Source organism: Candoia aspera, chromosome 1 (assembly GCF_035149785.1).
Source record: "Candoia aspera isolate rCanAsp1 chromosome 1, rCanAsp1.hap2, whole genome shotgun sequence".
In the NCBI taxonomy this organism is placed as follows: domain Eukaryota; kingdom Metazoa; phylum Chordata; class Lepidosauria; order Squamata; family Boidae; genus Candoia; species Candoia aspera.
In genome coordinates, this window is record NC_086153.1 from 18868761 (window position 1) to 19006541 (window position 137781).

Below are 137781 nucleotides of genomic sequence, written 5' to 3' on the forward strand. Positions count from 1 at the left end.
AATGAGGGAAGCTGGATTTGCTTAACGATCCAGTGAGTCACTTAATGGCTATGGTGATTTGCTTAACAACCATGGCAAAAAAAGATCATAAAATTGGGTGTGACTCACTTAATGACTGCTTCGCTTAGCAATGGAAGTTCTGGTCCCAATTGTGGTCATAAGACAAGGACTACCTGTATGGAGCAAGTAATGTACTAAAAGGTGATTCCGTACAAGTTATCTGTTGACAAGTCAGTGTCCCCTAAAATGGAAAGATGGAGAAATAGAAAGAACGCACAATTATTTCAACACACACATAGGCATCCAGTTCATACAAGTGAGGTCAGATTAAACAGTGAGCCTTATGGTCTCAGATTTCTAATGGACCCATCTGTCATGTCCATCACACTTTACATATCACAGATATTGATGCTATGTCTATTATTAATAATTAATTCCGCTGAACTTACAATGGAAGAATGGGTTATAATGATGTCAGAAGACCTTGGCGTTTTCCCCCTTGTGGTAAACAATATTTAAGAACTCGTAGGGATGGTAAAGTAGGAGGAGCCTAAACAGCACCCGAGCAGGAAATGGTTCGCCATGCCCCCGTCACCTGGGAAAGTAAATTCTTTGATTTCTCTGAAGGCAGTCCAGCTGACATGCTCCAGTTTAGAGCAAACAAAGGAAAGGGGGAGCCGCTGACAGATCAGTCCTTGGATCTTATTTTTCCACAGCGACGATGCACGTGTGGGCTACCAATTGCAACTTCGGGGAGACTGTTTTTAGATCTCCTTGAATCACAGAAGAGATTAGGACGCCAATTTGACTTCCAGCCGTGAAATTTAAGCGTGCAGCACACCGGGCGGTAAGAAAGCAATTGGATCAGGTCTTTCTTTCTCTGCAGTTTTATCCGGGGGGTGGGGTTGAATTTCTAGCAACAGCATTATAAAACTAGCACCGTGTATGTGGAGCGGGAGCTAATGCTAGATTTAATAAGAGGTTTCTGCTTTTTAAAATGTGTTTTAATTTCTAGTCTCAGATCCAGGAATGGAAAACAGTGACGGAGAAAGATGCGCGAGAAAGACACACATATTCTGTGTCTGCAAAACCATGCTGCAAATTTCTCTGTCTCTCGCTCTCTTGACATGGACCACGCTTCGTATTGGCGCCTTTACTGTTCGCGCGGGGACTTCAGTGGTCTTTTGCTCTAGCGCTCCTGCGAGATCCACCTCGCGTTTCTCCAGGGAAGCTTTGTGGTAATCTGTCGTTTCGTGTGATCTCTCAGGCAGAGTAACTCTTTTTCGGAGCCAGGATCCTTTCTTCTTCCTCGCTCCGTGCAAAAGAATACGGGGTCGCTGCGATTTTTCTTTCTTCAGCGTGGGCTGGTTGTCCAAGTGATTCACAGAGTCCAAGAATCACACCCTCTCCCCGGACATTGTCCGGAATAACGAAGGTGGGAACCATGAGACCCAAAGACCTCGACTCACATCCAGTCTTAGCTATGAATTCATTCAGTGGAGTTACCTAATTAGCCTCGTCTGCAAAATGGGAACATACTTCTGAACTACTGTAAGACTGAGACTTGTAATAGGATTCGCTCCTAAGTCAGACTTCTGGGTCTCATAATCTGCTCCTGGTTTGCTCTTTGAGACCTCCTTTACAACTGAAAGAGGGTCAAACCTATTTTTATGCAGTGTGAGCTACAGGTAGCAAGTGGGGGTGGAGGTGGCAGTACCCCTCACCCCATTGTTGACTGCCGAAAATGCCGTTTTAGTGCTAATGTTGGTATGACATTCAACCTCCTGTCCAGCTGGATTTTGTACGGGCTGGGGGCTGGGTGTTTCTGTTATCTATCTCAGGCAGCAAAATTGTTTGAGCCAGTCATCCCTGATTTGAGAGACTGGTGACCAACAAGATTCTGAAATATTTGCCCCAGCCTCCTCTGCAGGTGCTGATATTATTCTGTATCATATGCCAGCAGTTTCTTTAAAGCTTTTCTGCAGCCTTTTGGAGCTGAATTCTGCTACTTACATCGTAGTTTTGTGTATTTAGATAGATCTTTATGTTCGTTTTATTCAGGTTTAACTCTTGGTTGTGGGCTGTTTCTGAGGCCAATGTTCAGTCGAAAGACAGAATGCAGAAGAGTTATTCACCACCCTTGAAAGATGATATTTAAATTAGGGTTGCCATGAATTGATTAAGTGAATGGATTTAGAAACATTTGAATTAACCTGAAAAGGTTTCCTGGGTTACACTTAGTCTCTGAAAGTACAGGAATCCAACAGAAGCTAGGACTGTCATGTGAGGAAATTGTGCTGTAGTGGCATTACTTCTCAGGGATTGCATTACAGCAACTTGTGAGTTTGTGTCTACGGCTCCTGAATTCTCTGTGCTTGCTGTTATGCCCCTTAAAATCATGGTGTCCCCCTTCCCCAAGATCTGGGTAGGCTTGTGGATTCACCCTGTATCAGTTGCCTGAATCAGAAAAGATGGGACATACATTCACCAAAATTTGCATGATGCCTCAAAGCTCCTGGAAGGCTAGACACAGAAATACAGGCAGGAGGTAAGAATCATAGGATTTAATGTAAGCTGTTCAATCAAGTTGTGTTTAGCTGTCTTCCTAGGGCACTTTACGTTTCATCTTTCTGCTTTTCACAAACTATCTGGATTCCCGCGTGAATCCAGTTTAGTTTTAGCCCTGCAAGCTTTCAATAAATTTATTGACACTATCCAATTAACATGGCCCTTGGGTTGGATCCTTTCTGTGACATATTTTTATCTACTTCCAGAGAGATCTTCCGAATGTCATTTGGGATATTTTTGCCTGCAGCCTTCACTTGAAAGGAAAATAAACTTGTTCTTTGGCTAAAAGGTGGAGTTTATTCCTGATGACTGTCTCAGCTTGTTTCTCCCTTGTTATCTTGGCCTAGGGCACATGCTGTTTTGGTGCCCGAGGTGCCAATAGTTGAAGTTTTGCTGCCTTTTACTATTCCCAATAGGGTGTCCGCTGGGGTCCAAAAAGTCAAGATGGCGGCCACAACAGTGCGATCAAAGCTCTGCCTAGCATTTTATAACAAGTTGTGGTAACTTCTGCTATAACCTATTGTGATAACCACTAGTTTAGATGACTTTCAAGGGAATGGGTCAGATTAATAGAATGTTAGTCATGATGGTAATGTGGAAATATGCTGCTAAATATCATTTACTGAGCAGAAGCATTTGGGGGCTTTCTGAAAACATCTGGCTGGCCTCCAAAGGAAAGAGGAGGAGGATCTTTGACAGGACTCTTAGAGATAAACCAGAGGCTCTCTGATAGGACTCTTTTAGATTAGAGAGATTAGACAAAATCATGGTGAAGCATGAATCTATCAGAAGCTAAATAAAACTTCCAGATTCAGCAGCATTGTATCTGCATACGTTATTGGAAGTCAAACAAAAGGAGGTTGTTTTTAAGTAAATTTCTTTGGAATATGCTGCTAATCATATATCATTTTTTTTCAGGCCATTTCTTCCCTTGTGCAGCTCTAGGCAGACTTAAAAAATATGTCTATCACAGGACTAAAGAAGAAGCAGCCCAAAATGTTTAAAGTGAAAGTTTCAACAATGGAAGCTGAAATGGAGTTCAGCTGCGAGGTATTTTGTTGTTATTTTTATTTATAAAGGCCAGAATTTTTACTCAGATGATGTAGATTTATATACTGTACCTATATGCTGTCTCAAAAAACATGTCTCCCTGAATGTAGAAAGCTGACATATCAGGGAAAAGGTTACACCGAATGTCTTTTCCTGACATGCTAGTTGTCCATGTGCAGGGATTTACATAATAAGATGAATTTTAAAAGTACTCCTTCTTACCACTGGATTCACCTACTGTAATCGCAATTAGTTTCAGGCTGTTTGCCTTTTGCCTAGTTCATGTGCCATTCACTGATCTGTGAATTCATTTGAGAGTGTCTATTCTATCTCTGCTTGAGTGTCTGTTAGAACTTTGACTCTTTTCTATCAGCCTCTGTTTCTGGCAGATAATTTCTGCTGTGCTATCATTCTCAGAGGAAATACAGCTGTCTTTTCTTTCCAACTGGATGACCTGCCTAGATCAGTGACATGCTGAATCACAGTGATTAGTCACTCTAAAAGTACATTGTTTCCAGGCCCGCAACTAGGGTCTGTGTCACCCGGGGCAAACATGGATTCCGCACCCATTTTGGCGCCCCCCCAGTGCTCATTTTGGCGCCTCCCCAGTGCGGCGCCTGGGGCACATGCCCCGCTTGCCCCCCCCCCCCCCCCCGGTTGCAGCCCTGATTGTTTCTAGCTGTAAAAATGAAGGGCTTCCGGTTTTAATTCAGTAAAGAAACTTAGAGAACATTGGCTGACTGAAGTTGTCCATAATTTAGACCTTTAAAGGAAAGGGGGAAATCTGGTGTTCTTTGCTTTTGAAGCTACCCTGGCACTATCACATCTCAAGTGCGATCAAAAATTAGACTGTGCAGGTTCTTTCTTCTCTAACCCACTGAGTTACATATGGGGTGTTTGTGGGAAAACAATTCATAAACGTATTTCTATAGACCTTGGGTATGCTGAAAGGAAAACAGAAGTTTAGAATGTAAGTCTGCAGTTCTGAGAGAACAGAGCAGGGAAGCATGCAAAGATTTTTAAGCCTTGGTTCTGGGGAATCAGGAAGCATAATAACATGGTTAACCTTGGAATATAAGAGAAGGGGTGAGTTCTAAACCTACCACAGCCTTTTCTTTCCAGAGTAGCCAGATAAATTCTAGTGGAAACTGGGAAGCACATTACAGATCCTTGGAATTTTGGATTTCTTTTCTAACTACTCAAAGCCTTGCTCAGTTACCACTCTGTTTGATGTTGCCATATAGCAGTGTTTCTCAACCTCAGGAACTTTAAGATGTGTGGACTTCAACTCCCAAAATTCCCTAGCCAGCATGCTGGTTGCGGAATTCTGGGAGTTGAAGTCCACACATCTTAAAGTCCCTGAGGTTGAGAAACACCACCATATAGATTTTGAACCTAAGGACTGGAAACTCTGAATCATTCTCTGGATTCACATATCATGCTATGTCATGGTTTGTTTAGTTATAGTTTATTAAGTCAGCCACAAGTGCTGAATTCATATAACACACTAAACCCTAAACCATGGCCCACCAGTCAAAATGGCAGGATAAATTCACACATCATGCTAGGCCAAAAGCAAATAAGCTGCATTAAGATAGCAAAATGAGTGAGTTCAACAATTCTGTTGGAGATGGACTTGAGGATCATAAAACAACTAACTCCTATTTTTCTTAAAAGCTGAAATTATGAAATTTTAATTCTGTACTTACCCTCAGAGGCTCTAACATTTCTATTCTTACACATAGTTGAGATCATGTATGTAGAATACCTAAGGAATAGAGCATCTTTTTTACACTCAAATGCCACTATTCCCCATTCTAAATTCATTTTGTACCATTGCAATCCACAGATGAAGTGGAAAGGAAAAGACCTGTTTGACCAGGTGTGTCGTGCGTTGGGGCTGCGGGAATCATGGTTCTTTGGCCTCTGGTACTCTGTCAAAGGAATGGGCACTTGGTTGAAGATGGATAAAAAGGTCTGGAAGCTAAATGTTTAGTACAAAATAATACCTATGTCGTTGGAAAGTCTAAAGATACCCTAAATGTTTTCTTTATAGAAATGTTTTCTTTAGAGAAACATGGTTCAGAGATCCCAGTTCATTTTGAGGGAGGGACAAAGGCCTTAAGGAGCCAGGCCAGGCAAGGTAGGGTACTCCCTGTTTTGAGAGTATTTGGGTGAATAAAGCAGCACCACAATTGGAACAGTGAATATGAGCATGTGTTTAGAGGGGGCAGAAGGCCTGAAAGAAAGAAATAGCAAGGAGACGCCGCCCATGCCCATCCTTGATTTACCGCGATGGAGAATATATTTCTATGGTGTAAGAAAATGTAAATGGTGGGGGAGGCCAGAAACACATGTGCGTGTTCATTTACTTTCCCTGTACCCCCTTTAGCTAATTAGAATCCTCTTTGCATCTAGACTGGAATATAAATGAAATCAGAATGCTTCTAGCTAGCTAGAGAAAGTATGGAGGAAAGCTTTCCTCAAATTGGTTATTTCTTTTTTTCTGGGTAAAAAAGGAGGAGGACCAGGGCATAAAAATGTACCCACCTGAATGCATCTAAACATGGGAAAGTTGAAATGCAATTGTAAATTAGTTTCCTCACATTGATGCTAGGAAGTTGCTATAAGCACGTGTGAACCAGCAATGGGTGAGGTGTAAAACGATGCCAAGTGGCACTGTGAAGTCGGGTCAGTCAGCATTTCATATCACTGGATGGCCTGTAAGTGGGAGTGGGGAGCAGCTACCTAAGGTTTGGGGAAAGAGAGGTTTGGGGAAATTTGCCTAAAGATTCCAGGTGAGTTCATGGCAAGAAATAGTGGCTTTTGGTGTCTGCTCTAATTTGCCAGACAAGCAACTCCCAGGGCTTAGTTGTTCTGGTTTCTTTTTCAAACAGGTTTTAGATCAGGATATTCCCAAAGAAGCTCCAGTGAACTTCTGTTTTTTAGTGAAGTTTTACCCCGAGAAAGTTGAAGAGGAGCTTCTGCAGGAGATCACCCAACACCTCTTCTTTCTGCAGGTCAGAAGGTATTTCTCTTATTCAGAATTAGCTTTGAGGTGTCATGGCTGTGTCTTGGGCATCTGCTTTTGCCATGAAATCATTGTGGCGAACCGTCCGTGATCACTGTCTTCCTTGGGGTACCCTTTAGGTTAGTGCCAACTTTAGGGTCTGAGGATTGGGTGGGGGAAAAGTGGTCTTCATTGGGTTCCTCTCTCTGTTTTGGGCTTGTTAATCCTTTGCCAGTTTTCTTGTTGATCATTGCTGTATTTCTGTATTGGGAATGATTGCATGATCCAGTCACACCAATGCAGAAATTGGAGGGCGACCCAAAAGAAGCAAGTCCAGAATTCATGCAGGAGTTCTGGGGGAGCCCCTTTTGTTAGTGGATTTGGATTTGTAATGTAATGTAATGTAAATGTAATCCACTTTGGATTCTTATTCCTATGCTGTTTTATCTTATAAAGTGTAAATTACTTTTAGGTTAAGAAGGGGTGGTATTCCTTGGTTTGTAGGAAATCAGGAAACATTATTATACCTCAGGATCACTGCTGCCAAATAGGAATGTAATGCATGACATTTCTCCCTCACTTCCTTTTAGCTTAGAAGAGCTTATTGTACTTTTCTCAGACATTCTCCTCCTTTTGAAGGGTCTCACAATTTATATTTCTAAAAGGGGATTATGCAAAAGGCCAAATGAGAGACAGTAGTCTATTTTAAAACACTAAAACAGCCATATGGCCATCATCAGCCCTAACAGCCAAGAATCATCAGTACTTTTTCACCAGTATATATACACACCAGTTTCTACCATGCCTTTTATGCTTAATCCTCCAAGCAATTATAGAGAAGTAGATGGAGGTATCAAAATATATCTTACAGTCCTAAGGGAATCAGTGTGTGGTGATTTCTGGCTCAGAATTATAGAATGAAGTTGTTCTACTGCTAAAGCTTTTTCTGTCAGGTGAAAAAGCACAGTAAATCCCATATTCTCTTTGGAAGATGCAAAACTCTGCCTAGTGTTATCTCTAATTTACTGGATTTAATTGAATGTAATCCACCAGGCTCCTCCGGGAATTTCTCTGACTTCCTACCCCCTGCTCTGCCTTCTCCAGAACCCAGGCTCCATCTGTGGCCTTTTCTGTGAAATTGGCCTGATTCAGTCACCAAAGGGCTTCTTCCCAGGGATTCACTAGGTCTATTTGGTCCCCTCCCCAGTTCTGTAGTTGTTCGAAACCTTAGCAACGTGGTCACAGTGACAAATTTTGGAAGGCAGCAAGAAATCTAAAGTTGTACTTTTTGCATTCAGTTCCATTTTAACAGCCTCCCCCAAACTGGTACCTGTTCTTCAACCCAGCAGGCTGTAATTTATGTGGGCTGCCGTCTAACTGAAAAAGGGCATATCATCAGTGCAGGGAAACCTGCATCAATGTACATACTTTTCTAAGTGGCCTTCTTGTCCACCTACCCTGCTTATTCTCTCTATAGATACAAACAGGTACAAATGAGCCTGTTTAGATAAACAGTCTCATTTGCATCTGCCTTAAGATTTTCTCCCACTTGCTTCCCTTTTGTATCAGTATAAAAACACAGTAACAGCAAGAACCTGCGGCATTTTAAGCACAGATTTAAACCCTAGGGAACTGATTATAATTGCTTATTTCAAAGGTGAGAAACACACTTTGATACACGTGTAAAGACTTGTGTGTGATGAAGGTGTATGCTTCTGATGAAAGAGATTCTGGTATTCAACTTTAAATTGTTTTAGCCCCTTTTTAAGCCATCACCTGACTTCACTGCAACAAAAGTAGAAAATTCTAAATTATGATGTGAATATGGCTGTCAAAATCTATCAAAACCTTGAGTGAGATCACATTACATAGGTAATAATTGTTCTTAAACAATTCTTAAACATATGTTTGATCAATTTCAAGCAGCTCCACATTATTCCCCATTATAAGTACTTTGGTGTAATTTGAAGCTATAGGGATACTGTCTGTGTGCAGAAAGCTGGGCAGAGGGACTCCTTACCCTTTGTAAAAGATGCATCTCTTGCCTTTATTTGCCAGCTTGTGGAAGTGTGAAAATGTCATGCAGGTGTAAGGAGGAGAGGGCTGTGTGCAATGTGGGTGGGCAAGATGACCTGGATGCTCCAAGAAGCTGGTAAGGGGAGGGAGTGGATCCAGAAAAAAAATATTCATTAATTAAGATGTTTATAGCTCACCCATTGTCACAAGGTTCTCAGGAAAAGCTATAATCCATAAAACAAAGGTCAAACAAAGTGAAATAAAAATGAACAGCACCTTGAAAATTTAAAACAGAAATAGCCAAAATACAATAATGGAGAGAAAGAGGTTTTTAAAGGGACAATATGACATAGCCAGGCTGCCCTTATGAAATCCCAAATGCCAGTGTAAAAACCAGGATTTCACCTGGCATTGAAAAGCAAACATTCTTTGGGCCATCCTGTTCTGCAGGGAAAGGTCATTCTAAAGCTGGAATACCATGATAGAAGGCTCTTTCTTATATCCCCATAGAACATCTTAATGTTTGGGCAGATACTGTACCTACTGAGAAGTGCTCCCATAACTTTGTCCATTGAAGATCTTTACTAAAACTTTGAAGTCCAACAAAAGTGAACTACAGCTGCTGAATCTCCATTAGTAGTTATATGGTTTTTGAAAGAGCTTCAATACAAGATCCTCACTGCTGCATTCTGTATCAGTTGCAGCTTTTGAATCAGCTTCAGGTCCACATAAAGCAATTCAGAGTCATCTAATCAGGAGGTGGCCAGACCATGGACAACTGTGACCAAGACTATTCTGTTCACCAAAGAGTGTAGCTGGCCAGTTGTATTAGGGATTACCAGGGTCAAGTAACAGAGGTGAAACAGGAAAACATCAAGACTATGCATCTACTCCAGGGGTGGGGAAGTACAATTTCATCCAGAGTTGAAGTCTTACCCAGTTTCCTGACATTGAGACACCAATCTACAGTATCTCTCTCATTGGGATTCCTTGTGAATCTACCACAGATCTGAGAAGCCTAACCCTAACTGAAAGCCCAAGATAAAATGGGAATAAAGAACTGGGAGAAATTGCATGCCCTAGGCCCATGGGAACAGGGAAGAATGAAGTTGGAAGGAACACCAGAGCAATAGTAGAAAGACAGTAGGTTAATAAGAAGTGTGAGCTGAGAGGAAGCCTGATGGATGGTAGAGAGCTGCTTGAGATTTGAGGGCAAGAAATGAAGCCAGAAGAAAGTTTCATAAGGTATAAGAAGAGATGGTGTGCATTTCTGCAGAAGAACAAAGGTTTTATTCTGGACCAAGAAGCATGAAACTAGAGAAGGTAACAATGTAATCATGTTTTCTGGATAGATGCTATATACTAGAGTGGTGTTTTAGAATCCAAGGCAAACTGGCAGGGGGCACATAGCACCTGTTATGTTTGCAGCTCCTCAAACTGAACTGATTTTTTCACAAGAGGGCAGCTGTGTGGTCCCAGGAAAACATATGGCAGCTTTAAGGAGTTTGGGGCAGGGATGGGGAGCAAGGGTGGGACAAACAGGGTGGTGATGCCAAATGAGCATGGCCATATTGTGAATTTAAGCAGTGCCAGGATTTGGGGCAGGGAGTTGTTTTGTTTCCCAGTATATCTGAGCTATGTTATCATATATATATATGATAAAAAAAAGCAGTGTCCCCCCAAAGGGTCAGACATGACTTGGTGCTTGCACAGGGGACCTTTCACCATACATACATACATATATATGTATATATATATGTATATATGTATATATGTGTGTGTGTGTGTGTGTGTGTGTATGTATGTGTGTGTGTGTGTGTGTATATATATATATATATATATATATATGGTGAAAGGTCCCCTGTGCAAGCACCAAGTCATGTCTGACCCTTTGGGGGGACACCGCTTTTGCAATGTTTTCTTGGCAGACTGCAGCGAGGTGGCTTGCCATTGCCTTCCCCAGTCGTCACCTTCCCCAGCAAGCCGGGTACTCATTTCACCAACCTTGGAAGGATGGAAGGCTGAGTCAACCTGAGCCGGCTACCCAAGAATCCAGCTTGCGCTGGGATCGAACTTGGGTCATGGGGAGAGTTTCGGTTGCGATACTGCCGCCTACCATTCTGCGCCACACGAGGCTCTCTCTCATGTACACACACACACACACATACATATGCACACACATACATGCGTACACACACATACATGCGTACACACACACACATGCGTACACACACATACATGCCTACACACACACACATACATACACACACACACCTCTTATTAAACCTATTATGGAGTTGCAGTACAGTGTTCATGTGTTTCCCACCTCATTAATAAAAATTTCTCTGCTCAATTTTTAGAAGTGTTCTAAGGGTCTCAAAAAAGGGGGGGCTACAGTTATTGCTGCATTTGGTCATTATCAGCAGGAGTGGGATGATGGATATCACTTGCTGAGATGGGCGGCTATAGAAATCAAATAAATAAATAAAATATCACAGGCTGGTTTGACTTAACCAGCTAAATCTTTGATTGCATGCTGCTAATATTTCCTTGGAACTAATTTTTCCTTGGAAGAGTTAATCTTCTAGTTGGGATCAGTTTCCTGATGGGGTTTCTGTTTTTCACCATTGCCTTGACAATTACTTGGGCTGAGCTATTTTGGAAAGAAGGCTGTGCCTCCCTTCCCTTCCCTTCCTTTTCATCTCCCTGAAAGCTACACATTTTCTTCTAGTTTCTTCAAACCTGCCTTGGCTTGTTTGACTTGGAGGAATGTAATTTGGGGAATTTTTTGTTTCAGTTCCAAAAGAAACATAAAAAGGGAGGCAAAGCAACACGTTTGAACTTGCTGAGTTTCCTAACGTTAAAAATCAGACTTGCAGCACAATTGGGGTAAAAGTGGGGGAATAACACGTACAAGCCTTTGTATACTTTAGAAATTCAACCTACTAGACTGTATTAAACCATTTGTTTGGTTTAATAGTACAAAGTTATTATGTAGAAGACAGTTCCCTTGACTGCAGGAGGAATGAGAAAGTAACAGTGTTTTGGTAGTAAGACATCAGGTACTCCAGTAACTGCCACCCAGTGAGCTACATACTTGGAAGAATTTGTTTTTTGAGTTGGCTTCCTTGGGTTGTCCCCTTTTCAGACTTCAAGGAGAGATCTAAGCTTGAATTATTTGAATTACTACTAATAATTATTATTTCTATACTGGGGTCCAGGAGAAACCCAGAATAGTTACAAAGAAATAAATAGAAACAATTTTAAATAAAACCAACAATCTTTAAAACACTAACATTCAGAAATCCAAACAGGGCTCATTTAAAAAAAGAAAAGGAAAGCAGTAGAACACCCAGTCAAAACTTGGTCTGATCCTGGCACAGTTATTCCAGAAGAGCCTGGGTGAACAGCTTTTCGGGAGAGGTGGGCAGTGATAGAAATTTGAAATATAAAACAAACAAATCAATAAATAAATTTGATTGCCTTCTAAAATAAAGACAGCTTAGAAGTCAACTTATCTCTCTTGGCAGAGGGTTCTGCAATCTTCTGGAAGTATAATCTTCTATGCCTGGGAGAAAATGAGGCCACTTTTCTCCATATGTTACATTAAACATCCCAATTAAAACCAAACCAAACCAAACCAAACCAAACAGCTACCAAAATGAAGAAGGAACATAGATAAATAAACTCAAAACTTTATTAAAAGACAAAAGTGAGAAAAGGGAGGTGACTAGGGTGAGGGAATATACTAAACAGAATTGGGAACTCTAGCCATCCAGTTGTTATTTGATTACAGTTCCCATAACCTACAACTATTGGCATTGTGGTTGGAACTAATGAGAGTTGGTAATACTGAAGGGCCACAATTTCTACATGCTTGAAATAAAATTGTGAATAGCATAGAAGGTATAGTGGGAACTTCCCTCTGTCTCTCTTTTTCTCATCATGCCAGAATTCAGAACTACAAAATGAATTTTTGCTTGATGGTACATTCAGGACACCCACCAGAAAAACACAATACAGTGCAACATTATTTTCTGGAGTTAACAAAGCCATATTTATGGGACGGAAAGGGTTGTTTATGTTTAAGCTTCTCCAGACTAACCTGAAGAGTATCTGAATGAGCATGTGCAGTGTATCTCAGGATGACAAAAAACAGAAGCAAATTCAGTAATTGCTTTCCAGTCTTCTTGTTGGCTTTTGAAGAAGCTTCTAGCTGATTGCTCTGGAAAGCAGAATGCTGGGTTAGATGGCTCTTTGGTCTGATTTGCCAGATCTTTTCTTATTAATCCTGATATTTAGGAATAGAAATTCCATAGAGATTTATATATTTCTTTCTTTTTTTATAAGGGGAAGGAGCAGTTGCATTAGTGATTTGCATATGTGCTAATGGAATGATTTATAGAAATAGTGTGATCTTGGTTTGACATAGAGTAAGGGATTGATTATGGAAATTGCTGTATATTCTTGCTGTTGAGAGTTGGAAGTCACTGCTTTATGTAATCTTTAAAGTTCTTTTTTCTTGTGTTTCACACTTTTTTAGTTTTTTTTTCTTTTTGTAGTTTTTGTTTCAAACTTAATAAAATTCTTTAAAAAAAAAGGAATAGAAATTCCACGCACAGACCTCTACATCTCTATGGTGGAAAACAAATAACAGTGGAGAATTATAACCTTCCTATCCTGCTTGTGGGTTTTCCCAGTATTTGGCTGACCACTAACAAAACGGAAGGCTGGGCTAAATAATCCTTTACTGACCTGATGCTCCAAATTGGAATTATGTACTAGTTTTGGAATGTGGTTATTATGCAGCGTGCTTTAAAAGCATATGTAATTACCTTGAATATTCTTGGTATTTTTCTGCATGTCTCTACAGCCGCCAACATTTCTTTTATTTTTTCACTCATAAACTCAGCTAACGGTTACATTTCAGGTGCCAAAACAAAGTCTGGGTGTCTATTATTTTGTTTTCAAGCTTTGGCCGAGTCTTAGATTTTTCTTCTTTTTTTTCCACCTTGCGTCTTAGGTTAAGAAACAAATACTGGATGAAGAAATCTACTGTTCTCCCGAGGCTACAGTTTTATTGGCTTCTTATGCAGTTCAGGCCAAGGTGAGGCTTTATAATTGTTAGGTTGTCGCCTTTTATAACAGATACACAGAGTGTTAATTAACACAGAAGAGGATCTGCTAAAGTGTTGCTGTGTAGCTGGAAATAGGAAGTGGTATATTTTTCACCTGATCTGTCTCCGCTTTTGGGTGTTTTGCAGGTTTTGTTTAATGAGTACACCCTGTTTAAATTTCTCGGGAGGTCAGTGGATTAAAATGCAGAGAGGAGATTGAGATATCTCACTTTGTTTTAAACAAAAAACAACTGTGGAACAAGATGCAGTTTAGACTGCAGTGGGCATTCTGAGTAAGATGGTAGTTTTTCTTCCCCACTCCCCCTTTTTTCTTAATTAAAAATAATTCTCCCTATATTCTAGCATGCATTTGAGGAGTCCCTGCATAAAGTGTCTTCCTGATCTCTCCTCTTCTCTGAATCCCCCTTCAGAGAATTAAGGGGTGGCAGCTGTAACTCTTTCATCCAACCCTCCTTAGCACTGAACTGAGAGCTGCTACTGTATACCCACCCTTGCTAGTCACTGGCAGGAATCAGCCACCCTTAGTCCAGAACTGAGACAGATCAGATGAAATGAGTGGAGCTCTGGCCTCTCATTATCCCTGAATGTGTCTGGGCATATTATTTTTACATACAGACAGACACTGTATATCTCACAGGAGGAGGGCACCAGCCCCAGCAAGGTGTCATATTTGTCCCATCTTACTGCTAGTGGTGGGCTAGCTCTCTGGAACTCTGGGACTCAGTTGACACCACGTGTTTATTTATTGATTTATGAAATTTATAGGCTGCCCTGGTCTGTTACAACTCTGGAAGGCTTATGAAATACAACAGTGAAATGAATCTAGAAATACAAAAATCACCAACAGTCTGGAAAAACAACAGCAATCATAAAAAAAAAAAGAACGCATCACAAGGGGTCTGTTACCCACTCTGTCCCAGGACCTGGGGATACAGCCAAGCCATGTCTTAAGGGTGTGTTTCAATAGAGTTGGGTGTTGGAGCCAAAGCATATAAAGTTTAGAGCAACTTGTGAATTATGATCTGTAAACTATGATATAATGATCAAGGTATTGCATGCATCCAGAAAATTGTTCATTATTCAGCAGCCATGGCTATACAAACCAAGGTATGGGTAATGTGTGAACCCATCTTGGATGGTTTGCTTACAAAGCCGTACCACCGTTCTCTCTTAAGGAGACATTAAGATCCCCTCTTGCTGGTGTTGGTGCTTAAGCCACAGCTGGAGCCTCTGCAGCTCTACTGTGTTGGTGGAGTGGACAGAAAAATTAAACAACAGAGTTTTAAACGTTGCATTGATAAGGTTAACTGAAACATGGAATCATTAATCTTCTGCCTTGTCATTTAAATTTATGTTGTGGAAAAATCAAGGATGCTTTCTTTTTCTATTTCTTTTTAATCTGGCTGGAGAACCTCTTATTTATGTAACTAGAAAATCTCAAAATTTTAAAGGTAGTCCATAAAATCACTATATATGTGAGTGGTACATTATAAATTATGGATTAGACATTTCCCTGTTCTCTTTGGGTTCATATTGAAAGCTATACAACTACTGCAATCTTGACAGGTATTAGAATCCTCCTTTGTTCAGGGAACATTTTCATTAACAGCATATAATGCCACAAGATACTTATGAAAAATATTGAGTCACACTCATAACTTGGATTATTTTACCTATGAAAAGCTTGTATTATCAGATGATCTTAGATAAAAATACCCAATGAATCTATATGTTGTTCTTTGTTAAAATGAATTGGGTCTTTCACACCATTATTTTGGACCAACTTAGTTTTTACTTCTTTTTTTTTTAATCCACTCAATCATGTCCAGTTCTTGGAGACTGCCTGGACAAGTCCCTGCAGTTTTCTTGGCAAGTTTTTTCAAAAGTGTTTTGCCATTGCCTCCTTCCTAGGGCTGAGAGAAGTGACTGGCCCAAGGTCACCCAGCTGGCTTTGTATCTAAGACTGGACTAGAATTCACAGTGTCCTTGTTTCTAGCCTGAGGCCTTAACCACTAGACCAAACTGGCTCTAAGTCCTGATGTGGCTGGTTTTAATTCTTTTATAGTACTTAAACAGAGTTTGATGTATATAGGAGTGTATCTTGGCAGTTTATTAAATTTAAGAGCATGTTGCTCGGCCAGTTTGGTCTTGATGTCACTACTGCACCTGAAATTTCACAGTTACTAGAGGTTTGGAGGAATAAATTGAGGTTCCTTAACCAGTTATTTACTTTCAAAGAAAGTTGAAGGATATTTATGAAATTGAAAGTAATTATTGACATGAATTTTGGAATAACAAGCTTGAATTCTTGTATTTCTGTAAACAAGTGGAAGATCATCCCGAAGAATATAAAATTAACTTTTTAATCTTAAAATGAGGTTAGTATAACGGAAATTCTGTTTAGCAAGATTTGGATACCATTGCCTTGTTACTGAAAATGCCGTTCAGAAGTTGGAACATTTACCTTCATGTTTTGAAGTTTTCTTATGATTTCCACATTTTGGGCCAAAATCCATAGGATTGTTAACATGACTTTAGGTCAATTATTACTGGTTAAAGATGCATATGTTCTGCATCATTATATCCATAACATTTGGAATCTATCAGGATATCATGGACTGTAGATTTTTCATGGATGGAGGATGATAAAAAGAATTATTATATAAAATCAAAAGGCTAAAGCTACACTTGACTTGCAGGATGGGCTGCAGATTTGGGTGGTCTGTCAATATTTGAATTACATTTCTTTCTACAAAGGAGGAAGAAAGAAGATCTTTGAGCAGTTTAGCCAATTTTTAGTTGTTCTATTTATGATATAATGATCCAGGTTTGTTTTATTTTTCTTCTTTTAAGTATTAATTTAGATGTGATGATGATGATGCTTTCCATTCAATCATGTCCGATTCTTGGTGATTCTATGGATCAGCTCTCTCCACAATTTCCAATCTTGTACTGCTTCTTTTAGTTGTTTTATGCTCTGGCTGGTGTTGGCTTTGATGGTGTCCAGCCACTGTGTTTTTTGGTGGCCTCGTTTCCTTCTACTGCTGGCCATTCTGAGCATAACTGCCTTTTCCAGCGAGTTTGATCGCATGACATGGCTGAAATAAGTAAGGCGGAATTTGTGATTTTGCCCACCAGTGGCACGTCTGGTTTTATACACTCCACTACTTGCTTGTTTGTCACCTTTGCAGACCAAGGAATGTGCAGGAGCCTTCTCCAACACCACAGCTTGAATGAGTTGATTTTCCTCCTGTCTACTTTTTTCATGGTCCAACTTTCGCAACCATAGGTAGTTATGGGAAACATGATAGTGTGGATTAATCTGCATTTAGTTGCCAGGCTGATGTCCTTGCTTTTATATTATGTTGTTAATTCTTTGTATATATCTTTTTCCTGTTAACTTTTCTGATACTTCTTTCCCTCCCAGTATGGTGACTACGATCCAAATCTGCACAAACCAGGTTTCCTAGTCCCAGAAGAGCTCTTGCCAAAAAGAGTAAGTGTTTTCATACTTTTCTCCTGGTCATGGATAGGAATCCTCAGATACGCAAAATAGCAGAATTAGGCAGATAGGGAGCCGAAGATCTGCATGACTCAAAAAACCACAACTTATTCCCAAGAGTGATATCTATTTGTCCTTTTAGGACAGACTGTTCCTCTCTTCACTTTCTAAAGAGTGGGAAACTTTATAACTATGATATTCCTCAGTTTTCAAGCAACTACTAAGAATGTGAGTCCCCAGATATGAAGGGAGGTTTCTCCTTCAATTTATCACCGGCCAGAGTCCGTCCTTGAAGGGGAGATGGGAGGTGATAAATTTGATAAATAAATAAATAAATAATAAAAAATAAATCTTCTTCAGAGGACGCCTGGGTAACAAACCCAAGATTGCTGTTATAGCCTGGCACTGTGTCACAGGTTCTTTTTAAACTATACCCAATTTGATTTCCTCAGACTCAGAAGATCCACCCAAAAGCACTGGATCCTAGACAATTGGATTTTTTATATCTCCCTATGAGGGTTGGGAGATGTTTTATTTTGAAAAACTATCTACAATACAAAAGTGAAACTTACAAATATGTATGTGTTTTCTATAGCTATTATCTTATCCTATTCTCTCTCTATTGCTAATGATACTATACAATGTTATACTACTATTATTATACTATACTCTATACCAGCCCTTCTCAACTTGTTGACCCTGGAGGAACACTTGAAATATTTTTCAGGCCTCAGGGAACCCCTGCACATTCAGGCTCAAATATAGGCCAGAAGTGACAAAATTATTATATTCGTTTTATTGGCCAAAAAGGCCCATGACTTGGCATGAGTTGTCACCCAAGAAACCACACCGAGGCAGGAAGGTCCCTTGTTCTTTTTTATTTCTGTGCACAGCAACAAGAGGGGGCTCCTGCCCAAGTGCAAGAGCCCCGAGCAACACACTTCTCTTTTATTCATTTTCTAGCAAGGAAATAAAGGCAACAAAATCTCTTATTGGCTGATTCTTTTAGCACTTACGCAGTAACCTTATATACTACATACTATCCCATAATATTCCTTAGCATGTTCTATGTTTTCTAAACCCCCCACCTTAGGGGTGTACATTCTACTATGCTAATTAGCCTTTAGGTTACAGCTAGGTCAGCGGTGATCCCATTACAAGGTCACTCGGTGGGTTTTGAATACCTTGAAACCAATCTTCCTCCCTTTCTCCAAGTACAGCAGATTTCGAAAACAGTCTTCTTCCCCTTTTCCCCAAGTACAGCAGACTTTCCTCCAACTCTCAGATACCTGCTGTTTGACCCACATCCTCTTGAAACTTAACCACAAGTGTCTAATATTATCTGCTAGCAGGCAAGCATTAAACAATAATTTTTCTTATGACTACCCGGGCCCTTGGTTTCATGTGTAGGCCTGTATATATGCATTAACAGGGTTCTTAAACTAAAAATAATGAAATTTACCTTTTTAATGTGAAGTTGCTGGAATTTGAAATAATTTTTTAAATAGATCATGATCTCCCAGGGAACCCTTAGTGACCTCTCGTGGAACCCTAGGGTGCCACGGAACCCTGGTCGAGAACACCTGCTCTATAATTCCTTCTATACTATACTATTACTTTTCTACTACTACAATTTCAGGTATACTATTACTACTATTACTATTACTAGTATAGGGCAGTGTTTTACCCTTACAGACCCTGGTCTGTCTTTAAATCCTTTCTCTCTCTGGGATTTCTTCTCTTGGTTTTCTTCTTTATTAAGCGGCAGCTTGCAGAGCACTTGCACCTTCTCAACATTGTCCTTGACTTGCTTTGCTGTGCCTCTTCGTTCTTCTTCTGAATCCTCCAGTCTTTGTGAGGAAAAAACTTATTTTATGTGGCTGCTTTCTTTCTGTTGCTGCTGCAGAGCTTCAAAACACAAACATCTCCTCTGTTCTCCTCCCCCACCTGTTTCAAGGTTGCAGCTTTTATAAGCAACTCTGCTGTGCTGATACTGGGGAGAAGATTCAAATAGGAGGGGAAAAAGGCAGCATAGGTGCTTGCCATTTTTAAAAAGCAGCCTGCTCTTCCACACTCTGGTCTTTCTATTCTGGATCGACATTCCTCTTCTGGATGTGAATCCAGGCTGCTGTTCATGGAAGGGGAACTTCTGACAAAACCTACCTGAAGGTAGCAGAGCTGTATTAAGTCACCAACAAGCTGAAAGGCTTCCTGAGAGGGGATCCAGCTTGCTTCTAATACTGTGGCATTTTTAGGCCCGCTTTAGTCATATGGAATTGTGCAAGCCCTTCCAAAGTGGAGCACTTGCTCATATCTGCATGTTCCCCTAAGAACAGCATTCTTGAGGTTTGAAGAATAAATCTTGTTGCTGTTGTTTTCCTTTTTGTTCTTTACTTTTCCTTCACCTAGGTCCTCCATCAATATCAGATGACACCAGACATGTGGGAAGAAAGGATTACTGCCTGTTACGCTGGACACCAGGGAATGGCCAGGTACTGCAGCTCCCTTGTCTGCAGTTGTAGCTTGGAAAAAGGACTTATGTCCATTAGCACTGGGGGGGGGGGGTCACTGACACACATTCTGCCCCTTCCATACTTGTGTGCAACATTGTGATGCAAGTTCCATTCCTTCCATATTTGTGTGCAACATCATGACAGAAGTACAAAGGGTAGGGTTTCATCATGATGCCACAATACACATTTCATGACTTTGACATTCTGCCCATATTCACCTAATTCCTCTATGGAACATAGTAGGAGCCAGTAAGAATTTGGGTTGATCATACCTTAATTTCATTTCTTGATGCAAAGTTTGACCCAAACTGATGGGAACTCAGAAACTGATGTACTCTCATCACTCTGTTACTGGTTGTTGATTAGTTTTGGGATCGCAATTCAAAGCGCTGGTTCCAGGCCTTTAAAGACTGAAACCAGCATATCTGTTTGAGAACAGCCTCCTCTTATGAGAATCTGTCCAGGTTTTGAGGTCACTATTTGTGGCCTGCTCTGTCCAAAGCCTTTAGATGTTTGACAGATTGGGCCAAGAAGCAGAACCTTTTATATAGTATTACCAGGACTTCAGAATATCCTTCCAGGGAAGGCATTTTTCAGTTAGGGATCATTCAGCTGAAGGTAAAATTTGTTCTAGAATATTTCCAATTTGTTTGGATGTGCCAAGTGAGGCTATTTCTGTGTCATGGTTGATTTGTCCATCTAGTCGTATGATTTTATAGAGGTTTTACTGTGACTTGTAAAGACTTTGATTAGCACTGGTAATAAAACTGGATAAAAGTCCTCCACAGTCAATAAATTTAGCTTTGGGGTGAGAACAATATGGATCAAAATATTTGCTTGATGAAACTAATTTTCATTTTTCATTACCTGTTCTAGAGCAATCCTTTCCAAGTCCTTTTAAAAAAAATATTCCATTCTTTTAGATATGAAGCTGAGATGAACTATCTTAAAATAGCACAAGACTTGGAGATGTATGGGGTTAATTATTTTCCAATTGCTGTAAGTATGTATGATTTTTAATGCATCTGATTCAGCTTTCTCTGACCTGAAGTTCCCAGATGTTTGACTATAACTCCCATCTGCCCCAGCCAACACTGCCAGTAAAAGGGGGCTGTAGGAGTTATTCAAAACATCTGGGAGTCTCAGCATTGCCTATTGTGACCTGGAGTGATTTGCCTGACTTAAAAAATGCTCTCCACTGGAAAATGCTATGACTCTTAAAGCAAATATCTTGGTCTTACATTCTTCAATGTGTATTCACATTAGCTAACATAAGGGTAAATTCTAGCTCATAGATGCCTATGATTTGACTCTTTTATATGAAACAGCGGGGAAGAAGCTGCCAAGCAGGCAAAAGTACTGGTTATGTACTTCATTACAGAGAGACTAGTTGAGAAGCAGTAAGGACAACTGAGTAGGACAATATATTTCCCAATTAATGCAGGTGTTTACCATGAACCTGGAACTGTGAAATGTGCATTTTAGGCCAATCTATAGTAAGTTGCAGTTGGTTGATGTCAGAGGATGAATGTATTGATTTTCATCTTGGATTTCTCCATAGCAAAAGAAGAATCATACAGACTTCCTGCTTGGGGTAGATGCCAAAGGGATTCATGTCTATAGCATCAATAACCGCTTCTCTCCAAATAAGTCTTTTGAGTGGAGCAGCATCCGAAACATTACTTATTCTGAGAAAGAGGTAGGTGGATGTGCTGCGGGAACCCTGCTCTGAGATGAGTGGTAGATCTACCATTAGGAATGGTAGAATTGGAGAGAGACTAACTCAGCAAAGTAGCTCAATTGTTTTTGAGCTGTAGTTGCTACTAAAATTGTGTAATATTTTTTAAAATAAATTTATCTACCTACCTACCCATCTACCATATACTTAATATAACCTCATACTTCCAAACTGACAAGGGCACAACAACTAATGTTAGTCCCACCTACCTAATGACAATGGCCCCATCTAGGAGGACCTGAGATGGCTTTATATATCATGGTCTGATCATCTATTAATATCTATTAATCTGTTAACATATATTAATATTATGATTTTTAAAAGGCACAGATTTTAGTCCTTAAAAAAAAAAAGAATATTTACTCTGTTCAGGGCATGTAAGCTATGTAAAGTATGAAGTCCCATAGCGTTAAAAGCATCCAGTCTAAAAATAGACATAATGGAAAAAATAGTTTGATATTTTTCATAAATACATGGCAAAAATGCAGTGAAAAACTAGTACTCTAATAGAATCTACCTTTTACCGAAAACACATTATGATTTCTTTCTTAAAATGTTTCGGAGAAGCCAGTGTACTAAAACACAAGAGAGTTGCACATGTGCTACTAAACTAAAAATACAAACTTTTCTGCAGGAATAAACACTGGGGCTGGTGCGGGGGGCGGGGGTCAGAGAAGGCAAGGGAATGGGGGGACCAATCTGTACTGCTCCAGGGCTCACTTCCACCTACATGTGTCCCCAAATTATGCAGAATTTCATTGCTGTTCTTGCCAAAATGGATGCATGGTGGTGGTCGTGTGTTATATGCTCTTTATTCAGTTCCAGTCTCCAAACTAGGACTGATCTCTGAGGTACCCCACTGCATACCTCCTTCCATGTGGACACAGGCTCATTAAGGACCATGCGTTGGCTACAGTTGTTCAGCCAACTGTGAATCCATCTGCTGGTGGGACCATCCATCCCACATTGCTCCAGTTTATCAAGAGTAGGCTGTGTACTTTTTCAAATGCCTTACTGAAGTCTAAGTTTTAAAACAACACAGATAAACTATATGGTAACAGTAAAGAGCAACATATAGCATAATAATTAAATTGGAAAGAAAAACGTTGGCACAATAGGTAAGCCTCAGTACTGCAACACCTGCTTTAATTCCACGTGTGGAAGAGAAGTGTCTCAGCATGCATGGGTCTTCAGTGAAAGCAAGCTTTGTATGTCGGCACTTGGTGTATAACCCTCATCTGGAAAAAAAACCCTCCTTTTTTCTTTCAGCTTACAATTAAGCCTGCTGACAAGAAAGCTGAGGTTTTCAAGTTCTTTTCCTCACAACCTAAAGTCCATAAACTGGTGAGTGCTTTCTTACGTAGAAGGCTTCTTGTCCCATTATAATCATGGCCAAAGACAGTGGCCTGACCATACAGGTCTATGCTTGGGGGAAACAGAGACCCTGTAATGCTGAATCGCACTGGCTGCCTAGACATTGCTGATTGGACTTGGTTTTTAGTGATAACATACAAGCCATAAATGATTATGAGGAAGCAAATGAGGGAGTGTTTCCTGCAGTATGTACCTATCTAGATGTTAAGATCTGCAGGGTAAGACTTGCTCTGCTTCCCTTAGCTAGGAGAGCCAAGCTAGGTAGGGATTTATTTATTTATCTTACAGGGTTTATAGACTGCTCCAATCAGCACCACCTCCGAGCAGTATACAGTTCCCACCTCTGTTATGCAGATTGAAACAGAAAACAAAAATGCAAAATCCATAAAATCATATGCATAGGACTGGGAACACACCGCAATCAAGCAAAATAGAATCCATGTCCATTGGTAGAAGGGCCAATCGTACTCCCTAGGGCATGTTGGAACAGCCAAATCTTTATAGACTTTCTAAACACCAAAGGGGAAGGGTCCATTTGGAAGTCTAGGGAATGCTATCCCAAAGGCAGTGATAGAAAATGCCCACTTCCACACTTCTTTCTAGTGGACTGTCTTTTGGAGTGCCTTTTCCCTGGAGTCCAGGCTCATGGTGGGCTTTATCTGCCTTTGGTACCAGGTGAAGTCCTGGCTTTTAAACTCTCTCATTTGGGACTTAACCATTACAGCCTAATTATGCCTTTTGTCCCTTCAGCACCTCTGTCAGTTACTAAGATTAGTATTCTGTTTTAGATGAATTTATTATTTATCCTCTGGGTAGTGCTGGGCCGTATCCACGTTCTGTGTATTCCCTTATGGACCTAGAAGCATATATGTGTCGCTCTCCATTATTAACATCCCTTCGTCTATTATTTCCTTTTCTCTGTTTTAGTTCTGCTTTTATAGTTTTTAATGTTTTTTAATCATCCTTCTAATGGTTTTAGGTAACACTTGTTTTATATATCTACTGTTTTACTGGATTGTTGTACGCCGCCCAGAGTCACTTTTCATGAGATGGGTGGCCATAGAAAGTAGATTAATAGATAAATAAATAAATAGCAGTTCCAAATGAAAACTGTCTCCTAGGTAATGTCAGGCCCAAGCTGAGTACAGACATGTAGGTTATCAATCAATCTTCTAAGGGCATTTAAGAAATAATGAGGATTATCAGAATGGGATGGCATTCCTGTAGTGCCCTGTTTGTTGTATTTTGCTGAGGCGTCTAGAGAGTGGTTGCTGAAAACGAAATCAACGCTTGGTTTGATGGAATGGTGATTTTAGGGTTAATCTGAAGAAGTCAGCAGAAACATTATGGCCCCAGAATTGTCCTTCACTAGTGGCTGAGTAGGTAACAAAGTTGCAAATTGGATTGGAGTTGCTTTCCCTTTGTGTATTGTTGCAATATCAGCTAGAGTGGAAGAGAGCCAGTTTGGTCTAGTGGTTAAGGCAGGAAAGCCGGCTGGGTGACCTTGGGCCAGTCACACACTCTCAGCCCAACTGGGTGCAATGTAGTCTAGTCTCCTCGTGGTGCACCCCGGGCAACGTGACTTGTCATGGCTAAATAGGCTACACATCTGGCTGCTGGACCTCACAAGGATTTCCCAGCAAGAAAAAGCAGCATGAACACCGAACTGCTATGCCATATGATTTAAAAAAAAAAAAAAGCTAGAGTGGAAAGCGGAGAATGGAATGCAGTGGGAAGGGCTTGTAACCTAGTAAGGCACCAGCTTAGTCCATATTTCCCTTAGCAATAGCAAGTGCCCACCCTCAGTCATTAGTGCCCACCTTTTGCAAGTATTTTGCCCACCCAAGGGTGTGAATAATTATTGTATACCAGTAAAATTGTATTTGCTTATGATGCATTGATTTTCTGATAGTAGCTGTTTAAATCCTGATGCCTTAGAATGTCTTTTTTGCGCTTGCTTTGAAAGCCGATTTCCAAGTGCCATTATCCTGTACAGAATAAAGCGACAAAGAGATTCCTGCCTTGCCTGTTAATTGGCAAAGCGTGCCAGGTTTAAAGAACCCAGAGTTCCTGGGACAACAGGTTAGATGAGTTTTTGGGTTACCTGGAGAACTAAATCAAGCCTCCCTCCCTTCGGATACTGAGCATTATGAAGTAATCGGTGAGGGCTGTTGGGTTCATATTCTGGACTTCCCAGACCCACCTGGTAGCTGATTGAAGGAAACCGGATGCTGGACTCCTCTTGGATAGCTCCAGCGAGACATTTTTCTTTTCTCCTTTCTTGCAGATCATGCAGTTCTTCATTGGAAACCATGACTTGTTCATGAGAAGGCGGCGAGTGGATCCTATTGAGATCCAGCAGATGAAAGCTCAAGCCAGGGAGGAGAAAGCAAGAAAGAAGGTGACTCTTAGAGCTGGTTCAAATGCTAAAAGATTTCACAAAGTTTTAACTTGCTTCCATGCTGCTTCTGTGGCAAACAATGATCAGACACGCATTATCATCATTATCGTTCTAATTATTTTTGCAATACTTTATGGGGTATCACTCTCACACAAGGGTCAAAGTAGACAACTTATTTGTGACATAGATATACTGCTAACTTCCATGTGTGGCCCAAACATAAATATTCAGTAAAAACCATTATAATCAACTATTTAAACCTAGTGAAGAGAATCTGAACAAAGGGCAGTGATATACATTTTTCTTGAGGTAAATACCTTTTTTTTAAAAGTAGACTTTTCTCTATTCTGAGTCCCTCTCCATATCCGTGGGAAGTTTAAAACATGGGTTTTCTTTCATTTTCTTTTTAAAATAGGAACAAAAAAGGAGTGGCTCTTCTTCCTGGTTTTTTTTATTGTATCTGTGGTGCTGTTTTCTATGCAGGTTTTTACCTGTATATAGCTTTACATAAAAACCTAACAAAACAAAAACAAAACAACAAAACATTCTGTTTGCATACTCCAGAGAACTGTTCCACCACGAATACCAATTGAAGAGAATATCTGTAAATAAATATGCAAATGGATTGCATATAAACAGCAAATAAATAAATATCCAAATAAATAAATAAATATCCAAATAAATATCCACTGCAAATAAATATGAAATCAATAACTAAGTCTGCAGCTAATTTTGGGCAGATTTATTTGCAAGACGACTGGACAGTGTTTGCAAATGACAGGGCCCTACCCCTGGGAGGTTACAGTTGAAAAGTTGGTAATGTGGAAGGGAGGTGGAAAAACCAGGCAGGGCAGCACAGCTGCACCGTGCTGTGCGGTTCCTGCAGATGTCCAACCTCGCTCGTTCCTCAGATGGAGCATCAGAGGCTGGCCAGGGAGAAGCAGCTGCGGGAGGAAGCCGAGCGAGCCAAAGAGGAACTGGAGCGGCGTCTCTTTGAAGTGGAAGATGAAGCTCGGCAAGCTAATGAGGCTCTGGTGAGCATCGCAGTGGTAATGAAGCCTAGTGGTAGGTGCTCTCAGGGCTGCTGGTCAGTTGTCTCCACTTTGCACCCACTTGAAGGACATACCTGTTTTTGAACCCCCCTCCAGCGCCGTTCGGAGGCAGCAGCAGAGCTGTTGGCTGAGAAAGCCCAGATTGCTGAGGAGGAGGCCAAACTGTTGGCTCAGAATGCTGCTGAAGCAGAGCAGGAGCGCCATCGATTAGAGCTGGCAGCCTTGAAGACCAAGGAGGAGAAGCGGCTGATGGAGCACAAGATAAGGGAGGCTGAGCTGATTGCCATGAAGCTGGTGAAGGAATCGGACCGAAGGTGACGCGCTACACAGGAGACTTAGTGGGTCATGCTGCATGTGATCCCCCAGCCGTTTCTGACACAATGATGTGTATTTCTGTAGGCTGCCTACAGCAGTGGTGTCAATTACAGGTAGTCCTTGCTTAATGACCACAATTGGGACTGGAATTTCGGTAGCTAAGTGAAGCAGTTATTAAGTGAATCTGACCTGATTTTATGACCTTTTTTGTGGTGGTTGTTAAGTGAATCAGTGTGGGTGCTGAGAGAACCACATGGTCATTAAGCAAATCATGTGGTTCCCCACTGATTTTGCTTGTCGGAAGCTGCCCGGGAAGGTTGAAAATGGCAATCATGTGACCATGGGATGCTGTGATGGTCGTAAATGTGAACCGGTTGCCAAGAGCCCAAATCCTGGTCACATGACTGCACAGACACTGCGACTGTCATAAGGGTGAGGACCAGTCGCAAGTCAGTTTTTTCAGCACCGTCATAAGTCTGAACTGTCGCTAAATGAATGGTTGTTAAGTGAGGACTACCTGTAGTCCCAAGTACAAGTTAGAAACATTTTAATACAGTCCTTATGAACCATCATACGTATAAAAGCTAAGTGCTGGGTTCCAGGACTTTGTTAGGTTCTGGTGGCATCCCAAGAAAGAAAGTCAGGCAAGGCAGATGAAGGGCTTGGGTTAAGGTAAAAGACAAATCCTAGGGATTTATCAGACAGTAAAACAGAATAAAGCTTTGTGGGAGAAGGCAGAGGCAAACCACTTCTCTCGTGCTGCCCAGAAAACTCCATGGATGTGTCTGTGAAGTCACCAAGAATCAGTTTTTTATGTGTGACGCATCTTGGCTTTTTGGACTGTATCCTGCTGGTATCCTGGTTCCTGAATATTATAGAGTGATTCTTGGCAGTGTAAACATTGCAATAAACAGCAAAAGTACATATTTAGATAAAAATTAACTTAAAAATAAAACTTATCGACATATACTCATAATTGTTTTTAATTGAAGGCTAATTAAAATGGTTATTTAGATAGACATTAAAATTTAAACAATAATATTTAAAAACACACATTTTAAATGGTTTTTAAATTGCACAGAAGTGAATTATTACCTCTATTCTACTAATCACCCAATTATTTTCTTAGTGATTGTGATTGTAATGATGTTTCTGCTTATAGAAAAAAAACTTGCAATGACAGAAACCCACCCCCCCCCCAGTATTCAGGTATTAATATTGTGAGACCCTTAATAAATTGAGGCTTATCAGTTACCATGGTTATCTGATACCATGAATTGTCTTAGGTTTTGCTTTTTGATAGATGGATCCATAAAGCAGCCAACAGAAATCCCGTCTCTTGACAAAATTGATTGAAAGCCCATTGTGCTTTCAGGGCATTAGTTAAGGACTGCCTTTGAGAAATATGGATTGATTTGCTTATAATGGTGATTTGGCTTGGTAGGGTCAAAGAAGCTGAGCATTTGAAACAGGACCTACAGGAAGCCAGAGCAGCTGAAGAGAAAGCAAAGCAAAAGCTTCAAGATGTCAGCAAGTTTAACTCTCCTCCTGTAAGTTTTTCTTTTCAGTCCATGGTTGCTTCAGAGGTAGAAGCAATGGTTTAATTGCCACAGTTGCTTAGGTAAAGGGTAAACCTGCAACAGGTAAAGTAGACTGTCTTTCTATCCACTTAAGTTGTCCAGAAGGCAGAGAATCCTGGGAAATGTAGTATTCCATCAAAGATATCTCAACATCTTTCTCAGCTAGAATTTTCAGAGCATCTTTCAAGGAAGGACTGATTAAAAAGGAAAATGTCGAGTTCTTGGTGCTTTCTGCTCTCTGAGCTTGGTTGTTTGCTTGCAGACGTTTCATTACCCAGCTAAGTAACGTCATCAGGGTTGATGTTACTTGCACTGATGATGTTACCTAGTTTGGTAATGAAACATCTGCAAGCAAACAACCAAGCTCAGAGAACACCAAGGACTCCACAGTTCATCCCTGAGCTACAGATATTCTCTTATATGAAGAAGGAAAATATCTGAACAGCTGCCAAAGACAGAATTGTAAAATGGTAGATCACATGACATTGTGTTTGTAATTGATGCCTTCAGGGTAGACAGTTTGTTAACCCCAGACAAACTGAGAAGGAGTCTGTTTCTACTAGAGCAGTGTTTCTCAACCTTGGCTGCTTTAAGCTTTGTGGACTTGAACTCCCAGAATTCCCCAGCCAGCCACACAGCTTAAAGCAGCCAAGGTTGAGAAACACTGTACTAGAGCCTATCCATACAGGTTCCAGTCTGATCTGTGCTGGGCTGTAATTATGCCACCCAGTGGAGTTTTTTCTGTAACATTTTCTGCATAAATTCACAGATGCATAACACAATCCCATGTATTCAAGACCTACTCCTAAGTAATAAAGGATTCGATATATCGTACCTTTTGTTTTTTGTTGCCTTTCCTAGCATACTGTCAAGTGTACTCTGTCTCCGTCTGCTGACGCCAGGGATACTAGCAGTGACAAAGGATTTGTAAAGATGGATTTAAGAGACATTGACTTGAAGAGGCTCTCCTTGGAGATAGAGAGAGAGAGGTAGGACTGTCCTCCTGTAGCTGAAATAAGGCCAGGCACATTCCAATCTCAGAATATTGGTGGATGAAAATTTGTGCCAGAGTGGAATTCATCACGCTTTATACCTTTATGCAGAAATTTATTTTATTTCGCATTAGATATTGGCATTAGATATTTCTGGCAGCAGCAGAACAGCCACCCTGTTGAACATAGAAAACATATTCCCAAACACTAGATATATTAGACACCTTCCTAGTTTTTGCGTATCTGTATGATCTCAAGGATCTCTTACCATCAGAAGAGTAGAAGAAATAGAGAAAGCGGAGGTTTTTAGGATCTTCTGTTTATTTGAAATCTGAGCATCGGCTGCTTCAGGAATAGTAGAATCTCTTTCTTTGCCACATATGGAACAACTGGTATAAATTGAGGGCTACGCAGCATAACGCTTCCCCTGCTGAAAGCAAGGATGGTGTGTCCTTTCTGTGATTTGATAATCAGATGCCATGGACTTAGTACCTAAATCTGTGAAAACTCAAAGTCTGAGTCCAAAGGGAAGTGCAGACATTGCATCTTAGGCAGACTTGGTTTGCTAGATCATGAGTACACAACTTTTTTAGCTGTAAGGGTTGCACAGGTTACCCACTGGCAGTTTGGGAGTCTCAGGTTTGAGTACTTCTTATCCCAATCAGGGTATTCCATCTGGGAACTGTAATTGGTCCAACATATCTGGTAAGGAACAGCTTAGATAGGTTGATCCATTAATTTTTCAGGTCCTGCCATCTGTTCTCTTGTAGCCCCAGGTATTAGTTCTGGCTCAGGTACCAGTTTCAGGATGTTTACAGCCCATTTGATTATCTCCATTCTGTTTCCTTTTTTGTTTTGTGTCTGCCTCAGATTGGACTACCTAGATAAGAGTAGAAAGTTTGAAGATCGGCTAAAAGAACTCAAGACTGAAATCCATGCTCTCAAACTTGAAGAGAAACACGCTGGGTTTCTTTCTCATTGGAACATAATCCTTGACTCTTTGGACCATTCGTCAGAGAAGACATACAAGGTTCCAATATAGTCAAGCATTTTTTTCTTAAATTTGCAATGAGTGCATACAAAAAACTCAATTTTGTCACTCTCTCAGGAGTCAACCAGAGGTGTTGTGATGAACGCCTACCCAAGTTTCCAACCAGACTCACACAAGAAACTTATGGATATCTGATTTATTACTGGATAGTATGCAAGTTCAAGAGCAAAGCTGAGAATGGCAAAAGCGCGGGTCTTTCAAACAATTAAAGCTTAGACAGTTCCAGGCCCTCCCCCCAGAGTCAGTAAGAGTCCACTCCCCGCAGCCTGCAGGTGTTCCTAACGGTTCCTTCCGGTCTTCCGGAAAGTGTCCTTGAACAGGCGAGATAACCCGAAGAGGCATTCCAAAGCCTCTACATCAGTGCCTGATACAAAAGAACAAGAGCAGCGCCCTCCCGAACGGTAACACGTGTCAGCACCATCATGGCATGGGGACTGGTTACGATGTTCACAGGAACATTGGAACAGGAACCCTTACAGGTGTCTTCCTGGCACTTGCAAGCCTGGTTTAAAGGCAATGGCCTTTCTTTGTAATATGTACCTGAATCCATGGCAGAAATATTTGGGACTGTCACAATGATTCCAATGATTAAGACTTTAGACAATAAAAATTGACAAGTAGGAATTGAGTTTCATTTTTAATCAATGAAATTAATAAATGCAATCAAATAGACTTCAATACTTAATACATTAAAAGGTGTAAAAACTGCTGATGGTATGCACAGTGTTAGAAAAAGCTTTCCCTCTTTGAGAGATTGCCTCTCTTCTCACATAGAAGCAAGCAAACCATCTTAAAAACAAACCCCCTATCTTAGTCATATACAGATTGACAGAGATTCTAACAATTAACCAAACTGCTTTGTCTAAAATACTTTTAACTGTGTAACAAGAGAAGATGTTTTTTGACCTTCATAAAGGGACAATTTCCAGGCCAGGAGAAATAAAGTGGTTTTATTGTGGCTTTCAAAGGTTTTCATGTTATCCTGAATTAACTTAAAACCCCAATTAATGGCTAATATGCTGCTTTTTTAAAAGGCTCCTGTTTGGATGAAAACCCTTGAAGCAGACCTGCTTGATAATCTGCAGCAGTCCTTTTCACCATGTCTGCTAAATGTGATTGAGAATACCATGCCCACTGCAGCAACAGAAAACTCTTTTCCAACCCATCCCCTGGTTGTCAGTAACATGGGAACAGGACACCGAAAGCACATTAAGGTAACTGGCTTTGCATTTCATTTTCTGTACTCCATGCCATACTACGTCCTGTTGACCAGTCTTTTCCTTAGAGGAGAGCCAGTCTGATGTAGTGGTTAAGGCACCGGGCTAGAAACCAGGAGACTGAGCTCTAGTCCTGACTTAGGCATGAAAGCCGGCTGGGTGACTTTGGGCTGGTCGCTCTCTCCCAGCCCAACTCACCGCACAGGGTTGTTGTTGTGGGGAAAACAGGAGGAAGGAATACTAGGTAGGTTCCCCGCCTTATTCATAAAAATAATAAAGGCAGGATAAAAAAACCTTTAAAAAATCTATTATGTGCATATTGGGAGGAGACGTTTATACAAGAACTGGCTCTCAAGATCTAAGTTAGGCCCATCGACTTGGACTTCTCCTCCTCTAGCCGCCAGCCAGATGCTTTGGGATGCTTGTGAACTGGACACAAGGTTTAGTTGTTCCTTGTTCCTCATCTTCAGTTCTGCTCCTGGGTCCAACTGATAGATCTACTCCCTATCAGTTTGTTTGTATCACATCCACCTCACATGACGTTGACTCTAATCTACTTCTTTTCATCTAATAGGTGTTTTCCCTAAGAAAATCCAGAGAATAATTAGTACTTTCAAAACAAGTACAAAAGGGAAGAGGAAGGGAAAAGGCTGACTCAGTGTATCAGACATAATGATAGTTATGTAGTCAGAATGTTTAAGTTTATACAGTATCAGACTTTTTTCTCCCTTCTTTCTTCACAACTCATTTTTTTTCAACACTATTTTTGCCTAACGAAGAGATTTCAAAACTTGCACATTTTTGATGATCTTTGGCCTAATATGAATTTTTGACAAATTACGTACCACTGGGGCTACCTTCTATCTCTGTGCGCTACTGGATGAAGGGAGAGCACTTAATTCCATGGGTGGGGAGAGAGAGAGAAGAGAATGCCCTTTTTTTCAAATACCAACTAAGCCTGTTGTATGTGAACACTTTTATTGGCCCATTATACAACTGTGGTTTAGAAATGGTTGCTTCACATCATGGCTGTAGGAAGTAGTGAAAGGTTCCATTTTATTCCTGTTCTAATGTCAGTATGGGACTGCTTATTGCAGACTCTTGCCCTTTTTTGCAATGTGTCACCTTTTTTTTTCTGTACCTTTAAAATGTTGTAATGCCTCTGCTCCAAGCTCTGTAGCCCATTTGCCTTTTTAAACTGAAACTTCTTTCTTTTACTTTCTTTGTGGCTTCCTAGGTTCAACAACACAAAACAGATGTGATCTATATTTGAAGTACTTTAAAGGGAATGAGCAGGGCTCTCAAGTTATCCATCTGAAGATTTCTAAAGACTACCTTCAGATTCTGGAAAAAGTGCAGCTGCTGCTTGAAGCACAAGGATAGAAATACTCCTTTTTAATTCCTAGGAAATGGTGCTCATATTCTGATATAGAAACAGGTAATACTAGCTGACCAGGAGTCTAGGTTTGCAAATCCAATACACCTTACTATTTAACCTATCATCCTGAAAGTAACTCAGCATTTCAATTACGTTAACTGAGGATTTGCCATACCAATGTATGCGCGTAAGAAGAATCTTAAGAAATTCTAACAGATCTATTATGTTATGTTCCCAAAGCCAGCAATTCTGTTAAGTTACTTGGGAGTAAAGATTGAGTTGCATATTCATTTAAGAACTATGAACAAGTTGTGGTTAAATTTCATTAAAAGCAATGGGATTATATCACAACTAGATTGTACATTTAGAATTTTTCATAAAAGTGGAAATGTAAGTTTATGATCATAAATATTTTTATTTTTGTAAAGTAGTCTGCAACTGTTATTTTCATTTTTTTAAAAAAATAAGTGACCTGGATTAAAGGACAAAGTTCAAAATGCCCAAATGTGTTTATTAAAACAGAATCAATGGGCAAGCCAAAACTGGTTGTGTATGTTTCACAAAGCTCTTTTGCAGAAAATAGAGCCTAATCCTATTCTCATATGCTCAAAACTAAACATGTTCTTCTGGTGTATACAGAACTGCAGCCAGTTTTAATTAATACAATAGAAGTTCCCTCTGAGAAAACAAATTTAGGATTGTGCTGTTATTTAACTTGTATCTCATCCTATGATGAATGAGGGGTTTTTTTTTACCTCCCCCCAAAAAAGTTTGGAACAAGAAAGAAGTAAAGGTAACAAGCTTATTTTAATGTTAGCATCTAAATAAAAACTCTGTTTTACATTTCTTACAATTCAAAGCAACATAATCTTCATCAGAAATTTTATTCTCTTTCTGTGAGAACTGAAATGGCAGAAAAATAAGCCCATTAACAAGGCTAGAAATAGGTTTGGTTTCCCTTACAAGTCAGCCTAAAGAGAGGACTGCTGCTGGAGCTTCCTGGCACTGATGTTCTTCAACTACTTGGTTCCAGTTGGCATGGCAACTGGCTATTCCTAACCATAGTTGGCTCATATTCTTTTTTCTGTTATAGCAAACATGCTTCCCTGCAGTATTGTGCACATACAAGGTTCAAATGGCCAGCTGTGTTTCTCAACATTGGCAACCTTAAGAGCTGTGGACCAACTCCCAGAATTCCCCAGCCAGCCATGCTGGCTGGGGAATTCTGGGAGTTGAAGTTGATACAGCTCAAAGTTGCCAACATTGAGAAACACTGCACAACACTACCAAGTTCAGTGCCTGGTCTTGCTTCCAAGATCAGGTACCAGGGATTGAGATCAGGTACCTCCTTCAGCAGAACCTGGCTGGGGAATTCTGGGAGTTGAAGTCCACACCTCTTAAAGTTGCCAAGGTTGAGAAATGCTGGGCTAGACAGAAAACCAGCCATCTGATATTCAAAAGAACTGCCATTTCTACTGTATAAGCTTGTAGTACCTGACCCAGGAGAATAAAGCCAACTTCTGAACCGAATGCATTTGATACATACTTTGTGAGCTGACCCACTGAAATGGCACCTGGCCTTCACTTACTCAGTTCATCCTCTGTTCCTCAGGTTAGGTGAGGGTTATCTTACTGGGAGCACATTAGTAGGCATCGAGCAGCTTTAGAGTATTGTTTTTACCCCGATACTCAGGATTACAGCATCGTGGTTATATTTTTAGTGTCACTTAAAAAAAAAAAATTAGGTCCCAGAAGTCAATTTCTGAATTGTGGAGGTAATGGGGGAACAGTGATGGCGCTGGAAAAAGGGCTGGGACCAGAATGAGGTTGTTTTTTTTAAAGGGAAAACATTTGTCCCCATTGCTTAGTTTCTCATATTCTGCTTAATGAAGTCAGAAGCCAGTTGCAGAACTGGGTTAGGTCCTATAGGTAAAGGTAAAGGTTTCCCTTGACGTAAAGTCCAGTCGAATCCGACTCTAGGGGGCGGTGCTCATCTCCGTTTCTAAGCCTTGGAGCCGGCGTTGTCATAGACACTTCCGGGTCATGTGGCCAGCATGACGACTCGGAACGCCGTTACCTTCCCGCCGAAGCGGTACCTATTGATCTACTCACATTTGCATGTTTTCGAACTGCTAGGTGAGCAGGAGCTGGGATTAACAACGGGAGCTCACCCCGCCGCGCGGTTTCGAACCGCCGACCTTCCGATCGACAGCTCAGCGGTTTAACCCGCAGCGCCACCGCGTCCCGCTATATATAGGTCCTATAGTGAGGACTAAAACAGCCTTCATCAACCTGACAGCCCTCTGGATTTGTAGATATCTACTCCTAGCATCCTTAGCCATGACCACACTGGCTGGTAAATTCTAGGAACTGCAAACACCTGGAGGGCACTCAGGCTGGAAAAGGATGGACTCAAATATATGGAATAATTTACTTCCCACGTATGGGCAAGATCAGGGGAAATACAACTCAAAGATGATCCTGCTACCATGTCTGGCAGAGATCTTTTTCAAGTTTTCCCTCCCCCCCCCACCACTTGCCAATATATAGTGGAGCCAACAAGAAACGTAACTTCATGTATCCCGGTGCATAAGAGTGAGGCTACAGGAAATCAGAATGTTTATCACCAGAAAAAAGTCTGGAGGAAGAGGAAGCAGCAGTAAAGTTTATTTGTATAAAGACAACCTTTGTGAGTAACAGACCCTGAAGTTCTTGTTAGTCATATAGTTGAAAAATTAGCCACTGACACAAAACTACTGAGCTTTGTGGGCTGGGGATTAGGATGGTAGCTGGAAGGTGCTTGTTTAAAAAAAGAAAAAAAGGGGGGGGGGGGTGTCCAGGATAGGCATTGTGGAAGCATCCCCTCACCTATGCTTTGGTATCTTCCTCAGTGTATTAATGGCAGCTTTTAGGCTATAATTATTTAAGTTACACATTCACTGTAATACAACCTCGTTTTTAAAATCTAAGAATTTCCAAACTTTAAGTCTGACATTCTACAATAGAAATGATTGTGATGTTGTACATCAAGATTTGTATTAGATATGAGAACTTTAAAGTTCTCACTCAGTGTCTAAGGAAGTAAAAAGTGCAGCTTTCCTCAAAGAATTCTCTTATAGTTTGCACTATGAATTCCAAGGGTTACAAGGAAAAGATAAATATCAGGCAATACGTGTTTTGTTCTTCTCGACAGCAGGCTATTAGTTTACTCACAGGAAATCAAAGTCACCCTAGAGTTTTGTGTTGAACTGATCTCTGTTCTTTTGGCTTACTCTTAAATATTAAATTTAGTATAACAACAAAAAAAGCCTAAAACATCACTGGAGCCAAACTAGTTCTTTTATCTGAATTAAAAGGTTGTCTAATTAATATTTTTTTCTAGATTATTCTATTTTTTTTTTTCAAAATAAACTATCTGAACAGCTTGTGGTTTCAGTATCAGGTCAGTATTTTTACAATTTCACTTGGAGTAAGGAGTGGGATTGAACTCAAGAACAAATTCCAAGACTGACTCTGGAAGGATGGCCACTAAACTCTTCTGATGGCCTGTAAATCACAATCCACAGAATCGTGCTATTCTATCATTAGGACAATGTTATACTTGTGCAATCACTTCATACAAAGCAACCAATGGCTGTTTATCTCTTAGCTAACAAATCCTGCTGGTAAGACCAGACACTACTGTGCTTGTTTTGAGGGAACCTGAGTTACTAGCTCATGCTGCTAATTCTTGAAGACTGCAGTCAGTTCCTTCCTTGAAGCCCCTGGCTTTTAAGGAACTGCGTTTTGGCACTTGACATGAAACTGTCACTTTGCAGTTACACTCAAAACAACCAACACAGAAGTAAACTCAGTGTAAAATCCCTCCATTATCAGGTAATCTAAGATGTGGTTATAAGGTACTTTCAACTGATACCACCCACCAAAGTTTGGGGAAGGGGCAGAGGACTAGTAATAATTACATAAAACCTCAAACTGAAAAAAGCAAAGGTCAGTCCACAATGAGGCAACTCTAGGATGCCTTTTAATACAGTCTTTGCACAGTGGTAGCAACGGGCACCCAATTATTCCAGGCGTTCATCACCTTCTTCCACATCTTTTAGGCTGAGCACTTCAAGGGTTCCTTTGCCTTTGGTTTCACACCTGATCAGTTCATCAATCTCCCGGAAGCAGCCTGGATCCACAAGGCACACCTGCAACATTAGCACCACATGAGACTGGAAAGGTCATGTCTTACAAAGAACTGCCCTAGTGGATAAGACCAAGGTGGGCCCAGCATCCTTCTTCCCAAAGTAGCTACAATTCATCCTCGACTTATGACTCAAGTGGGACTGGCATTTCTGTCCCTAAGCAATGTGGCTGTAAAGCACAACCACATCACTTAGTGACAGCAATCCCTGCAGTCCCGGTTGCCATTGTTAACCGAATCCCACAGTTGTTAGGTGAGGCAACTTCCTGCCGGCTTCCCATGACCATGTCAGTGGGGAAGCCAGCAAGAAGCTGAAACTCCCAGGCGGCTCACAAGCAGGCTGGCAGGCAGGTAAGTGGCTGCTGCCGGGTGGGAGAGGGTGCAAGTGGGTGGCTGGGGGTGTGAACGAGACAAGGTGAGGGTGCGTGAGGGAGGCACAGGGAGGGTGCATGGGGGTGCAAGGGAGGTGCAAGGGTCAGGGAGGGTGTGCAAGGATGCAAGGGAGGCATAGCAAGAGTCGAGGTTGTGCAGGGGTGTGAGGATGGCGCAGCAAGGCTTGGAGAGGTTGCACAGGGGCGCATGAGTGGCAGGGGGGGCGCAGAGAAGTTACAACGGTGATAAAAAGTAACTTTGTGACCAATCTCATATTTACGACCTTCTCAGGTCTGTAAAGCAAAGGAAAGCTGAAGTAAGATCATAAGCACAGTTGCAGTTTCACTTACTAACCGCTTCACTTAAAGACTGAGTTGCCGGTCCCAATTGTGGTCACTAAACAAGGACTACCTTCATATTATACACATTTCCTTGTTTTGAATTTCTTGCTAATAAGTCTCATGATGTCACTCCAAGTTTTTGCAATGTGGGACACAGAATGTCCTAACAGCCTGGAACCACGCTGAGACAAGGAATAGGTCTCTAGCGTTTTATTACTGCTACATAACAGAAAATCCTAACAAACTGAAGAAGCGTGGGACAAACCCAGACATATAAACCCTAAAGACTAAGGCGGGCCCGATCTGTCTCTCTTTGAATGGCTACCTAATTCCTCAGTACTACACATGCACTTTACAGCCTGGATGGGAGCCCCCTGCTTGCCATCCTTACTCATGACACAGAACATCTCTTGCTGCTTCACCATTCCATGGCTAATTTCATAAAGCTGTTGTGCCACCCCCCAATCTTAGTTTCTAAACTACAGACAACCAAATCTTTAATCACAAAAAAGCGTTATAATCCCTTGATGATTTTGATTTGCCCCTTTTAGAACTTTTACCAACTTCAAGGTATTTTTTAAATGGAGTACAGAAAAGAAACAATACTAAATAGGACCAGAATGTCTATATATTGCACTTCTACACAACTATAGTAAAAAGCTGAAGATTGCAATTCACTGCAGTTCCCCAGAGATCTCTGTATATGCAGAGAGTAAAAGGTAAAGGTTTCCCTTGACGTTAAGTCCAGTCGTGTCCGACTCTAGGGGGCGGTGCTCATCTCCGTTTCTAAGCCTTAGAGCCGGCATTGTCATAGACACTTCCGGGTCATGTGGCCAGCATGACGACACAGAACGCCGTTATCTTCCCGCCGAAGCGGTACCTATTGATCTACTCACATTTGCATGTTTTCGAACTGCTAGGTGAGCAGGAGCTGGGACTAGCAACGGGAGCTCACCCCGCCGCGCAGTTTCGAACCGCCGACCTTCCGATCGGCAGCTCAGCAGTTTAACCCGCAGCGCTTTGCCAAATTCTCTTGGGTTGTTTGAATTAGAAGAAAAGGAAATGTTGTCACAATGGGATCTTTGATGCACTTTTACTAAGTGCATCAATCTTTTACTAAGTTATTAATTGCTCATGTACCAAACTGCCTTATGATTGCAATCTTTTGCTGATGCATTTGAAAACATCCCCTTGCAAGAGGATTCCTTCATGAGCAATCATGTGAATGACTGCACTGTAAATATCAGTCCCCACGTCTGCTCTCCAACACTCTGACCATAAACCTTATTGTATAAAACTAAAGATACTAGCTCTTTTTCCTAAACAGAAAGACACTCTGCTGCTTACGATTTCCAGCTGTTCGTCAAAATCCTCACTTTCGATTACTTTGATCAGTGGTTTCAACTTCTCTTTCAATCTCTTGCCTTCTTTCCGAGGGAGGACGAAGCGCAGCCTCATGTGCGCCCGCTCAATCTGCATAGTCTCCTTCAGCTGCTTGATGACTTCCAAAGCCTGCAGAGCAATCCAAACCAAAGCACTGATTTTTACATTTTTATCCTGACCTCCTTGAAAAAGAAAAATGGAAAACCAGGGTCTCTTCACTTCTGGTTCAATACTTTTAAAAGCCATATATATGGCACTTGTTCTGCTGAACACATTTTTATGCCCAAGAACAAGCGGCAGAGCAATCTTCCATCCTTTCAAAGAGAACTGGTGGGAAGACCTCTTGCTTTCTCTGAAGAAGTTAAGAGTTAGCTGCAGTGCAAGCACGAGAAGGAGTGGGGCAGGGCAGACTCATTAATTCTTTAATAGATTAATGCAGCACCTATACATTGCTATAATTCATTGTACATGGGGCTGCCCCTGAAGATCATCCAGAAACTTCAGGTGGTCCAAAATGCTGTGGCTTGCTTGCTTGGCAGTCTTGGTACTGCCACATTATGCTGTTGCTACTGGAGTTGCATGGGTTGCCAGTTTGTTTCCAAGTACAATTCAAAGTGCTGGACGTTCTCTATAAAGTTCTCTATGGCCTGGAGCCGAGTATAAGAAGAGACTGTTTTCCTTAGATTCTGAGTACCTGCTGAAGATCCCCTCCAACTGAGAGATGGGGGACATTCTCTGTGAGGGTTCCCCTCCTTTGCACTAGCTTGACTCCTGAGGCAAGAGTGGACTCTTCTCTTGTGGCCTTCTAAAAGCTAGTGAGAACTTGACTTTTTTTGAAAGAAATTTGGAGGTGCAATCATTGGTGGAATCACTGATGCCAGAATGTTACTGTATTTGATATTATTTTGTTTATCACGGAGAAGAGTTTTAGATAATGGTTTTATTGTAAACCGCCCAGAGTCCCTCTTTCGGGGGGAGATGGGCAGCGGCAAAATTTGGCATATAAATAGAATAATTAAACAATGCCTCCCCATATGAGTCCACTCAGCCCTAATCCCTAACATAAGACAGGCAAAACAATTTGGAAACAGATAACGGTCTATCTTGCAATGATTTCAACTTTATGAAACTCTCTTCCCACTGAAACCCAAAGAAGCCTAACCTGCTGTCTTGACAACTGTATCTGACAAAGGATAGCAACGTACACTTTTGATTTTCAGATGTTACAGGTAGGTACTATAGGTAGTACTCGACTTATGACCATTCATTTAGCGACTGTTTGAAGTTATGACGGTACTGAAAAAAGTGACTTAGGACTGGTCCTTGCACTTACAATCGTTGCAGCGTCTCTGTGGTCACCTGATCAGAATTCAGGTGGTTGGCAACCAGCATGCATTTACAACAGTTGCAGCATCCTGGGTTAACGTAATCACCATCTGCAACCTTCCCAGCTGGCTTCTGACAAACAAAATCAATGGGGAACTGCATGATTCACTTAATGCCTATGTGATCTGCTTAACGACCATTGCAGAAAATGTCATAAAATTGGGTGTGATCACATAATGCTTCGCTTAATGACTGCACTGCTTAACAATGAATTTTCCAGTCCCTATTGTGGTTGTAAATCGAGGACTGTATTACTGTTTTCAGTGCAATTCTCTCCACTGTGAGTTTATTCCCTTGTAAGCTTGTACAAGAGTAAAGCCTTAGTTTGCATGATGGAGAATTTAGTATTTTCCAAAATTAATAACATCTTCAGGATTTTAAAATGCTGAGATAGTTTGAAAATACATACAGTCATACAGTGATTGGCACTGTACTGCATTAAAAACAGACATTGCATGGAATTCTGCAAAATGCAATACCCAACTAATGTTATCAATCTACTGATTTAATCATCCTTCAGGCCTCTGTAGTTAATAAACAAAAGAAAAAAAGAGAAGCAACTTTCAATAGATCATCTTGCCTGATTACCTAGTGGCAAGTCAACTCAACCCAGATGATCAGGTGTCCCGTTACTTCAAATTAATATACAGAAAAGCTACAGTATCTTTGTAGGCGCAAAGTGGCCTTCTGCAGAGATCATTTACCTGCTGCTTGGTACTTTTCCCAGGCTTGACTGAATAATGTATATCCTTCATAGCTCTTTCAATAAGAATGACTGTATAGGGCCTCTTGGTTTCTGGATTCACACATTTGTCTGCAACAATGGTTGCAATGTCGCGAAACATCTGCTCCAGCTGAGTGTGACGCTCTTTATCAGAGACCTGCAATTCCCCTTTGGCTAAGATCTGAAAGAAAGAAAAATTTATTTGGACTTGGGCTTTTTCGAATTCAGATGGTACATCATGCACCGTCATGATTCAGCTTTCTAGACTGTTTATGAACCCTAGAAGAATGGCTATCCTAAAGAATCTCTGTAAATTACAAGCAAAGATAATGACTCCCTCATATCAAGCTTGACCCTTGGTTATTGCATGCATATGTCCATATAGTTTTTGGGGCAGTAAGGTAGAAGAGCTTGTCATTCTTTCAGGATATTGTCTTCCCAGTCTACCCTACAACCTGGGAGTTCCTGATACTCTACCATCCAAGTACTAAGCAACTCTTACCCTGTTAACTTTTGGGGATGATCCAAAGTTGGCTAAGCACTGCTACTAGCTAAAACTGTAAAGTGAGTATTGCTCGTTAACCATCATATCAACAAGGCTATATCAAGGGAAATATAGTCATGTAATGAAGTAACACACATTAGTACAATGGAAGACTGAATCCTTAAATCAGAGCATAAACTGCATAATATTTCAACCTTCCCACAGAACAAGCAATATGGGATGAAGCTGTGAAAGAAAAATAAATTTTTGTAATATTTAAAAGAGAGCCAGTGTAGTATAACACTGGATTAGGACTGAAGACCCAGACTGAGGTCCATTTTCAGCCATGAGAGCTCCCTGGCTGATTTTGGGCCAGATCTTGTATTTCAACCAACTCACCTTAAATAGCTCAGCAGTCTCAAGTACCCTAAATACTGACCCCAAGCTGACCTAAACAAAAGGATTACACTTCTACTATCCATTCTTTGGGCAGAATGAAAATCTATCATTTTTGAAAAATCTATCATTTTTGCACATTTTCACTACCTACCGTTTTGCAGATTTCAGTCTGATCATCTGTGCCAAAAGCTTTGACAAGGTCTTCTTTCTTTGCCACTTGACCTTTGGACACATTCACAAACACTGTATGCGTCTGCAGTACTTCATCAAGGTCCTTTTCACTAGAAAATTAATTTTATTTGTTAAACACATTCTAAAATGATAACTAATTGCATGCAAACAACCAGGACAAGATATTTGGATATTCTTGTTTAAACAGTGCAGACTACTGCTATTTAAAACTGCCTCTGATTCTATTACTACGGCAGTGGAATCAAATTACACTGGCTATATCTCATAAGCAGACTACTGTATTGCAGGGTTTCTCATCCAGGGCTCCATGGAACCCTAGAGTTCTGTGAGAGGTCACTAGGAGTTCCCTGGGAGATCATGATTTATTTAAAACATTATTTCAAATTCAGGCAACTTCAGATTAAAGAGGTAAGTTTCATTCTTTATTTTTAGATTAAGAACACTGTTAGTGCATATATACAGGCCTACCCATGAAACAAATACAATAATTTTGTAACTTCTGGCCTATATTGGAGCCTGAATGTGCAGGGGTTCCCCAAGGCCTGAAAAATATTTCAGGGGTTCCTCCAGGGTCAAAAGGTTGAGGAAGGTTGCTGTAGTGAGTAATTGCAAAATTCTATCTCAACTGGCAATGGCATATTATCAAGCAACAAGCTTGTAATTTGGTTAGACAAAAATACACAAATGATTAGGAAATATCTAAATCAACTAAAAACATCAGTTAAAGAAAGCAATACTAGTCCAAAGGCAGCCCTGCCAAATGGGGCTGCAATAGGAGTAAACAGTTAGCAACCCAATAATATTGGTCCCAGTAGTTACTCGTGGAGTTGTGCTCCCACTGAAAGGAGATTGTAACTTCCAGCTCCTGCTTAAGCAGCAGGTAGAAGCCATGGCCTGAGTGGCTTCACCCAACTTTGGTTAGTGCAGCAGCTTCAACACTGCTTGAACCAAGATACCCTGAAGGCAGTATCTCATGTCCTGATTATTACCTAGTTGGGCTATTGCAATGCACTCTATGTGGAGCTGCCCTTGGTGATGAATTCAAAGCTGCAGATGGTGAGACTACCTTGTCAGTATACTATGACACCTATTTTAAGATCACTGTACTGGTTGCCACTTTCCAGGCCCAATTCAAAGTGCTGGTTATTTCCTTTAAAGCCACTGGAATATATCAGGCAATGTCTTGTCAAAACCGAGTCTGCCCACCAAGTTTTCTAAGGAGGACCTGTTAAGAATTCTCCCCTGGAAGGGAAAGTGGGTGGGTGGGGGTAGACTAGATGTTACAAGGCAATAAATACATTGCACACTTGCTCAGATTTATCTTTTCTGGCTTGCAATGCAAACAAGGGAGTAGAAACTTAAATAACTTAAAGGATTTGCATCATTCTTCACTTTGGAATGAGTTCCATATTGTAAAATTCTTTATCATAATTGCCAGGAGGAGGACAATTTTGAAAAGGGTACATTCGCATGATCTGCCAAGGCAAGTCATTTAAAGAGCTGCATATTGTATGAAACAAGAACAAAACATGGTTAAGGCAAAGCACCTTAGCCATACTAAGTTCTCTAAGTTAATCACTGGTTTATTTACTAGGGACTGGACTCTTTGTATCATCCAGCTTTGGAAAAGGTTACTTTGAAGTTGCCATTATTTTCCAGCTTCTAGCACATATATGGGGATGTGGGGAGGGCATGGGGCAGTTCCAGCTGCTCTGTCCTCTCATCTTCATGGGTACATGGGACTGTGTGGTGAAACAGGATCAGAAAGGAAGTGGGGCAGGCTTAATTTTGCCTACCCCTTCTGCAGTGGCTCCATGGTGTTTTATTTTTTTATTTTTGAAAACGATTAAACAAGCAGGAAGTTATGGTTTTCTATGCAGCACAAGTGACTGAAATGCATGATATTTTCACCACTTACTGACAAACAGGAGGCAGTATATGACCAATTTCCTCTTTGCTGGCAAATAGTAAATACTCCAGGAATAAATACGACAAATTCTGCCCATCCCTGGCTGAGGCGGGGTCATGGAACCTCTAGCCTGAAGTCATGATATGTAACAACTTGTCTCTCTAGTCTGAGAGCTTGAAATAAGGGAGGCACATATTCACTGCTTAGTGACTGAAATCTGTTAAAGATGATTCCACTTAGTATAACTGGGGCAGCACTTGGTCAGTGCCAGAAGCTACTTCTGGATCCAATTACAGAGATAAAAAAGGATATAAATTTATCCCAGGCTTTATAGGCATTTTTCTCACATCAGTGAGATGGGCAGCTATATAAATTGAAATAAATAAAATTCTACCTTATTGGTTTTAGGTTACTTATTCTATACTACACACTTCTGACCTATTTGCTTGTTCTTTATCATACTAATCTGGTGTTTATGTTGCTCCAAGAACTCTGGTTAATAGATAATAAGATGAACACAAAAGTGTAAATACTGCAGATGATTTGTAACAGCATCTGAACCACACAGTTCAGAGTTTAAGCCCTACAATTTTCACATGCTTAAAAGTAAACATTTTAAGCCCTATTGCTAACTTAGGAGCTGCAAAACTGAAAAATTTAACCCTAGATTTTGTATGTATGTACGCATTTATTTAAGGCTAGTCTTTAGTTTTCTCAAATGTCAGTGAACCCGACGGGATTTTTCCGTTCATCTCCTTGAGGCCCAAGTCCCACTCACGCGCCGCTCCGCCAGCCCATGACTTTGTTCCGGTAACAGGCGATCTCGAAGCGTTTTCCCGCCCGCCGGATCCGCACGACGGCCACATTGGTCAGGCGAATCTGGTTAGTCGGCGTGAAGATCGCCATGACAGAAGCGAAGCTGCGCCACTCGCAGTTCGTCGGCGAGGTCAGTCCCCTCTCGACTGCCGATGGACGTAACTCGAGCCAACAGCGGAGCTTCGTTGTGACGACACACGTTGCAAAATCTCGCGAGAATCGGGTCTCCAGGAGGGAAGGTCCGTCCTCAAACTCATTCGGGTGGGAAACCAAACCTGAGGATTAATGATTCCTGGTTGAAAAGTGACCTCTCGGGGCTGAGAGGGCTTACTTGCAAGGTGGGACCGCAATAAAAAGGAGGTGTACGGATCTGACTCCTTTTCTGTGGAGATATCTGTTGATCGCAAATGCAAGAAGCTGAAGTTTTGCTTTGTGTTTTTAAAAGTCAACAAAATAAAATAAATAAAATATAATAATAAAATATAATAAAATGCCAGTACGGTAGATTGGGATGACCCGTCTTAAAATCCTTGAACATCGCTTAAGCTTTGCTGGATGATTTTGGACCTGACACTGACCAGGTTCATATAATTGTATTTAAACAATTTATTTTACTATACTAGCCAGTTGTGGTTTATTCATACAACGCAGACCCAGAAGGCTGTTTAATCACCACAGTGGATGGCTGGATTCACACAACGAACCCCAAACCAACCATCTCTTTAAAACGAACCATGGCTTAATGTTTCCCCCTATCGTGTAACTTCCAACGCGAAGCTTTCAGGAGTCCGTATTATTTAGATATATGGATTTTCGTATCTCCTCTCAAACTCTCCGATACTCCCGATTCTGCGATGGAAGTGGAAAATGCCCCTTTGTTTCTTAACAAAAAGCATGCAAACTTTGGTGGGAGAGTGTTTTGAAGCAATCACCGGCGCTGGAGGGCAAACTTCCTTTTCAGCCGGTGAGAGGTTAATGTCTTCTTCCCAGCGTGCCGGGGGTGGAAGGTGCAAAATGGCTGCGCCTGCGAGCTCGTGGGGCGAGTAATGGGTCTGTTTGGGAATGATCCCCTGCGATCCCGAGAGAACCAGAAAAGCATCGCTTGACAGGATCGGGAATTGCTGCTTGTGGGGAAGACATGGGTAAGTAACTCGGAGGCGAAAAAGCGTACTTATTGTGAAGGAAGCCTTACTGGCTTAGATGCGGTTTACTCTCCAGAAAGCGTTTAAAGGTTTCTGGCAAGCGACCAGATTCTAAACCTTCAGCAAATTTACTAACACGGAAGTCCTATAGCTCGCCAAAGAATCTGAACCTAAAAATTCTCGAGTTTGTATCATTTCCATAGGAGATAAATACGGCTTACTTAGAAGCTGGGTTAGGCAAGGGAAACAGTCCAACGTTTCCTGTGGAAATAAATAGGACGATTTTTTAGAAGATTACTCAAACATGAAATTTAAGAAAACATACTTATTGGGACTTTTGCTGGCACTTTTGTGCAAGTATACCCTTGTAACTGCATAGAACTATACCCCCAATCTCTAAATTGATTGGATCTTGCTTGCAAGTGTGTAATCCTGCAGTCAAATCCCATGTTGATTATGCAGACATAGTTCCTATTGGACTCTTATACTTCCAAATAAATTTGCAGTCTTTCTGCTGTTATAAATCACCAACATTGCCCCAAGGAAAAAAAAACACGAAACATTCTGTCAGGACTCAAAACACTGCAAATATAGTTAGTTGTAATAATTGAAGTAATCAAATGAAGAAATATTGATCAATTTATAAAAGTTATATTTTGCTTACTCTGGTAAGGGCTCTGAGTGACTTACAAAAGTACAATAAAAACAGTGGCACAAGAATAACTAAAAATATAAAGCACAAGAAAACAAAACAATACATTCAAACATAAGTACATTAAGGTACGGTTAAATATTCTTTAGACCCATCCTAAAACCTAATAAGGAGAGAGCTTGCTTGAACTCCAGTGGCACTTTATTCCATATTATTTATTTATTCAATTTATATGGCTGCCCATCTCAAATACATAACTCAGGGCAGCTAACGATGATTAAAAACAAGATAAAAACATTATAATAAACCAATCAGCATAGCATGGGCCCTGTCATCGAAAAAGCTGAATTAACTGTTGATATCATATAACTAGCAGGGCCCGCAACAGATGTCACGCTGATGATTACTTAGGAAACAAAAATCAAACACTCAAGATGGTATTTGTGGCAGTATGATCAAAGCCCTGCTCCTTTGTATGTGCATGTGATGCCAGTACACAGACAAAAATAGTGGGGTTTTGATCACTTTGCTGCAACCATCATCTTGCTTCTTTTGATCCCCACTGAGGACATGACTGACAAGGGATATCTGGCTTGGTGGAAGAAAATCTTGGAATAGTAACTGATTGCAAATGGAATATGAGCAAGCAACATGCAGTGGCTGCGAAGAAGGCACATGCAATTTTAGGACTGCATCAACAGAAATTTAATTTCCAAATCAGAGTAAATAATTCCACTCGGTTCTGCTTTGGTCAGATCCCCACTCTGAATACTGTATGCAGCTCTGGGTACCACACTTTGAGATGAATTCAGGGAACTTGGAGCAGGTTCAGAGAAAGGGGACTCGAAATTGAACCCTGTGAAGACAGATTGAAGGAATTCCTTAAGTTTAGCCTTAAAAAGAACCAGATGAGGGGAGTTATAATAGCATTCTTCAAATATCTGGAAACTTGTAATTTAAAAGAGGGTCAAGGTCTATTCTCTCATGTTTCCATTATTGCACAATGATGGATTTAAGTTTGAATTGAATGTCACAAAAACACTTCTTAAGTGTGAAAGCAGTTTAATAGTGGAGCCAGTGACCCAAAGATGGTGGGTTTCCCCCACTGGATATGAACCATGCTTTAATCTGGGTCCAGAGCTGAGCAGGTGGATGGATTTGATGGCCTAAATGGTCCTTTCCAATATTACGATTCTAATCGTATTAGATTAGAATATAATCTGTATATATAGAATATATAATGATTCTGCCAACTTTAATTTGGTCCTAAGCATGTTTACTAGAGAGCATTAATCTTGATATCTGGCTTTTATAAATGGTAGCAATTTGTTCTGTTCTGTTTCAGATGCTCCTGCAGACACATGGGACAATCTCCATGCTCACTTAACTTTCCTGTGGCTAAACCGATTTTACCTCTATTCATGTGCAGCTTTTGGAATCAGCCTTTGGATTTGCTTCCAGTTCCTCAACAAAGCCAAAGAGCAGGTGACTTTGACTCTCATTAGGTCTAATATTTTCAATTCTGAGACCTTCAATCTTGATGGAAAGATGATGGAATCTCTGTGGTGGCATCCAGACTGCTCAGCAGTTGAGTGACTCGGTTGAGCTTGAGTTTCCTCTTTTTAGGATCATTCGCCATTCCCTTTAACTCCCTTCTGTTCACATATGTTCTTTATTAATCTTCAAAATATTTGTACAGTACCATCTCTTACATTTTGAATTTTTGCATCTCTTTGCCACTGAATGTTATCAGAACATTCAGTGGCAAAAAATGTACCCCAATAAATCCCAAAGGAGGCAAATCCTTTCCACCAGAACTGCAGTACTGTCTTGTTGTGCAGGTTTATTCAGAAATTAAACACTGTGAGGCAAACTACACAAATGTAGTTGTACTTTATTGTTTTTTCCAGGGAAATGAACTCTATCTATAGAATAGCATCTATATGGTAAATACCTGATACATAGTACATCTGGAATGGCATGACATTATTGGCAACCATAGCAGCTAGGAGTGCAATACAAATACAAATAAAAATACAAATGTTCTAAACAGTGCCTGGGAGTGATTGTTCAAAAATGACAAGTTGATGAGTTGTCCTCTCAGTATCAGTTGATGATATTTCCTGCCTGTCTGCTTAATTCCTCTTGTTCAGGTACAGGATGTGTACTTTTGCTTAGACAAAACTGTCTTTCTCTCGTACAGTGTCCTCGCTGAGGGGTTAAGTGACTATTTAATGGCAGCAGGAAAAGAAAGACTAAGTTTAATTCTGGGACTCTGTTGCTTAAACACTTCCTTTGCAGAACAAAAATCGCCTTGCAAAATTAAGCTTTCCTAAAACTACAGCTGCTGAAAAAGAACAGCAAGATACAAGCCTTGACAGAGTCCATGTGGCTGGAGTGAAGGTGTTCTATGGTTCCCAAACTGGAACAGCAAAGGTAAATATTGCATGAATTAACTCATCTTGCAGCCATGTCTTTTTTCTCCTTTAGTTGAATAGAGGTGGTTGTTCATTTTCAGGGGGAAAAAACACACTCCAAGATGGTTTTTGGTTAATTCTTAACTTCCAAGCTTGGCCCTTTGTGGCTGGTCTTACCGAATCTTGCCCTAATTGAGCCCTGAAAATTTGTTACTTGTAGTGAAGTATTATGAAGTAATTTGAGTTTATTTGGGGGAATAGTGAAGTGGCAGTGATGGTGGAGAAGAGATATAAGAAGGGCAATTTGAGTGCTGTCCAGTCTTTCCTAAAGTGGTGAGTACTTCTACTCAACAACTGGATCAAAATTAGAGGCTTCTTGGCTGCTACATCCCATGATTCCTGCCTGGACATTGCAAGTGTCATGTAGCCTGTGTATGTAGCATTTCAGGTGTTAGACCTGCAGTAGAGAGATCAAAGTTCAAATCCTCATTCAATCATGGAGCTCTCCGGGTAATTTTCAGCCAATGACTTTTTCTTGGTCCAAGCTCACAGGGGTTGTGGTTGGGGAATAAAATTAAGTGCCCTTTTTTGGCCATTGGGAGCAATTGTGCTGCATCAGAGTAGCCAACATGGTGGTGTACAGTTATCAAGGTCCTGTTGGGGAACTCCATTTGTGTCTCCTTATAGCAAGAACAAGAGGGCAACTCTTATGAGAGCTGATGAAGCAAAGTGTGTGTGGCTGCTCACTGAGAGGAGTGGGATCTTTGGGGGGTGTTTGTGGGTTGTGGGGAGGTTGGTGTTTTGTTTTCATTGTGGTAAGCCTATTTTTAGAGTGGTGTTTCTCAACCATGGCCACTTTAAGATGTGTGGACTTCGACTCCCAGAATTCCCCAGCCAGCCATGCTGACTGGGGAATTCTGGGATTCGAAGTCCACACAGCTTAAAGCGGCCAAGGTTGAGAAACAGCGTTTTAGAGGATACACTGTGGTGTTAGAATTTTTTCACTTCAGAATGCTTGGAAACCTTGCTGCTGATTTTTGATCAGAAGGAGCTGCCCCCAAAGGTTCAGAAAGTTGTATGTGGCAGGTTGCCCATCTCTGCTTTTATAAGCTTCCACTCCAAGTCCTTCTCAGTCCAATTCAGAGTGGGGTTTTTTTTCCTTCCAGTCTAGATACGTTAATTTAGATATAGGGCCATCTTCCATTCACAAGAGTTGCTAGGGGTTGTCTACAATATTCTTAGGGCTGCAGAAGTTAGGATAACAATGGAAACGTTGGTCTGTCCACTTCAGTGCTTTCCACTGTGATACTGGCAGCAGCTTCTAAGGTCTCTGTCCCCTGGGTTTGTCCTGATGTCTGCAGTCCTTCAATAGTGGTGGGGATTATGTGTGAGACTAAGCTGTTGTTTCAGTGCTAAGCCCTAGAATCTCCCTGCGTTGCAACCCAAGAATCCCTGAAAAATTGCAAGGGATACAACTGAAACTGTCATGTTCACCGTTGCAATGTTTGATTTACATTGTAACATTTCGCATGCCATGGTGCTGACGTGCGTTCCAGTTGGGAGGGAGCTGCTGGGAGACCTTGTACCAGGCTGTCTATCTGTTTTTTGAGGATGGAATGTGTTTGGGTTATCGTTTGTGTTCAAGGTCTTTTTACCCGTTGATTAGCAGAACTCGTTAGGGGCACCTGGGATGGGGAACTTGAAATGGTTGTATGGGGGGAGGGCTTACATTCGCACCAAGGGTTTTTAGTTTGTATTTGGCGTGCTTCTGCTCATTCTCAGCTTTCTTTGTACTTGCACACTATTCTTAAATAAACCAGATTTGATTCAAGCTATTGCTTGTGAGCCTGAGTGTGTTTTAGAATAGGCAAACATTACATAAAGCTGAGAATCTTTGTAATTCCCGTTAACTCCTTCCAAGGCTATTCCTTGTGTGGAAATTAGTTAGCGATGACCAAATCAAGACCAACATCCGAGGGGCTGGAACCGCAAGCCGGTCCAGCACCGAAGAGCCCCATTCCCCCCGACCTTTTGTTCTACCAGAGGGGCTCCAGCTCAAGCCCTGAGCTGGGGGGATCCAGCGATGAGGGTGAACCCAAGGAAGAGGCGGCTGGGACTTCCTGGAAGTATCGGTTCCCCTTGACTCCTGAGGGAGAGTCGACCAAAGTGGCCCCAGAGAAACGACTGGACACCCGACGAGGGGAAGGATCACTGACCCCCGAGAGGGTGAGGAGGTTGGAGGCGAAGGTGAAGTCGATGGAAGACCTGCTGGAAACCCTCTCAATTGCGCTGGGTGATCAGGGAAGCCACGACGAGAGTCCTCGCTCTCCACAGCCCTCCTCCCCTCCTCCTAGTGGACTGCAGCTGGTGTGGGGCCAGAGGAGACATTGCGATGGAGCCTCACCATGGAGAGGGTCCACTGGGGTGTCCTGGGCCCCTACAGCTCAACCCGCAACTGGGTCCCCTCCAGCCGGGAAGGTGGCAAAAGACTTTGCTGTCAAATTTGATGGAGACCCCACCAAACTTTCCTTTTTCATGACCAACGCGAAAAACTACATGAAGCAATACGGGTTGTGCTTCACCTCTGAAGAGGCTAAGATATCAGCCAACACCCCTAAGCTGAAGGGCAGAGCAGCGGACTGGTATGTCCAACTGACTGAAGCGGACACTCCTGAGCTCGGGTCGTTCGACGACTTCATGTTTGCTTTGAAGCTGTTCTTTGAAGACCCCCTAGCCAAAGCCAGGGCTAAGGAGGCGCTCAAGGAACTCACCCAAGGACCCAGGTCGGTAGCTGATTATGCCCTTGAATTCAAAGCTTTGGCGGGCAAGGTTCCCAACTGGTCCCAATCAACACTCATCGAGAGATTCAAAGAAGGACTCAACCGAGATGTCCTCAGGTAGGCGCTGGGCAGAGATGATCCGGAGTCACTGTACGAGTGGATCTGCCTGGCTGGAAAAGCTGAGCATGCTCAGTGCACCTACATGCAGACCCGTCGAACCGAGAAGACATCAACCCTATTGCGGGGACCCCGGAGTGGAGCAACAGCTGCCCCACCGAGCTGGAGACGAGAAGGAGTGCCGCTATGCGCGAGGGCAGTGCCTCCGTTGTGGGAAGGGAGGCCATTGAGCCGCTGAGGGCCCGAAGCTCAAGTCCGGAGAGCGGACAACGAAAGCCCCGGCTAAATTGCCCCAGCCGTCACGCCGGACGACCGCAGCCAAAGGCACCATTGATCTGGAGGAAGCCCTGTATCTCTATGCAGAGGTTGAAGAAGATGCAAAAGAGCCGGCGGGAAACGCCAGCCACCTGCCCTGAACAGCGCCCTGGGGCAGGTGGAGGAAGATGGGTGTGAGGGCGCTATGGTGAGTGCTGATTGCTCCACCCTGGCAGTGAAAGTGAAGCTGGGCTCCCACACCCGAACCAGAGAAGTTTGGGCTCTGGTTGACTCTGGGTGTTCGAGATGCCTCATCCACCTGGATCTAGTGACTGCCCTAGACCTGCCCAGTTTCCCTCTCCTGCAGTCTTTACTCTTTACCCAGCTAGACGGCTCAACAGCGGGAGGGGGTCCAGCAACGCATTTTACGGGGACTGTAGCAATGCAAATGGGCAGCCACAAAGAGGCTTTAAAATTAATCATTGCCCCTGTGGGCGATCCCATGGTAATTCTAGGGATCCCTTGGCTAACTTGGCGAAACCCCTACATAAACTGGCAACACCGAACCCTTACTTTTAGCGATGGGTTTTACCAAGCCCCTCCAGTGGGGAGACCCTTAAGTGGGGGGGGGGGGAGCCAGGGCTGCAATTGCAGCGCCGTGCCCCATTTCACCGCAGCTCGAAGGGCTGCCGGACCACTACCAAGACTTTACAGATGTTTTTGGGGAAATGGAGGCAGACCAGCTACCACCCTATTGTAAAACTGACTGTGCAATTGAGTTGCTCCCCAACACGCAGCTGCCTAAACCGAAAATTTACCCAATGACCAAAAAAGAACTAGAGGCATTGCGTGAGTTCATTGACAAAAACCTGGCACGAGGATTCATTGAAACTGCCAATTCCCCAGTGGGCGCGCCTGTCCTATTTCGGGAAAAGAAAGGCGGCACCCTCAGACTCTGTACGGACTATCGGGGGTTAAATTCAGTCTCCCTATGTAACAAATATCCTCTGCCTCTAATGAAAGACATGTTAGCCCACCTGTCAAAAGGGAAAATTTTCTCTAAACTCGACCTCCGTGAAGCCTACTTTCACATACGCATACGGGCTGGAGACGAGTGGAAAGCCTCTTTTAATTGCCCATTGGGCTCCTTCCAGTACAAAGTCCTCCCATTCGGCTTAGCCGGCGTGCCTGAAGTTTTCATGCAACTAATTAATGAAGTGTTACGTGATCACTTATTTAAGGGGGTCTTAGTCTATTTGGACGATGTACTGATTTACTCTGAAACCGAAGAGGAGCATGAACACCTTCTTAGGCAGGTATTAGAAAAACCAAGGGCAGCCAAATTGTATGCCAAGCTGTCCAAATGTGAATTTCACAAAACCCAACTAGACTATTTGGGCTATCGGGTCTCTGACAAGGAGATCGAGATGGACCCTGAAAAAATTAGAGCCATCTTAAATTGGGAACGCCCTCGCACCCGATGCCAGCTGCAAAGTTTTTTGGGGTTCAGCAACTATTACCGCCAGTTCATTCAGGGGTTTGCTGAAATTACCTTGCCCCTTACCGACCTGCTTCGCACGAAAGGGTTGGGGGAAACACGTAAGATAAAGCACCCCGGGGCAGTATTGAATTGGACTCCAGAATGCCAAGCTGCATTTGAGAAACTAAAGACCTTCTTTACTGCGGAACCCATTCTGAGGCACCCTGATCCTGAACGCCCCTTTGTTGTCCAAGTAGACACCTCTGACTTTTCTATTGGGGCTATACTGTTGCAAAAGGACTCTGACGACATCCTAAAACCCTGCGCTTATCTGTCCAGGAAATTTTCTGAGACTGAACGCCAGTGGCATGTTTGGGAAAAGGAGGCTTTTGCTGTCAAAGCTGCTTTAGAAACTTGGTGCCACCTCCTTGAGGGGGCTGCCTACCCATTCAAGGTTTGGACAGACCACAGAAATTTGGAGGCTCTCCGCACCCCCCGCCTCCTGAGCCCCAAACAAATTCGCTGGGCTCAATTTTTCAGTCGGTTTAACTTCCAACTGAAGTTCATACCCGGCAAGAAAAACTTCCTCGCGGACGCTTTGTCCTGCTTGCCACAAGACTTTGACCACACCCCTCAAGTAATTGGCACCATTCTCTCTTCACCACAACTGGGACTGGCTGCGGTCACCCGAAGCCAAACCCGTGCTCCGCCCGCACAGAGCACCACCCCAACCCCACCCAGCAGGCAGCCGCTCCCTTGTCAATTACAATCAGATTTTCTGCAAGCAGTGAAATCTGACACTTGGTTGCTAGCTAATCGAGACAAGTATGCTTTAAGGATGATCTCGCATGGCTTGGCCACCGCCTTTATGTTCCTGAAACTTTACGAGCTTCAGTGTTACAACGATCCCATGATGATAGATTGGCGGGCCATTTTGGGTTTGTCAAAACCCTGCATTTGGTGCGCCGCCAATTTTGGTGGCCCTCGTTATGGCGGGATGTCAAAGTCTGTGTTGCCTCTTGCCCTGTCTGTGCCATGTCCAAACGAAAAGTGGGAAAACCACAAGGTCTTCTCCAACCCATCTCGTTGCTAACCCATCTTGTCCCTGGGCTGAGATCTCTATGGATTTTATCATTGACCTCCCCCCCAGTCAAAAGAAAACTGTCATTTGGGTGGTCAAGGACTTTTTCTCCAAACAAGCTCATTTTATTCCATGTGCCTCCTTGCCGTCTGCTCAGCAGCTGGCTCGCCTCTTTTTATGCCACATCTACCATCTCCACGGCTGCCCCTCCCGTTTGGTGACCGACCGTGGAACACAGTTTACCTCCCAATTTTGGCGGGCTTTTTTAAAACTCATTGGCACCGAACAGGCATTGTCAACGGTGTTGCATCCGGAGACGGACGGATCTACTGAGATTCTTAACTCCACCCTGGAGCAATTTCTCTGCTCCTACACCAACTACCATCAGGACAATTGGGTCGAACTTCTGCCCTTTGCAGAAGTTGCCTACAACAACTCCGTTCACCAGAGCACTGGGCAAACCCCTTTTCGGGTTGTTTTCGGCCAGGACTTTGTTCCCATTCCTGAATTGCCTCAACCCCCGTCTAACCCCTGCTCAGCTTATGATTGGGCTGCACAGCTGGCTGACTCCTGGCCGATCATTCGGCAGGCTCTGGACGATGCCCAGGCTTCCTACAAACGTCACGCTGATAAACGCCATTCTCCCCAGCACGCCTTTAAGGTTGGGGATCTAGTTTACCTCTCCACGAAGTTCATCAAATCCCCTCAGCCTTCCAAGAAGCTTGCCCCCAAGTTCATCGGGCCATTCCCCATTGTGGCTCTTATCAATCCTGTTACTGTCAAACTAGAGTTGCCTCACAATTTACGACATTTGCACCCTGTTTTCCATTGCAGCTTGCTCAAACCGGCTCGTTCCTCCGCTCACTGGCATCCCCAACCTCCTCCACCTCCGCCGATCATGATTGATGGCCAGCAACATTTTGAAATCAAAGAGGTCATCGACTCCCGCAAACTTCGCAACTCCCTGCAGTGCCTAGTTCGCTGGAAGCACTTCCCCCACCATGAGTGGGTGCCCGCTCGACACATCAATGCTCCTGCTTTAGTTCGCCGCTTTCACCTTGCTTATCCTTTCAAGCCTGCAGCTTGACCGTGCCTTTCACCATTATTAATTTTGCTTTGCTTTCTTTTGGGGGGGCGGTATGTCATGTTCACCGTTGCAATGTTTGATTTACATCGTAACGTTTCGCATGCCGTGGTGCTGACGCGCGTTCCAGTTGGGAGGGAGCTGCTGGGAGACCTTGTACCAGGCTGTCTATCTGTTTTTTGAGGATGGAGTGTGTTTGGGTTATCGTTTGTGTTCAAGGTCTTTTTACCCGTTGATTAGCAGAACTCGTTAGGGGCACCTGGGATGGGGAACTTGAAACGGTTGTACGGGGGGAGGGCTTACATTCGCACCAAGGGTTTTTAGTTTGTATTTGGCGCGCTTCTGCTCATTCTCAGCTTTCTTTGTACTTGCACACTATTCTTAAATAAACCAGATTTGATTCAAGCTATTGCTTGTGAGCCTGAGTGTGTTTTAGAATAGGCAAACATTACAGAAACAATTTCTCCTTCAGGGACAACCTAGTCTAGTTTCCTTGTATGAAATAGATCTTGGCTGATTTTTTTTTCCTTTCTCTCCAGCGGTTTGCACTGATACTTACTGAAGCTGTTGCATCCATTAATTTACGATCAGAAACTATTGACATGCAAGATTATGATCCAGATGACTCTCTCATAGACGAGGTGTGTACTTTATCTCTTCTGGTTGGAATGCCATCTGGGGGGGCTCATGGACTCATGACTTCTGCTTGAAGAGCAAGTAAAAACTGTGGCCAGGAGAGCTTTTGCACAACTGTGGGTGGTGCACCAGCTGAGGTCTTGCCTGGAACTGAGTGCACTGAGGATGGTTGTTTATGCCTTTATAATTTCTTTTTTGTTTGTTTTGGTGTCTTCGAGTCAAACTTGACTCCTGGCAAGTGCCTGAGCAAGTCCATGCAGTTTTCTTGGCAACATTTTGAGAAGTGGTTTGCCATTGCCTTCTTCCTAGGGTTGAAAGAAAGTGACTGGCCCAAGTTCACCCAGCTGGCTTTGTGCCTAAGGCAGAATTAGAACTCTGAGTCTCTTGGTTTTTAGCCCAGTACTTTTAACCAATATAGCAAACTGGCTCTCAGTCTTTCTTTAGATTACTGTAATTTGTTGTATGTGAGGCTGCCTTGAAATTGCACCAAAACCTCATGTGGTCTGGAAGGCATCAGCACACACGTTCAGTTGCACTGCTGCTACATTGTACCTCTGCTGTGGGAGCTGTACCATTACCAGTGGATTTCCAAGTGCAGTTTAAGGTGCTGGTCACTAAAGCCATGTATGGCTCAGGGCTTGGGGACTGTCTTTCCACATTAGTTTTTGCCCATCCTACCCGGATGTGAATGGAGGCCTGCTGTAATGATTGCCATTGGAACGATGAACATGACACCTGCCAAGGGTCCCCACCTCCCAAGAGGTATAGTGGTGGTGAGCAACAGTGGGCATTTTCTGTAGCAGTTCCCTTCCTTTGGTATAGCTTGGCCCCTGAAGCAAAGGTTACCTCCACCCTCATGGTCTTCTGGATGCAGATGAAAACATAGCTCTTCTAGAGGGCCTTTTTGGATTAACTGTATACAGTGGTGCCATTTTCCATCATTCTATAAATTTAGGCTTTTATCTCTAGTTGCTGTTTTAGTTAATTTTATTCTGATTTTGTATTCTGTTTTTACTATGTAAATTCTGTAAGATGCTTAAAGTCTGGCTGATTTCAGGTGATGAGCTTGAGTAGGTAGGTAGGCAGGTAGATCAATCTCCTAGTAGTTAACCACAAAACACAACATTTTAATTGTTTGATTATGTGCTATCAAGTTAGTGTCGACTCTTAGCAACCTGATAGATAGACCTTCTCCAGGATGCTCTCTCCCCAGTCAAAGAGAATAATGCCCCAAAATAATGAAGTTACCTGGGGACACTTGAGGAAAAGAAAAATCCCACAAAACTCCTCCTTTGGATAATAACTGTCATACTAATAATACATTAAACAGTAAATAGTTTCGTATCCTTTAGTGGCATGCAGAATCTGCTGCTTGAGAAGGCTGATTCCCTTCATCTAATGGTAGGGCCATCTCTTCAAAGTTGAGTTACTTGGAATGGAATTTTGGTTTGTTTTTTTTTACTATGAACAGTGGTTGCTTTAAATGTGGTGACTTAGACAAAAAAACTGTTTTCCTTTGGGGATTTGTTCAGATAAGCAGCCAGAATATTTGCGTGTTCTTGGTTGCCACTTACACTGATGGCAAACCAACGGAGAATGCCGCATGGTTCTGCAAGTGGTTGGAAGAGGCAGCCAATGACTTCAGAGTTGGCAAAGCATATCTGAAGGGCCTGCGATACGCTGTCTTTGGTTTGGGAAATTCATTGTATGCTGACCACTTCAACGCTGTGAGTACTGCTTTCATTTTTGTTTTTAAACTTCTGGGCAGGTTACTGATAGATGACTGGAGACTGAGATGTAACCCTTTTGTTTAACAAAGGAGTTTCAGTCCTCAAAGGATCTTCATTGTATTCTTAACTCATGTTTTCCTGAAATTCTTCATGGAAGACAAATCTATAGGCAATACCCTACAATGTTAGGGTATTCCAACTTTGGGGCAGGTATTTTAATCAGTGTTGATCAATTTGTGGTTACAAGTCATTCATTTTTTCCGAAATCCTTCAAAGTCTTGGTGGTGATTAAGTCCCTTAATTTTGAGCAGCTCACTGGCTACATGGAAGGATTACATACTCTGACAGCCACTGTCCTTTCTAATTGGGGGGGAGATTTAGGGGGAGAGCAAGTTTCTTTGCCCTTAGTGAGGCCATATGGGAAGCAGGTATCTTAGCAAAAGAAATGTCCTGCAGCTGGGCTGAAGAATTCTGCCCCAACATCCCAAAGTTCTGGGAGAAATGGAAACAGTGGGGTAAAGTAGGTAGGGAGCATTTATTTAGTTGTGTGAGAGTTTTTTATTTCTGTTCACGGTTGTTTGCTCAATTTTGCACATTTTCACATCCGCTCCAATTTTCTGAATCTCTTGATTGCTCAGACCATCTGTAGTAACTGAGCCCTGGCTTTGGCTTGGTTGTTGGGGTAAATGAGTCCCTCAAATCTTTACTTTATTGCTTTTATTAAAACAAACATTCTTCTTTGCTTAATTCCTCCAGTGTGATGTTTGTAATCTAGCACCACACACTCCAAAACTGCTTGGGCCTAGTAAGATGGGTTAAAAAAGGGAAAAGCGGAGCTGTTTATTACAAGGTTAATCCTGGAGAAGAGGGAATCCTGTGCTGCCTCTTCCAGGACCAAGTTGAGGGGAAGCCTCTCTTCCCTGAAAGCAGCTGGTGGTGGCAGCCTAACTACCTGCCAGTGTGGAAACTACCCCCTCGCCACCCGCAGTCTTGAAAAATTGTCAGATATCCATCCCTCAGAATTGATGTAGCCTAAATATTTCAAATAACTTCCAGCTCCTTTTCAACAAGTGATAAATACCATTTTGTGCACCTGTGATGAAGAATATTGGTTACATGGAACCAGTGGAAAGACATGAAATGCAGTAGTAGAGCGTGAATGTTATTTTCCCTTTAAAGAACAGTTTCTAGCCCAGTGTTTTTCAAACTTGGCAGCTTTAAGATGGCTGGACTTCAACTCCCAGAATTCCCCAGCTACAGCTAAGAGCTTAAGTGTTTCTTCCTATGTGTAAATGAGGGAGAGCAAAAGTAGCAACTTGGTTGCTCACAGTTGGAAACACAGCCGCACGAAGATAGATCAGTTTTTCAAGGTCAGAACCCTTGTGTTCATCTGCCATTAATAACTTGGCCCCAATCTCATTGTAAGCGGAGCAGTGGAGGACATAATGGATAACGTCCTCCACTTGACCAACACCACAAGGACAGAGATGTTGCTCGACAGGGAGCTTACAAAATCTCCCTTTGTGATACGTGGAGGGCATGGTCTGCAGGCGAAGGGAACCCTGACCATATTTTGAGTAGCAGTTGCCCTCCAAGATCACAAGCAGATCTGTCTTTCCCATCCTGTGATTTGAGACCATTTGCACTAGTATTTCCAAACTAGATGTGATGGCCTTCATTTCCCATAATGAAATCCAGCACTTCTGGAGGGCACCTAAGTGGGACAGAGTCCTTCAACTGTCAGGCCCATTGAACTTGGAACCTTTCAAATGTGCCCAATACGAATACCTAGCACCATTTGCCTTTTACGATCTAGGTGTTGCCTGTCTGCCTCTTGCTTCTTCTGCAGGTGAGCCGGAACGTTGACAAGTGGCTGTGGATGCTGGGTGCTCGACGCATTCTGTCGTGTGCCCGAGGGGACAGCAATGTGGTGAAGAGCCATAATGGAAGCATTGAGGCTGATTTTGAGGCTTGGAAGGCCAAGTTGCTCACAAGGCTTCAAGCTCTTGGCATGGGGGACCAGAAGGCCTGTAGTGGGAGATGCAAGAAAGGGCGATGTAGATCCAAACCAAAAGTGAGCCAAGAAGCAAAAGGGCAAGAGACCTCAAAGCAGGAGGAGAAAGAAGTAAGTGGAAAGGACTGATGGAACTCTACGATTTTGGCTATGTTGTTTCTCTTTTGTGCTGAACTTCATCTGTATGTATTACGGAACAATCTCAGATCTTTTTTTTTTTTTGCCCTTCTCTCGGGCAGCCCACGTGGTCCCATAGCTCTGTTTGAGAATTTTCCCCACCTTTTCGTTTTTCTTTTTTTGCTCTTCATGCTTCCTCCATTTCCTTTATATTCCAGCTTCTATCTTCTTCATCTACTTGTTCCAATATTTCCATTTCTTCTTCTTTCCTGTTCCTTACTGTCCTAGAATCAAACCTCCTAAAGAAGGAAGGGATCATTTTGGCGTTGATTCCAGTCCTGCTCAGTACAGGAATCCAGCTGAAAGCGTCCCTAACAGCTGATAGCTGATGTTCTTCCTGTTCTCTCCACCATCCTTCAGTCTCTCTCCATGTCTTTGCTCCTGCCCCGCAGTCAACAGTTTCTTCCATTGCTAGACTCTCTATTGTTGCGCTGCCCAGTCATGCTGATCGTTTGCTTCACTCAAGAAATTGTTCTGTGGCTGGAACCCTTGTAAATGCTTTATCATAACTTCACTACATGCCACACTCTGCATGAGAAATCACAGTTGGCTGGGCTCCTACTTCATCCTAAGCCAGAAATCATTGTTTACCAACCACTACGATTGTTTCATACAGTTTTCTAAGCCAAAATTGGACAAAACACATTATGACTTACAGCAGTGTTTCTCAACCATGGCCACTTCGAGATGTGTGGACTTCAATTCCCTGGCTGGGGAATTCTGCGAGTTGAAGTCCACACATCTTAAAGTGACCAAGGTTGAGAAACACTGCCTTAAAGACCCCTAAATACTTGTTTTAAAATTTTCCTGAATTTTATAGGTGTGTCCCATGGAAGAAGTAGATTTTGAATCTCTCTCTCCAAGGCCTAGTTCTTTATGAGCTGGATTATGCTGGCACTTGCTAGACAGACTTCTGTCCAATTTCTCAAGAGAACATCTAAGAGTGTCAGTGTTCTGCTGGACGTAAAGACAACTTAGCTGGTAACTCTAGCTGGTAACTAGAGAATGGAACAGATTGGAAACATGGCTTCTGCTTTCTCTTTCCTTGTTCTGCATCTCAGGAGGAGGATTTTTTTGAAACCACAAGTGAGGAGGAATCAGATACAGAGAATGGCAGAGGTGCAGATCAGGTTGTGGATGTTGAAGATCTGGGCAAGGTGATGGGCCAAATGAAGAAATCTCAGGTAAGGAGAATTTTGCCCTTGATCCCAAGACTGTTCTGCTTGCTACAGGTAGTCCTTGACTTATGACCATTTGTTCAGTGATCATTTGAAGTTACAACAGCACTGAATAAATAGTGGTTACGACTGCTCCTCAGAGTTCTGGCCATCGCAGCACTCCCACGGTCATGTGATCGCAATCTGGATGCTTGGCAACCAGCTTGCCCTTACGACCAGTTGCAGCACCCCGCAATCACATGATTGCCATTTGTAACATTCCCTGCCAGCTTCTCCAAAAAGTCAGTGGGGAAGCTGGCAGGGAAGGCTGCAAGTTGCTGGGGTAAGTCTCCCTCCCATGCACCCTCTCCCAGCTGCTTTGTGCTTGAGCTGTGAGGGCCACTTGCATACCCCCAAGCACCCTCCCCAAGCCTCGCCGCACCTCCCCCACCACTCATGCACCCCCAAGCACCCTCCCCAAGCCTCGCCGCACCTCCCTCACACCCTCGCACATACACCCCAAGCCTCGCCATGCCTCCCTTGTGCACCTTCCTCGCACACCCTCCCCATGCCTCCCATGCACCCTCCCCAACCCTAACCGCACCTCGCTCACATCCTCGCTCACCCTCCCCGTGCCTTCTGTGCACCCTCACGCACCCCTGCTCACCCTCCCCAACCCTCTCCACGCCTCCCTCGCACCCTGGGCACCCTCCCTGCTCTTCCTTCACACACCCCTGTGTACCTTTGCTTACCCACCCCAACCCTCGCCCCACCTCCCTCACCCCGCCTCCCACACACCCTCGCTGCGCCTCCCATGCAGCCTCGCACACCCCTTTGCGCCCTCTCCCACCCAGCAGCAGCCACTTACCTGCCTGCCGGCCTGCTTGCAAACTGCCTGGGACTTGCAACTTCCTGCCGGCTTCCCCATGACTTGGTTGTGGGAAGCTGGCAGGAAGTTGCCTTCCCTAAAGACCGTGGGATTTGATTGATAATGGCACCCGGGACTGCAGGGATTGCCGTCACTAAATGATGCGGTCGCACTTTACGACTGCATCGCTTAGTGATAGAAGTTCCAGTCACAATTGCCGTTGTAACTTGAGGACTACCCGTATTTCTAAGTTCAGAACCAGCTAGGTCTAAGATCAGAACTAGAATACGGATGTGCTGCTAGGTATCACTTCAACATTGCCCAGCCTGCCCTATTGTGGGGCTGCTGTTTCCTGACAGTAACAACAGCAGCAGCAGCCACACTTGCTTCTCCTTCTCGCCGCTAAAAGCCTCAGTTACTAGTACAATGACGGTCTCAACTGTCAGCCAGTCCATTGTAAAAATGCCAGGTGATCAAGCTGGTCAAGGCTGTAGCAGTTACACAGACCAGGCAGCAGAACAAATCAGTTTACTTTTTTTTTTTTAATCGTTGTTATCCGTGCACAGAGAGAGCATCAGCCTGATGGAGAGGTTCCCAGTGGGGCTGGAACCCAACGTGGCAGAGGGGAGGATGAGAGGAGAGAGATGATCACCCCAGCCCTTCGAGATGCACTCACGAAGCAAGGTGATGGGGTAGCAGTGAAGCGACAATCTAAGTGGATGGTCATTATAATGACTGTATTTATTGTAGCTGTTGGTGTTTTCAATTATTGTTAGCCACCCGGAGTCGTAGGATGAGATGGGTGGCCATGTAAGTCTTTTTAAAGATAGACAGACAGAAATGTAAGTAGCAGGGGAAGGGAGAAAGCATTTGCAGCCATATTTCGTAATACAGGTAGTCCTTGCTTAATGACCACAATTGGGCCCGGAATTTTGGTTCGTAAGTGTGGTGGTCATTAAGCGAATCTGACCTGATTTTATGACCTTTTTTGTCGTGGTCGTTAAGCAAATCACACGGTTCCCCGTTGATTTTGCTTGCAAGAAGCTGGCCAGGAAGGTAGAAAATGATGATCATATGACTATGGGATGCGGTGACGGTCATAAATGTGAACCAGTTGCCAAGCACCTGAATCATAATCATGTGACTGTGGGGATGCTGCAATGGACATAAATGTGAGGACCGGTCACAAGTCGTTTTTTCCAGCACTATTGTAAGTCTGAACCATCACTAAATGAATGGTTGTTAAGTGAGGACTACCTGTATTTCGGAAGACCTGTATAGGAAGGATAACAATATCGGGGATAGCTTTGACGGTGTGGTCAGTGAGCTAGAGCCAGACATCCTGAAGAGTGAGGTTGAATGGGCCTTAAGAAGCATTGCTAATAACAAGGCAGCAGGAGACGACGGCATCCCAGCTGAACTGTTCAAAATCTTGCAAGATGATGATGTCAAGATAATGCATGCTGTATGCCAGCAAATTTGGAAAACACAAGAATGGCCATCAGATTGGAAAAAATCAACTTATATCCCCATACCAAATAAGGGAAACACTAAAGAATGTTCAAACTATCGAACAGTGGCACTCATCTCACATGCCAGTAAGGTAACGCTCAAGATCCTGCAAGATAGACTTCAGCAATTCATGGAGCGAGAATTGCCAGATGTACAAGCTGGTTTAGAAAAGGCAGAGGAACTAGGGACCAAATTGCCAATATCCACTGGATAATGGAAAAAGCCAGGGAGTTTCAGAAAAACATCTATTTCTGTTTGATTGACTATTCTAAAGCCTTTGACTGTGTGGACCATAACAAATTGTGGCAAGTTCTTAGCGGTATGGGGATACCAAGTCATCTTGTCTGCCTCCTGAAGAACCTGTATAACGACCAAGTAGCAACAGTAAGAACAGACCACGGAACAACGGACTGGTTTAAGATTGGGAAAGGAGTACGGCAGGGCTGTATGCTCTCACCCTACCTATTCAACTTGTACGCAGAACACATCATGCAACATGCTGGGCTTGAGGAATCCAAGGCTGGAGTTAAAATCGCTGGAGGAAACATTAACAATCTCAGATATGCAGATGATACCACTTTGATGGCTGAAAGCGAAGGGGAACTGAGGAGCCTTATGATGAAGGTGAAAGAAGAAAGTGCAAAAGCTGGCTTGCAGCTAAACCTCAAAAAAACCAAGATTATGGCAACCAGCTTGATTGATAACTGGCAAATAGAGGGAGAAAATGTAGAAGCAGTGAAAGACTTTGTATTCCTAGGTGCAAAGATTACAGCAGATGCTGACTGCAGTCAGGAAATCAGAAGACGCTTAATCCTTGGGAGAAGAGCAATGACAAATCTCGATAAAATAGTTAAGAGCAGAGACATCACACTGACAACAAAGGTCTGCATAGTTAAAGCAATGGTGTTCCCTGTAGTAACATATGGCTGCGAGAGCTGGACCATAAGGAAGGCTGAGATAAGGAAGATTGATGCTTTTGAACTGTGGTGTTGGAGGAAAATTCTGAGAGTGCCTCGGACTGCAAGAAGATCCAACCAGTCCATCCTCCAGGAAATAAAGCCAGACTGCTCACTTGAGGGAATGATATTAAAGGCAAAACTGAAATACTTTGGCCACATAATGAGAAGACAGGACACCCTGGAGAAGATGCTGATGCTAGGGAGAGTGGAAGGCAAAAGGAAGAGGGGCCGACCAAGGGCAAGATGGATGGATGATATTCTAGAGGCGACGGACTCGTCCCTGGGGGAGCTGGGGGTGTTGACGACCGACAGGAAGCTCTGGCGTGGGCTGGTCCATGAAGTCACGAAGAGTTGGAAGCAACTAAATGAATAAACAACAACACCTGTATTGCCCAGCCTTCTTTTTAAGCAGATGTTTATCTCTTTGTATGCTGTATGTTCAGCAGTTGAGCTGCTAGAGGAACATGAGCTTGGATATTGCAACAATTGGGGAAGTCAGCATAGTGACGCAGTTAGAGGAAGGCTGAGGCTCAGCTCCTGCTTTCTATGAAGCTCATTGAATAACTTTGGCTCTGGGACTATTATGTGGTGGGGGATATTCACCACCACCAAAAGTGGTAAGGCAAGCTACCATATATAAACAGGGAGCAAACCCCACACTCTCAGCACTGATGATGTTACCTAGTTGGGTAATGAAACATCTGCAGCAAACAGCCAAGCTCAGAGAGCACCAAGCACTCCACAGTTCAACCCTGAGCTACAGATGTTCTCTTCTATTGGAACTATTCTTTATCCTAGCCTACTTCACAGGGCTGCTGTGAGGATAAAATGGCTGGGAGAACCATGTAGGCCAATGTTTCTCAACCTTGGCAGCTTTGAGGTATGTGGACACACACCTTTGCTAAGGCTGAGAAACACTGATGTAGGCTGTTGAAACCCATTCCCATTAATTGAAACTCAAATCCGCCCAGAGTCCCTCTTTTGGGGGAGATGGGGTGTAATTAAATTTGAATAATAAATAAATAAATAAAATACATTCAAAACTCACTTTATTGTAAGAGTAGTTCAGAGCACAGACAAGATGGAGATAGGCTGATTAAATGGCTTGATTCATACTTTTTTGTTGGCTGGTTTGTTTTTGCCTTCAAGTCAGTCTTGACAACTATCTGGGCAAGTTCCTGCAGTTTTCCTGGCAAGGTTTTTCAGAAGTGGTTTGCCCTTGCCTTCTTTTTCCTAGGGCTGAGAGGGAATGACTGGGCCAGGGTCACCCAGCTGGCTTCGTGCCTAAGGCGGGACTAGAGCTCTCGGGCTCCTGATTTCTAGCTGGGTGCCTTCACCACTACAGTACACCATACTGGCTCTCTCATTCATCATGCTAAACCATAATTTACTTGACCATGGTTTATTGAATAAGCCATACACTGAGCCATAAATCATGGTTTTCAAACCAAAGTATTGAAAACAGTATATTCACACAAATATTCTTAGTCAAAGCTAAATAAACCATCTTGCGCTTTGTTCTGAGAAGCCAGTTGTTTTCTGCTGGAGCTGCTACTGAGTTTGGACAAAAATGTCTGCTTGGATTAAAGTGCGTGTATTTGATATCCCATCAGGCTCTTTATGACCATTTCTTTGTGCTCTATCACTCAAACTAAAACAAAAACCTCTGTTCTCGTTCAGGTTATAGATTAATTGGGAGCCATTCTGGAGTGAAACTTTGCCGTTGGACAAAGGTACCGCTTTTCTTTTCTAGTCATTTTTTAAATAAATGGTGGTGGTAACAGTAGTGTCTAATACAAAAATGTACAGGATCATGTTTAATAATAAAAGATCTTTCCCAGCCTGCTACCTTCCAGAGGAGTTTGGAGGGCAACTAAAATAGCTGAATCCGGCTCATCAGAGGCTCAGCCGGCCTGTTTCATGTTTTACGTTCATCGAAATGTAACAGAGGAGAAGCTGTAAACGTTTTAAATAAATAATGATAATAAAAATGATGCAAAAATAAATTTGTCTTAATGATCTCAATGCTCCCTCCTTCATGCTATTAAGAAGATAATTGAATATTTTTAATTCAATTGAATTTATTAGATTTGTTATGGCTGCCCACTCCTGAAGATTCTGGGTGACTTTATGCTTTTATTTCACCCAGCCATTCCCAATTAAGCGTTACTGAGGTCCATTGGGGTGTGTGATCTATTGCTGTTTTGTATATTTTTAATGTGTTCCAACCCACCCACTGTCTTTTGATTGAGATGGGCTATAAAACCTGTAAAACAACAACAACAATAATAATATAATTTGATGGTGTGACTTCTGAGGATAGGAGGGGCTGTATTCAGCTTCTGTGGGGTACCTTCATTTGCTCCCTGTAGTAAAATTTATTTAGTGGTGGCCTCATATTTGCAGAATGCTTTTTTCTCCAGTAGAGAATATACCGTTTAACATTTGGTGCCATCAAGAATTTATTACTATTTATTTTTTTATTTGGTTTATATTCTGCCTTTCTACTCATTCCAAAATAGTATGTAATATACTATAGTTTAAGAATAATTTAGGCTGGTAAAAAATAAAATATGATTGAGTAAGGCAAGTGCTTGTAGTAGCAATGCCATCTTGAGACTGTTGTTACTTATTTTGTTACTGCTCACCCTTGTCTGATAGTCGATGCTTCGTGGAAGAGGAGGCTGTTACAAGCACACCTTTTATGGTATTGAAAGCCACCGCTGTATGGAGACCACACCCAGCTTGGCTTGTGCTAATAAATGTGTCTTCTGTTGGAGGTAAAGATCTGGGACTGATTTTTTTGGGGGGGGATGCCTTCAAGTCAGTGTTGACTCCTGGTGACTGCCTAGACAAGTCCTGCAGTTTTCTGGGCAAGATTTCAGAAGTGGTTTGCCATTGCTTCCTTCCTAGGGCTGAGAGAGAGTGACTGGCCCAAGGTCATCCAGCTGGCTTTGTGCCTAAGGCAGGACTAGAACTCACGGTCTCCTGGTTTCTAGCCTGGTGCCTTTACTACACCAAACTGGCTCTCTGGGACTGATTCTACCAAGAGCTAAATGTTCAAAAAAGCTCTGCTTTAATTTTGATAGTCCTTAACTGCCAGATTAATTCATCATAGCATTATCTCTTAATTACCTATTTAAATTTTCAGACACCACACAAATCCTGTTGGCACAGAGTGGCGATGGAAGATGGATCAGCCAGAGATGATCTTGCAGGAGGCCATTGAGAACCATCAGAACTTGATCAAGCAATTTAAAGGTGGGGTGAGCATCCTATACATGTGATTCTTTAGAAGTTGGATCTAGTATATAGAAGTCTCTTAGTAGCTAGCACATGAGGGAAGAGGGCCTCTTTTAAGCATGTTTCTATTAAGGAAAGAGTGCTTCAGTTTTTTTCATCCTAGAAATAAATGATTACATTGGTGCCTAGGCTGTTTTTGTTTCTGGAAATTACAGTAGCAACACATCTGGAGAATTCTTACAATTACAGTAGCAGCCCATCTGGAGGACATCAGATGGAAAGATACTGTAATAAGGAGAAAGATAAGCTTTTGCTGTTCTTTGGTCGAAAAAATCTTGAATATGCATTTCAGTTGGATTAATGAAGTTTGCATATGGAAGCTGTTCTGGGAAGAGGAGAAATGTTCTAGTTTTGGGTTAGATTTAGCTATATATGTTGACACAGCCTTAGACCAGGCATTTTCTACTCTCTGGAAAAAGATTATGAATAATCTTCCCTCTCATTTTGTTGTATAAAAACATTGTAGTACTTGTATCAAAATTAACAGAAAATCTGTAATGCATAGGTATTTTTCAATCATGTTGGGACATATCCCATAAAATTAACTCTTCTTGTTCTTTAGCTGCAGTTTAATTTTATTAAAAATACCATCTCTACTCCAATGAAAAAAATGTAGTTATTTAGTATAACTAACTGATTTCCTAATACTTCTCTATGTATTCTTGGAGGTGGGCCCCACTTTCATCAATGGAGCTTAAATATTATAGGATCATAACACTGTGATATACATTTAAGCTTGTAAACTAGGAACGGGCAACTTTCTTGAAGCCAGGAACTGCTCTTGTAACATATTTGGCTTCCAAGAGCCATGAGGAGAAGGTCTTATGGGCGGAGCTAAATGTTGGGCCAATTTGGGGAGGTTTAATGGTTCCTTGAGCATCTGAAAAGCTTAAGGCATTTATATTATCCTTTAACTTCCAAGCACCACCATAGAAAGGATTGAAAATACTGTTCTACTTCAGGAGCTCTGGAGTCACAAAAGGAGGGCAGAGAATGGGGAGAAGGGCTGCCTGAAGTCTTCTGGCCATGAGTTGTTCCTCTCTGCTGCAAACTATCCTCTCCATCCCGGTTGGAAATGACTTCCTTTTGTTCCTAGGGGTCCCTGGAGTAAGAGAGGATCGCTTCAAAGAAGGGATGGAGGCCAAGCATTGTGCACTGTCCCTTGTTGGGGAGCCAATCATGTACCCCCAAATCAACCAGTTCCTAAAGCTGCTGCATCGTCACAACATTTCAAGCTTTTTGGTTACAAATGCGCAGTTTCCAGAGGAAATTAGGTGATCTCCTAAGAAATTGTACCTCTTCCTCCCCATTTTAGCCTACAATTGGTGTGGTGTGCTGGGAGCTGCATTGTGAAAGTATGCAGGCCAGATAGGATAGCGGGTGGGGCTTGGACAAGAACTGACTCTGAGTGAATTTGAAATTAAATCAGCTTAATTAAAATACAGTTAGTATGTTTACTTCCTTAGTGAATAATTTTCCCCTTCTCTCTCACTGAAAATTGTAATCGATGGTCGAATTTGGAGGTACTAAGGGGCACACTAAGGATTTTGGAGGGCATATATGGCCTCAAGATTTACTTTTTTAATTTAGTCTCTATTTTGCTGGATGCCTGAAGTTGGATAAGAACAGCTTTCTATACTCACACTACCCTGCTTTGGACCTCAATGTCACATACTGTACAAGTAGTCCTCATTTAATGACCATTTGTTTAGTGGTGGTTCAGACTTACGACAGTGCTGAAAAAACTGACTTATAACTGGTGCTCATACAACCATTGCAGCATCCCTGCGGTCACATGATCACGATTTGGGTGCTTGGCAATCAGTTCACATTTATGACCGTCACAGCGTCCTGTGGTGATGTGATCGCCATTTTCGACCTTTCTGGTCAGCTTCTGGCAAGCAAAATCAATGGGGAACCGAATGATTTGCTTAACAACCACACGGTTCACTTAATGACCATGGTGATTCACTTAATGACCGCTGCAAAAAGGTCATAAAATCTGCTCAGATTTGCTTAAATACCACTTCACTTAGCAACCGAAATTCTGGTCCCAGTTGTGGTTGTTAAGCAAGGACTACTTGTACGCTATTGGAAATAATCTGGGAACAGTAAGCTGCCCCTGGAATCCAGAGCAGCTGCCATCCAAGATATGTGGAAGTAGTTTTTTCCCCTAAAAATCTTTAGTGGCAGCATTCCACGATTTCAAAGCTTTCACTGTTGCCTCACAAACAGGAATCTCCAGCCTGTCACGCAGCTGTATGTCAGTGTGGATGCCAGCACCAAAGATAGTCTGAAGAAGATCGACCGACCCCTCTTTAAAGACTTTTGGCAGCGGTTCCTAGATAGCTTGCAAGCCTTAGCTGAAAAGGTATGGCATTCAACTGTCAGGTTAGTTGGTGAAGGAACAACGCTGAGTCGAAGTTCCAACTCTAGTTCTTTATTGTTTCTACCATACACAGAATCTTGCCAGACTAAAGGTTCCTTAACTGAGCTAAAGGGAAAAATACTCTTGGGAATCTAGAGCAGTGCTAGTCTAACTTTCTTCCTCAGCCCCCCACCCCACACTCTCCAAACTATGCAAGCTGTGGGAACGCTTATCTGCCTGGAATGTGCTCTCTACTCCCTCGTCTCCGAGCTCCATCACATCACCCCTTCTTCAGGGACAGATTCCATCACATCAGCTTACATTTGGTTCCCCCTTGATACTGAAACAATAGAGGGAAAGGCTGTGATAGTTAAACACTTCTATGAATTAGTAGACAATTCATGACCTGTTGGGTCATCGTTTCAGTTGGGGCATTGCTTCAGAGATACTTACGTACCTAAACAGATCAACAGAATGACCACAGGTGGGCAAAAAAGGAGTGGGAGCGGGAGTAATTTCTAACTTCCTGCCGGCTTCCCCACTGACTTTGCTTGTGGGAAGCTTGCAGGGAGAAAGTCAATAGGAAGCCAGCAGGGAAGGTCGCAAGTTGCTTGGGTAAGTCTTTCCCACCCCTGCACCTTCCCCCAGTCCCTCTGCGCTCACGCTGCTTTGGCCACTCACACACTTCTGCACACCTGACCCGTGCCACACCCTTGTGCCCTTTCCCAAGCTGCACTGCACCCCTGCACACCCTCCCTGACCCTGGCCACATCTCTTATGCACCCCCTCACTCTCTCTCCAACCCAGCGGCAGCCACATACCTGCCTGCTGGCCTCGGATGTCATGCCAGCTTCCCCACTGACTTTGCTTGTGGCAAGCTGGTAGGGAGCGTTGGCAGTCACAAGTGAGTTTAGACTTCCTGCCGGCTTCCCCATTGACTTGTGGGAAGCTGGCAGGAAGCATTGGAAATGATGATCACGTGACCACAGCTGACCTCAAGCAGTGTGGTGGTGTTGATGCAGCGGCAGCACAGTGGTGCTGAAGTGGCCACAACTTTGCCAAATTTCAATTCCATGGGAGCCACGGGCCCTGGATTTTGGACACATTCTGTAAGTTAGCCCATTTGAGGTACCTTGGTTCAAAAATCGTTGCCCTGTGATACACCATTTTGCCCAATTGAAGGTTACAAACAGACAGACATGAGAGTTTTAGTAGTATATAGATATCCTCTGAGTCCAAAGTTCAGATTACAATGAACTCCTATCTATGTCATAGCTAAAACAAATCTATTCATATTTGTTGGCCTGGTGCTCTTTTCAGCTGAAAACTTGATGCTTAATTCAGTGATTTTTGTCTCACTCGAGAACTGTAGTCCTACTCATATCCTTTTATTTGCATTTACTTTTGCACACTGTAATTGAAAACTGCTCCCTCCCATCTTTTTCAGCGACAGCGCACTGTATACAGATTAACACTGGTGAAAGCTTGGAACGTGGATGAGCTGAAAGCTTATTCAGACTTGGTGTCTCTAGGCAAGCCAGATTTCATAGAAGTTAAGGTGAGCTGTTGATTGTTAGGGTGGGCCCTTCTTCCCTTCCGGACTTGACCTTTCATCTCCTTTCATTGATCTTCAGGCATATGTTTTATGGTATGATAAATGGCAGATTTGACTAGGCCTTGTTCCAAATACTTGCACAAATAATTCAAGGGCAGATTTTGCTTTTCAATCTGTACCTTGTTTTCTCCATTCCAAGCATCTGCTTGGCCCCTTCAAGGCTTCCAGCTAAATTTTCCCATATTGAGCTGAACAATCATTCTTAGGCCCGCTTAATATTAAGATTGAGGGAGATGGGCGGTAATATAATATAAATTTAACTAATAAGATATGATATTTGGATATTGTTTTCTTTTCCTTCTGCAGCCCTTTTTCCGTCATGTATTTTTAGACTGGAAGCCTGAGATGAGAAATAACTCCGTATTGACCTGTAATTAATTAATTTAAAGAATAGAAGGATCCCTACAGGCAGCAGGAGCGGTGAATGGTGAATTTCTAAGCCTCCAACATTGCTGAATTACAACTGACAGAACCCCCAGCCAGCATGACTACTAGTGTGGGATGCTGGGAGATGTAGTTCAGGGCTACATCTGACTTGCAGGCTATTTAGGGTTATCAGCCATCGTATTGCTGATCCCTGTTATAACCAGCAAAGTCACCACAAACATGTCCAGTGCTGTTTTTCAGTGGCTACTGTTCTTGTGGCTGCTTAATCCTCATGGTTGACCTTGTTCTGGCAAAGATGAAGCAATCCTACTTTCTTTCTGACCATGCTTTAAAAATAATCCTTCTTTTTCAGTAATGTGTAACTTTACTGCAATAGTGTTTCCTAACTATATGCCAATATGTTCTTTTGAAAAAAAAAATATCTGGAAAATTTAACTTTGAGAGGAGAATTCTAGGGCTCCAATGTTAAACGTTTCTTCAACAGGGTGTGACGTACTGTGGGGAAAGTTCAGCCAGCAGCCTCACGATGGCCAACGTCCCTTGGCATGAAGAGGTGAAGCGTTTTGTGCAGGAGCTGGTGGACCTCCTCCCAGACTATGAAATCGCCAGCGAACACGAGCACTCCAACTGCCTCCTGATTGCCCACAAGAAGGTAATTCTCAGCATCTTTGGGTCTGTTCCTGAAATTTTTGTTTAGCAAGTTTTAAATGTTTATTATTAGCATTGTAGACTGGTTTTCAGTGGTAATGATCTTGAGGGTGCTTTATGACAATTATAAAACAATGAAAACAAACATCTTTAAAATAAGGGTACTAATATTTTTGGGCCACAGGCCCCTTTGGGATTCAGACCTGTTACTGGTTGCCATAAGGGGTTGCCATGGCTTTGCCTGTTTGCCAAAGGGCTGCCCTCTTGGGTGGGGCCAATCTCAAAATGTTCATTTAACAGAAGGCATTCTGGTGAGATGGTTCCATTCCTCCCTTTCTAGTCCCCCAGGATACTCTCTGTTAGCTCAGCTTCCTCCTCTATCTTTTTTTTATTCTGGGCAAGTGGGCATATTTCTAACAATGCTGACAGCCAGCATTTTTTTAAAAAAATTCTAAGAATGCCTGCAGGATCTGTGATTAATTGCCATTAGGAAAATCAAAGTTAAATGAGGCAAAGAGCATGGATTTGTGGGCACAGTGACATCTATATATGCTATGTGGGGGAGTCAAGCATTCAAGCCACAGATGTAAATTTAACAATGGCAATGGCAAAAGTGAGGTAAAAGTGCAGTTAAAATTAAAGCCACAGTGTGGAAGCTTAAAACTTGAAAATCTAATCAAACCAAGAAAATGTTTCATTCTCCTCTTCTCCAAATGAGAAGAGATTCTTAATCTTTGGGGCTGCTGCAGGAAGTTCTTTGCTCCTTATCCATGCCAATCAAAACTCTCTGCTTGGTGGAGCAAGCTTTAATAAATAAAGTGTAACATTTGAATGAAGAGCAGAGTTAGGGAGTGTGTATGTAATTGACATGCAAACATACATCTGTTCATGCTGGTCTATGACCATAATAAAGATTTGCTTTGCTATATCTGTTAAAACCTGGAAGTGGAGTGGTGGGGGAAATGGACCCACTAGAAGTCTCAGTACCCATAGGGAGAACTTTAAGGGTCTCCATCATACCTAGGAATCCTTCAATAAACTCAGCTAGATCACTCATCACACTAAAGAAAGATTTGTTTAATTATGGTTTATTGAAAAAAATGGCTGGGTTCACAGAGCACACAACTCTAAACAACCAACTGCATTACAGTTCAATGCAGCCTTCTCTACTCTTTGTGTCTTCCACATTTGTGGATTTCAGCTTCCAGAATTCTCAGTAATGGCCATGCTAGCTGGGAATTCTGGGGATTGAAATCCCTACATATGGAGAATAACCAGCTTGGAGAAAGCTGGTTGTGTGTGTTGTTTCGTAGTTTTGTTTGAATCAGGAAACTATGGTAAACACCTTTAGAGCAGGCCACTTCTTTCTTTTTCTTTTTTACTGTATTATGACCACAGTTAATACATCTGCTTTCTCCTTTAGTTCAAGATCGAGGGGAAATGGCACACCTGGATTGACTATGATCGCTTTCAAGAATTGGTCCATGAATATGAACAGAGTGGAGGACTCAAAACATTCACTTCTGCTGATTATGTAGCACTGACTCCTCCTTGGGCAGTGTTTGGAGCTGAGGAAAGAGGCTTTGACCCAATGGACACAAGATTTCAGCGAAAAAACAAAATAAAGGACATCTCTGGATGCTGACAGTTTTAAAGTTGGACTGTTTTTAAAGCCAGAGCTTAGACAGAATCAGAATTTTCGGTCTGTACATGAACATCAGAGACTTTACATAAAACTTGAGACTTTCATTTGTCCCTGGGTTCTCCAAAGTGTTTTTTCTTTTATTCTACCGAAAAAAAAAGGTAATAATATGGTTTCTGAAAAGTCAGGTAGAGGCCGTTAATTTATCATTCTCATCTCTCAGAGAGTGAGAGATAATTCCACTTTCCACCCATAGGTGTCCTTCTTACTGTTCCACTTCTCATTCTCTCATTCTAATCCAGGAGTGGGCAGCCTGTGCCCTCCCAGCTCCACACTTTGTAGCCTATTTTTAGCAGGTGGGGGAGCTAACCCCGCCCCCTAAAAATAGCCAAAATGTTTTCCTCAGCTTTCACGTGGCATGATCAGCTGTGCCCCCTGCAGCCCTTCAGGGCCCACCCAAATAAAAAAAAATGCATCCTGTTTTCCTAACTGAAGGTTTCCTTGAGATCAGCGATATATCTGGGATGGCCTAAGTCATGTCTGTGAGTTCCAGAAATAAAACAATTTTTATTTTCTTCAGTGAAAAAATGGGGGGTTCCCTGTTTCTCTGAATATCTGTGACAACAATCCTTATGTGCTGCACGCCTGGTGAGAAGTAACATCTGGAAATGTTTAAAAAGATTTGCAGCGACTGCGGCCCAGTGATGTGGGCAAGCCCATATTAAATTGAAATGCAGCTTCTCATTGTGCCAGAGATTTAGCTACAGTAAATTAAAAACAAAAAGCTTCCCATCTCTTGGTGTGTGGATATTTTTTCTCCCACCTGTGAATGTAGCATTCTAGGATTGAGGCCTGTATCTATATTTTTTTCAGTGTTGCTCATGGATCCATCAATGTGGTATTAACCTCTGGCTTGCTTTGTTAAAATTATTTGCATTTTCAAATGCAACGAACATTCTTTTCCTTAATAATTTCTGCCCTAATTAGCATTTCTTAGATTTCATTTCATATCTTTTCGATGTCTTCTTTAAAAAAGAGAGTTCTTAAAAATTTGAAAACAAGCAAAATAAAAAACTGAATTTCATATCTACCTTTGTGACTCTCAAATAAAATGCTAATCAATTTTATTTCAATTCAATTGATTTTATTACGGTCACTGACCAGTACAAGATACAATTCTATAAAAATATGCACATTAGCCATTAGCCATAAAATATGAGCCATCTAAATTAAAATAATTTTAAATTTGAGTTTACAAGTTCCAATTAAGTGTTAAAATACGTTTGGATCACAATGTAAGCAAGCCCCTTAAATTTAAAAACAATCTTATTAATTTGCATTATCATGACTAATATTCTATCAGGTATAAGTATCTATAAAAATATATGTAAAATATTAAAAGGAGTGATAAAAAGTAAAATATTATATATAAAATGTGTTATATAGACCACAAAGTTATTACAAGGGATACATTACTACATTTTTCCAATCAATCTGACGTATCTTCATAGCAGCTGCGCAGAATCTGGCTACTTGTGCCGTGACAGTTGGATATGCATCTATAAGTAACATTTGCATACAATCTATATCTGTCCATCTAGGGCATTTACTAATCAAAGGTAATATTAGTTTACTCCTGAACTCTTTATAAAAAGGACAACAGAGAAGCACGCGGTCTGTAGTTTCTATCTCTCCATTGTTACAAGGGCACCGCCTTGCAGCTATTGGGATTTTTTTGTATCTGCCTTCCAAGACTGCAGAAGGGAGTGCATGGCTTTGAGCTAGGGAGAAAGCTTTCCGCTGGCTAGGAATTTCAAGTTGAGAAAGGTAGTTAGCAGTATTGACAATATATTTATTATGCTCTGAAGATAGGAAATGAGGGGCCTTCTGTAAGTCCATTTGTCTCTCTATATCCTTTATCCTTTGCTTCAGGGTCAATTTTGCCTGTTCGTAATCCATCCTAAGAATTGAATCTGTAGAAAATCCTAGCTTTGCGAGGCTAAATTCAATGTCCTTTAACCAAGAGGATTGGAAGTAATCTTGAAAAATGAGTGGTGCTAAACCTTGGGGATAATGCTTGAGTTTTAGCCAAAGGTTCAGGGAGGCTAGACAGACTCTTGCCTCGACTTTAATCATGCCGACTTCCAGTCGAAGTTGAGTGTTTGTCACACATTTGGGCATTTGGAGTACTGCTCTAATAAATTTGGACTGCACTCTTTCCAGAGGTGTAATGCTTGAAGTCAGAGCACCAACACAGGACCCGTAAAGGAGCTGGGCTAATGACTTCGCCTGGAAGAGCTTAAGAGCTGCTGGAATATAGTGCCTGCCTTTGCTTCGGAAAAACTTTAGAACGGCATTGGCTGATTTTTGTCCAGAATCAGCTGCATACTCAAAGTGAGGTTTCCTAGATCCAGTGGCATGCACAACTACCCCTAGGTATTTGAAGCTTGTCACTTGCTCTATTCTGTGCCCATTTATATGCCAGGAGCGAAGTTTCGGCCTTTTAGCAAAGGTCATTATCTTTGTTTTCAGATAATTTATTTCTAATTGATTATTAATACAATATTGGGCCAAGGATGTCAAAGCTCTCTTGAGACCTATAGGAGTCCTAGAGAATATGACCGCATCGTCAGCATACAGCAGCAGGGCAATACTTCGGTCCCCTAATTTAGGAGGATGAAAGTCTGGGTGACTTAGGCATCTTACCATATCATTAATGTAAAAGTTAAAAAGTAGGGGAGCCAAAATGCAACCCTGTTTCACCCCCTTTTGTACTTTAATCGGCTTGGACAGTGACCCAGATCTATTGCACCTGACCTTCAAGGCCATATTTGAGTGTAGGGCACGTATTAGGTAGTTGTTGCTGTTTATTCACTTAGTCACTTCCGACTTTTCGTGACTTCATGGACCAGCCCACGCCAGAGCTTCCTGTCGGTCGTCAACACCCCCAGCTCCCCCAGGGATGAGTCCGTCACCTCTAGAATATCATCCACCTTGCCCTTGGTTGGCCTCTCTTCCTTTTGCCCTCCACTCTCCCTAGCATCAGCATCTTCTCCAGGGTGTCCTGTCTTCTCATTATGTGGCCAAAGTATTTCAGTTTTGCCTTTAATATCATTCCCTCAAGTGAGCAGTCTGGCTTTATTTCCTGGAGGATGGACTGGTTTGATCTTCTTGCAGTCCAAGGCACTCTCAGAATTTTCCTCCAACACCACAGTTCAAAAGCATCAATCTTCCTTATCTCAGCCTTCCTTATGGTCCAGCTCTCGCAGCCATATGTTACTACGGGGAACACCATTGCTTTAACTATGCGGACCTTTGTTGTCAGTGTGATGTCTCTGCTCTTAACTATTTTATCGAGATTTGTCATTGCTCTTCTCCCAAGGATTAAGCGTCTTCTGATTTCCTGACTGCAGTCAGCATCTGCAGTAATCTTTGCACCTAGAAATACAAAGTCTTTCACTGCTTCTACATTTTCTCCCTCTATTTGCCAGTTATCAATCAAGCTGGTTGCCATAATCTTGGTTTTTTTCAGGTTTAGCTGCAAGCCAGCTTTTGCACTTTCTTCTTTCACCTTCATCATAAGGCTCCTCAGTTCCCCTTCGCTTTCAGCCATCAAAGTGGTATCATCTGCATATCTGAGATTGTTAATGTTTCTTCCAGTGATTTTAACTCCAGCCTTGGATTCCTCAAGCCCAGCATGTTGCATGATGTGTTCTGCGTACAAGCTGAATAGGTAGGGTGAGTGTATACAGCCCTGCCGTACTCCTTTCCCAATCTTAAACCAGTCCGTTGTTCCGTGGTCTGTTCTTACTGTTGCTACTTGGTCGTTATACAGATTCTTCAGGAGGCAGACAAGATGACTTGGTATCCCCATACCACTAAGAACTTGCCACAATTTGTTATGGTCCACACAGTCAAAGGCTTTAGAATAGTCAATCAAACAGAAATAGATGTTTTTCTGAAACTCCCTGGCTTTTTCCATTATCCAGTGGATATTGGCAATTTGGTCCCTAGTTCCTCTGCTTTTTCTAAACCCAGCTTGTACATCTGGCAATTCTCGCTCCATGAATTGCTGAAGTCTACCTTGCAGGATCTTGAGCATTACCTTACTGGCATGTGAAATGAGTGCCACTGTTCGATAGTTTGACCATTTCTTAGTGTTTCCCTTTTTTGGTATGGGGATATAAGTTGATTTTTTCCAGTCTGATGGCCATTCTTGTGTTTTCCAAATTTGCTGGCATATAGCATGCGTGTCATGCGCTGCCTACCTCCGAGTAATACACAGACGCTGATTCCGATGAAGCAGGCTCTGGTTTATTCGCAGTGTAGATACAGTGATAGAAAAAAGCTGAGAGTGACAGGAGCGCGCCGGTGCGGGGTTTAAATACCCCGCGCTGGTCAGCGCCCCCTCACTCGCGGTTACGTCAGCCCCCTTTGTCCAACACGCTGTCTTGCCGGTAGGTGAGGGGTTGCGAGGCCCCGCTGGCGCTCCGGGATCGCCCATCATCGGTTTCCCTATTCCTCCGGTGATTGCTGTCAGCTGGGCGATCTCCGTTGCGCTAGCGCTAACAGCTTGGGTGTGCCTCGCGATCCGCTTAGCCATTGTCTCTTGTCTTTTAGTCTTTGTAAGTTGATGGCTACTTATCTTGAGCCCCTTCCCCTGTTTCCTTGTTATTGTCATGTGTGCCATTGCGCTGATGTCTTCAGCTCAACGGCACTCATGACAATGCGTTACCTTGACAGCATCATCTTGCAAGATTTTGAACAGTTCAGCTGGGATGCCGCCGTCTCCTGCTGCCTTGTTAGTAGCAATGCTTCTTAAGGCCCATTCAACCTCACTCTTCAGGATGTCTGGCTCTAGCTCACTGACCACACCATCAAAGCTATCCCCAATATTGTTATCCTTCCTATACAGGTCTTCTGTATATTCTTGCCACCTTTTCTTGATCTCTTCTTCTTCTGTTAGGTCCTTGCCATCTTTGTTTTTGATCATACCCATTTTGGCCTGGAATTTACCTCCAATGTTTCTAATTTTCTGGAAGAGGTCTCTTGTCCTTCCTATTCTATTGTCTTCTTCCACTTCCACGCATTGCTTGTTTAAAAATAATTCCTTATCTCTTCTGGCTAACCTCTGGAATTTTGCATTTAATTGGGCATATCTCCCCCTATCACTGTTGCCTTTTGCTTTCCTTCTTTCTTGGGCTACTTCTAGCGTCTCAGCAGACAGCCATTTTGCCTTCTTGGTTTTCTCTTTCTTTGGGATGTATGTTGTTGCTACCTCCTGAACAATGTTGTGAACTTCTGTCCATAGTTCTTCCGGGACCCTATCTACTAAGTCCAGTCCCTTAAATCTATTCTTCACCTCCACTGCATATTCCTTAGGAATATTAGTGAGCTCATATCTAGCTGATCTGTGGGTCTTCCCTAATCTCTTTAGTCTGATCCTAAATTGTGCAATAAGAAGTTCGTGATCGGAACTACAGTCAGCTCCAGGTCTTGTTTTTACCGACTGTATAGATGTCCGCCACCTTTGGCTGCAAAGGATGTAGTCAATCTGATTTCGGTGTTGTCCATCTGGAGAAGTCCATGTATAAAGCCGTCTCTTAGGCTGTTGGAAGAGAGTGTTTGTTATGCAGAGTGAGTTGTCTTGGCAAAATTCTATCAGCCTATGTCCTGCTTTGTTTTGTTCTCCCAGGCCATGCTTACCTGTAATTCCAGGTGTCATTTGACTGCCCACCCTAGCATTCCAGTCTCCCGCGATGAAAATAACATCTCTTTTAGGCATGTTGTCCAGTAGGTGCTGCAGATCCTCATAGAACAGCTCTACTTCAGCTTCTTCAGCATCTGTGGTTGGGGCGTATATTTGGATCACTGTGATGTTAGATGGCTTGCCCTGAATTCGACTTGAGATCATTCTATCGTTTTTTGGATTGTATCCAAGCACTGCTTTAGCCACTTTACTATTAATTATGAAGGCTACTCCATTTCTTCTGTGGTCCTCTTGTCCACAGTAGTAGATCTGGTGGTCATTTGATGTGAAGTGGCCTATTCCAGTCCATTTCAGTTCACTGATGCCCAAAATGTCTATCTTTAACCTTGACATCTCACCAATAACCATATCCAATTTGCCCTGGCTCATAGATCTTACATTCCAGGTTCCAATGGTGTGTTGATCCTTAGAACATCGGATTCGCCATTCACCACCAGCACCGTCGGCCGCTAGCCGTCCTTTTGGCTTTGAGCTAGCTGCGTCATCACGTCTGGGGCTAGTTGAACTCATCCTCTGTTCCTCCCCAGTAGCATTTTGACCATCTTCCGACCTGGGGGTCTCATCTTCCGATGGTATACCGACATATCTCTGATTGTACTGATCCATTTAGTTTTCACGGCAAGAATACTGGGGTGGGTTGCCATTACCTTCCCCAGGGATCGCATTTAGTCTGACCTCTCTGTCATGACCTTCCCGTCTTGGGTGGCCCTTCACAGTTTAGCTCATGGCATCATTGAGGTGCTCAAGCTCCAGCACCACGACAAGGTAACAATCCTTTGCTGAAGACATATTAGGTAGAGAAGCCTGCTATCTATTGAGGCAGCTTCCAACTTCTCCCACAGCTTAGGCCTAGATATAGAAACAAAAGCTGCCTTTAAGTCTATGTAAGCAGCATACAATGATGTTATCTTGTTGGAACAATATTTTTCAATCAAGTGTTGAAGAATCAGACATTGTTCAATAGTTCCTCTGCCCTCTCTAAAGCCAGCCTGTTCATCCACTATAAGATTTCTCTGGTCCAGCCAGTCTTTGAGTTTTCCTTGCAAATGTCTAGCATATAACTTACTAATTATATTCAGTAGACCAATAGGACGGTAATTGGCAGGATCATTTGTCTTCCCTTTTTTAAAAATCGGGACTATAATAGCCAGGCCCCAATCCTCTGGGATTCTCCCCGAATTATCAATATAGGTAAAAAGTGATGCTAAAATTGGGGACCACCATTCAACATTATTCTTTAATACTTCCACTGAAATAAAATCCGTTCCTGGAGCCTTCCCTTTTCTAAGTTGTCCAATAAGAAATTTGATTTCAGCCACTGAGACTGGGGGCCACTCGGTTAGACCTTTGTTCATTTCTGTCAACATCGCATTGTTAGGATCCTCATACATTTTCTAGAAATGATATTCCTACACTTCTGGTGAAATGTGAGAATAGCAGATGATCTGACAGTCTGATTGGATAATAGTTGCCAAAAAAGAGAGGCGCTCAGTTTCGCAGCTTCAATAAGACGTTTCCATGTGGTTTTCATATCCTGCTTCTTCTTATCAGCCACCAGTCTCTTATACTGTTTTTTGCTAGCAAGGAGGTGTTCAAGAGATTTTGTATTTCCGTTGTTAATAGACTCTGTCTTGGATTTATATAAGCGATAAGCTGCAGTGAGGGCTTTCTTAGCTTCAACACATTCTTTGTCGAACCATGTCTTAGAGAAAGTCGCAACCCTTTTGCTGTCAGGGTTAGTAATGCGAGTCAATACCGGTTGTAATTTTTGTATTAAATTTTTATACAAAATCAATGGGTCTTGTGAGGTATTGGGAGACATAAACGATGATCGAATTGTTTGTAAATCATCCTCTGCCAATGTCTTCCTCACCCTTTGATCAAGTTGTAAGGTCCATCTGGCATGACAACTTACTTGTCCTGCTGGTACAATGACAGGGGTAAAATATGTCTCCGGCCGCAGCTGACTAGTAGGTATCTTCAAATGTAGACATAAAGGAAGATGGTCATTTTCTAGATGCAGAAGCACCTTAAAGGACTCCACTGAATGTAATGAGTTAATAGAGACTAGCATATAATCAATAGTACTTTTCCTAGTTCCAGCCATAAATGTATATTCTCCTGGGTGATCACTTTTCATGGAGCCATTTAGTATGTATAGATTAAACTTGTTTGCAAACTTGGCCAGACAAATCCCAGCATAATTAGATCTTTTATCTTTGAAGAGGTGTACAAGAGTGGCATCAGGTAAATTAGGAGCATGGGTTGGCGGGTACTGCTGAAATTTGGAGAACAGTGTTTGGTCATCAGGACCTAGCCTGGTGTTAAAATCCCCCCCGAGTAGTACCAAGGCACTAGGATATTCCAAAAGGAGGTTATCCACGTACTGCTCTAGATCTGACCACATTGCCTCTATTTCGGCTCTTCTTTGTATTGGCGGGAAATACACATTAATAATTAATAAGGAAATATTTCCCAGATCTAAGAGTACAGCCATAGTTATTTGATTAAGTGGCTGAATGGATTTATGGCCTACTCTCAGAGCGGTGGAAATAAGAATTCCCAGTCCACCTTTCATCCACCCTGGCCCTCTGCCAGCGGTTGCCTCCAACTTGTACGAATAATAGCCATTGAATACAAGATCATCGGCTGTCCAAGTTTCCTGAAGCAAAAGGACATCTGCATCTAACAAATGATCTAAATGGTTAAGGCCTTTGTTATGATACCATCTGGCTATATTCCACGAAATAATTTTCTGGGGATTTATCTTACACTGGTCTGTGTACCGTCAGGCCATATGCGTTAATATCCTTGATCTAGACAAACCCTCTTTATGACCCAAATGGGTCCCATCCATATCCCCATCTTCTAAAGAGCCAAGGTTGGAAATTTCTAAGGGTTGCTCGTGAACTTGGGCCACTGTAATAATTTTTGCTTTAGTTGTTTCCACTTGCTTCTGTGTGATATTAATACTTGTAGTGAGAGCAAAAGGCTCCTCTATCTCAAATATTACATCTGGATTTTGTAGTTCTTGGTTCTCATTGACAGCTTTCCGCCTACAGCTACTTTGCTCTCTCTTTTCAGTGCATTCATATTGTTGTCCCAAGTGAGGATTTTCTTCTTGCATTGTTTGAGGTGTTAAATTTAATAGAGGGTTCGCTGTGTGGCAAGTTGCCATTAAAGCTCCTTTTAAGTCATTTAATTTCTTAAGTGTATGAAGTTGTCTATTTGTCAGGCTCTGCCTGAGACCCAATAAAAACACAGACGCTAGAGTAGACTTTAGGTTCTGGTTTTATTTGGGAATAGAATGCATGCCCTTAGAAAGCTGAGAGTGAGGAGAGCGCGCCAGAATGGGATTTAAATAGCCTGCGCCTGTCAGCGCTCCACCCCACCTTACCCCAGGTGCGCCCCACGAGTCCCAACAGTTCGTCCTTGCCAGGTGAGAGGTCGTCCAGCCCCCTGCGCCCCGGGCATCGCCTCGATCGCCTTCCTGTGCGGTGATGATCCATTGCCGGGCGATCAGGCTTCTAATTCCTCGAAAGCCCGGGCGCGCGCTTCTGAACCTCACCTGTTCGGTTGTTATTCAATTTCATGTCAGTTTCCTTTTATTGTTGCTTCCTGGGCTGCCGGACTCGGCCGTTACATAGTTTCCTTAAATCCCTTACTTCTTTTTGTGTTTCTCTATTGCCCTTGCCTTATCAGCTCAGGACCCATATCCCTGTATTGTCATGCGAGCCGTTGCGATGTCGCAAACATTGCAACGGTGATCATGACACTATTATCTGGTGGAACACTGGATAAGTTAATTAAGTTCTGTTCTAAAGGAACAGGAGGCAACTGAGTTGTTATCGGGTGGAGAGAATGTTTACTATTATTGTTCCTTGGCATAGTCTCCATTAATGAGGTGTCCTTGGATTTATCTGCAAGAGTATTTCTACTATGAGTTAAATTTTTAACACTCTCTTGATTATGCTGAATTATAAGGGGACTAACTTCCTCTGAATGAAGAACTTGAATTGGGAATATTGAGAAAGTATTCAAAAAAGGTTTCATTTTTAGAAGCATACTTGGTATCACAGAAAGACCAAAAGTCAAGAGAATCCGTCTAAAGCTGCCCCTGGCTGGTAGCCAGTCTATCTTTTGTAAATCCACAAATCGTTTCTCACATCGTAGTAACTGACTTAAAGATTGCAGTATAGCTCTTTTTGACTCCCGTTTGCCTCCATTAATTCTATTAGTTTGTATCTGAAGGGCTATCTTATTGGGTTGTAAGTAACATTTACCTAATACAGGTTTTTTACCCTTTTCATCCATTTCTATACAGATGTTTGTCATTTTCTTATCTTCCCTTTTAGCTCCTAATATAGGGTTAACTTCAGAGGCTGAAACTTCCTTTCCTCTGCTGTAATGATTGCCTATCCTAACAGAGCCAGACTCACAAGCAGGTACTTAATGATATCTGATTTATTGTAAGAATAGTATGCAAATACAGAGAAAGCTGAGAATGAGTAAAAGCGCACCAAATACAAACTAAAAACCCTCGGCTCAAAACGTAATCCCTCCCCTCGCCCGACTGTAGCAAACTCCCCCCCCCAGGTGCTGGTAACCGTTTTCTACTGATCCTGGGAAAGTAACCCTGAACACATGAGATAACCCAAACACATTCCAAACCAGCAGCCAACAGATAACGACTCCCCGAGATGGAATCCTCCTCCCTTCCCAGATCAAACATGTATCAGGTAAATGACACGTGAAATGCTACGATGTACCAGGAACATTGGAACAGTGAACATGATATACCGCCCCCCAAAAAATATTAAGGAGCAGGCTTCATAGGATAAGCAACATGAAAGCGTCTAACTAAAACAGGAGAGTTAACATCGTGGGCAGCCACCCACTCAGGGTGGGGGAAATGCTTCCATCGAATTAGGTACTGCAAAGTGCCACAAAGCCGGTGAGAATCGAGGACCTCCTTCACCTCAAAATGTTGTTGTCTGTCAATCATAATCGGCGCAGGAGGTGTAGGTTGGAGATGCCAGCGATCGGAGTGGTTGACAGGCTTGAGCAAGCTGCAATGAAAAACAGGATATAAACGTCTAAGATTGTGTGGCAAATCCAATTTAAACGTGACAGGGTTTACGACTCCCACAATGGGAAAAGGATCAACAAATTTAGGAGCTAATTTCTTCAAGGGTTGAGGAGACTTAATGAACTTGGTGGAAAGGTAGACCTTATCACCAACTTTAAAGGCAGGTTGAAGGGCTCATCTCTTATCAGCATGCAGTTTATAGGTGGACTGGGCATCTGCAATGCTTGTTGAATTACTGGCCAGGAATTGGCCAGGTGCGCAGCCCAATCCGAAGCAGAACAGGGCGGTGTAGTGGGCTGAGGCAAATCAGGAATGGGCACAAAATCCCGGCCAAAAGCAGTACAGAAAGGGGTGTGTCCTGTGCTCTGATGGACAGCGTTGTTGTAAGCCACTTCAGCGAAAGGCAGGAGATCAACCCAATTGTCCTGCTGATAGTTAACAAATGCTCGCAAAAATTGTTCAAGGGTCGAATTAAGAGCCTCTGTAGATCCGTCAGTCTCCAGATGCGACGCAGTGGACAATGCCTGTTTGGTGCCCACCAGCTTTAAAAATGCCCTCGGCTCTCTTACTTCCTCTCGGTGTCAGGCCCTACTCCTTTCCTCTGGGGAAGGTGGGGGCGAAGAAGGAGTCGAGTACCTATGACTGGACTCCTCTCTCCTCCTCTCTCGCAGACCCCAGTCCATGGACATTTTTCGGAACATAAATTCTAAGGACTCCAATTTACCCTCCAGCAGTTTTATACGATCAGGGGTTTGGGATCCCTCCTGTCTTTCTTGCCTCACCACGGTTGGGGACAACGGGTACCGCTGCTTCCAAGATGTTCTTGACGTCCCAGGTAGGGGTCCCTGTGTCTCATCCCAGGTGATCAACTCGCCTGGTGACTTGCCGGTCAGTTCAGGGGCTCTCTTGGCTCCAGCCTCTTCGTCCCATAGGCTGAAGCTCGACCCCTCCCAAACTTCTGAAGTCTCTCTAGGGGGAACTCTCTCCGTTCTTACCACTGTAGAATCGGGTTCCCCCTCGCTCGACTCCTCGCTTTCCATAGCTTGTGGATTTGGTTTGCTCATCGATTGATTGAGAGGAGTGGTGCAGGTGTAAGCCCTTAGCTTTATCAGAGGCTTCAGTTTGATTTGCAAGACTCATGCCAAATTCAACCAGGGAGTCTCTTAAAGAATCAACTTGAGTTTTGATCGTAGTCAGTAAATCAAAGATTGGGAGAACTGTATATGCCGTCAATAGACTGTGTCTAGTTATAAATTCCAACAAGTTTTGGACTTCCAAGCTTTTATGATCAAGGAGTCCTTCCTTATTTAATTGTTCAGCAGCTGTGCAGACAGCAACAGCCTCTGGGGAAGAAGCATTTTCTATCAGTGATGAAGAAAACTCCAACAATTGCTGACTCTCTATCTCAGCCTGTAAGTCCCACTCCAAAGAATCCTTTCTATTCAATAAGTAAGTTGGGGAATCGTAGTTTACTGACGAGGTTCGCTTACTTGTAACAAATCTGTCCACCTTCTGTTGTTTCAGCAGTTTAGAAGAGGGTTGTGTTGCCGAGGGAGTCCTTTGTCTCTTCCTCCTTTTCCCCATATCAAGAGATAAATGGTGTAAGTAAAATATAAATAAGCAAGGGAGGCTCCGTAGTAGGATAAAAAACTATCGAAGTTGAATGGTGAGCTTAAAATGTGATAAAATAGAAATAAAAGGAACTTGTTAGAGGAGCTCATTACAAGACATTGCAAGTGGGAGGCATTCAGCCGGAAGTCTCGTTCCTGATGTTCGTTTGCTCCAATTTTATTTTATTCTATTTGTATTACTTAATTATAGAATGGTGGCAGCACGTATAATAATTTACAGACCGATATGGGTTCTGCCTGAAGGTGCCCTTCTACTAATGGTACAAGGCATCCTTCCCCAGCTGGTGTCCATCAAGTTTGTTGAGACTGCAACTCCTGGAGTTCCTTGGCAGTCATGCTAACTGGGGAACACATCTGGAGGGCACCAGATTAGGAAAGGCTACTATAAGATAAGACAGCTCCATTTCTGCAAAGAGGTTTGCCATTTAGCATCTGCAGATACCTTTCTTAACAATTGTCATAAACACCTCCCCTGTTTTGTCAAAAAAGTATTTTATAACCTTGGAAGGCTCCAGCAACTATTCTGTAAGTTGATGCCTACCAGTGGTGGCTGATTTACAACAAAGCAAAAATACTGTCTCAAAATTCCAAATCTGCCCACTGTACTTGGAACCATGTGATTATTTTGCATGACAAGAGAAAGAAATGTTTGTATTTTATACTGAAAGCCAAAGTAGTCATGTTAGCTATGAGGAAATTCAAGAGTTCAAGCTTTGGGTTTCCAAGAACGTTTTGTCAGTGACTTGTGGGAAAAAAAGAAAAGAAAATTACAGTTGATTTTTAAGGCACTACTTAATACTAAGGGCAATAGAAAAATAGAATGAAAGGAAAATAGTGAGACTGTGCAGTGTTTTGGATTTGAAGTTTAAGAAGTGCTTTTGGGAGTGCAGGGGATGTGCATGTAACAACTGTCTGAGACCCCTTAAACTAAAAACCTCTTTTCCTGAGATTTCAATGCTACTGTGAAGGGCAGCCATGCAATCCTATGAGAAGGTGCTGCTGCTGTAAGGAGTTACGGATAGATGCTCCCATGTACTTCTGAACATTTTTTGCCTTCAAATCCAAAGCATTGTGTCATGTTCCCTGTTTCAATGTATAGTATGCATCGTAACGTTTCACATGCCATGGTGCTGATGCGCATTTCTGTTTGGGAGGGAGCTGCTGTGAAACCTTGTACCAAGCTCTGTATCTGTGTTCATTACAATGGAATGTGTTTGGGTTATGTTCTCTGTTCAAGGCCTTTTCCCGCAGAACATCAGAAACCGTTAGGAGCACCTGGGATTGTGAACTTGGGAAGATTCTACGGGGGGAGGGATCTCGTTTGCACCCAGGGTTTTTAGTTTGCATTTGGCGTGCTTTTATCATTCTCAGCTTTCTCTGTGATCCTGCATATTATTCTTTAATAAATCAGATATCTTTGAATTCCTGCTCATGAGTCTGATAGTGTTTTAGAATAGGCAACCATTACATAAAGCTGAGAATCACCAAAGTTGTACCGTTAGCTCCTACCAAGATTAGTTTCTTGTGAGGGAAAATAGTTAACGATGGCCAAGTCTATGCTCATGACTGGGAGACTTGAGGAGACGGCTAGTTTGATGCCCGAGTCGACGGTCAAGAGCGGAGAACTGAGCCTCACCCCAGAACCTTCAGATTTCCGGGAGGAATTGAGTTCCAGTCCTGAGGTAGAGGAATCTGACGATGGGGGAGAACCAGAGCAACCGGCACCCAGCGAATCGCCTGCAGAGTTGATCACCTGGGATGAAGCAGGAGAACCCCAGCCAGGGACGTCCCAGGTGTCCTGGAAGTATCGGTTCCCGCTGACCCCAGATGTAGAATCTACCATGGTATCAACAGAGAGACAGCCTAACATGCGAGGGAGGGAGGAATCTCAAACCCCTGAAAAGCTAAGAGTGATGGAGGCCAAAATAGAATTGATGGAGTATATGCTAAAAAACCTGTCTCTGTCACCGGGGGGGGGGGCAGGGGAGGTGTGGAGGAGATCCCAGCTTCACACAACCATCCCCCATCCTCCCATCTGGACCGCCGGCAGAGCGGGACCGGAGACGGCTCCGGGATGAATCTCCATCCCGCAGGGCTCGACCACCAGTGTCCCCACCCCGAAGAGGGAGAGCTACTGTAACCTGGGGCCCAAGCACTCAAGCAGCCGCCGATTCCGCTCCAGCAGGAGTGGAGGTGAGAGACTTTTCTGTCAAGTTTGATGGGGATCCAACCAAGTTATCTTTCTTTCTAACTAATGCTAAAAGTTACATGAGGCAGTTTGGAGCATACTTCCCTTCCAAAGAAGCTAAGATAACTGCCATTGCCACCAAGTTGAAGGGTTGAGCGGCTGACTGGTATGTTCAATTAAGTGAGGCTGACTACCCTGAACTTGATTATTTCGAGGACTTCATGTGGGTGCTAAAGCTGCATTTTGAGGATCCTCTGGCCAAGGCAAGAGCTAAGAAGGTGCTGAAGGATCTTACCCAGGGCCAACTGTCTGTAGCTGATTACACCCTGAAGTTTAAGGCTCTAGCTGGGAAAATCCCCAACTGGTCTCAGTCAACCTTAATAGAACAGTTTAAAGAGGGACTCAACCGGGACGTCCTACGGTGGGCATTGTGTAGGGACGACCCAGAGTCATTGTATGAATGGATCTGTCTGGCAGGCAAGGCTGAGCACGCTCAGCATACCTTCATGCAAGCCAGAAGACCTGAAAAACCACCAGCCATCATGAGGGGACCCCGAAGTGCTGCGACTGCTGCCCAGCCAGGCTATAGAGCCTGGGATGAGGAGAGAGATGGGGGCTTCGCGAGGGGTCAGTGTCTCCGATGTGGAAAGGAAGGGCATCAAGCAGCTGATTGCCCAAAAGCCAAGGCTGGAGATCGAGCGGGCAAGCCACCGGCCAAATCGCCCCCCCTCGCAGCGGATGACAGCAGCCAACGGCGCAGCCAACGCTGAGGAAGTATTCTACTTCCCAGGAGAGGCTGAAGACAACTCTAAGGAGCCAGTGGGAAATGCCAGCCACCTGCCATGAAGAGCGCCTGCAGGCAGGTGGAGGAGGATGGGCGCGAGGATGCTATGGTGAGTGCTGACTGTCCCACTTTAGCAGTAAAAGTGAAATTGGGCTCCTGCACAAAAACTACAGAGGTCTGGGCTTTGGTTGACTCTGGGTGTTCCAGGTGTTTAATTCGCCCTGATCTGGTTGCTGCTTTGGACCTGCCTAGCTTCCTCCTCCAGCAGCCCTTGATCTTCACACAGTTGGATGGCTCAATGGCGGGGGGGGGGGGGCGGCTGCAACCCATTTCACTGGAACTGTCGCAATGCAAATGGGCAGCCACCGTGAGACTTTAAAATTCGTAGTAGCACCTGTTGGCAATCCCTTGGTAATTCTGGGGATCCCCTGGTTGACCTATCGAAGCCCATATATAAACTGGGAACACAGAACTGTGACTTTTAAAGATGGGTTTTACCAAGTTCCTACAGCGGAGAGAGCTGCACGTGCAGGGGCTGGAAGGGCTGCGGCTGCCACACCACGCCCTAACTTGACACATTTAGAAGGCTTGCCCGATCGATACCAAGACTTTGCAGACATTTTTGGGGAAATGGAAGCAGATCAGCTACCCCCCACCATCGGAAAACTGACTGTGCGATAGAGTTGGTTCCCAACGCTCAATTGCCCAAGCCAAAAATTTATCCAATGACTCAGAAGGAGCTTGAGGCATTAGAGGACTTTATTGACAAAAATCTATCAAGGGGTTTTATTGAACCTGCAAATTCCCCAGTTGGGGCCCCTGTGCTATTCCGGGAAAAGAAAGATGGCACGCTTCGACTCTGTACGGACTATCGAGGGTTAAATTCCATCTCAATTTTCAACAAGTACCCTCTTCCGCTCATGAAGGACATGTTAGCTCATTTGTCTAAGGGCAAGATTTTCTCCAAGCTCGATCTTCGTGAAGCGTATTTCCGCATCTGCATACGAGCTGGAGATGAGTGGAAAACTGCTTTTAATTGCCCATTGGGTTCATTTCAGTACAAAGTCCTCCCTTTTGGGTTGGCAGGGGCACCCGGAGTCTTCATGCAATTGATTAATGAAGCATTACATGATCATTTGTTTAAAGGGGTCCTGGTTTATTTAGATGATGTTCTCATTTACACTGAAACCAAGGAGGAACACGAACGCCTCCTCAAACAGGTGTTATGCAAGCTTAGAAATGCCAAACTCTATGCCAAACTTTCCAAATGTGAATTCCACAAGACCCAACTTGACTATTTGGGCTATAGGGTGTCTGACAAGGGCATTGAAATGGACCCTGCAAAAATCCAGGCAATTTTAAGTTGGGAACGTCCCCGCACCCGGAGGCAATTGCAAAGTTTCCTCGGGTTCAGTAATTACTATCACCAATTTATCCAGGGGTTCGCTGAGATTGCTTTGCCCCTCACTGATTTACTCTGTACCAAGGGCTTGGGGGAGACACACAAAGTAAAAAACCCTGGGGCAGTGTTGAATTGGACGCCTGAATGCCAGGCAGCATTTGAGAAATTAAAAACCCTTTTCACTGCTGAGCCTATTTTACAGCACCCCGATCCTGAACGCCCCTTTGTGGTCCAAGTTGATGCTTCTGACTCCTCAGTTGGGGCTATATTGTTACAGAGAGATTCTGAAAATCACTTAAAACCATGCACTTATCTATCCAGAAAATTTTCTGAAACCGAACGCCGGTGGCATGTTTGGGAAAAGGAGGCGTTTGCTGTAAAAGCCGCTTTGGAAGCCTGGCGTCACCTCCTTGAAGGCGCTAAATGCCCTTTCGAGGTTTGGACTGATCACAGGAATTTGGAAGCCCTTCGCACCCCCGGCGTCTCAGTCCTAAATGAATTCGCTGGGCTCAATTTTTCAGTCGTTTCAACTTCCAGTTAAAATTTATCCCAGGAAAGAAAAACTTTCTGGCTGATGCTTTGTCGTGTTTACCTCAGGATTTTGACCAGGGGGCAGATGTGGTTGGGACTGTTCTCACTGAACCACAACTGGGTTTGGTTGCTGTCACTCGGAGTCAGACTCATGCGCAAGCAACCCCGCCCCCCAGCCCAATCTGGGAAGCAGAAAGTGCAAGTTCCTTGTCAGTTACAGAAGGACTTTCCCCAGGTGCTGAAATCTGACACTTGGTTTCTAGCTAATAAAGACACTGTTTCTTTTGAAAACGGTCTGGCATGGGCGGAACACCGCCTTTATGTGCCTCAGACTTTAAGAGCTGAGATTTTACAGCGTTCCCATGATGATAAACTTGCTGGACACTTTGGTTTTGTCAAAACATTGCATTTGGTTCGTTGCCAATTCTGGTGGCCTACCTTGAGGTGTGATGTAAAAGACTATGTTGCTTCCTGTCCTGTTTGTGCCATGTCAAAACGTAAGGGGGGAAAACCACAGGGGCTTCTACAGCCAGTGGCCAGCCCGTCCCATCCCTGGGATGAGATTTCTATGGAGTTTATTGTGGACCTGCCTCCCAGTCAGAAGAAAACTGTCATTTGGGTTGTAAAATATTTTTTTTCCAAGCAAGCACATTTCATTCCATGTGCATCCATCCCATCAGCCCCACTGTTGGCGCGCCTATTTCTCATCCACATCTACCACCTCCACGGTAGCCCCTCCTGTATGGTCAGTGATCACGGGACACAGTTTACTTCCCAGTTTTGGAAATCATTTTTAAAATTGATTGGCACCAAACAAGTGCTATCCACACTTTCCCATCCTGAGACTGATGGTTCTACTGAGATTTTGAACTCCACTCTTGAACAATTTCTTAGAGCATACATTAATTACCATCAGGACGATTGGGTGGAGTTACTACCTTTTGCTGAAGTGGCTTACAACAATGCTGTCCATCAAAGTACCGGGCAAACCCCTTTCCATGTGGTTTCTGGTCATGACTTTGTTCCCATCCCTGAACTGCCACAACCCCCTTCCCAAATATGTTCTGCCTCTGACTGGGCTATGAAACTGGCTGATTCCTGGCCGGTGATTCAACAAGCTTTGGCTGATGCCCAAGCTGCTTACAAGTTTCAAGCCGATAAGCATCGTTCCTTGCAACACGACTTCAAGATTGGGGATCAGGTGTATCTATCTACCAAATTTATCAAGTCACCACAACCCTCTAAAAAACTTGCTCCCAAGTTCATTGGTCCTTTCCCTATTGTTGGTCTTATCAATCCAGTTACTGTTAAATTGGACCTGCCTCACAATTTGAAATGCTTGCATCCTGTTTTCCATTGCAGCTTGCTCAAGCCTGTCCACCAGTCCTCCCGCTGGCATCCCCAATCTCCTTCTCCTGCTCTGATCATGTTTGATGGCCAACAGCACTTTGAGGTCAAGGAGGTCATTGATTCTTGCAAGCTTCAAGGCACCCTCCAGTATCTGGTCCAATGGAAACATTTTCCTCATCCTGAATGGGTGTCTGCTCGCCATGTTAATGCTCCTGATTTAGTTTGCCATTTCCACCTTGCTTATCCTTTAAAGCCTGCTGCTTAGTGTTTTCTTTCTTTTGGAGGGGCAGTATGTCATGTTCACTGTTTCAATGTATAGTATACATCATAACGTTTCACATGCCATGGTGCTGACGCACATTTCTGTTTGGGAGGGAGCTGCTGTGAAACCTTGTACCAAGCTCTGTATTGTTCATTACAATGGAATGTGTTTGGGTTATGTTCTCTGTTCAAGGCCTTTTCCCGCAGAACATCAGAAACCGTTAGGAGCACCTGGGATTGTGAACTTGGGAAGATTCTACAGGGGGAGGGATCTCATTTACACCAAGGGTTTTTAGTTTGCATTTGGCGTGCTTTTATCGTTCTCAGCTTTCTCTGTGATCCTGCATATTATTCTTCAATAAATCAGATATCTTTGAATTCCTGCTCATGAGTCTGATAGTGTTTTAGAATAGGCAACCATTACACATTGCACAACCCTAGAAAATGGGAAACTTTCTGTATTTGCAGTTCCTGAAAACTCCACTGTATGTTAATATTTATTTTGTTATAAAACATCTGCTGAACACGGTTAGTTTCTATGATAAGGTTTAATGATAAAATTCTGTAATAAAGTTTAATATTTAACTTTGGAAAAACCACAATTCCAGTATCTTTTGGGATGACAGAAGGGAAATGGTGTTTTTGGCAGTGAGACCTAAAGGTTATGGGAGTTGTAAAGCAATACATTGGGAGGTCACCAGGATGAAGAAACCACCAAATGCTCACAAATGAGCCTTTTGGCCCCAATTAACTTTGATGGTCCACATGTCATCTGGCTATGTGGAAAAACAAAAACCCAATCCAGCATATTCGTCCTCCAGTAATCACTTCCCTAATAACAGCTGGTCAATGGTGCTTTCCCACAAAGAAGGAAATAGCTTCTGAACATTTCAGCAACTTTTTTACATTATGCTTTTTCCTCATCTATTTTTTTGTGATTATACTATTCAGCCCAGTTTCAACTCAGTTGTGATAAAGAATTCTTGTGAAGTGTTTTATTTGGTGGTTATCATAACACATGGCATCCTATTTTGTGCCTAATTCCTTATACAGCTAGTATCACATTTAATTAGGACTTAACGGATGCCAGAGCATAGTCCCAGGATCTTAGTAGTTAGAAGACATAAACTTTTAGCAATAAAGTTTCTTTGCTATAGTCCAGTGTTTCTCAACCTTGGTGACTTTAAGCTGTGCGGACTTCAACTCCCAGAATTCTTTGCTGGCTTTGCTGGCTGGGGAATTCTGGGAGTTGAAGTCCGCACAGCTTAAAGTCGCCAAGGTTGAGAAACACTGCTATGGTCAAACTAGAGTGGGTTGGTGCTATACTTTCTCTATTACATGTTTTTTAATATCCCAATGACAAGAAATATTGTCTGGACTTCCTGTTCTAAATTAAACGTTGCTGAAGTCTCATCTGCCTGCTTTTCATTAAAAAGATTGCTGCCTCTTAGAGATACTTCATGAGGGGGCCTTTACTGCCTTAGGGTCTGCTGGATGTTATATCATCCAGCAAGGAAAAAAACTCAAAACAAGGACAGTGTTGGCTTAACATGCTAGTCATGTATCAGTTAATAAGCCAAATGGCTAATCAGATAAACCGTATTATATCCTAGCATGTTTGTGAATGAGGCCATCACATTTAAACCACACTGCAATGTATCTTTTTGGCCTGCCGTGTTGTGTGAACACCACTACTGTGAATTTAGGGCAGAAATATACACCTTGAAAACTGGGAATTAAGGCTGCAAGCAGCCTTTATCTTGCAGAAATCTTTAAAAAGTTTGCTACCATTGTTTTTAATGTGTCACAAGAGTAAACGCATTAAACACAGGATGGACATGTAATCATAATCTATTGTAATGAAATGTATTGATGCTTTTGAACTTTGGTGTTGGAGAAGACTCCTGAGAATACTGAGGACAGCCAAGAAAACAAACTGATGGATCATCAAACAAGTCAACCCAGAGTTCTCACTCAAGGCACAAATGACCAGGCTCAAATTATCCTACGTCAGACACATAATGAAGGCCCAGCTCTCTGGACAAGGCTCTGATGCTGGGAAAGGTGCAAGATGGACAGGCTCAGTTGCAGTGGTGATGGGCGCACCGTAAGACCTGAAGAGCCAAGTTAGGAACAGATTATCAGAAAATCTATCTACATCACTGTTAAGTGTTGACACCGATTTGATGGAACATTGTTGTAGTATCGGCTGAGGCAGTTGCAGAAAATCCCAGGGTGTTAGCAGCAACAGTAGTGCACGTAGTTAGCAAGCAAAGTATTGGCTAAGATATAACTTCCTTGTATCATTATCCCTCCCTATGTCCCTTGATGTCACTTCCTTGCCTGTTCAATAAAAGGGAGGTGCGCAATTGTTCTGGGCTCTCTCCCGCCTAAACGAACCGTTGTGCTGAGTGTCATTCTTCCCGTGAGGAGCCCGCCTGGTCAGACTAGGCCGGTTGCGCCATCACCCGTTGGCACCACATCCCGCAGAGGACCCGCAACGCCACAGAACATAATCACTGAAATTAATTTTAGTTACTGTCTTGGTTCTATCCACCATCTCCCAGGGCACAATCCAAGCATGCAGTTACCTGGAGTCAAATAGCTCAGCAAAATGACACACAACTTTGGGGAGCTGCTGTTGGGTCCTGGGCCCCATTTAAGGGTGCCAGTAGATACCTAAAAGCCTTCCATAGCCTGAGCTTTTGTTATTTTCAGAATGGCCCACCTTACACAAAGTCCCTAATGTGAGGCTAATCCTGAACACACTTGCTCCGCCTCCCCTGAAATTAAGGTTGTTGGGACTCACAGCCTCCCCTGAAGCCCCCCCCCCGTTCTGTTTTCCTTTAGAAATTCAGGGAAAACAGTTCATTCTGTACAACATTTGGTGAGGAAGAGTTTTAACTGGAGAGCAGCAGACTAAATTTGTTTTTTTGTATTACCAGTCGGTATGATTTTGCTGTATCTACGCAGCCTGCTTAGGGTCTGAGGAATCAGGCAGCAGCATAAACTTTTTTGTAATAATAAATAAAGGCCAGTTTGCTACACTCTCAAGTATACTATTGTTAATTCACAGAGGGTAGTATTATCCTCAAGTGCTTTAGTGGGTCTTCCTACGTTGAGAAATGAACAGTCTCGAAGTTGGCACGCCTTTGATTTGATACAACAGGGCTCTTAGGTGGTTACACGCCAGACTGCTCGTTCTTTCGCTTTCGGAGCTAAGCCTTGATGGTTTCTGTCTGCAGTTTCCACCAGCAGATTCTGTTCGTATTTCAAAAGGCAAACGCTGCTTCAAGCGAAACTCAATTCTTGAAAGCGGGAACTTCAGGAACTAAACTTTACCCTGCCAGGCCTTCGCTCCTCTTTGGGCGCGCAAGCATTTGAAGAGCAACACAGATGCAGGAAATCGGTGGGACGAAGCTCCAAGTGGGCACGGAACGACCCTCCCTTTCCATCTTTCAGTGCAATGGAAGAGGAGCTGCGTCGGACGCCAGCCAATCCGGGAGGGCGAGAAAGAGGCGGCGCCTAATTTGAAATCTTGCAAGAGAAGAAAGAGAGCTGGCTGAAAGCGGGGGTGGTGTAGCTAAGTAGCAAGCGGTGCAGGTGAGTTGGAGCAAGGGGAAGAAAGGCGAGATGGGCCTTGTCCCCTCCCATTAGTCCAGTTTTAATTGTAGCGATTAGCCAAGTCCGTGATGATGTTTTTCTTAGCGTTTGTCCCGCATGGATGCAGGGGCCGCTTGCTTTTGTACAGCGGTCGCCTAGGGCTTCGCGGCGAAGCTACCAATGCATGGTGCCAGAAAGGGTGTGTGTGTGTGAGGGTTTATCAGCCGGGGTGCCCCGGAGCCCATCTGATGCTGATTTGGGTCTAGAGAGAGAGAGAGTGGCGGCCTGAGGTCACCCTGCTGGCTTCTGGGACTAAGGGAAAACTAGAACCTGGGTCTCCCTCCTGCTAGTCCAGCACTTAACCACAACATCACGCTGGTTCTCAAGCTAAGTCCGCAACGATTTTATCAGATTTATTTATAGCTGCATTGACTGCTTATGTCCCAAGGGATCGATGCATTATATTTCTTTGCCTTGTTATCACACCTGCCCTTTTACTGAGCTGTGGCAACCTCTTCAGTTCTGTGTTTAAAGGAAGGAAACCACAATCAAATACCCTTTTCTGGAGTCTTGAATCAATCAGGATATACCTTAGGCAAACTGCAGATTTCTCACTAATTCCCCACTGCGTGTTAAGCAATACAGGGCTCCCACCTGGTGAGGGGGAAATAACCCTTGTACTGGTATACTCCACTTGATAAGTATGGTTATTATATTGACTTTGGACGAACTTGGGATCATAAGGTCAGAAAGTTTTCAAGCTGAAGAATTGAGAACTGGCACCTTTGACGGACTGCTGCTTTTCTTAATGATACTTGTCACAATGTTTGGCCCAAATCAATACTTTAAGCCTGAGTACTATCCCTCTGGTCAACAAAGAACAAGTGTCTGGCCTTTTCCAGGTGGCAGCCCTTCACATACTTCAAGGGTGCTGACTTTCTTTTTTTAAGTGTCCTTTAATTCAAAAAATCAGAAGTGGGATCCTAGCCTGCTACAAAGCCAATCCCAGCCTTGAGCATTAGATTTATTTCCAAGAATCTCCATCAAGAGCCCATTTGATGAAGGTGCTGGGCTAGGAACCAGGAGCCTGTGAGTTCTAGACCTGCCTTAGGCATCACAGCCGGCTGGGTGACCTTGGGCTGGTCACACTCAGCCCAACCCACCTCACAGGGTTGCTGTTGTGGGGAACATAGGAGGAGGAAGGAGTATTAGGTATGTTCACCACCTTGAGATGACCAAAATATAAATATATTAAAAAGGTGGGATAAAAATCTAATAATAATAATCCCTGGAGAATTCTTAGGAAAAATAAATCTTGGGTGGTTGTTGAGGTGTGGAGAACACCTTGGGAGGCTAGAGGGGAAAGTGGGGAGCAATCTCAATTTCTCTCTGATTAATGAGTTTCTGCTGACTGGCCATGCTCTTCAAGACAACCCTTTTCCAGGCATGCCTGTGACATGTTAAATATGCATGTTATCCAGAAAGGTAGACAAGCTTATGCTAGTAAAGACATTTCTTTGTAGGGGATTGCCTAGCATCTATTGGAAAATGTTAATGACACTAGCAACATTTCTCCCCATTCTCCCCCATGTTGTGAACTTGTGGACTAGAAACTTGAGTAGGCTTTTTTTTCCTTTTAAGGCTTTTGAAGAATCCAGCACTGCGAAAAGATGGCATCTGTATTCCAAGGTGTGAGATCAAGCATCGGCTGGCGGAGCCATCAGGTCCTGTCTGAGGAGAGTCCTGTGCCAGATCGATTTAGGAAGAAGTCTTGTTTCAACATGAATAGTGTGCGGATGTCCCTCCGGAAGAGAATGCCTTTAAAAGAAGTAGAGATGAATTTTGATGAGAATCCAACTTGGGAGAGCCTGGAGGCTAAGGAGAGAAGTCCAAACCTCCAGGTGCTTGCAAGGACGGCCAAAAATGTATTTGGAACAATGTCACAGGTAGAGGCATGATGCGCAGAGATTCATGAGAGAGCTGTCTCAGCAACTGTAATAAATTAAGCGGATATGCATCTATGGTCTAGAAAGCTGATCAAACTTTGTTCTGAAATTCTCAAACATTATTAACCTTCAAATGTTTTTGCCCATCAAGGAATCTTTTGATGGGAAAACAACACCAAAATAGAGGTACAACTGGTAGGGAGCTTTGAATGGAAAGGCATTTTGGCTTTCTGCATTAAAGGTAACAGCTGCTGCAGATGCTCTTCCTAACCCCTTCCCCCAGGCCAAGGGTGTCCACAGGGAGTGGGTCAAAAAAGTCAAGATGGCAGCCGTGATCATGCAACTGAAGCTTGCTCTGGGAAGTAAGCCCTAGACTTACTCCCCTGTGAGTATGTGTAGAATTATGATAATTTATTTTAATGACAGTAGGAAGGGGGGTGGTTTTTATGACCCTGGAATACCTTTCACACATTTTTGAAAACTTTTTCAGGTTGCCTTTTCCCTGCCTAATTGTTCAGGGAGCTGCTAGGTTGCAATCTGGGGAATAACCCCATTATTTCCTGTGTCAATAAAAACTGCCTCTGTGTTTCAGAAAATGCAAAGGGGCTGCCGAGGCAAGAGCAGACGCTCCACCCAAACTCCAAACTTCTCTCCCCGGACCCCTCATCAAAACAAGAAGCTGGCCTCTGCCTCGACACCAACATCTAGCACTAGGATGGTGTCCCCACCCAGCAAGGGGCCTAGATCCTGTCAGCGTAAGAAAAACCTCCTGCCTCTCCGGAGATCCATGAGGACTGCAGCCTTGAGAAGCCCATACAGTTCTCCAGTTTCTCTTGCTGCAAGGAGGTAGGTTGGACGTTTGCTAAGCTAAGAGGTAAAGTGAGTTGAACTCAACTCCTGATGACCACAAGGATAGGAACACATGGTTTCCTTGGCAACAGGGCAGAAGTGGGTTGCCACTTCTTCCTCCTAAGGTGTTTTTTGACTCCCCAGGGCAGCCTACAGCTCTGGGATTACCCCCAACCAGGTCTATCCTTGATTAAGGGTTTTCTGAGCTCAGACAAGGCTGGCTAGATGCTGTCTCCTTGTGTGACTTTTGCTAAGCTAGTTGCCCAGTGATAGGAGAGAAGAACGGGTATCTCCCAGTTTGCTACTAGAAAGCCCCAGGTCCAGAGTGAACACATTTCTGCTACTCTTGCTTCTCTGTGTAGATATTCCAAAATATACTACTTTTATTCTGTTTAGCCACAAAGGTTCATCTCACCCTCAGAAACATGTCTTCTGCCTTCTTGTTTATACCCCTTTTCCCACACTCAGGCACTCAAGACAGCTGACAAGAATGTGCAAAGGAATCTATTCCAGCCTGAAATCCAATTTTAAAATATAAATAAGTAGCGGCTGTGGTCATTTTCGAAGTAGCTGAATCCCCCTTGAAACCTAGAGGATCCCAACGGCTAGGCCTGTATTTTGTGGTAATATAGTCCACAAATGAATCATGGGAATGCGTTTGGCACTGTGGTCCTGTTTTGAAAAGAGGAGGGATGAACTGGAGATAGAGAAAAATGCCATTGATTGGCAGATAGCCCAATTCACTCTTCACCTTCACCTTTCTCTCTTTTTCACGGCAGGCAGCTGGACTGTGATTTGGAGCTGGTCTCAACAGGCATTCGCCAACTGAAGAGTCTCTCTCGGGCTTTCAACGACATCATCGTTCAAGAGGAGAGGTGAGTTTTAGGAATGGTCTTACGGTCTCTCCTCTGGTTCTCATCCCACTGTCCAGAATTGGTGCCTGCTATCAGGCAGGCAGTTGCTGGGGCTTCAGATAACTTTTTGTGTGGACAAGAGCTCACTCTAGAGTCTTTGTTGCATCCATTTCAAATAGTGGGAAACCTTGGGGTCCATTCCCAAACACAGGGGACTCCAGGGGACAAATGATAGCTTTGGACAGGTTGCCAGCATCCTTGTTCTGGCTTTGCAGGCATCTCTTGTAAGGCAGCCTCGGAAATCACTTCGATCAGGCTTGCTGAAAAGCGACATCCCAGTTTCCCATCACCTTGAAATGGGAAAGAGATGAAAATTGTAGTATAAGAAAGAGACTCAGAACAGCCTCACATTGACTTTGTTGTACAGGTAGTCCTGGTTAACAACTGCCCTGTTTAGTGACCATTCAAACTTATGATGGTGCTGGAGAAGTAGCTTTATGACCAGTCCTTGCATTTACAACCATTGCAGCATCTCTGTGGTCATGTGATAGTCATTGTGGGGGGTTCGCAACTGGTGTGCATTTACTGCAGTCACAGCGCCCCGTGGTCATGTGATCACCATTTGTAAGCTTCGCAGCCGGCTTCTGACAAGCAAAGTCAATGGAGAAGCTGGCAGGGTCCCAATTTTAGTCATTAAATGAGGACTACTTGTACTTAAAAAAGAGCAGGGAAGGTTTTGGACAGCTTTTCAAGGTTCTGTTAATATACTCTACAACAATACTATAAAGTAGCATTTCTGGAATCCCTGCAGTACCAGTTCTGGGTCTGGCCTCAAAGGGCTGACATTATATCACAGTTAAAAACAAACCCACACAAACTCTTCTCCAAAAAAGCTGCTCCACCTTTATGTACGATGTGGCCACATCCAGTCTGCAGTCTTTGCTCATTAAAAGAGTGTCCATGATATGCAAACAATGCTTGTGCCTTCCAGTGGTTCAATTTGTGTAGATGGAGGCAAGGGTGGCTGCATATTCTGCATAATTTGATACATCGGCTTTATTCAACCATTGAGAACTACAATTCCAGAATTCCCATCAGGAAGTGCTGCCTGGGAATTTTGGGAACTGTAGTCACTGAACATTGGAAGAGACCAATGGGTTGCTAAAGGATGCAATGAGCAATGCCATCCCATGGTCCTGCCTATGTTTCCTCCATCAAGGCCGTCTGCATGCTGAACCTCAGCCTGAAACCCAACTGAAGTGGGTCTAGATAATCCACTTCCTCCAGCACTAGCCGAGGAACAGAATCCAGCAGCAAAGGCAGAGAAGCCGCTGTGCAACAAGGAAGGCAGTTCACCAGCGGCAAATCTCACTCTTCTCTAGAACCCAGCTGCAACCTGAGTGCCTCCCATCTGGTTTTCTGCAGAGCATCTGAGAGCTGATTTTGCATTTGGAATGTGTTTTATGTTTAAATCTTGCTGGGGTTTGTTGTCCCAGGAACTCTGGGTTCTTTAAAACCACATAAACAGAGTTCAGCCCCTCTGGACCCCTCTTTCAGGGTATCTATGGGATCCCAGCCTCGATACTCCAAGTGCCAGCAGGCTCTACCCCGACTGTTGCACTTCCCAGACACTGGCAGGCTCTACCCTGACCGCAGCATTTCCCAGGTGTCAAGGGTTTGGGTGGACTTACAAACGAAAATTTGACCCAGGCAAGGATATTGTAATGATTGCCTACTCTAATAGACTCAGACTCACAACCAGGAACTTAATGATATCTGTTTTATTAAAGAATAGTATGCAAATACAGAGAAAGCTGAGAATGAGTAAAAGCGCGCCAAATACAAACTAAAAACCCTCGGCTCAAACGTAATCCCTCCCCTCGCCCTGCTGTTGCAAACTCCCCCCCCCCCCCAGGTGCTGGTAACTGTTTCTGCTGATGTCCTGGGAAAGGAACCTTGAACACATGAGATAACCCAAACACATTCCAATCCAGCTGCTAACATATAACAATCCCACGAGATGGAATCCTCCTCCCCTCCCAGACGAAACACGCATCAGCCAAATTACATGCGAAACATTACGATGTACCAGCAACATTGGAACAGTGAACATGACATACCGCCCCCCCCCCAAAATTAAGGAGCAGGTTTCATAGGATAAGCTAGATGAAAGCGTCTAACTAAAACAGGAGATTGAACATCACGGGCAGACACCCACTCAGGGTGGGGAAAGTGTTTCCACTGAATGAGGTACTGCAGGGTGCCACAAAGTCTGCGAGAATCAAGGACCTCCTTCACCTCAAAATGTTGCTGTCTGTCAATCATGATCGGAGCAGGAGGTGGGGGTTGCGGATGCCAATGATCGGAGTGGTTGACAGGCTTGAGCAAGCTGCAATGAAAAACGGGATGTAAACGCTTTAGATTGTGTGGCAAATCCAGTTTAAACGTGACAGGGTTCACAATTCCCACAATGGGAAAAGGACCAACAAACTTAGGAGCCAACGTCTTTGAGGGCTGAGAGAATTTAATGAACTTTGTGGAAAGGTAGACCTTATCACCAACTTTAAAAGCAGGTTGAAGGGCTCGTCGCTTATCAGCGTGCAGTTTATAGGCAGATTGGGCATCAGCCAACACCTGTTGAATTACCGGCCATGAATCAGCCAGGTGAGCAGCCCAATCAGAAGCGGAGGAGGGCTGTGTGGAGGGCTGAGGCAAGTCAGAATGGGAACAAAGTCCCGGCCAAACACAGTACGGAAAGGGGTGTGCCCCGTGCTCTGATGGACAGCGTTATTATAAGCCAATTCAGCAAAAGGCAGCAGATCAACCCAATTGTCCTGCTGATAGTTGACAAATGCCCGCAAAAATTGCTCCAGGGTTGAATTAAGAGCCTCCGTAGATCCGTCAGTCTCTGGATGCGACGCAGTGGACAACGCCTGCTTGGTGCCCACCAGCTTCAAAAATGCCCTCCAAAATTGGGAAGTAAACTGTTCTGCGGTCCGTGATCAAGCGGGAGGGGCTCCCGTGAATCCGGTAGATGTGGACTAGAAAATGGCGGGCCAATTGCTGTGCAGACGGAATGGAAGCACATGGAATAAAATGGGCTTGCTTAGAAAAGTAGTCCTTCACCACCCAAATCACAGTCTTTCTCTGACTAGGAGGCAAATCCACAATGAAATCCATGGAAACCTCCTCCCAAGGACGGGAGGGGCTGGCCACTGGCTGCAGCAGCCCTTGTGGTTTGCCCCCCTTCCATTTAGACATGGCACAGACAGGACAAGAAGCAACATAACTTTTTACATCACGTCTCAATGTGGGCCACCAGAATTGGCGCATGAGATGTAAGGTTTTGACAAACCCAAAATGACCAGCCACTTTATCATCATGAGACCTAATCAAAATTTCCCTTCGCAAACTGTCAGGGACATCGAGGCAGTTTTGCTTCCAAGCTAAGCCTCTGTCAAATGTAACATTGTCTCTATTCGCTTGCAACCAAGTGTCAGATTTCAGCTCTAGCAGAAACTGTTGTTGCAATTGCGAGGGAATTGGCGTTCTTCCCCCAGCCGGTGAAACCGAAGCTGGGGGCAGCTGTCTGACTGCGTGTGACAGCTTGCAATCCCAATTGGGGTGCTGTCCACACTGTACCCACAACATCAGGTGCCTGGACCGAATCCTGGGGCAGGCGGGAAAGCGCATCAGCCAGGAAGTTTTTCTTGCCCGGAATGAACTTCAACTTAAAGTCAAAGCTGTCCTAACAGCCAGGAACCACGCTGAGACAAGGAATAGGTCTCTAGTGTTTTATTACTGCTACATAACAGAAAATCCTAAGAAACTGAAGAAGCGTGGGAAAAACCCAGACATATAAACCCCAAAGAATAAGGCGGGCCCGATCTGTGTCTCTTTGAATGGCCACCTAATTCCTCAGTACTATGCATGCGCTTTACAGCCTGGATGGGAGCCCCCTGCTCGCCATCCTCACTCATGACATCAGCAACTGAAAAATTGAGCCCAGCGGATCTGCTTAGGACTGAGCTTACAGGGCGTGCTGAGCGCTTCCAAATTTTTATGGTCAGTCCAAACTTCAAAAGGACATTTAGCCCCCTCTAAGAGGTGGCGCCATGCCTCCAAAGCAGCCTTGACTGCAAAAGCTTCTTTTTCCCAAACATGCCATCGCCTTTCCGTCTCGGAAAATTTCCGGGACAGATACGCACACGGCTTCAGGCGGCCAGCAGCATCCGCTTGCAGCAAGAGCGCTCCAATTGAGAAATTGGAAGCATCCACTTGAACCACAAAGGGTCTAGTGGGATCAGGGTGTTGCAAAATGGGTTCAGCAGTGAACAGGCTTTTGAGTTTGTCGAAAGCCAACTGGCATTCAGGTGTCCAATTGAGCAATGCCCCCGGGTTCTTCACCTTGCGTGTGTCCCCCAACCCCTTCGTACGTAACAAATCAGTCAGAGGCAATGCAATTTCTGCGAACCCTTGGATGAATTGGCGGTAATAGTTGGAAAATCCCAGAAAACTTTGGAGCTGTCTGTGGGTACACGGGCGCTCCCACCCCAAAATAGCTTGAATCTTTGCAGGATCCATTTCAATGCCCTTGTCAGAGATCCTGTACCCCAGGTAGTCAAGCTGAGTCTGATGAAATTCACACTTAGAGAGTTTAGCATAAAGCTCAGCCTTTCTCAGTTTGCTAAGCACCTGTTTCACCAAGCGCTCATGTTCCTCCTCCGTTTCAGTATAAATTAAAACATCATCCAAATAGACCAGTACACCCTTGAACAAATGTTCATGTAACACTTCATTGATCAATTGCATGAACACCCCTGGTGCCCCCGCCAACCCAAAAGGCAAAACCTTGTACTGAAAAGAACCCAGAGGACAATTGAAAGCAGTCTTCCACTCATCCCCCTCCCGTATGCGGATACGGAAATAGGCTTCCCTCAAATCCAGCTTAGAGAAGATTTTTCTCTTAGCCAGATGTGCTAACATGTCTTTTATTATTGGCAGAGGATATTTGTTTAATATCGAGACCGCATTTAATCCGTGGTAATCTGTACAAAGTCTCAATGTCCCATCCTTCTTCGCTCGAAACAAGACGGGGGCGCCCACTGGCGAATTTGCTGGTTCAATAAAACCCCTGGCCAAGTTTTATCCACAAACTCCCGCAACGCTGCCAGCTCCTTTTGCGTTGTGGCATAGATTTTTGGTTTGGGCAGTTGCGTGTCGGGGACCAACTCTATCACAGTTTTTCAATGAGGTGGAAGTTGGTCTGCTTCCTTCTCACTAAACACATCCGCAAAGCTTTGGTATTGCTCCGGCAAGCCCTCCAGTGGGGTGACAGCGAAATGCGGGGTTGCTGCCGCCGCCCTCCCCACTGCAGCCTGCGGAGCATTGTCCTCCCCAGGGGCTTGATAGAAACCATCCCCAAAAGTCAAAGTCCTGTGCACCCAATTTATATATGGGTTTTGTTGGGCCAACCAAGGAATCCCCAGAATGACTAAGGGACCCCCCCACAGGCGCCACTACAAACGGCAGCCCCTCACAGTGGCTGCCCATTTGCAACGCCACCATGCCTGTGGAATGGGTGACTGGCTTCCCCCCCTGCCGTAGAACCATCCAGTTGGGTAAAAATCATGGGACATTTTAGTGGAAAGCTGGGTAACTCCAAAGCAGCCACCACGTCAGGGTGCATCAAGCAACGCGAACACCCTGAATCGATCAATGCCCAAACTTCAACGGTTCTTGTGCGGGAGCCTAGCTTCACTTTCACTGTCAGTGTGGGATAGTTGCCACTCACCGAAATATGGTCACACCCCTCCTCCACCACCTGCCCAGAGGCGCTCTTTAAAGCAGGTGGCTGGCTTTTCCCGCCGGCTGGAGTAGATCGGGCTCCCCCTCTTCCCCGAAGTAAGGAATCTCCTCCACTTCAGTTTCAGCCATGGCTGCCTTCATTTTCCTGGGTAAAGAGGAAGATTTCCCCGAGGACCTTCCTGGACGATCATCGGTCTTTCCCTTCGGGCACGCCGCCGCTCAGTGACCTTCCTTCCCACATCGGAGGCATTGTCCTTTCGCATAGTGGCGCCCTCTCTCCTCTTCCCAGGCACGTTGACTGGTCTTTCCAGTGGGTGCAGCAGTGTGGGAACCCTTGCTGAGCCCAGCATATCTCATCACCTTCCGGTGAGCAAAAGTCTCATGGGCATGCTCAGCCTTCCCTGCCAGCTGTATCCATTCATACAGGGTATCTGGGTCGTCCCTGCCAAGCGACCACCTCAGGACCTCCGTATTCAGACCGTCCTTAAAAAGTTCTATTAATGTGGTTTGGGACCAATCCTCAACCTTCCCAGCCAGAGCCTTAAATTCCAGAGCATAGTCTGCTACCGATCGTGGCCCCTGGCTAAGCTCCCTCAGCGCCCGTTTTGCCCTTTCTTTAGCTAACAGGTCTTCAAAGTGTAGCTTCAACGCCCACAGGAATTCTTCGAACTCCTCCAGCTCAGGGGCATCCGATTGACATAACTGCACATACCAATTGGCAGCTCGCCCCTTGAGCTTAGTGGCAATGGCATTAATTTTGGCTCTTTCTGAGCGGAAACACTGTTCCCATTCGTCCATATAACTCCTTGCATTGGTAAGGAAGAACGATAGCTTAGTTGGATCTCCATCAAATTTAACAGTAAAGTCCTTAACCCCCACTCCGGGCGGTCCCTTCGCCACAGCTGGTCGGTCGGGCTTCCTCTTAGCTCCCAGGGAGCTCCGCTCACGAGGAGGGGACTTTGAAATTCTCACCCTCGGCGCTCTTACTTCCTCTCTGTGCCGGGTCCTACTCCTTTCCCCCAGGGAAGGTGGGGGCAAAGAAGGGGTCGAATACCTATTACTGGACTCCTCTCCTCCTCTCCTGGGGACCCCAGTCCATGGACATTTTACGGAACATAAATTCTAGTGACTCCAATTTGGCCTCCACCAGTTTTATATGATCGGGTTTGGGAATCCTCCTTTCCCTCCTGCCTCACCACGGTTGGGGACATCGGATATCGCTGCTTCCAAGACGTTTTGGACATCCCTGGTAGGGATCCCTGTGTTTCATCCCAGGTGAGCAGCTCACCTGGCGACTCGCCAGTCGGTTCAGGGGCTCTTTTACCACCAACCTCCTCTTCTCCTAGGCTGGAGCTCGACCTCTCTTGAACTTCTGATGGCTCCCAAGGAGGGACTTTCTCTGTTCTTATCACTGTGGAGTCGGGTTCCCCCTCGCTCGATTCCTCGCTTTCCATGGTTTGGGGATTTGGTTTGCTCATCGCTAGCACTTCTCCCTCACAAAATAAATCTGGAAAGGGGCTAACGGAAAAATTTTTTGGATTCTCAGCTTTATGTAAGGATTGCCTCCCTTAATAGAATCAGACTCACAAGCAGTAACTTAATGATATCTGATTTATTAAAGAATAGTATGCAAATGCAGAGAAAGCTGAGAATGCGCAAAAGCGCACCAAATACAAACTAAAAACCCTCGCTTCAAACGTAATCCCTCCCCTCGCCCCGCCATTGCAAACTCCCCCCCCCCCAGGTGCTGGTAACCGTTTCTGCTGATGTCCTGGGAAAGGAACCTTGAACACACGAGATAACCCAAACACGTTCCAATCCAGCTGCTAACATATAACAATCCCACGAGATGGAATCCTCCTCCCCTCCCAGACGAAACACGCATCAGCCAAATGACATGCGAAAGGTTACGATGTACCGGCAACATTGAAACGGTGAACATGACAGATACACACTCCTCCCAAGGCAATCAAAAGCATTGGGACGCCAGCAAACCCCACACCAATATATGGTAGTCCTTCGGGTTCAAAGAAAACATGCTGTTGTGCAGCTCATCTGTGGAAACTGTCAGCTAAAGTTTCCTTTCAGCGATTTCCTAGACGGGCATTGCATCTTTGAGTCTTCAGGGGAACCGAACCCCTCTTGCCTGAGACACTCAGTTTCGATCCCAGTTAAAATCTCCAGTGCGTGCTGCCATCCCCAAGCTTGTCTGGCGAGGAGAGACTCCTGTAGAACCAGGCAAGGCTGTTAGGCAGTCCGATCTGGGTTGCCAAAATTGTTGTCCCACGAACTCTGGGTCCTTAAAACCTGACATGCTTCGCCAATTAACACGCAAGGTGGGAATCTCTTTTTATAGCTTTATTCTGCAGAAGAAAGGGCCCCTATGACTTTAGTTTCATAAGCGTGCTGAGCTTGCAAATAAATACAATTTTTATACATGTTCAGAACAAAGAGGTACATGATTATTGGCAAACAATAATTATTCATACCCTTGGGTGGGCAAAACACTCCCAAAAGATAGGCAGTTTCACTGTTGCTGGGGAGAAATATGAGCTAGCTGTTACCTATTTCCACTGTACACAACTGACCACTTCCTTCTCCAGTTTGGGGGGAACTTACTGTCTTTCTCTGCTTGCACCTGACTGATAATGGATACACTCTGGAAGAGCTCCAGTCTTGTCTATTAGCCTTTGAAATACTCAAAGCAAATGGGTTAGGGCAGCTGGTTTCTGCTGCCTTCTTCAAATTAACCCTAACACCATCATTCCATCAAGTTAATCAGTCTTGTAGAAATCTATGCTCTGGACCCAGGTGTATCCCCAAGCAGCACTTCCTTATTTTTCTGAATATTGGTTGAAAACAATGGGCCATAGTCAAGGTTGCTGTATCTCAGCTGCAAAAATCTGGATGACCCTTAGGTGAGAGCACGGAAGACACTAATTCTTTGCTGGCTTTGACTGCTTTTCCAGATCTTTTAGGCTAGGTATAAAATCCTTACTTAGGATGTATTTTTTGAAGCACTCCAATCTTCTGTTGAGAATACCTAACTTCTTTTGGGTATCACAACTTTGCTTGGAAAGCATCTGTAATATATAATTACCATGAAAGCCGGCTGGGTGACCTTGGGCCAGTCCCTCTCAGCTCAACTCACCTCACAGGGTGGTTGTGGGGAAAATAGGAGGAGGAAGGAGTATTAGGTATGTTTGCCACCTTGAGTTATTTATAAAAATAATAATGGGGAGATTAAAAAAACTAAAATAAAAAAATCTAAATGACATAAAAAGCTAGTTCAGTAAATGCAATTCAGCCACTATTGCAAAAATTATGAAACCTAACACTGTACTGTTTTCTCTCAGTCTTACAAATGGAAATATTTACAGGCATTAGTTCTTTGTAGCGCTTGTTTTTTGAGGGGAACAGAATTGTCCTCAGGTTCCATGGGCTGTTTGTGTGTGTGTGTGTAGATAGATAGATAGATAGATGATAATTAGATAATAGATGATAGAGAGATATATGCATAAGAAATATTTACTGGACACATGTGTGATTTTAATGATCTGTTTGGAATATTTTCAAGCTTTATGGCTGAACTGGATTTTTTTTGAGTTGGTTTTTTTTTTAAGTTTCTTCTGCAGAACAGTAGTTGCACTCCAAATACCTTCCTAATTATTTATATTTTATTTACTAAATGCTTTTACAGATAAACCATTTTCATTTTAGCCTTCTGCAAAAGCCTGCATGCAGCAGAGAATCCTTTTCTACAGACAATCTGGTGAAAGTAAACTTTGCTTACTGCCACTCCTCAAGCTTCCTCTTGCAGAAAGTGATAATGTTTCCAAACTGCTGCTTACTCCCAAAGCCCAGGATAAAACCAATTGTACTCCTCTTTCTCTCCATGCAGCTAGATTTAATAAGTTCACAGATTGCATCCTGCTTGCCGATCAATCCAAAATGTGTCCTCCTTTGGTCCTACGAAGCCCTCCTCACTCAGCAACTGGCAATTTCCAGATCAAATCTGCCTGTTTCATGAACTATTTTGATTCCAGTTGCTGGGTCTGCAGTGAAAGAGGAGTATAAGAGGAGTATGGTTGGAGAAGTGAGTCTTGGTAGGAAATGTATTCAGTGGAAAGAATGCGAGGCAGTGTTTCCTGGCCTCATGTTTTTCAGAGGGCAGCTAATTGCTAGCAGGGGCCTAACTCTGTCAGCTCAGGGGTCCCTCTGAATTAGTCTGAATGTCATTATCATTTCAGCTTGTAAAGCTTTATTCCTAATGTTCTTCCCATCTACTAGTGATATGACAGTTGCTCTGATTTGTAACTGAAGATAAAAACCATCAAGGTAAAACTTGTCTTGTTTTTTTGTCTGATCTGCTTGGAGTACATTAACACACACACAGACTGCCTGCATGGAACAAACCAGCTCTTTAACAGGTTAATATGCATGCAAAAGTTTTCTTATCTCTTGTTTTCTGTGATAGTACCACTACAGTATAAAGCAAATGTGTGCACTGGCTGGATTCCCTTGGATTGTCCTGAAAGTCAACGTTGGGTTTTACTAGTTTGGGGATGCTGGTCGAGTTCTTTTGGGGTTGCGTTGCAAACTATGTTGGAGGAGAACATGTGAGACTCCTGGTCCACTTTTCTTACACTTACTGTTGGCACAAGGGACTTGGGCAAAAAGAAGGAAATAAAATATTTTCCATCTCCTGCCCCTTGACCGTCTTAACTGAACATGTTCTTGATTCAACCTGGACTTTTTCCATATGAACAGGCAACTGCTGAACAGTGGACTGTCCTGAAATTTGGGTAAGCTTCTCTGCCATTAGTGATGCTTACAGGGCAGCCAACCCCAACCGGGTGCACTCTAGATACTGTATGTGGATTTTAGCTTACATGATTCTCAGTCAGTGTAGCTGGAAATTACCTCTTGGGAGCACTAGGTTGGAGAAGACCATCTTAGGTTATGCTCTTGTATCATGTTAAACCATATTTGGTTTGATCTTAGTTTGTTGTAGGGGCTGTGCCTTCCTGATGTTATTTGCAAGAATATTAAATTGTGGAGAGATTTCAGAATTCTTGCCTAGGCTCATGAGATTTCACTGCATTTTTAAAATACTTATTTAGTTTTGGAGTTCATAGACACCTTTTAGAAGTTTTGTGAATGCCCTGGCAATGTTAACAACACCTGGTTTGTTAACTAAACTGTCACTGGTTGGATTTGCACAATATACAGCTAAAAAAAAGTCATACTAGATGACAGATTAACATTATGGGTGAACTGAGTATTGAAAGGAACTTCAGTTAGCTTGACTGTTAGAATTCAGATTGAAAAGTGGGATCTAAGCAAACTTTTTTTTTCTGACACCCCTGTTTTTATCTACTAACTCCACTATTCACTCAGTGACTTGACTAACTCAAATTGCAGAGCATGATATCAATGGTAGTTCTATGCCACCTCTCAGCATAACACTCTTCTATATGTTGTTTTTCTAAATGTTATAATGTCTACCCTGAGTGGAGTTAAATTGAGCTAAATAACATGGCTAGACTTACAAGAAATGGGCCAGAATTGGGCATCTGACTGACTGACAAGAAATAACTGAATTTTTAGCCTCTTATAATTCAGTTACTGTACTTTTTATAGAAAAGATGAGACATGTCTATGTTTCATTGTCCAACAGAGATAATTTACTGAGATCCAAACTCAAATTTCTAGAAATATTAGGATTTGGAGAGAAACACAATCCCCTCATACTAATTCTAGAGCAGTATTTTTCAACCTTGGCAACTTTAAGATGTGTGGACTTCAACACCCAGAATTTCCCTGACAGCATGTTTAAAAACACTGTCCTAGAGCTTTATCCTTATCGATTTGCTTTTCCAATGCCTTTTCACCAAATGTCCCTACTGCTGAAATATCATGATGTATGTACAAATATCTCTTACACAGATATCCCCAAACTGACACCGTCCAGATGTGTTAAAATACAACACTCATTATGTCCCATACACACAGCAAATAATATCTTTGTTCTATGGTTTCTTCCATGCTGTCAAAACGTACACTATAAACTCTGTGGGGCAGTGGACCAGTCTGCCATTTTTATTTTTTTAGGAAGGAGAGGCAATGTATGTCCTTTGTTCTCCTCTTGACTAACAGTCCTCAGGGGTAACAGTTGTTTCTTCTTGTTTGCAGAGATCAAGCAATCCTAAACTATTATGAAATCATGGCCCAGAACATTCGGGCAATGCAATTGCAGTCTGGAAGCTTGGCTCAGGGTCTTCGGAGGCACGCAGGGAGAGTGCGGTGGAGATTCAACAGCTGGGCTGATAATCACCTCAAATAGTATTAATCTGGAAGCATTTGAAGGATGGACATTTGCATGTGTTTTTAATAAGCTTTTAAAATCCATATTGAATCAACTTGACTCTAAATAAGCTTGTGGCGTAAAATGCTAACTTATAAGAAACCTTACTTGTCCTTCTTATAGACTTTATGTATGCAAGTTTCTGCGCTGAAATTAACCCTATTTATAACCTTAAGCCAAAGTGAGGTTGCATTCTGGGCTTCATTCATTGTTACAGAGTCTTAACAACTTTTTATATTCTTTAATCCATGCCTTCTTTCAGCATTTTATTCTCATTATGCTGTGTTTAATGAGTTGTTGGAATGGTGTGCCCTGAAAGAGCTGCACAAAACAGTACAATATGTAGTATGGAATTCAGCTTTCTCAGAACATTTGACAATTAAAAAAATAAAACACTAAGGTTCAAGTTCTTATGGCCAAAGAGATGTCTAGAGGATTATTGATAATATACTGTAGTATCTTTATTGTTCAGCTTTGTTGTTCAGCATTTGTTCAGAAACTTCCAGATCCAAGATCAACCTCATACACAGGTTCTGTGGCCAATTCTGGGCGACAGATTTTAAGAAGCCATCAGAGAAAAAGGGACAGAAAAGGCCTTAGGAGGAACATCAGGACACCGAGCCAAGAATAGAGAACAATATGACCTTTTTAATATCTGAAAGGAAGTCACACAGAAGGAACAGATTGTTTTGCTCCATTCTCTCCTGTGGTAGCTGAGGAGAATTCCTCTCCTGAAGTTACTCTTTGCATTAGACATAAATCACAGGGGGATGAAAGCATTAAGAGTTTCTCTTGTTTCCTGTGGTTTTGCATTCTACATCAAAAAAAAAACCCTGCAGTAAGTGAAAAGATCTACTGCATTGAATGCCACTACTCTTGTTTGTCCAGATTTAAAAAAAAATTATTTGGATTGAGCTAGACCAAATGTACAGAAATCTGTTTTTATTTTTTTCCAGTAGAAGGCTGCATTTTCCTAGGAGGAGACAATCTTGGATTGTAGGCACAGCTGATATCAATGGTAGGCTGCACTAGAGTGTGAATTGTTCTCTTTTTTCTAGTAGGATGCTGGGGGATTGAACTGATTCTGGTGTGTGTGTGTGTGTGTGTGCGCACGCATGTCAAAAAGTCATGTTGGCAGCCCTGATTGCATGATCAATGATCATGACTGTATCTTATTTTTATATGGGTGCTTCCATGAGCCTGCCATCTTAATTCTTTTGACTGCCCTCTGCAAAAATCCCCAATTTTTTGAGAATTAAACTAAGAGCTGCAAGTTTGGCACTGAGCTATGCCTTTTCCTGCTGTTTAGTTAAATATATTTTTTTACATAACTAATTACTGGTTAGTCAAGTTTTATAAATTAAGTACACCATGACACAAATAATGGTTATCCTGCGTAAGCCTTATGTCTTCTATTTTCAGCCCTATTCCCTGATGCATCTTGATGATTTGTCCCCCATCGGAGTTAACTATTCTCTCAAGAGCGCATCATTATTATTAGAAATAGGTTTATATATTGAAGAAAATATAAGCTTCTCTTTCTGAAGTCTCCTGTGCATTTAAGGTTGTTCAGGTTATGCAATGCAGCAAACAGCTAGGAACATGGTAAAGAGTGTTTGGGACTCAATAATAGAAACCAACATTTGTTTTTTTCTTAAGTTAATTCTCCTTTTTGTAATTGTTTTTAAATGAAACATTCAAGAGTTTTTACTAGGAAAAAGTCTTGGGTTACGCGGATTGTCTCAATAATAATTTTTCCCCCGTTTACTTTTGGTCCCAAGCAAGAGGCTGGGTCATGGAAAATTCAGAAGTACAGAGCACAACACTGAAGAGAAGAAACCATGTTTATTGCAAGGATCATTGAGTGCCTGGCCAGTTTGGGGAAGCCAGGCAGGTCCTTGTCAGTGTACAGGGTTAGTTTTATTGTTAAGCCAAATGGGCCTTTAGGGAAGGCAGCAGAGCTGGGGAAGCCCATTGTTAAAGGAGATGGAATGTTGAGATAATTGGAGGCAACCAAGACAATGGTCAGATAAAGGAAATCCGAGTTCAAAGCAAAAATGTAATGTGAGAAAGCGTCTCACATTTACATATATACAAGTCTGAGAGCTGTCTCACATTACATTTCTGTTTATTTTTATTGAAATTATTGACATTTAAAAAATTTTTATTAAAGAAATTTTTAAGAGAATAAAAACAATATAAATTATAAAAGAAAAAAGTAAAGTAAAAAAAAGTGCAAAGAAAAATAGAGGAGAAGAAAACAAAAAGTTATAAAGAAGCAGCTTCCGATCTTAACAGCAGTTACAAGTACATTTATATTTTACCCTCTCTGTAAAGTTGTAACATAATTTCCTTCTTTCCATAGTCTACCCTTTCTAATCATCAAACCCATAAATCACAAGTTCATATTTTTCCTTTTTTCAGCAAAAATTCCTAGCTAATCCCTGAATGTACCACTGAATACAAGTGCCATATTTAAATTTTGTTTGAATCTTTTTTTTCTTCTAAAAATACTGTTCATGCTATACCACCAGCTATCAAGAAACTGCACCGTAAAACAATAAAGTACACTTAAAACAAATCAAAACAATTGGTTGAAACAAAACAGTGACAACTAAGTAGTTCATGGGCCATAGTATTGCACTAAGATTAAAATCAAACCAAGTATAGGAGAATACAGACATATTTAAAGGAAGAGATTCCTCTAAATGTCATGTCAAATAAATTAATGACATGTCCGTAGTTTTCTTGGCTATAAAATGGACGTGGTTTGCCGTCTTTATGGAGCAGCCTAGAATTTCTTAGTTATCGCTTACTGAAGTCCTACAATCCACTTGGACTTTGCTTAGCTTTATAAGATCAGTTAAGATCAGGTAAGTGTTGCCACTTGGCTCAGCAAAAAGGCATTGGCCTATCTCTGAAAAGATAACAGATTGTGCCAGGCAGGGCCGCAGTTAAGGTCTGTGTCACCCGGGGCAAACATGGATTCCATGTCCACTTTGGCACCCACCCAAGGGCTCATTTTGGTGCCCCCCGCCAGCGCAGTGCCTGGGGCACATGCCCCACTTGTCCCCCGCTAGTTGTGGCCCTGGTGCCAGGCAGCTTCTCTGGGGAGGTTATTTTAAAGTTGTGGACCTACTGTTCTTACCAGAGAGCCAGCTGGGTTTTGTGGTTAAAGACACCAGGCTAGAAACCAGGAGACTGTGAGTTCTCTCTGATCTGGAGTACTCTCTCAGCCTTAGGGAGAAGGAAATAGCAAGCCACTTCTGAAAACTTTGCCAAGAAAACTGCAGGGACTAGTCTAAGGGGTTGCCAGATTCAAGACTCACTTTAAAGGGGGAGAAAAAAAAAGGGGGGAGGCTATCAGAATGCCATTCCTCTATTTCTCTTTCTTTCTCTCTCAGACACACACACACACACACACACACACACACACACACACACACACACACACACACACACACACAGAGTATGTTTTGCTTTTTAATTTTTTTCTCATATTCTTTTAAGTATGAGTGTGTGTGTTTTTGTTTTTGCCTGAAATTTTCTTTAGCCAATAAAAAAAGTTTAACCCCCCACCCAAAAATTCAAGAGATGTTTAGATCACATTCTTTTCAACAGGAAACATTTCAGAAATGATCATACTGTGTTTATGTTGTTGGAGATGCAGTGAAACTTAACACTTTATTCAAATATATTGTTCAATTTCAGTAAGAAGCAAGTACATGTATTAACTCTACCTGAGATCTGTCTGAATCACATGGGAGTTACTTCTTGGGCAGACAAAATAAACACATAATCAAAAGATGTATTGTTCAGCATTGGAAACACAAACAGGGCTCCAACCATGGGTGACTGCAATGAATAATGACTTCAATTTATCAATATATTGTAATGGTCTGTGAGAGTAACCTTGTGGAACAAGTGGAAAAACCACAGAGCAGGAATAGAATTTGAGAAAGCGTCTCAGCCTGCCCTCAAGTGTCACGTAGGAGCACGTGGAGAGGGCCTTTATAATGACATCTGCCATCTTTGTTCTTTTTCTGTTGTTTCCTTGTTTTTAAATGTTTTTAACAATTTGTAAACCGTGGAGTCCTTGGTGCTCTCTGAGCCTTGTTTTCTTGCAGACGTTTCATTGCCAGACTAGGCAACATCTTCAGTGCGAAGAGGGAGAGGGCCTTGCTCTCAGTTTATATACAATGGCTTGCCCTGCTTGTGTTGGTGGGGTGTTCTCTCCTTGGGAGTTCTTTGGGCTGTTTGCTGCTTAGTTCCTTGATTGAGGTATATTGTGCCGTTTGATTGTTCATCTGGTGTTAATCCCAGTGTTAATCTGCATATCTGGGTGTTGATTGCTGGTGAGGAAGTGTTCTGGTCTTTTGGCTTTTCTAATTTCTCTTTTGAATGGTATGTAAACGTTCTGAATGGTATGTAAATGTTGTTTACTTCTATGTGTCTGTTTGAGTGCCAGGCTTCCAGGAATTCTCTGGCTTTTTGGGATTTGGCTTGGTCTAGGATGCTCACAGTTTCCCAGTTGAAACTATGGTTGAGTCTGTCCATGTGTTGTGAGATTAAGGTGTTCTCATCGTGTCTTCTGACTGCCAGTGGGTGTTCATGGATGTGCTCTGCTAGTCTTCTGCCTGTCTGTCCTACCTAGTGGCTGTTACACTCTTTGCACTGTATGTTGTAAATAACTCCTGTTTTTTTCTTCTTGGGCTATTGGGTCTTTTGGGTTACTTAATATGTTTTGAAGAGTTTTAGTTGGTTTATGTGCTATGGTGATGCCGTGTGGTTGTAACAGTCTGTTGGTGGTTTCTGAGATGTTTCTGATGTATGGCAGTGTTATCCTTTCATAGCTTCTGTTGGCTGGGTTGTAGTGGGTTGGGTGGTGAGGCACTTTTTGATAAAGTTGCGTGGGTAAACCTCCCAGATTCACTGGGAGTTGGGCAGCATATAAATTTAATATATGATGATGACAACAACTGTGGGGTTATATATTTCCTTTCAGCTTCTGTACTCTCAATATATTCTCTTCTGGGGGAGATGGGAAGTGGCAAAATTTGAAAAATAAATAAATAAAGATGTGAACAATTGAAGTGGGCCCAGGAATAAACTGGGAATTAGTAAAAATATTGTCTCAGTTATGTCATATACCACCCAGTTCCAGTCACTACTCTGCTATTTAGCATTTCAACTGCCAGTCAAGCTTCCCAACCATCTTCAGGTACAAAATATGGTAATCTAAGGTTACCAACATATGTGCTACTGCAACAGAGCTGTTGCTATCTAGGGAAGGCCATAGCTGATGAATCAGCTTAAACCAGTACATCTAATGACTGAGATGCATCTATTAGTAGCATCCAGATTGGACTCTTCAGGAGAAGGAACACATTCCAGAAGAGATTGACCAGTGCTAATCTTGATAGACAAACCTCAACTAATAGACCTTCTGCCATGTCTGGACTGAGCTCCAGTTGATCAGACCACAGCCAATCTGATACTGCACCCAGCTCCCAAATAAATACTTCCAATATTTCCCTGAATTTGATGGAAAAGAGATGAGAGTGCTGTTTTCAGCATCCCAATTGGACTGAACTTGAAATAGCTGGATGCCTTCATGCAGTTATTTCATGCTAGGGCTAAGATAGAACTATGCAGAAAGCCACAAGGCAAATCCTGAGTTCCTAACTGTGGTGCTTGTGGACACCTGGTGCCTGCCAAGCTCCATGTCCCACCAGATTTTATTTAAGTTTTAAAGATTCTTTTTAATTACATATAATTGGAAGCTATTGTGTTGAATAATAAAGTTCCAGTCTTCAGCACAATATTTCTAATAATGGATCCTACCTAGACCCCAGAATTTTCTCAGAATCTAAAGCAACAGGAAACAGCTGCCCAGTGATTTTTTTTTGTTTTTGTTTTGTGGACGGATGCCTCTTTCCTCTATGCCCAAATGGTTGCTGAAGTTGTAGAGAATATTGTGGAGCAGTTAAAGGGTGTGGGAGCAGTTCTGCCCATTTTGCTTCTGTTAAATGGTCATCTGTGACAGATAAACCCACTTCAGCCAATTTATATGAGTGTCATTCGCCAAATTCAAAATGTACCCACGTATCTCCAAAAGTGAACTCATGAGGTAGACCTGCCAGATTCTGGGAGTTGATGTCCACAGGTCTTAAAGTTGCCAACTTTGAAAAACAATGGTCTAGACACTATGGGATTGATGAGACATCTCCCTACTCCCCAGAACCATCTGGACATAGCTATCCAAGTATGAACAGAACAATCCCAAGGATGAATCACCAATGCCTGGTTCAGGCAGTCTCCAGAAGGCTCTTTGGTCAGTGGTTTCAACAGCTAGTGAGAATCTCAAAAAAACCCCAGTAGCATATCACTTTGTCTCTCTTCTGCCCAAAGTCATTACCCAGGGCAACCAAACTATTTTCAGTCCTTGTCTTAGGCTAAATACAATTTAAATGGATCTAGAAATTTTTATCTGCCCACCCAGTAAGGACATCCTGAGAGGATCTGCCTCATGTCTCCCGCATCCCAGTGAAAGATTAAAAGGAAATGCTTCATTTTCCACAGAAGATTGAAAGGGTTTTGACACCCTGAGGAGGATCCTGTGAAGTAATTTTGACGACTCCTGGGATGGAATCACTTCCATATTCCAAAGAGTGATCAGAACCTCCACAGGAGTGGCTCATATGAGCTAGAAAGTCCCGCAGGGACATTTGACACCCATGGGGATCCATTAGCGTTTAGGGATGGACTTTCTTTCATGCCTAGAGAAATAGATACCTAGTCAACAAGCCATGGTATGATATAGCATAGAGGGATTCCACTTTTTGGGGTGGAGAGGTGGACACTGCTGGCATTTTGATAGCATGTGGTGCGTGTGTTCACAAAATGGATGCCATAGGAACATATGATCCTTCCTATTACGTCTGCGTGAGATCCTAGGTTGCACAGCTGAAGCAAAACTGAGCTTTGGTTGCCCTGTGGCATCGTATCCAAACTGTGCTCAGAATTACTGCACTGTCCATAATGTTAGTCAGGAATGCTGTGCATGTCACAAGGATGATAATCTAAGAGAGTGTTCATCAACCTTGGCAACTTTAAGATGTTTGGAGTTCAACTCCCAGGCTGGGGACTTCTGGGAGTTGAAGTCCAGACATCTTAAAGTTGCCCAGGTTGACAAACACTGATCTAAGATACACTTTTCTAGCTTACTGAAAAGCATTATGCAAAAGCTTTGATTGACCAAAACCACTGGAGGTCAATATCTATGGGCCCATCTGGGGATGATAAAGGTATATGGAAGATTGTGATTTAGAATGTAAGAGGAATAAATAGCAAAGAGCATGAATTAATGCATGAAATAAATGAATAAGAAACATGGATATGTTGTGTATCTCTAAAACTAAGAGATCTGAAGGTGGTCTGATCTTCTTATGTGGAGATGAAGGGAAGAAGGAGGTTTACCTATGAAAGGGCTAAAATGTATGTCAGTTATTATGAATGATGTAATCTATGTTTTATGGGTGCATATGAAAGTAGGAATCCATAGGTTCATAGGTTCATAGTATACTTCAGTGAATGGTGATAAGGATGAATAAGTGCTGAATGAGTGAAGATTAACTATAAAAATGAGTGATCAGTATATAAGAAGTATATTGAGTGGTTTGGTCATATAGAGAGAATGAGTGGAAAATTCAATTGCAAAACACATTAATGTATTATTAATTTTTTTTAAACATGAATTTACTGTACATATTTCCCAGCTCCCAAGATTCTGAGTGGTTTACAAAAAAGCTAAAAGCTAAAATCTCTCTCTTCTGTCTGTCTTTCTGTCTATCTATCTATCTATCTATCATCATCGTCTAATGCATCTCACAATATCAACCCAATTAAAAATGGCAGTCAAACAGGGATACTAAAAACCAGTTACCAAACACTCACTGAAATTAAACCATTTTTTTTGGCTCAGTGGAAAGCAAAAAAGGAGGGTGCCTGGCCCACCTCCAGCAGTAAAGTGTTCCATAGCAAAGAGAATTGTCCTTGGGTCTATGTCCCTTTGATGAAGGAAGAGTGAATGAGCTGAAAAAACAGGGAAGACAGAGAATGTGGTGGCTGGATGGAATTGATGAGGTTCAGAAAAAGAATGGTGAGATGTTTAAAGAATCAAAGGCAAAGAATGAAGTCATATATGGACTTAGTGGACATTAAGTTGGTTTGCCAAGATAGAAAAGTATGGAGAGGTATAGTGAATCCAAGCTACATTTAGCTATATTTCCTTCCTCAGCCCCATCTCATGCCTCTAATCTCTTTGGCTTGCTATTTCTTACTTCTTTCCTGTACTCTGCACAATATTGGTTACCCCAAACTGGAATAGTATGTAAATATGAGTTGTATAAACCTAGCAATTATGGTTAGTATGCCAGATTTAACTTGTGTTATGGATCCAGCCAAGTGGTTTATTCCATAAACCATAAGTAAGCACATCACGGTGTTGTATGATATGGGAACCGAGTGAGTGAGTGAGTGAGTGAGAGAGCGCACAGGCAGGGCTGTCAAGAAGAGAATGGTTCTCTGTCTACCATGTTCACCATTGGCACGTAAAGTATCCCTAGGCAGAAGAAAGTAGGCCATCTTGTAAAGTCCATTCTTGCAAGGCCTTTTAAAGATTCTGGCTAGCCCTGCCAATGTAAAAGGAAGAATATTTATTTTTTCAAGAAGCAGTGCATCACTACAATGTTGATATGTCAATAACTTTATTGAAAATGTGAATGCTGATATCAACCTTTCACAGAGTTTGCTTTAGATAACCAAATACTAACTCATAGTCATGTTATTCAGCTTTTCTTTCATTATGTACTTGGGCAAAAAAAATGAAAGGGAGGAAATTTTTCTCAAGCTAGAAAAATAGACGATTCTTCCTTATACCTTGTTTATCAGTCAGGAGGAATGTTATGTTGCTATGACAGATTCACGCAACCCTCAATCGTGGGCATCAGCAGACATTTTGTGCTGCAAGTTCTGCTTCTTTGGGACATCTGAAATCACAACCTATAGTACATTCAAAGTGGGGGGGGGTTGAATTGTGATGGTGTGATGTTGCTTTTGTTGGTCTGTCCTCCTCAATCTCCTTCCCCCACAGATACCACTATGAATATTATTGAAGCTTTATGTCAGTTAATCAGAATAGATGGTCTTATAACTGATTTGTACAAATGTTAGCTAGTGAGTTACTAAAGGCACACTTCCATGTTTTAAAACCTATTTTGTTCTTAGTATATAACTACTTGGAAATGAAAGATAACTTTTCTTTTGAAAATGATTAAGAACTTATGAGGTTGCCTTAGACCATCCTTCTCCAACCTGGTGCCCTCCAAATGAATAGGATTACAGCTCCCAGAATTTTAAAGTATCAACATCTCTAAATCAGAGGAGGTAAAAATAAATATGAGCTGGTCTTTCCCAGCATTGAACTCTCTATACTTGCAGGGCTGGAAATTTTGCAGTGGGACCATACTGGGGTAGGCCAAGTGAATTATCATGTCTCCTCCCCTGCCTTAGGGAGAAATTTCTGGCCAGGTGCCCATGATCTGGCCTCCATCTTATCCCAACCAGTGAGTGAGGCCAGCTTAACTCATCCTGAGCTGCACCAATGTAAAAGTAGCAATTTCCCCCTTAAGCCAACAGTATGAGGTGACTGTCAAGGTGTATAAAATCAGTTAGGTTTGGTCATCTCGGAGGGGTATTGGTGAGCACTGCAGAGACTGGAAGCAGAGCAAAAGAAACAGAATGAGGGTCTGACAGTGGAAACAGCATTTTTCATACCAATGTAGTTTTTTTTGCTGACTAGAGGATGGATAAGGAGCACCACAACTAAGCATTGGTGAAAGGTCCTGAAAGGAGATTTACCACATTTTGGTATCCAATTTCACTTCTGTTTGGTGGAAAGCAAAGAGAGAGGGGATTCTTTTGTAATTTAATTTATGTGGAGAGAGAAGCAGGGAGACCATTAAGAAGTCCCTGGATACATACATTGCACAAAATCATAGCTTCTCTAACCATGGTTTGTTAAATAAACCACAATAAGATGGGTTAGCACAATATGCTTAGCCATAAACCATGGCTTACAAACCATAAGTCAAACCATATGAGGTACATTACATTGTGTGAACCCATTCACACAAACCTTTACATATGTCTTTATCAGATAAGTGAATGTAATAATCTTGTACAGCTGTAAGACTGATAATCTGTTAGCCAACATAATTCAAGATACTACCAATGGATGGTTTTGTATGCACCTCAGTGAAATCTCTGTAGAAGCATTGGTACTTCTGCACCTAACCTGTATGATTCTTAACAAATGATTACAGATGGATTGACTCTTCCAGTGTGGGGAATTGGAGCTCAGATTGAAGTAATTACGTAATCATGTTTTCTTATAGAAATATAGTATTCAGATGTGTCTTTTGTACATCTCTCATGTAGCACCTTTACAAATGGAATTTTTTGCTTTGCCAGCATGTGTCTATTGATTTCTAATTGATTTTAGCATCAATGCCTCAAGCCAAGATTGTATGCATGTTGCGGTGCCTTCTTATCTCTTTCTCTTGTACAGTACAAGAACAGCTTGTTAAAATAACAGAACTTTGGCATAAATCAGTGTTTCTCAACCTTGGCAACTTTAAGATATGTGGACTTCAATTCCCAGAATTCCCTAGCCAGCTTCAATCCTGGGAGTTGAATTGCTGAGCTAGAAGACCAATGTCTGATTCAGCAACTGGGCCAACAGAATGCATTAAATACTCAGGTTAACAAAATCCAATTGCCTTCACCTAGCATGTTTGGTTATGGCTTAATGTGATTGGTTTTCTTACAACTTGAAAAGACAGTGTGAGAGTTTTTACAACCCATTGAATACCCAGTTATAGAACTCTGTCTTGGACTAATCTGAAGTGTTTTGCAAACCCAACCAGTATGGTTGTTCCTATACAAAATAAACTCTGGAGTATATGGTTGGGCTATTTTTACATAACCATTGTGACCCCATTAAGAGTAATATTTCCAAAATGGAAAATAGGAAAGATACTGCTATCTAGGTTCTATTCTTATGGCTGCTTGACCAGGTCAGTGAAAGTGGCTTCATTTGGACAATATGCTAAGCTTGGCCAGTTTCAACCATTGCTATAGGCATCTAGTGCAAGCCACAATAGCACTGCATGCATCATTATGTTATTTATTTATTTATTTATTTATCAAATTTGTCACCACCCATCTCCTCCCACCAGAGGGACTCTGGGCAGTTTACAGCAAGATAATCAATAAAACATTAAATATATAATAAGATTGTAATATATAAAAGTACACTATATAAAAACAATTACAAGTCATGAATAAATATAAAGTCCAGATGGCTATGATCTAATTCAGTCCTTGCGTGGGAGGGGCACTTTAGGGCACTAGCCAACCCCAGGCATGAGACTTCCCCTCCCCGCCCCAAGCAATACATCCTTGAGGGAGGGGGTGTTTCCAACTGTCTTTAAGGAGGCATTGGTGCACCCCCTCCTCAAGAAACCATCACTGGACCCTACTGTACTGGTCAATTTTCGTCCAGTCTCCCACCTCCCCTTTTTAGGGAAAGTGGTTGAGAAAGTGGTGGTGGTGCAGCTCCAGAGGGTCCTGGATGAAACAGATTATCTAGACCTCTTTCAGTCAGGTTTCAGGCCCGGATATAGAATGGAAATGGCATTGGTCACACTTATGGATGATCTCTGATGGGAGCAGGATGAGGGCAGTGCATCCATCCTTGCTTTTCTTGACCTCTCAGCAGCTTTTGATACCATTGACATGGTATCCTTTTGGGATGGCTCAGGGAGTTGGGAGTGGATGGTGTGGTTTTGCGCTGGTTCACCTCCTTCTTCCAGGACCAGTTCCAGTCCCAGTTGGTGGTGATAGGGAGGGAGAGATCCGACCCTCGACCCCTCCTTTGTGGGGTGCTGCAGGGTCCAGTTCTCTCTCCTCTCCTTTTCAACATCTACATGAAACTGCTGGGTGAGATCATCTGTTACCATGGGATGAGGAATCATCAATATGCTGATGATACTCAATTGTACATCTCCATCCCGGGTGAGGTAAGCGATGCAGTGTCTGCCCTGTCTCGGTGCCTGGGGGCTTTGGGGGTCTAGATGGGGAACAACAGGCTTCAGCTGAACCCTGGTAAGATGGAGTGGCTGTGGGTTAACGGCTCTTCTGTATCCAGGACTTCGTTATCTTTTGGTTCTGGATGGGGTTGCACTTGGACTCACCGCTCCTGCCCAAAGAGCAGGTGGCAGCCATGTCCAGAAGGGCCTTTGCACAGCTTCATGTTGTGCACCATTTTCCCCCCTTCCTGGATCGGGAAGCCCTTCGAACGGTCACTCATGCCCTTGTTATTTTCCATGTTGACTGTTGCAATGTGCTCCACATGGGGCTACCCTTGAAGAGTATCCGGAAGCTACAGCTGGTCCAGAATGCAGCCGCACAGGCTATCTTTGGTGCCCCTAGAAGGGTGCATAAAACACCTTCGCTTCGCAAGCTGCACTGGGTACCAGTTTGCTTCCGGGTCCAATTCAAGGTGTTGGTTATCACCTTTAAAGCCCTACATGGCATGGGGCCAGGCTACCTGAGGGACTGCCTCTTCCCTGTGACATCAACCCATCTCACCTGGTCATGCAGAGAGGGCATGCTGCAGACCCCGTCGGTAAGATAATTCCATCTGGCGGGGTCCAGGAGGTGGGCCTTCTCTGCAGTAGCTCCCGCCCTCTGGAACATCCTACCCCTGGAGGTGAGATTAGCCCCTTCGCTCCTGGGCTTCCAGAGGACCTTGAAGACCTGGCTCTGTGTCATGCACTGCCTACCGCAGAGTAAAACACAGACGCTGATTCAAAGGAGAGCAGGTTCCGGTTTATTTCGTACGTAGTGTCAGTTGCGAAAAAAGCTGAGAGTGAGGGGAGCGTGCCGGTGCGGGGTTTAAATACCCCGCGCCGGTCAGCGCCCCCTTACCCTGGGTTACGTCATCCCCCCTTTGTCCTGCATGCTGTCTTGCCGGTAGGTGAAGGGTTGCGAGGCCCCAGCTGGTGCCCCGGGATCGCCCATCATCGGTTTCCTCATTCAGCTGGTGATTGCTGTCAGCTGGGCGATCTCTGTTGCGCTTTTGCTAACAGCTTGGGTGTGCCTCACGATCCGCCTAGTCTTTGTCTTTCCTTCTTTCTCTTTTGTGTTCTGATGGCTACATCCTCCGGCTGGGGTCTGTGGCTGTTGTTGTGCGTGCTATGCTTATCTTGAGTCCCTTCCTCTGCTTCCTTGTTATTGTCCTGTGTGCCGTTGTGCTGATGTCTTCAGCTCAACGGCACTCATGACATACTGCCCCCTGTCCGAATAGTGCCCCCCCCCCGGCCTTCCGGTTTTTCACCAGGAGAGCTGTCAAAATGGTTTTTTTTTTTTTTTTTTTGAATTTCCCGCTGGAGTGTTTTTCGCCCCTCCCTTTGTTCCACCTTCTACCTCGTGTCCATCTAGGGTGTGTTCCCAGTGCGCATGCCCCGACCACACCCTGGGCGTGCGCATGCTCCGGCCAAACCCTGCTTGTTTGGCTCAGTTCATCGAGGGAAGAGGCGTGGCTGGTCGGGTGCTTTTCAGCTCCAGGTAGGACCCTTATCTTTTTTCAAGTGCGTCGTCATTGTTATGTGTGCATCCTGGGCGTTGCCCCCAGGCATGCACTGGTGACCAATGTCACTCCCTCGTGGGCCCGGGGCGGGGGGAGGGTGAGTCCCGGGGGGGGGAGGTCTACCCAAGTCGCGGGCTTGGGGGGCCCTTTCCCCTGGGGGCGCGGCTGGTGGGGGGGGGCCCGCGGGGAAAAGGGTGTTCAGGGACCGGTTTGGCTTGACGCCCCTTTGGCTTGTCGGGGTATGTCTGGTGGAATGCCCGGGTCAGGTCTGGCGCCTTGACGTGTTGCGCCGCCACCCATTCTGGGTGGGGGAAGTGTTTCCACCTTACTAAGTAGTGTAATATTCCCCGTTGACGGTGAGAGTCGAGTATGTCTCTTACTTCGAAATGTTGTTGGCCGTCGATCATCACTGGGGAGGGCAGTGGCGTGCTCGGGTGCCATCGAGAGGTGGTTGCAGGGTTCAGGAGGCTGGTGTGAAATACCGGGTGGAGTCTCCGTAGATTGTGCGGCAGGTCCAGGCGTATTGCCACCGGGTTCACTATCTGGGTTACTCGAAGTGGCCCGATATACTTAGGCCCCAGTTTTTTCGAGGGTTGAGGTGACTTCAGGAATTTGGTGGATAGGTAGACCATATCCCCTGCCTGGAACGTCGGTTGCTGGCGCCGGTGCTTGTCGGCCTGCTCTTTGTAGGCCGCCTGTGCTTCCTTCAGCGCTGCCGTGATTATTGGCCACGATTCCGCAATCTTCCGTCCCCAGTCACTAGCATCCACTTGGGGTCCCGGGGGTTGTGGTAGCTCCGGTATGGGTACGAAGTCACGCCCCGAGACTACTTCGAACAGGGTTTTCCCCATGCTCGTGTGGACGGCATTATTATATGCGACTTCTGCAAACGGGAGCAGTTCGACCCAGTCGTCTTGGTGGTAGTTTGTGTATGAGCGTATGAATTGTTCTAGGGTGGCATTGAGGACCTCTGTGGCTCCGTCCGTCTGGGGGTGCCAGGCCATGGATAGGGCTTGTTGGGTCCCCGTCAGCTTTAGGAAGGCCCGCCAGAATTTTGAAGTGAATTGTGTGCCCCTGTCGGTCACCACGCGTGCGGGACATCCGTGTAACCTGTACACGTGTATAAGGAAGAGTTTGGCTAGTTGTTGGGCGGACGGGACCGATGAGCAGGGGATGAAGTGGGCCTGTTTCGAAAAGTAGTCTTTCACCACCCAAATGGCCGTTTTCTTCTGGCTGGGTGGGAGATCTACTATAAAATCCATGGAGATTTCCTCCCATGGGCGGGAGGGCTCCGCCACCTTTTGTAAAAGTCCCGGGGGCTTACCTGGTGCCCCTTTGGCCCTGGCGCATGTCGGGCAGGATGCTACATAGGCTTTCACGTCCCGTCTCAGCGCGGGCCACCAGAATTAGCGTCGTGTTAGGTGCAGGGTCTTTAGGAACCCGAAGTGTCCCGCTTGCTTGGTGTCGTGGGATCTGCGCAAGATCGCCTGGCGTTGCGAGTCCGGGACATATATTCTGCCTTCCCCCCATGCCAGGTCCTGTGCCATTGTCACCTTGTCGGGGTTTGCTAGGAGCCAAGGGTCGGTTTTGAGGGCGGCGGTGAGGTCTGCGTGTATCCCCCCTGGCAGTTGCGGTTGGCCCCGTCTGGTCACTGGTTGCCCCACCGTCGGTTGCGCCGTGGGGTTGGGCTGCCTCCGAGCGCCGCTCCGGGTGGTCACCGCCATCCCCAGCTGGGAAGCGGATAGACCGTCCCGATCATGTCTGGGGCGGGCTCCTCGTCTTGGGGCAGTCGGGAGAGGGCGTCAGCCAGGAAGTTCTTTTTGCCCGGCATGAACTTCAGCTGAAAGTTGAAGCGGCTGAAGAATTGGGCCCATCTGACCTGTTTTGGGCTGAGGCGTCTGGGCGTTCGGAGGGCCTCGAGGTTCCGGTGGTCTGTCCAGACCTCGAATGGTTGGGTGGCTCCTTCCAGTAGGTGCCTCCATGTTTCCAACGCCGATTTCACCGCGAAGGCTTCCTTCTCTCAGACGTGCCAGCGCCTTTCTGTCTCAGAGAATTTCCTCGACAGGTAGGCGCATGGTTTCAGGACTCCTGTGGGGTCCTTTTGGAGTAGGATGGCCCCCAGGGAGAAGTCTGAGGCGTCGGCTTGGACCACGAACGGCCGTTCTGGGTCCGGGTGCGCGAGGATTGGCTCCGTGGTGAACAGCGCTTTCAGCCTGTTGAATGCGGTTTGGCACGCGGGAGTCCAATTTAGTACTGTGCCCGGGTTCTTGGTGCGTCGTGTGTCCCCCACCCCTTTAGTCTTGAGGAGGTCTGTTAGGGGGAGGGCTATCTCCGCGAACCCCCGTGCGAATGACCTGTAAAAATTTGCGAAGCCGAGGAAGCTCTGGAGTTGGCGCCTGTTACGTGGGCGTTCCCAATTCACCACCGCCTCGACTTTTGCGGGGTCCATCTCTATGCCTTCTCCGGAGATTCGGTACCCCAGGTAGTCTAGGCGTGCTTTATGGAATTCGCACTTTGAGGGTTTGGCATAGAGTTTCGCCCTTTTTAGCTTGTCGAGGACTTGTCTGACTAGGGTCACGAGTTCCTCGTGCGTTTTGGAGTAGATAAGGACGTCGTCTATGTAGACCAGGACCCCTTTGAACAGGTGCTCATGCAGAACCTCATTGATGAGCTGCATGAACACCCCCGGGGCCCCTGCTAGTCCGAATGGCAGCACTTTGTACTGAAAGGCGCCTAGGGGGCAGTTGAACACAGTTTTCCATTCGTCCCCCTCCCTGATTCGGATTCGGTAGTAAGCCTCGCGAAGGTCCAGCTTGGAGAATACTCTGCCCGTGGACAGGTGGGCGAGCATGTCTTTCACGAGGGGTAAGGGGTATTTATTGGATAGGGAAGCTGCATTGAGGCCCCGGTAGTCGGTGCAGAGCCGTAGGGTGCCGTCTTTTTTCTCTCGGAATAAGACGGGCGCTCCGACCGGTGAGCATGCCGGCTCTATGAATCCCCTCTCTAGGTTTTTGTCGATGAACTCCCGGAGGGCTGCCATCTCCTTCGGGGTCATCGAGTAAATCTTCGGCCTAGGTAAGGGGACATCGGGCAGCAGGTCAATCCTGCAGTCCGTCTTGCAGTGGGGGGGTAGTTGATCAGCTTCCGCCTCTCCGAAGACCTCTGAGAAGTCAGCGTAGGTCTTCTGGGGTAGCTGTGTTGTCCTGGGTTGCCGCCTCTGTTCGTCCCACCGTGGGGTTGGTCCTGCCCTCCGGAACTGGCGCCCGGTACTCGCCGTCGTCGAATCGGAAGGTGCGGGTCTCCCAGTCGATGCGCGGGTTGTTTGTCGCGAGCCATGGTATTCCCAAAACTACGATGGGCCGTCCTATGTGGGTTACCACGAACGATGTTCGTTCGGTGTGGGTACCCATTTGTAGGGTAACCGGCTCGGTCTGCATCGTGGCTGGTGTCCCTCCCGCTGTTGAGCCGTCCAGCTGGTGAAATGCCAGCGGCGTGGGGAGGGGGAGGCAGCGTAGGGCGAGTTTGGCGACTATGTCGGGGTGGATCAGGTTTTTCGAGCACCCCGAGTCCACTAGTGCCGCGGCCGTGGTGACTCTGTTGCCCACAGAGAGCTTGATTGCCGCCATTATTACGGAGCTTTCGCCGCTCTGTCGAGGTGATCCGTGCCTCTGTCCCACCACCTGCCTCGCGGCGCGTTTTAAGCAGGCGGGGAGCGTTTCCCGCCAGCTGGTCTGGGTCTACGGCATCCTCTCCCCCCCAGTAAGCGTCCCAGCCTTCGTCCGGTGTCGCTGTGGCTCCGGTCATTCGGCGGTGGGGGGGTGGCGGCGGGTTAGTTGGTTTGAGGCTAGGTTTCAGTGCGGGTTTAGGAGCGCTCGCTGGGGTTCGGTTGGAGAAGCAATCTGCCGTTTTGTGCCCCATTTTTCCACACCTCCCGCAGGGCCCGCGAGTGAATTTCTTCCTTGGATATGTGGGACCGGCCGTCCCCACGTGTGGCGCGGGTACCTTTGGGTAGGTGTTGGTTTTGTCTTCCGTCGTTGCCATTAGGAAGGTGCGGTGCGTGTGTTCTGCTCTCCCCGCGAGGTGGATCCAGCCGTGCAGAGTCTCCGGATCGTCCCGGTAGAGAGCCCATTGAAGTACTTCGCGGTTGAGCCCCCTTTTGAACATTTCTAGCAGGGTCGTCTCGGACCAGTCGTTGATCTTCCCTGCTAGGGCTTTAAATTCGAGGGCATAGTCCGGGACAGTGCGTGCGCCCTGTTTGAGGCTTTGGAGTGCGCTTTTAGCCCTCTCTTTGGCTAGTGGGTCCTCAAAGTAGCGCTTCATCTCGGTGATGAAAGCATGGAAGTCAGAGAGGGTGGGGGAGCTGGACTCGTACATTTGGACGTACCAGTCCGCCGCCCGGTCTTGTAGTTTGATCGCTACGGCTGCGATCTTGTCCGCTTCGGAGTTAAAGGAGTGTCCGTGCCGCCCCATAAACTCCCTGGCGTTCGTAATGAAGAACGACAGTTTCGCGGGGTTCCCGTCGAAGAAAATGGGGAAGTCCTTTGGGGCCCGGGCGTTCCGTGAGTCCCCTCCTCTCGCTTCCCGACTCATGGCTTCGTCCGCTTGGGCCGCTTGTTGATTGGCATTTGGCCCATGGGGGTGCGACGACCCGCTCGGGGTGTGGACCTGCACGGGAACGTCGTTGGGTGGCGCAGGGGACATCAGCGATTGTAGCATGGTCCTGAGGTCCTTTAGCTGGGCCTCCATGGCCGCGAGTCTGGCTTGAGTTTCCCCGTCCGGAATCCGCGCCGCAGCTGGGGTCGGGTCTATCGGTGTGTCCCCAGGGTTGAGCCGCTGGTGGGGTTCAGGCATTCCCGTCCACTGGTCAGCTTCCTCCGTTTGGGAGTGCGTCGGCTGGGTTGCCTCTCCGTCCTCCTCCGTGCTTGCCGCAGTTGGGCTGACGCTCCACGCCCGTGGCTGGGGTGCAATGTGGGGCGGGGGGGTCTCCGCTGGTCTCGGGAGGTATGTTGCTCCCTCCCATGGCCGGGTCGCCTCCGCCTCCGTCTCCCTCTGGGGTTGGAGCTGAGGCTCGGGGTGGGCCGGGCGGGTGTCCGTGGCTCCTGGGGTCCGCGGTGCCTCTGGCCTTGATCGGTCCTCTTCCGCTTCTTGCCGTGCAGTTCGCCCGCCTTGGCCGCGACGCGTCGGCCTCATCGCTCGTGGTCTTCTCGCCGTCTATTCCTCCCGCGGCTCGTTGTCCGGTGGGGCTCAGCGAGGCTGAGTTTGTGACTCTCAGCTTTATGTCATGCACTGCCTACCGCAGAGTAAAACACAGACGCTGATTCAAAGGAGAGCAGGTTCCGGTTTATTTCGTACGTAGTGTCAGTTGCGAAAAAAGCTGAGAGTGAGGGGAGCGCGCCGATGCGGGGTTTAATACCCCGTGCCAGTCAGTGCCCCCTTACCCTGGGTTACGTCATCCCCCCTTTGTCCTGCATGCTGTCTTGCCGGTAGGTGAAGGGTTGCGAGGCCCCAGCTGGTGCCCCGGGATCGCCCATCATCGGTTTCCTCATTCAGCCGGTGATTGCTGTCAGCTGGGCGATCTCCGTTGCGCTTTTGCTAACAGCTTGGGTGTGCCTCACGATCCGCCTAGTCTTTGTCTTTCCTTCTTTCTCTTTTGGCTGCATCCTCCGGCTGGGGTCTGTGGCTGTTGTTGTGCGTGCTATGCTTATCTTGAGTCCCTTCCTCTGCTTCCTTGTTATTGTCATGTGTGCCGTTGTGCTGATGTCTTCAGCTCAACGGCACTCATGACACTCTGCCACCTGGCTTGGGGAGGGGAGGGGAATATTATTATGTGATCCTTGTCCCTCTGCAGATACCCACATCCTCAGCTAGTTTTTATTTTGTTGGCTTAGTATAGCATGCAAGTGCAGTCCATTTGGTTGGTTGATTTCTTGATTTATTGTGTGAACTCAGAAAACAAGCTATTAAACATTTTGACTCAACACAACCTGCCAGCCCCAGTTTTTCCAGATCAAAAGTTAAGGCCCATCTAAGGAATTCCCCAGAAAACATTTAGCTTCCTTTCAAGTGAACAGTGGAACTCAGTGCAAGTGACAGGGCATTTATAAATTTTCAATTTTCAAAGTAAGCCCTAATGTTTACCTAGTGGTAAATATTTTATCAGTCTAATTCTTGCATTATTAAGAATAAAAAATTTGCTCATATTTTGCAGAACTCCTTTTGTTGACTCCTATAATGAATAAAACAATCCTCTTGCTATGTTTATAGAAGAGAGATCTAGTGAGAAAACTCATGTTGGGCTTTGAGTTGGATCCTAACAGAAACAGGAAAGCCACAACATAAATAATGTTATCATGGGTGCCACCACAGCAATGCATAAACTGAAGAAGCCTCTATCGATAGAGCTGACCTCCTTGGATTCTGGACTGGGATTTTTGACTGATTTGCATATCTGGCCACCAGATCACTGCAAGAAAACTTCTCCCATGACCCCACCCTAAAATTACACTTGACGTTCCAATGGGCAAACCCAGCAGACGAAGGTATAATCTTCCTCCTAAGCATTGATAACAATTCCAGGCGTACAATATGTATCAAATGTTGACCTGGGTCAGTTTCTTTGATTCAGGATAGGTTATGGAATTGAGCAGTTTTTGTTGTGGAAAAACTGGAATCATTTATAATTGAGAGCTTGTTGCTAAAGGGGTAGAGCAGGACTGGGCAAGTGGGGGTGGGGCTAAAAGACACTACCTGTGGGCTCCCATGGGACTCAGTGTATCACTTGACTTTTTATTATTAGAAGAATGTTTAGAAATTAAAGGGAAACAGACATGGCGGAAAGAAAAGCATTAGTATATAATACTCAGAGGCCCCAAGGGCACTATCGAATGGTTCAGTTGCTGGACTTTGCATATGGAGACCCAGCCTCAAGTCCCCATTCAACCATGAAGCACACTAGGTGACTTTAGATTAGCCTCTTTGGGCTCAACCAACTCTCAAGTTTCTTATTGTAGGGGCAAAATGAAAAGATTTCTCATGTATGCCATCTTGAGGTCCCAGAGAAAAGATGGAATATAAATTCAGTTTGGAGAAAAGACTGAAGGAACACAAAAGCCATATTCAGCTACATAAAGGGAAGCTGCAGAGTAGATGGTCAGCAACTATTTTCCATGGCCATAGAAACCTGGACTAGAAATAATTGGCATAAGTTGCAGCTACCACCATTTCGTTTAAAAATAGCGAAAACGTCCTGACAGTAAGATCTATACAACAGTGGAACAATCTACCTATGAAGGCTGTGGGTTCTCAATCTTTGGCCATTCTTAAGAAGAGGCTGGACACCACCTGTCCCTGATATTTTAACTCGTTCTCCTGCACATTGCAGAGGTTGGACTAGATGATCTTTGTGGTCTCTTCTGGGATTCTACAGTAAATAAAGAAATCCATACATGGATAGGAGGATGCCTGCAGCCCAGTGGTTTGAAGATTGCCCATTGCCCTGAAAAAGACAAAAGTAAATTGAACAATCAGGAACATCCTATGATAGTTTGGGGAAGGGGGAGCAGAGGGCAAGCTTACCAGTTTCCCTTTTCATACAGGAGTATTTTGTGACTGGGCATATCCACTGTTGCATCCATTTTGTGCAATTAACACACACCTTCTCTCATGGTCACCATTTCAGGAAATTTACCTAACATTCTACAAGTGTCCATCAGTCCAAAAAAATTTGCCCACTTGATAGAGTACTTATCCTGCAAGAGGAAAGTTTGAAGTTCACCCTCCGAGATCTGCATGTAGCAGGCCAGGAAAAGGTTTTGAACAGCCACTGACAGTTGGCTGCATTCACACAACCCACTTCACCTGCTGACTGAATCCACATGCAGGGCCGCAACTAGGGTGTCATGTTCACCATTTCAATGTGTTGTTAACATCGTAACGTTTCACATGTCAAACCGTTCTTCCGTGTCTTACCCACTTTCCTTCAATTTTGTTGACCATCTACACCATACTATGGAAAAAGATAGAAAGTCCTCTTGGGAGAGTTTTATTTGTAGCCACCAGAAATACAGATGAGGAGTTTGGATTTCTGGCATTCCAAATGCTACCCTGAGGAACTGAAATTGTTGCTAGGTTTGTGCTCATCTGCTGTTACTGTTTAGGGTGCATGTGGTTTTAGAATTTGTGCTTTTTAATCATGCTTCTTTTGCTTAGCAATGGAAAAATCAGCTTGGTGTAGATAAACAACTTGTGCAACAGTGAAACATCAGGCAGGATGAGACGAAGTGATACTCCTGAGTCTGAGGATTCTGAATTTCAGAACTTTCTAGCCAGCATGGGAGCATTTAGAGTCTGTTGTGCATTCCAGTACAAACTGTGTATTCCAATATGCAGATTAGTGCATTCCAAAATATTACACCCCTGGATCAGGAAGCATAGGATTAGAAGCTGATTTGAGATGCACAGAGGAACGAATGAAGGCATATCAGCTGCCTCAGCTGACCCCTTAAGAAGTTTTCTGGCCATGATAATTGGACAGAATAAGGAATCCATCTGCTTTGTTACTGTCGTTATGGTCTTTGAGTCAATCTTGGTTTATGATGACTACACAGACAGATCCATGCAGTTTTCTTTTTTTGGAAGTGGTTTGCCATTACCTTCTTCTTAGGGCTGAGAGGGAGTGACTGGCCCAAAGTCACCCAGCTGGTTTTGTGCCTAAGGCTGGACTAAAACTCAGGTTTCCCCTCTTCTAGTCCGGCTCCTTTAACCACTACAACGAAGTGGCTCTGTAAAAGTAAAAGATTCCTTTGCCTCATTTACCATTAAAGGAGGTAGAATTTTTTTTATGGTATCTTTTCTGACAGTTGCCATCACTGTTACTTTCTTGAATATTTCAAAGTTCCTTCAGTCCTTTTTGATTCCACAGAAATTGCCAATATTTTGCTTTCCTGAGATGTTAAGCTAAAACTCTTCCCATACGGCACAGACATTGGTCTTCAGGGAATGATGGGAATGGTAGTCCAAAATCATTGGCAGGCACAGTATTGCCTAATGATGGCAGACCTTTGCTTCTCCAGACTGAATTATTATCTTTCAATTTCAGGAACAGGGAAGTGGGCTTTCTCTGTTTCATCCAGGAAAAGTCCAGTAAATATTTCCTCTAGTCCAAACAAACAAAGGTGTGTTTTTTAAAAAAATCCCCTTATTCCTCATGAAGGATCTTTCCACACCTATTGATAAGAAGAGTATAAAAGCTTAGATCATCCAGCAGATCAGGGTGGAGAACTGTTTGGAGAGGACCAGAGCAGGTGAGGTTGCCATCTCTAGCACTTACCTTGCAGCTAATGGGAATGTAATGGATTTGCCAATGAGAAACTGATCTCCTCTTTCTAGCTGATTGTAAATCTGCTTCTCAACACCATCCCAGGTTCTTTATGGGCTTAGGAGACTAAAATATGATATTTGGTTTATTTAGTCCAAAGTGATCAGTTTTAACATAGCAACTTCTTCCAAGGACTCTTTTGTTCTATTAACTTAATTCACTACATTGACTCTCACATCTAGTCCAGAACAATCTGTTTAAACAAGCTGCTAAGGTTTGGATTGGGATTTGTTTTCATTGTTGATTCTGAAGTCCTGAGCCAGGGCAAACCTGCATCCTGTAGTGCAGCTGTAGTGGTGTCTATACCTGGGAATCCTTCCTTGATGAACTTCTGGCTTTCCCCATCTCTACCTGACATACTACTTTATCCTCAGTTAGATTTTTGATCTCCCTATCTCCATACTGCCAGCTCTGACTGATAACATCTCTCAAATCTTTCAGGAAGGGAGAATCCCTTGCCCTGCCTCTCATTTCAGCCTTGCTGTCTGTGATCCAAGATAAGGAATCTGAGGTCTTTCATTTTCAAAGCATATTCTTCTATTTTTTTACAATGGTTTCCCATAATCTGAGTGTCCTCCAAATATGCAAGCATCATCAAGTTGCAGAAGTCTCAACCACCACAGACCTCACTGGAAATTCTGGGACCTGGTCCACACATCTGGAAGACCTTTGCTTGAGAAAGTTTGCACAGTCAGACCACTGATCCCTTTAAGTGAGGACTATCTACTGACTCTCAAGGTCACCAGATAGATTTCCCAGTCCTGCTAGTTGGGAAACTTTGAACTGCAGTTGTTAGAAATTGAACCTGGGACTTTTTAAAAATGTTGCTCTGCCATGGAGCTTACGTCTTACTATGTAAAAAGTTGGCATGGAGATCCTGAGAGTCAGGAATGCTTCTTGACAGTGTAATTCTGATGTCCCATTGCTTTGTCTTTCATACAGTGCTATTACTCAGGTCATATTCTGCATCCTCCCAGCCCCTGCTCAAGGAATAGGTAGCAGATGTGGTCAGGAAGGCCTTTACTAAGATCTGTCTGGTGTACCGATTGTGCCGTTTCTTGGACCAGGAGTCCCTTCTCATAATCACTTATCCCTTAGTTACCTTGCATTTGAGCTGGTGCAATGAATTCTACATGGGTTTGTC

At 43.7% G+C, this 137781-nt stretch overlaps 4 protein-coding genes across 6 annotated transcripts; 3 read left to right on the forward strand and 1 right to left on the reverse strand.

Annotated features, from left to right (window-relative positions):
• Positions 1-570: 570 nt before the first annotated feature.
• On the forward strand, positions 571-33642 carry LOC134493869 (merlin-like). Of its 2 annotated transcripts, XM_063298700.1 has the most exons (18): positions 572-847; positions 3487-3618; positions 5468-5593; positions 6516-6638; positions 13668-13751; positions 17210-17278; positions 19694-19776; positions 20721-20796; positions 21359-21496; positions 22805-22879; positions 25197-25310; positions 26222-26344; positions 26459-26676; positions 28122-28227; positions 29119-29246; positions 30120-30279; positions 31335-31514; positions 32755-33642. In XM_063298700.1, the coding sequence occupies exons 2-18, from the start codon at positions 3529-3531 to the stop codon at positions 32788-32790; spliced, it is 1929 nt and encodes a 642-aa protein (XP_063154770.1). In that variant the 5' UTR covers positions 572-847; positions 3487-3528; the 3' UTR covers positions 32791-33642. The 2 variants fall into 2 exon arrangements, with proteins under 2 accessions (XP_063154762.1, XP_063154770.1); XM_063298692.1 differs by lacking the exon at positions 32755-33642 and having other exon boundaries at positions 571-847; positions 31335-31611.
• A 1892-nt stretch (positions 33643-35534) lies between these two features.
• SBDS (SBDS ribosome maturation factor) lies at positions 35535-45268 on the reverse strand. The gene is made up of 5 exons (XM_063298709.1): positions 45053-45268; positions 42325-42454; positions 41271-41471; positions 39145-39309; positions 35535-37088 (listed from the first exon to the last, which is right to left on the reverse strand). Exons 1-5 carry the CDS (start codon positions 45178-45180, stop codon positions 36960-36962), a joined length of 753 nt encoding a protein of 250 aa, XP_063154779.1. The 5' UTR covers positions 45181-45268; the 3' UTR covers positions 35535-36959.
• Positions 45269-46046: 778 nt separating this feature from the next.
• On the forward strand, positions 46047-75906 carry TYW1B (tRNA-yW synthesizing protein 1 homolog B). Of its 2 annotated transcripts, XM_063298721.1 has the most exons (16): positions 46047-46232; positions 48230-48369; positions 49186-49320; positions 56638-56739; positions 58267-58461; positions 60314-60589; positions 61717-61839; positions 63247-63364; positions 66832-66884; positions 67813-67931; positions 68303-68412; positions 69551-69728; positions 70690-70825; positions 72270-72380; positions 73309-73476; positions 74896-75906. In XM_063298721.1, exons 1-16 carry the CDS (start codon positions 46229-46231, stop codon positions 75115-75117), a joined length of 2190 nt encoding a protein of 729 aa, XP_063154791.1. In that variant the 5' UTR covers positions 46047-46228; the 3' UTR covers positions 75118-75906. The 2 variants fall into 2 exon arrangements, with proteins under 2 accessions (XP_063154791.1, XP_063154799.1); XM_063298729.1 differs by lacking the exons at positions 46047-46232; positions 48230-48369; positions 49186-49320; ... (2 more) ...; positions 60314-60589; positions 66832-66884 and having other exon boundaries at positions 61724-61839.
• Positions 75907-97609: 21703 nt separating this feature from the next.
• On the forward strand, positions 97610-114129 carry PIMREG (PICALM interacting mitotic regulator). The gene is made up of 5 exons (XM_063298740.1): positions 97610-97723; positions 99365-99669; positions 100262-100515; positions 101298-101393; positions 113376-114129. The coding sequence occupies exons 2-5, from the start codon at positions 99394-99396 to the stop codon at positions 113524-113526; spliced, it is 777 nt and encodes a 258-aa protein (XP_063154810.1). The 5' UTR covers positions 97610-97723; positions 99365-99393; the 3' UTR covers positions 113527-114129.
• Positions 114130-137781: the final 23652 nt, after the last annotated feature.

Bases quoted from the DNA above. Each gene is read 5' to 3' on its own strand.
- LOC134493869 (XM_063298692.1), top strand. From the start codon at position 3,529: ATGTCTATCACAGGACTAAAGAAGAAGCAGCCCAAAATGTTTAAAGTG. The intron at 17,279-19,693 runs GTAAGTGTTTTC...TCCTTCACCTAG, and splicing joins AAGAGCTCTTGCCAAAAAGA to GTCCTCCATCAATATCAGAT. The intron at 20,797-21,358 runs GTAAGTATGTAT...ATTTCTCCATAG, and splicing joins TTAATTATTTTCCAATTGCT to CAAAAGAAGAATCATACAGA.
- SBDS (XM_063298709.1), bottom strand. From the start codon at position 45,180: ATGGCGATCTTCACGCCGACTAACCAGATTCGCCTGACCAATGTGGCC. The intron at 42,455-45,052 runs GTGAGTGGGACT...TTAATTTTCTAG, and splicing joins ATGGGCTGGCGGAGCGGCGC to TGAAAAGGACCTTGATGAAG. The intron at 37,089-39,144 runs GTAAGCAGCAGA...CTAATGTTGCAG, and splicing joins TTGACGAACAGCTGGAAATC to GTGTGCCTTGTGGATCCAGG.
- TYW1B (XM_063298721.1), top strand. The intron at 49,321-56,637 runs GTAAATATTGCA...CTTTCTCTCCAG, and splicing joins CCCAAACTGGAACAGCAAAG to CGGTTTGCACTGATACTTAC. The intron at 68,413-69,550 runs GTGGGGTGAGCA...TTTTGTTCCTAG, and splicing joins CTTGATCAAGCAATTTAAAG to GGGTCCCTGGAGTAAGAGAG.
- PIMREG (XM_063298740.1), top strand. From the start codon at position 99,394: ATGGCATCTGTATTCCAAGGTGTGAGATCAAGCATCGGCTGGCGGAGC. The intron at 99,670-100,261 runs GTAGAGGCATGA...TCTGTGTTTCAG, and splicing joins TATTTGGAACAATGTCACAG to AAAATGCAAAGGGGCTGCCG. The intron at 100,516-101,297 runs GTAGGTTGGACG...TTTTCACGGCAG, and splicing joins GTTTCTCTTGCTGCAAGGAG to GCAGCTGGACTGTGATTTGG.